This window comes from Heloderma suspectum, chromosome 10, assembly GCF_057233095.1.
Source record: "Heloderma suspectum isolate Gila_16-S chromosome 10, 16-S_ref, whole genome shotgun sequence".
NCBI classification, from domain to species: Eukaryota; Metazoa; Chordata; class Lepidosauria; order Squamata; family Helodermatidae; genus Heloderma; species Heloderma suspectum.
The window spans coordinates 19,091,213-19,217,180 of NC_139467.1; the positions used below are offsets into that span (position 1 = coordinate 19,091,213).

Below are 125,968 nucleotides of genomic sequence, written 5' to 3' on the forward strand. Positions count from 1 at the left end.
CTTCCAATGAGCGCTCAGGGTTGATTTCCTTTAGGATGGACTGATGTGACCTCCTTGCATTAATTTGGGGAACTTGGGTGGGCCGCCTTCGGCCATGGCTTTCTCGTCCACATTTGAGCTTGCTGGGCCTTGGCATCTCTGTAGTGAAGTATTCTGTTCTGTGGGGAAACCCGTTCAGCTTTAGAGCTGAAGCGCCACGAAAGACTGCAGTAAGTGTGTGAGAGAGTCTATTTTATTCTATCTCTATGGTCACAGGTGCCATGAAAGGAGAGGGACCCTTCCGGATGTCAATGGAGCGTGCCTGGTTAGGCATAAAACAGCAACAGCAGTCCTGTGGCACCTTACAGACTAGCACATTTCGTGGGCTATTAGCCCACTTTATCAGATGCATGAAATGTGATCCAGAGTTTCAGGTATATATACAGTATACAGTATCCTATATATACAGTACATATTACTGTATATATAGGAAATTACGTGCAGAAAGTACCGACGGTGATAATCACATTAACAGGAGCCACTCGCTAAACAGCCGCTGCTGCTGCTAACATAAATATTCTGGCAGCCAGCGTTCTCCAGATGTTTTGGACTTGTCCCCATCCATTAGTCATGCTGGCTGATGCTGATGAACGTTGTAGTCCAAAGCATCTGGAAGACACCAGGGAGAGGGAAGGCTGAGGAGAGCCAATTAACGCATGCTAGGTGATTTTTTTAAAAAAAATAAAAATCTGTTATCTCGATTCAAGCCTCTGGCGGTATAATTGAACCTGCTGATGAATTCTGGCTCAGCAGTCTCTCTTGAGTGCGGGCGACGCACACAAAGAGAAGGCACCATAGAGATTTTGAGGGCAGAGCAGCTTCTTCATTTTGCATTTAGCTCCTGAACTCTCGGAAATAATACATATTTGTAACACTCTTTTCCCTCCACCTTGCTTAAGATGCTCCAGTTTCAGCACAACAAAATCCCACGACGATAGGGTGAGAGAGCTGGAGAGGGACGAGCCTGGCTGCCAAATCAAAAGCTGGAGGGGCGGGACTTGGAAGGTACAGCAGCAAGTCGGAGTGGCCTGGCAATATGCCAGTTATTGGAAGGGGCGAAACTTGAAAGTTCTTCCGTTGTGAGTCAGTTCAGGACGAGCACGCCTGCTTTTGTGGTTTGCAAGTGCTGGGTGGTGGGGAAAGTGGGCAATACTTGGGGCTAGTTGAAAGCATGAATACAAGATATATAATTTTGGCATACGAACACACACACACACACACAGTGTACTGGTGTGAAGGTTACACGTTACATTTGTAGTAAAGGCACTAGTGATAACTAGAAACATATCGGGAGGACCCTGCTGTCTTTTCTGCCGCTTTCAAACGATTCCACCATCGTGAATAACAGAAACGCATTGATCTAAAGTTAAACTCTTTAAAAGCTAAAAAAAAGTGCTATATAAAAATGCTATGTGTTGTTGATTCAACCCTAGTAGCTATTGTTTTGCACTTTTGCCACAAGTGAGTGCTTTTGGTGAGCAGTGAGGATATTTTGTAGACAGCCGTGAACTGAAGTGTAAATGGAATGTGTTGAGGAAGTGCCACTTGCTCAGGATGGGCTCAAGTGAACCCTAAGGCTCCCACACCGGCAAGTAAGGCCCATTGAACTCCTGAATTAACATGAATAGGGGTTGCACTGTTAGTCACTGATCCTCATATTTTCTACCTTGAAGGAACCCTCTTTTGTTAATATACCTGCCAAAGAAGCCCTCCATGCCTGCTGTGGAACCCCTGTGTGTTGCAGAGAATTCTGAGGCACTTTTTTAGGAGGCACACTGAAAACAATTCAAGGGTGCTTGGGAACATTGAATTCTCAATGTTGCTCTCCATAAATTAAGAGTGCAACCTAGAGTGCAATTGTCTTCACTCTCAATCTACATGACTTCTTACTTTCCAACATGCTGCCCCCACCCCCGACTTTATTTCATTTCTATACCGCCCAATAGCCGAAGCTCTCTCCCAATCTCGGTCCGGTCCTGCAAGATGTTGTTGTTGTTCAGTTGTTAAGTTGTGTCCGACTCTTCATGACCCCATGGACCATAGCACGCCAGGCCTTCCTGTCCTCCGCTCTCTCCCGAAGTGTGCTCAAGTCCATATTCATTGCATCGGTGATGCTATCTAGCCATCTCATCCTCTGCCATCCCCTTCTCCTTTTGCCTTCAGTCTTTCCCAGCATCAGGGTCTTTTCCAGAGACTTTTCTCTTCGCATTAGGTGGCCAAAATATTTCAGCTTCAGCTTCAGTATCTGTCCTTCCAATGAGCACTCAGGGTTGATTTCCTTTAGGATGGACTGATTGGACCTCCTTGCAGTCCAGGGGACTTGTAAGAGTCTTCTCCAGCACCACAGTTCGAAAGCATCCATTCTTCGGTGCTCAGCCTTCCGTATAATCCAGCTCTCACAGCCATACATTACTACTGGGAAAACCATAGCTTTGATTATACGAACCTTTGTTGGCAAGGTGATGTTTCTGCTTCTTACTATGCTGTCTAGGTGTGCCATAGCTTTCCTCCCAAGGAGCAAGCATCTTTTAATTTCATGGCTACAGTCACCGTCTGCGGTGATCTTGGAGCCCAAGAAAGTAAAATCTGTCACTGCTTCCATTTCTTCCCCTTCCATATGCCAGGAAGTGATGGGGCCAGATGCCATGATCTTCGTTTTTTTAATGTTGAGTTTCAAACCAGCTTTTGCACTCTCCACTTTCACCCTCAACAAGAAGCTCTTTAGATCCTCTTCGCTTTCTCCCATTAGGGTGGTATCGTCTGCGTATCTGAGGTTGTTGATAATTCTCCCGGCAATCTTAATTCCGACCTGTGATTCATCCAACCTGGCATTTCTCATGATGTACTCTGCATATTAATTAAATAAGCAGGGCGACAATATACAGCCTTGTCATACTCCTTTCCCAATTTTGAACCAATCGGTTGTTCCATGTCTGGTTCTTACTGTTGCTTCTTGACCCTTGTACAGGTTTCTCAGGAGACAGGTAAGGTGGTCTGGTACTCTCATCTCTTTAAGAATTTGCCAGTTTGTTGTGATCCACACAATCAAAGGCTTTAGCGTAGTCAATGAAGCAGAAATAGACACTTCTCTGGAATTCTCTTGCTTTCTCCATGACCCAGCGAAAGTTGGCGATTTGATCTCTAGTTCCTCTGCCTCTTCAGAACCCAGCTTGTACTTCCGGTAATTCTCGGTTCACATGCTGCTGAAGCCTAGCTTGTAGTATTTTGAGCATAACCTTGCTGGCATGTGAAATCAGTGCAATTGTGCGGTAGTTTGAACACTCTTTGGCATTGCCCTTCTTTGGAATTGGAATGTAAACTGACCTTTTCCATTCTTGTGGCCACTGTTGAGTGTTCCAAATTTGTTGGCATATTGAGTGCAGCACTTTAACAGCATCATCTTTTAGGATTTTAAATAGCTCAGCTGGAAGACTGTCATCTCCACTAGCTTTGTTGTTAGTAATGCTTCCTAAGGCCCACTTGACTTCACTCTCTAGGATGTTGGGCTCAAGTTCAGTGACCGCACCATCATGGCTATCAGGGACATTAAGATCTTCCCTGTATAGTTCTGTGTATTCTTTCCACCTCTTCTTAATCTCATGTGCTTCTGTTAGGTCCCTGCCTTCTTTGCCCTTTATCATACCCGTCTTTGCACAAAACTTTCCCTTGAGATCTCCAATTTTCTTGAAAAGATCTCTAGTCTTTCCCATTCTATTGTTTTCCTCGATTTCTTTGCATTGCTCATTGAACAAGGCCTTCTTGTCTGTCCTTGCTATTCTCTGGAACTCTGCATTCAGTTGGATATATCTTCCCCTTTCTCCCTTCCTTTTCGCTTCCCTTCTTTCCTCAGCTACTTGTAAAGCCCCATCAGACAGCCACTTTGCTTTCTTGCATTTCTTTTTCTTTGGGCAAAATATTATACTCTGGAAAAACAGAAGTCTAGAACTCTTACTTCTATAATTCATTTCCCCACTAACACAGAAAATGATAGGAACTGATAAAGCCAGATATGCCAAAGAATTTGGCAATCCCAGATCCTTTGGCAGATAATAAAATGTAGATGTGAAGATAACATGACTCACTGTTACATACAACACTTTTATTTTAAATGGGTCCCTGGAATCGCATGATGAACTGTTGTTTTATTTGTTTTTAACTGATTAGCTGATGTCTATATGTTTATAAGTTATTGTAAGCCTCTTTGGATCTACGTTAAATAAATGCTCCAATCCAGTTATCTCCAGCTATCCTGGAATCATACTTTCTGGGAGAGGAGACATAGTTCAGTAGTATGCTTTGCTCAAAGAAGGTCCAATGTTCAGTCTCTGCTTCCCACTCCTACCTCAGCTCTATGGATTTCAAGGAGCAGGGCTGGGGAAACCCTTATCTAACACTCTAGACAGCCCCCATCAGCCAGAACAGATAGACACATGGTCCATCTTGGCATAAGGCAGCTACATCTATTCAGTTCACAGACAAGTGCTTGGAGCACTGATATGTTGCCTACCTCCATCCTTGTTTCTGTAAAAGCATTAGAAGCCAGCCTCAGCTTGTCAGAGTATGAGAAGAGTATGAACTGCAGTAAATAAGTCTTTGTCCTCAACTACAATGAAATCCAAATATGTAACTACAGCCATCCCTTCCCTCAGCTCCCAGACCACCAAACGTCAGACTGTATGTCCCTTGGAACATATCTATTTTGCTTATGCTGTTAATCACTGTGTGCATTGATGGTATATCAATAATAATCTTATTTAGGGAGCAAGTCTATGGTCCCTAGGCAACGTCTGGGGGACATAAGATTGTTCAGTTTCCTGACTCTGAAGTCGGAAATGGGGCTCCAACCTCATAGCCAGCAAACTGCATTTCCCGCCCCCTCCCCCTCACAACCAGTGCAAAGAGAACCACAGTGGCAGCTGCTATGAGCTCGCGAACATGAGCTTGTAGGGAGTAAAATGGAGTGTGCCGGTTGGCGGGGAGGGGAGGAGACGAACTATCCGCAGTCTCCTTCCCTCCCCCTCTCTGAAGTCTCCGCTAGATGGGCAAAAATGCCCATCTAGTTGAAATGTAGAGCAGGAGGTGCAATGTGCCTCACACTCTGCATTGGATACTCGTAAGCCTCCAAACTTGGAGGCTTACGAGTACCCAAGGTGGATCCCATAGGATTGTGCCCTAAGTGGTTGATGGTAAGAATCAGAGTCCATGGTGATTGTAATTATTTTACCTGTGAAAGTATAATGAGAAATACCACAAATAAAACAAAACAAAACTGAAAACCTTTTTTAGCATATATAAAAGCAGACTAGACATTTCAAGGCCTTTGTCTAGGCCAAGATTCCCTTTGGAGGCCTTTTATACAGGAATTTTGATTTAAGACTTGAATAAGGAGGAGCCTCCACATCCCCTCGGTATTCGTGCCAATTGGCTCGATACATATGCTATTTATTGCCCACAGACAGTACACAAAGTCATTCCCAGTTGCTTTATTTAGAGGTTTTAGACCCAAGCAGAAAAGGGAAGAAACATCCACTACTGTATAAAAAAAACACACACACAAAACCTAGGGTAACATAAAAAAGACAAAGTAATGACAATCAACATCTGCACTACAGGAAGCAAAGAGCATCAGCTCCAGATCCTGCTGCAGCCTGAGGAACTTACATGATGTCAGGGGGTGGGGGGGTGGGGGGGGAAGAGAGAGAGAAAAAAGAGAATGAATGTAGCAAGGTCAGTTATAAGTCTCAGACAACCAAGAGCTGAGGGCGTTTTTCTTCCTTTTTAATTCAGGTCCTCATTCTAACGTTGTCAATATTGCTGCTGAATTTCTTGGCAGTGGGGTAAGTTCAGCCCATGTGACGTTTCAGAAATGCTAAATAAGAGGTTAAAAACTATTAGTAGCAGAGCAAAAGTTTCATGTATCTTACATGCTATTCAGGGAATGAAACTAAGCATAGCGGCAACACTAAAAATGTAAAGATTTTCTATAAACAAATGTCCTTTTTAAAAGTCCTCAAAAATTTACACATTTTCCTCCATCCCCCATAAGTAAACAAGACCAGATATTCTGGTGGTTTAGGAAGCACCATTAATCTATGTGTTAAAAGTTTCCCCAAGTTATGACTATGGGTTAGGATAAATATGCCCAGCCAAGTTGGTTTTGCTTACCCTCATTCATGCAAATGGGAAGCCATTGGCCGTTCATCAGCAGAAGTGAGAACCACATACCTGGATACATTGCACTTGTTCGTGAGAGATAGGGCAATTTTCCACTGCTCAGACACGCACAGAAATGGGTCTGAGGGAGGCCATTGTGCCACCTGCCTAGGCAACCTGCATTTTCCCTCAATGACTACTCCGTAAGCTACATTATGTTCAGCACATCTTTACATCTGGCCAAGGCTTCAGAGTTCTACCCACTGGCTGCATTTGAATGTCATGCTAAACCATAGGTTAGCATGCTGTGAACAAGCTGCAACAAGCCTTATGCTCATGCGCTCCTCCCCACTTTCTTCCTATGGCACGGCTGCGAGTTGTTCAGAACCATTTGCTTCTGCTTTAATATGGTTTAGCGTTCAGATGTTGAAGCAGATTCAGTTAATGCAGGCAGCCCCTGAAGGAGACTTGTTCTCCAAAACATTGGGCAGGCAAAACAAACAATAAATAGACACTGTTGTGACTTCGTCACTTGTTTTCTTTTTGCATTTTTGTTATTAACATTAACCAGTTTGTTGATTCAAACAAAACAACAAACCACAGTTAAGCAATGGTGGAAGCAAAAGCTTCCAAACTCCTCTTTATGACTACTTCTCTAGAGGGAATGCATGAGCCTGAGGCTTGCTGTGGCTCATTCATGTCGCACTCAACTATGATTTAGCATGACATCTGAACACAGCCACAGTCTTTCTCATCTGCAAACTGAAGAATCTTATTGGGAATGGAACTTTGGCCTGGCCTATTCCCCAAAAAGTTGCATCTGAAGCCATCCAGTTTGAGCAGTCGAAGCTACTGTGAGGGGTGGTATTAAGGATCTTCTAGACCAAGAGAAAAGGGAACCCGTGACCCGTGATCATAAGGTCAGATTGCCTACATTTTAGAACTCTCCACACTATCAGCTCCTCATGTAGGCATTTGCTCTGGAGTGATGGGGCAACGGCAGACCCTACCATACAGCGCAAGTAGCAAAGTCAAGTGTTTTGGGATGGCATTCTACTATTCCCACATCCTTGCTGCTGTGCTCTCTCCTTTTACCAGCCTTCAGTGTGGAGAGACATAACATGCCTGTTTTTGAAGAAGGAAAAGTGAAAACTAGATTATATAGAAATAACCGGAGGTTTTTAAACAAACCGGAGGTTTTTAAAAGGGTAGCAAAGAGAAGATACTTACATTTCTCTCGCGCCATACTGGCCTATTGGGGATTTCTGTGACATTCAGGGATGCGCTTGTTGCTGATGGGGACTTCCTGTTGTTGAGGATGTGCACGACAGTGCCAAGAGCCTCTGATAAGTCTTGTAAAGAGGTACCACTCAGCCCATACAGTGTGGAAGCTGTACAAATTATCAAAGAGAAAAGAAAAAGTGATAGATGCATTTATGGGGCTGTCAGCAGACACAGTGATTGCCAGAAAGAGTTGCTAACAATTCTTGCTAAGTTCTGGAATCTTCCTTCCTGCCATCTTTCTTTAGTCAATAATCTCTCTCTCTCTGATCCTAATAATATACTACCCCATCTCTCTTTACAGTGCTGCACTGACTTTGTGGATCAACTTTTCAAATCCTAGAGCCTTAAGTATAAAACTGTGTATCCTAAACTACAGTCAGGGCCAGAAATATTGGAACAAGGATAACTGTTTTGGCACTTGGCCTCTGTACACCACCACATTGAAGTTGAAAGGAAACACACCCAGATAGGAGCAAAGTCAGGACTTTCAGCTGTAATTCAAGGGGTTTGACGAAAGTGGGGCACTAACCATTCAGGAAGGCCAGCCAGTGGCATGCACACACACCCATCGTTGGTGGCTCATAAGTAATGGAACAATCCAACATCATTTCAAACTTAAGGATCGCCTTTAATACCTGAATGAAAATCCTTTGCAGTCAATGACTGCCTGAAGTCTGGAACCCATGGACATGACCAAATGCTGAGTCTCCTCCCTCGAGATGCTTTGCCAGGCCTTTACTGCAGCTGCCTTCAGCTGCTGCTTGTTTGTGGGTCTTTCTGCCTTCAGTCTTGTCTTCAGTAAGTGAAAAGCATGCTCTATTGGGTTGAGATCAGGTGACGGACTTGGCCATTGAAGAACATCCCACTTCTTTGCCCTGAGAAACTCTTGGGTAGCTTTTGCTGTATGTTTTGGGTCATTATCCATCTGCAGTATGAAGCAGTGTCCTATCAGTTTGGCAGCATTCGGCTGACTCTGAGCAGAAAGTATAGCCCTCTACACTTCAGAATTCATCCTGCTGCTTTTATCAGCACTCAGGCCATCAATAAACACCAGTGACCCGGTTCCATTGGCAGCCATACATTCCCATGCCATAACACTGCCTCCACCATGTTTGACAGATGATGTGGTATGCTTTGGATCATGAGCTGTTCCTTTCCTTCTCCATACTTTTCTCTTCCCATCATTCTGGTACAAGGTAATCTTGGTTTCATCAGTCCAAAGAATCTTATTCCAGAACTGGGCCGGCTTTTTTAGGTGTTTGCTGGCAAAGGCTAATCTGGCCTTTCGGTTCTTGAGCGTTACCAGTGGTTTGCACCTTGTTGTGAAGCCTCTGTATTTACCTTCATAAAGCCGTCTCTTGACTGCAGATGTTGACAATGACATGCCTACCTCCTCAAGAGCATTCCTGACCTGGCTAGATGTTGTGAAAGGGTTCCTCTTCACCATGGGCAGTATTCTGCGGTCATCCACTTTAGTTGTCTTCCGTGGTCTTCCAGGACTTTTGCTGTTGCTGAGCTTGACAGTTACGTCCTTCTTTTTCAGGATGTTCCAAACTGTTGTGTTGGCCACTCCCAATGTTTTTGCTATCTCTCTGATGGGTTTATGTTGTTTCCTCAGCCTAACAATGGCCTCCTTCACTCGCATGGACACCTCTTTGGACCTCATGTTGGGGGTTCCAGTGAACAGCTACCAAATGCAAATATAACACTCAGAACCACCTCCAGGCCTTTTATCTGCTTGATTGGTCATGGGGTACCAGGAAACAGGCCACACCTGGCCATGCAGCTGCTTGTCAGCCATTCATTCCATTACTTATGAGCCACCAATGATGGGTGTGTGTGTATGCCACTGGCTGGCCTTTCTGAATGGTTAGTGCCCCACTTTTGTCAAACCCCTTGAATTACAGATGAAAGTCCTGACTTCGCTCCCATCTGGGTGTGTTTCCTTTCAACTTCAATGTGGTGGTGTACAGAGGCCAACTGCCAAAACATATCCTTGTTCCAATATTTCTGGCCGTGACTGTATATATTTCTCATCCTTCTAGCTTTCTCTGTTCTGGTGTCTGCTATTGTTCACACCTCCCCTTGTATCTTCTACCATGCTGCTCTCTACATCTGTAATAGTCTGCATCTGTTACCCACTATCTGCCTTCCTTCCTTCAGATCCCTGCTCAAAACCCACAGTATTTGTAAAGCCTTTTCTAGGCCACTGAAGTATGATCTCATCAGTACTTCCTGTCACCAATGGATACTCCCCAATCCCATCCTCACTATTTCTTCATAAAATTATTTACTTGTGTTTAGAGTACAAGCTGGGCTATTTTTATTTATATTATATAAAACATATATTTATATTAAATTTACATTCTGCTTTTCTAGGCAAAATGTCCAGTCAAGGCCAGTTATGCAGACTGCCACCATCAGTATTGTCCCCCTTTGTGCCATAACAGCTGAAAGCACCTGATATGCCACTCAGCATCACTATGCTGGGCATCATGACAAGAGAGGGCAGTGGGAATTACTATAGGGGATGCTGGTTTCAGTGGCATCCCCCTGGGTGTACATAATGTATATAGCCCAGCAATTATTCTTCTGGGCAGCGACTACAGGACTTCAGTTCTGTAATATAACCAGTGCACCTGTGTCCAATGCTAAGCAAAAGTAAAATAGGAGTAATGACAGGCATTAACAATTCAAACAAGGTGTATCATCCATCATATGAGCACACAGTCGCTATACAGGTGCTTGCAAACAAGGCAGATAGGGACCAAAAGGTTCTCACGGTGAAGTAGACAGTCCCCCCTCATGGCCAGAGATTTACCTTGGGTGAGTCTGAGCTCCTCACGTACAGTGTCCAGTTCAGCCTTCAACACAGTGCAGCTGGCACAGGGTGGTAGCATCCTGGAACCAGATGGCCCATTGTGAGTTGTGTCACCACTGCCATTTCCACTCCAGGGAGAATCCAGTAAAATGTCAATGCTGTCACTGAGTGATGGACCATCTACCTCAGGGGACATGTGACCATCATTCCCAAGTTGGGGGCTGGACACAGTGACATCCTTGTCAAAAACCAACCGAGATGGCCCAAGGCCAGCTGATGCCTTCTGCTCACACAATGCACTGGAAGAAAGTACCCCATTCAGAGATTCTGAAACTGTGCCACTGCCCTCTATCTTGGCTTCCCCCTCAACCTGGTTCTCCTCAGCCACAACAACATTATACCCTGGAATAGATCTTCCCCGCCCTTTTGTTTTCCCAGCTTGCTTTCCTGGCAGAGGGGTTGGTATTTGCTTTGCCTTCTCCCCAGCCTCAGTCATCTCTTGCTCCTCTAAGCTATTATCCATCTTCCTTTGCTTTGTTGCTGCTTCTCCATGTTCTCCATCTTGTTTGGGCACAATCCGTTCCCTCGGACCTGACTTTGGTCTCTTCCTCAGCCGAAGGTGCACTTCTGTACCTGAAGATGGAGAATAAGTTTATCTTGAGAGACCTGCCAAGATAGAAAAATAACAGATGGGCTTGTGGTTAAGGCCCTAGGCTGGGAATCAGTAGTGGGGAATGTAGGTTCCAGGCCCACAGATGCAGCAGGGCTCCACTCAACCCTGGAGGATCATGTTTCCTTACTTAACAGGTTTCTGAAGAACCAAATCCTCAGGGAGGGCCTTGATACAGCATGAATAATTAGGAATAATTAGGAATGTGAAAAATGCTTGGCAGTCTTCCTTCATCCTCACAAAAGCCTTGAGGCATGCAGAAGTATTCCCATAATATGGGAACAGAGGCTGAGGGAAGGTGATTTGTTCAAGGCCCACCCAATAAGGAGCACTCAATTTCCTAAACAGAGCTCAATCTCTCTGTAAGCACATACGTACATTTTAGTCATTTGAAGTGTGGGGTGAGTGCCTTTTTCTGTCTCAAGTACTCCAAAAAGCAAACTTCTGCTACACTTCAAACATCTCTTTGCCTAACATTTCCCTAAGGATGACTTGGTAGATAGGTTTTTATTAAGAATGTAAGGAGAGCTATGCTGTCTAAGACCAAGGATCCATCTAGTCCAGCATTCTGTTCACACAGTGGAGAACCAGCCACTTGTGGGAAGTGCACAAGTAGGACATAAATACAATAGCACCATCCTGCTCACATTCCCCAGCAACTGTGTACAGAGGCATGCCACTTCTGATACTGAGGTATCCAGTATATCATGACTAATAGCCATTAATAGCCTTATCCTCCATGAATTTATCTAATCCCCTTTTAAAGCCGTCAATAGTAAGGACCTGACTAACTGCTCCTTTTAGGGTCAGGCAGGGTCCCTTCTCCCAAACAACAAATTGGCTAGTGACCCTGAGGATATTTTGCCTCTGTCTCAAGGGGGAGCTATTTTGTTTACTGGCTCCTCTCTACAGAATGCCTGATCTCCAATTGAGATCTGGATTGTATGGATGGTCTTGTTTAGCACTAAGGGCCTGGGCTAACTGGCCTTTTGATCCCATCCAACTCTGCCATTTATACAAGAATTACCATTACCACCTTTACAACTGAGATGCTGAATCAGATTAAGTGAATTTTGATCTAGCCTACACAAGTTCCAATCATCCCAATGTGAAGAAGGCAATTTGGGCAGGTCTGAGATTCTAAATAAAACCACTTCTCTTACTAAACAAAAATAATTTGTCAAACCATCCATATCTAAGTTCAGAATCTACCAGACTTGTTTACTCCTGAGAAGGCAGTATGGGGTAGTATCTTGCAGCATGAAGTGTACAAAGGAAAAACTAGTTATATACTATAATTCAATTTAGAGACTTTATGGTATGCAGACAAAAACAGGGCAGGGAAGAGAAGTAAGTAGAAATTCACTAGAATGATAGCCTTAGCTTTCCAAATTAAGACTACAGCAAATAATCCCACGAACCTAGAAGGATCAGGGAAGCAGTCTATGCTATGATATCAAAGCCTTAAACAATCTGATAAGCAAATCCTTACCAAGTAAGCCAGCCCTCCTAGGGTTCTCTTGACTGTCTTTGATGCAAGGCTGTCTCCGATCCCCAATCAATTCTTCTTGAGGGGAATCTGCAACCATGTCATCAGATGTTACCCGTGTCTGGAACAATAAGAATGCCACACCTGCTTTCACCACCTGTTGCTCAAGTTAACAGGCCCTTCAGTTCCACCAAGGATGCAGGAGTTGTCCCCCGTTATTTGTGACCATGGGTGAATACAGCAGATTTGAACTTGCTGTCTGTTGCCAGGGCTCTGAAGTTTTGAACCCTGCTGAGGAAACCACTTCATTCCAAATGTGCTTGAAAGACTGAATCCTATTGTATATCCTTCTGAATCCTTTTAACAAGATTGAGTGTATTCTACTCACATGAATGTGTTTGCTCAGAATTTGATGTTTTGTACTCGTAAGAACTTCAGGTTTTGCTTTTGTTTTGTTTTTAAAAAAGCAAGTTCAAGTAATCAGATCTGTTTAGAAAAAGCTTGGATGGCTGTGCAATGTTTACCAAAGCCAAGAGACCAAAGGCAGTTGCAGGCAAGGCTTCCATGAATCAGAAGGCAGGCTTCTGTGCCCTGCAGAGTTGCCTTTGCCCCCCTTGGCCCAGAGTCTCTGTCCCCTCCTTCTTTAAACTGAGGGCTAGAATCTTTCACTGAAAATAAATGAGATTCCTAAGATTCCATCTAGACTCACTTGGCCAAGCATAAAGATGTGTGAGGTTTTATATACCCCCCTCTCCCAGCTACAAGCAAAAATCAGAAGTAACTCTCAACATGATCTTACCTGGTCCCGTTGCCTCTTGGACTCAAAATGGAGCTGGAATCTCTCTGCTAGGGCCACAGCCTCCTTGCCATTTTCTGGCTGACATTCACGTACCAAGGTCTGGATCTCCTCAGGAAGGATACTCAAAAACTGCTCAACAACCAGCAGCTCCATCATCTGCTCTTTGGTACGGACCTCTGGCCTCAGCCATTGATGGGAAAGGTGCCACAGGCACCTGTAAACCTCCTGGGGTCCCTGGGCTTCTTGGTAGCGGAACTGCCTGAAAGACTGACGCTGCACCTCTAAGTCTATGTCTGTCTCCAGTGCTTTAGCACAATGGCTGCTATGGAGTTGCTGGGCCTTGCTATGAAGTTGGCCTTTAGCTTGCTGTCCAGAACTCTGGTAGGAATCACACAATGGATTCAAAATAGAGAGCTGTGCCTCTGGATGCTCACCCTTTCTGGTTGCTCCCACATGCCCAGCAACAGGAGGCAGCCTTGGGCCTGTCAGCACCTCTTGACATTGGTCTCCAGGAGACTGCTGAGATAGCAGCCATCTCAATATTTCTTCAGCAGTCCAATACTGCACTTCAGGGGGCACCTTCACTGCTCCTCCAAGTGCTTCCTTCACTGCGAGTCTGGTTAGGCCCTTCCCTGATACTTCAGCTTGCATTATCTGCTCTAGCAAAGCCTGTAGCTGTGAGCCAGAGCCTGCAGCTGTACCTGCTCCATTCTTTGTGGACACCTGCAAGGTCTGCAGAGCATTGGTACACGCAGTGGAGGTAGGACTGGCAGGTGGTCGCTGAGTCAGCACCTGGACAAGCTCAGTTTGTTTCTGAAACAGCTTCTCAAAGAGCTGGGCCTGGAACTCCCTATCCTCACGGCGCATCTCCTTGTCATGTTGGATAAACTCTGCTAAACTCTGTTTCTCTTCTGCTTGATTGGCAACCTGTCTCTGCATTCGTTGCAGCTCCAGCTGATGTGAACGGTTACACTTCTGGCCAGTGCCCCTTTGATAGCCTGACTGCCCATCCCCCTGAGCTTTTTGCTTACGGGTTCGAAGGTGGGGACGTTGGTCAAGCATAGAGATGAGATGTCTTGGTGCAGGTTGGGTCTCCATCACTATAGGTGAGGCCACATCTATAACGAAAGCAACAAAACACAGTGAATATCTAGAGAAATGCAACAGTGTGTATATACGCAATATATTTTCAAGTAGGGCAAACCTCAGTTACAAAGGAGAATTATCCAGTGCATAGAAGGACAAGTACTGCTGAAAAAGAACCAACATGGCTTCCACAAAAGGATGTCCTGTCTTGCTTATCCTTTTCATGTTCTTTGAGAGTGTCAATAAACATGTGTACAGGGACGATCCAGTAGACACTGTTTACTCGGACTTTCAAAAGGCTTTTGACAAAGTCCTTCACCAAAAACTCCTAAGCAAACTTGGCATTCATAGGATAAGAGGAGAGGTCCTCTTATGAATCAGTAACTAGTTAAAGACCAGAAAGCAGAGAATAGGAATAAATAGTCAACTCTAGCCATTGAAGGATGTAAACAGTAGAGTCCCACAAGGATCTTTATTGGGCCCAGGACTTTTAAACTTGTTAATAAAGGATCTGGAATTAAGACTGAGTAGCGAAGTGGCCACATTTGCTGATGACACCGAATTATTTGGGGTGGTTAAAACAAAAAGGGATTGTGAAGAGCTCCAAAACTGAGGGAATCTCTCCAAACTGGAAGAATGGGATTTAAAATGGCAAATGCAATTCAATGTAAGCAACTGCAAAGTGAGACATATTGGAGCAAAAAATCCCAACTTCATATATATGCTGTTGGGACCTGAGCTGGTAGTGACTGAGCAAGGAAGAAATCTTGGGGTTGTGGTTGGTAGATTGATGAAAATGTCGACCCAGTGCTGTGAAAAAGGCAAATTCAATTTTGGGCATAATTAGAAAAGGAATTAAAAATTTAAAACCTGCCAATATCATACTGCCCTTATACAAATCTATGGTACGATCACACTTGGAATACTGTGTACAGTTCTGGTCACAGCACCTCAAAAAGGATACAGTTGGTTTAGAAAAGGTGCAGAAAAGGGCAACCAAAATGATCAAGGGGCTGCAGCAACTCCTCTATGAAGAAAGATTATGTTTGGGACATTTAGCTTAGAGAAAACGCGAGTATAGGAAGACATAACAAGGGTGTAAAAAATTATGCATCATGTGGGGAAAGTGGAGAGGGAGAGCCTTTATTTAGGGCAGTTAAAACAATAATAATCATAATCTCCTAATAATAGAACCTGAGGTCATGAAGCTGAAAGGTGGGAGATTCAAGACAGAAAAAAGGAAATACTTTTTCACACAGCACATAGTTAAACGATGGAATTCACTACCACAAGTGATAGCTGCCAATTTGGATGGCTTTTAAAAGGGATTAAGACAAATTCATGGAGGATAAGGCTACTAATGGCTACTAGTCATGATGGCTATATATTATGTCCAGTATCAGAGGCAGTATGCCTCTGTACAACAGTTGCTGGGGAACATGAGTGAGAGGTTGCTATTGCACTCACATCCTACTTGTGGGCTTCACATAGGCATCCCATTGGCCACTGTGTGAACAGAATGTTGGACTACATAGGCCTTTTGTCTGATCCAGCATGGCTCTTCTTATGTTCTTATGACTGAGAGCCAAATCAAACTTTAGAAAAAACAAGTGATACAATCCCCACAGGATAAAATTACTTCAGAATGCAGTGACAAAACATGTGTTTGTGCTCAACTATAACTAGGATTCCTTGCATGTGGAAAGCTAGCACCTCAGAAAACAGTTATGAGCATTTTGATCTGGGAGTGCATTCAAACATGCAATGTCTCTGACCTGCATGCTAAAGAGCTACTGTTCCATGAGGGCCCACCATGTTCTTTTTTTTCTTCCTGAACGTCTGAAATAGCTTTTGGAAGCCTGAGATCAAAAGAATTTGCCTGTTGTGGGTATCCATTTGTAGGGCCAGAGGCAGAAAGTTTAACTCCTTATACAGAAAATAAGCCCAAAAATGCAGTGCAGAATGTGGCTGGCCAAGTACTAGTGGGCGCTTTGCGGTCAATTTATATGACACTTATATTGCACCAGCTACACTGGTTGCAGGTGTCTCTTATTTCAATTCAAAGTGCTTCATTTTAACCTATGCAGCCTACCAGGCATGGGCAACTTTTGGCCTACAACTTCTATCAGCCCTAGCCAGCACAGCCAGTGATGAGGGATCATGGGAACTGTAGGCCAAAACATCTGGAAGGCCACAAATTGCCCAACCCTACATAAATGGTTTGGGTCCAAGTTACTTCAAGGACCACCTTCCCTTATATTAGTCTGCCTGTACTCTAAGATCCGTAAAGAAGGCCCTTTCTTGCCTACCTTTAAGGAAAGTTAGGGTGGTGGTATGAGAGGGCTTTTTCTGCGGTGGGCCCACTCCTTTGGAATTCATTGCCATCTGGGGTCAGTCAGACCCCATAATTACAGGCTTTTCAAAAAGCCCCGAATACCCATTTGTTTTCTTTGACTTTTTCTTGAGTTGTGTTTTATTGGACTGTTGATGGTTTTCAGCTGCAAATGTGTATTAAGTCTTATTGTATTCTGGGCTGGATGGTTATTTTATTATAATCACTGGCTTTTTACTTTTTGAGGTTTATTGCTGTATTCAATTTTATTATGTAAACTAGGTGTGGGTAGAGGGTACCTTGAGATTAACTGATTGATCTCTAGATGATTTGTAGTGTATCAGCCAGTTTTGTTTTGTTTTTTAAATCCCAATTGTTTAACAATAGAAACAAAAAACAGGTTGTTTTGGGAGACACTTAAATTAAGATACTGAATCCAAAAAAGCTTATGGTGGGCAAGTGAGGGGAGAACCAGGGATGGAGTTTTACATGAAAGGGCTGTGAGTTCAGTTCTGGTGCTAAATATAATTTCCTAAGCTGAGCATGTGCTGAGAGGCACTCCTGTTCCCCAATTCTACTCCCTGCCCCATGCCACCGTTTTGCACCTGGCATTGTTTGGATCTTGGGGTTTTGGTAAAAAACAAAGCAGATCTGAAATCCACCCCCACGCCCCTGCATAAGCCACCTTGAGAGGAATTTTACCCTTAAAGGTTGACTATTTAAAATAAATAAATAAATAAATAGCATGTTGTCTATACAGGAGGATCCCACAGCCCAAAGCAATGAAGGTCTTAGGTCAAGTGAGAATCAAGATGTGGAGAGAGATGTGCCTACTCGCTGTCCCTAGTTGGTATTATAGATGCCTTTGCACAGAGGACATTCGTCCAGGACAGGTGTCCAATCTGTGCAAGACTGAGGTTTATGTTTGGGTTGTTTGACTGAGGCAACAAAGAAGGATTTTGTGATAGGCATAAAGATTGTGATAAACAGGGACAAAGACAGCAGATCTTGTGAGACATCCAGACAGTTTCCTCAGGAGAGCTGGAGAAGAGCCAGTGCTTGAGATATATTTGGGGTACCAAGGACATAAGGAAGTGCAGGTCAAAGGCATTGGAGGCTAAAGGCCCAATAAAATACTGAAATTAAGCAAATACTTCAAAATCAAAAGAACAGGCACAGTATATTCTACAAAGGATGCCAGCCCCACCTGAGGTATCCTCCAGCAGAAGCTCTGTTGACACAAACCCAGGCAAAATGAACAAGGGCGCTTACCCAGCTCAGGTGATATTTCGTCTTCCGATTCCTCTTCCTTCACCTGAACTGGGATGACTTGGATCTCTCCAAAGGCATCCTGGGACTCTGCCTGGGCGTAGCTGAATTCATCAGTCCCTTGGCTTTCAGAGGCGGCAGTCTGTGACAACCAGTGCCCAGAGGCCTGGGACCCCCAACGCTCAGAGATGCCAGACTGGGTCCCCCAGGGCTCAGAGATCGAGAGGGCTTCCTGTCTGTCTGCAGTGACACTGGGCCCCTCACCAACCTCCGAGGGAAAGCCTGGCCTGCAGTTTATATACTGTGTCATTATCTGGTCAATCTCGTCATAGAATGGACACTTGATAGGTGGCCGTCCCACCGAGTTATTTTCTTTAGCTTTGCGGTAAGCTACTTTCAAGCCTTTCATTTTCTCCCGACACTGGTCCCCGGTTCGGTAAATGCCCATTTCTGCAAGGCGCTGAGAAATGCCATCATAGACTGCACGGTTCCTCCCGTGGGAGCTAAGATCATGAGTGACTGCTGCCTCGGTCCACAGGGCAAGGAGCACCTTTATGTGCTCTGCTGGCCAGCTGGCTGCCCGCTCTTGTGGTCTATCACGCCTCATTGTTATCAAGGAAAACCAAAGTGTTTTGTTGACAGACGTTTATGCACCCAAGGTCAGGCCTACAAGAGTCCAAGCACCAGCAACTCAGATACAAGGGAAGGAAATTTAAAAGCGATGAGTTTCAGGGTTCCCAGTCTCCATGTAGGGAATGCTTCATAGGTGATGCTTGACCCACCTCCATATGCCATTCATACAGAGGGTGTAGATTACGCGGCCTCCAAATCCAGGAAACTGAACTCAGAGCAGCCACAATAGCTACATCTTTCCATTCATACCAGATGTAGAGGACTCAATACAGGGCAGGTCACCAGCTCACAAGAAAATGCAATCAAAGTAGTGCTTCTCCTGTGGGAAGGAAGCTCAGTTTACAAAAACCAGTGTTTAATCCAGTAAACCAGCCTTTGGCTTTGTATATACACCCAGTTTCAGAAAAGTCGGATCACATATGCTCACATTAAATGTCAACTAACTTGCATGATCTCCCTCATTAAAATGGGAAAAGATATGGATGTCTCTAATCAGTGCTAGAAAAATCTTGGATGCCCAGGTGCCTAAAAATATGATGCTGATGGTAGGAATAGTGGCTAAATGCTTGGATCCCATCCTGCTTCCAAGTAGTACAGGGCAGCTTACATGGGAATGTCCCCCTTTTAGCCTTGCTAACCCTGTGACACAGGTTATGCTGAGAGTGTGTGACTGGCCCAGTCAGCTTCAGAGATCGGAACTCTGTCTCTGTTCACTGCACCAGAAGTCTTCATCCCTTTTAGCCCCAAAGACCCACCTTTACTCCCAACTTGCAATACAAGATTCACTATAAAAAAACAAAATTTTACCCTGTATGTCCATTTCTCTAAGCTGCAAAAAAGGCTAATGTGAGTTTAGGCTGCATTAACAGAATCATAGTTTCTCATTCACAAGAATTCCACTTTATTCCAGATTAGTCAGACCTTATCTGTACTACTGTGTTCAGTACTTGGTGCTGCACTTTTAAGAAAGATGTAGACAAACTGAAATGGGTTCAGAGGGTGGCAACAAAGATGGTCAGAAGTATGGAAAACAAGTCCTATGAGGAAAGGTTGAAGGAACTGGGTATGTTTAGCATGCAGACAAGAGAATCGAGGGAGTACATGATAGCATTCTTCAAATGCCTGAAAGACATTTGAAGACATAGAAGAGGGCAAAGATCTATCTCTCTGCTGCCCCAGAGGGCAAGACTATATCTAATGGGCTTAAGTTACAGGAGGGTAGATTTCAACTGAACATTAGGAGAAAGTTCTTAATGGGAAGATCAGTTCAACAATGGGACCAATTATTTGGCAAGGGGGCTGGCTCTCCATTGCTGGTGTCTTCAAGCAGAGGCTGGACAGCCACCTGTTGAGGATGCTCTACCTCTGGATTTATCAAGAAGGGGATTGAACTAGATGACCTACTAGGCCCCCCTCCAACTCTGATTCTATATCCAGATATAAAGGGAAGAGAGCAAGGCTACTGTACCTTTAATAGCAGCGTAGAAAAACGAATTTTTGCAAATGCTGCTTTTCTCACCCCATTGTACCAAGCTGCTGCTACCACAATTCCTTATAAACAATGCAAGGCAAAAGAGCTTTGTCCCCTTTGCATCTGGTCTCTCCCTGTATTTCTGTTTCTCTCTTTTTTTAAAGGAGGGGGTAGAAATTCTAAACAAAAATGGTGGTGATGCCATTGGTGCAATCCGCTTGGGAATAGGGTGTAATCCACTGGTGGTTTCAGACCTTCCAGTTGAAAACCCATACACCTGTACTACACTGGCTCACAAATACCCACCTGAAAGGTGCAGAGTCCAAGTCGCCCTCAACATGGCAAACTATGGGATTTGAACATAAGCCACAGTGATCCATCTAAGCAAAAGCCCCATGCTTAATTTGCTGAGACACATAGCCCTGTATTAGTTGAAACTGTTATTCTAAGGATGCAAAGGTAGTGGGGTTTTCCTCCAAGTAGGCCTATAGCCCATTTCTATCCATGCTCAATTAAAGAGGTGGGGACTTTAACGATTTGCATTGTTTTCATGGTATACTATATACATGGTGTGTTTCCTGTAAAATGCATCTTGAGATGCAAAGTAGATGACAGCAGCACACAAAATTTTGCATTTGGTTAGAAAAAACAGCCCTGTGCCTCATAGTAAATGTAGACAAGCCCATCAGGTAATTGGTGTATCCAAACAAGGCACCATCCTGGCAACTGATTTATTTGGGGCAATCTGAATGTGACTGAAAACTAAAGCTGCTTCCATACCAGGAGTTCACCTGTTTTACTTCACTGCCCCAGATTCTAGGACAAGGCAACAGTAGTGAAGTGGGTTGGGCCCAGCTGAGCAGGTTGAAAGACACTGTAAACTGCATTTTGTTGAGGAGGAGGACCAGTTAGCCCTAGTGATGACAGTACTCTTGTCCAAGAATATTAGCATGTATTCACACCAGCAGATTGACCTGGCATGGAATCTGTGGCAAGAAAAGCAGCTCTGTGTCCTTCCTCCCACTTCAGAACAAGCCTTCCTTCCTTCTGATGCTCCTTCACCACTTCTTGCTTTCCCAACTTGATAAATAGATGATATTCTAATTTATACATTGCAAATGTTTTGTTACCTCTAGCTAGCTGAAGTCATCAAAATGTGCATTAGGATGTAACCCTACGCAGTATTAAAAACTCCTTCACTATTATGGCTAACCAGCTGCTCTTGATGCTTCGAAGAAACTAATTATTAATTTATAGAGCCACATTAGTGTACTTGGCACTTTAGATTTCAACAAGGAGAAAAACAGGTCCCTGCCCCCAAGGAGTTTACAATCTATATTTGATAATGGGGAAAACAGAGGGAGAGAAAGACAAGGATATTAACAGATGAGTGTGAACAAATGCAGCTACAAGTTCTTAAGCTTACAGTTAGAGGTAAGGATTAAGAGGATAAGGCAAAGGTCACACTGAAAGGGAGGAATTTGAAGGAAAGGACATTGTTCCAGGAAGAGATGGAAACAAGGGATAAAAAGCATGGCCATTTCAGGGAGCAAAAGGGTTTAGGGTAGCTGAGGGTGGCAAAGATGGAAAAGTGGAGGTCATAGGCAGAGATATAATGAGAACTAAGGGCAGATAAATTCTTCTAGTAGTAATTTCATCTATACAGGTTGCAATCCTATACCCGCTTATTCAAGAGTAAGCCCCACTGAACTCAATGGGACACTCCTGAGTAGATATGTACAGGACTGTACATATCTACTTTAATTATCCAGAAGTCTTATGGCAACAACTGCCACTTAGAATTTTGAGCAAAAATATCCCAAATTCACTCCAATTATGTGACGGCAACAAATTATGCACATTTTAAAGATTAAAATATTGGGGTGGAGAGGGGAAGGCTGGGAAAATATGTGAGTGGTAGGGAGAATAAACCTGAAAACACATGAGAGAAAATATGGCCAATCCTTCATTTACATAATGGCTCAGCTCAGACATAATGCTAAACCAGCCTTTCCCAGGCTGGTACCCCCCAGATGTGTTATACTACAAACCCCATCATCCCCAGCCATGAGAATTGTAGTCCAGCACATTTGGGGAAGACTGCACTAAACCACAGTTGAGCTTTACCCCCTCCCCTCTTCTCCTCTACCATGCACCAGAGAAGATTCAAAGCATCCACTTCCAGGTTTAAACTCATGGCAGCTTGTACTCATGTGCAAACTGGGAGCTGCAGCTAATTTAAACTATGGGTTACTGCAGCAAGCCAGGATCAGAAACCACTTTGTTCATTCCAATAAACAATAGCTTAATCTAATGAGAGTTTGTCCTTGTCTAATGTCCAAAGTTTAAGCCCAATCTTTTTCTGTGGTATGCACTGGTAGAGGAGGTGGGGTGGGACACTCAGGCAGGCTCAATCACTTAGCATTACACCATGGTTGGTATTATGTCTGAACTGGGCCAGTGACAAACCCCATGTACAATCACCATATGTAGGTTTCACATTAATTTTTTATGAGAGAGTCTTCCGGATAGCTTTTTCTTTAAATGTGTGAAGCATAAAGTGTGGCTGACTTGGAATAGTAATGCTTAATATTTATATAGTGCCAGTGTATTCACAAATCACTTTGTATAAATTATCACAGTAATCCTTACAATAGTCCTAAAATGTAACTAGTATTTTTATCTCTATCTATGGTTTTTAATGCTCTAGATTTGATTCAGGTCCAAGGATGTTTTTACATATGTGGCTTAAATGAGTTTTTTTGTTGCTTAAATCAGACTGCAGTGCAAACATCTGCAAATAGTCCAGATCATTGGCGCATGGTGCAGTTCAAACCAAGACTGGACCAATAAGTAGATGGTGGGAAACTGCCAGAAAACCAGGCAAGTTTGTGTGTCATTAAAGGATGGGGAATTGTCTAACAGCGCCCCCTCCCCCAATAAAATCCACATAGGAAAGCTATTCCAAGCTCCTTCAAGAAAGAACAGGGTATCAATGTATTCAAAAATAAAGCAAACAGCTGCAAGAATATTCTGCTCATTTAAAATTGAGTCGTGTCTCTTCTGTGTTCTATTCCATATTAAAGATATTCACCTGTGACACAAATTGCATCTCAAAAATGTTTTTTACTGTCCAGTTCTATGCACATCTACTTATAAGCAGATTCCGCTGATTTCCACAGGGCTTATTTCCAAGCAAGCATGCCTAGAATTGCAGCCAAGCAGCAAAATCTTATTGCCTATTTACTCGGCAAGAAATCTCAGTTGTTAAATATGCATGGTGTTTGTTTATTTATTTAATTTCTATACCTCCCAACAGCTGAAGCTCTCCTCGAAAGAAAGGCTGGTGTTGCATCCTTACAGCGCAATTCCACCCTCACACACTTCCTGAGAAGTCCTACCACGGGCCGTGGGGGTTACCTCAAGTAACCATTCATAGGATTGAAGCCATACATCCCAATCCTCTTACATGTTTACTCAGAAGTAAATTTGATTTGTGTTCTACAAGCTTCACTCCCAAATATGCAAGCATAGGATTATAGCCTTTTAAGAGAATGCGTGACTATATAGACAAGCAAGTGTATTTAGCCTTGGAGATGCATCCCCAAATCCACCCTCAGCCATGATGAAGCTCACTGGGTGACCTTGGGCCAGTCGCTACCTCTCAGCCTAGCCAAACTTGCGGAGCTGTTGTGACGATGAAATTGTGCGTGTGAAGAACCCTGTACGTTGCTTTGAACTTCCTCAAAAGGAAGGCTGGATATAGAAGTAAATAAATAAAACAAGCTTGCGGAAGGGCCATATATAAATATTTTGAAACAATTAAAGAAGAAAAAAGCTAGGGTTGCCACGTTTTGACTCAGCAGCCCCTTTAGCAGTAGTTTTGATCTGCAGGAATGAGCAGAAGGTTAACGTTTTCGCTCCAGCCGCGCACGAAAAGCTGCACCTGGATCCTGCCTGCAGATCAAACCTCTGTTAAAGGCGCAGGAGCAGGCCAGGCTTTTCTCCTCCTCCTCCTCCTCCTTTGTCCACTGGCGACTTGGCAACCCTAAGACGAGCCTTTTAAAAAGGCGCGTTTCTCTGCCCCTGAAGCACCCATGTCGGTGTCAATGGGGCACTGAAAGGAGAGGAGAGACTGGAAGAGATGCTCTTGGACGAAGGGCAAATGGGTACCATTCCCTACCCAGGGAGGAAGCCCATTAAGGCCGGGCAGTCTCTCCCTCGCCCCACAAGCCCGAAGGCCCGTCACCGCTTCCCTGGCCCGCCCCTCACAGCTCCCTGAGGTAAAAGTTACCTCAAGCGGCCTCCTCTCCCGCCGCCCCCCGCCGCCCGGGAGGCCAGTCCCCTCCCCCACCCGCTCCGGGGCACCAAAAACCACCTCCCTACCTACCTGCTGTTAAAAAACCACCATAAGAGGGAGGAACCGCTCCGGCTCGGAACCCGCCCACAGCAGCCAATGGGAGAGCCGGATGATCTCGACTGGGAAGAAGTCATTGGTTCGTCTTCTTGTCAGTCGTAAGAAAAGGGGGCGGGGTCTCTCTCCCGGCTACCCGTTCCCGTCGGATAGAACCGGCGATGGGAGTGGTTGGGGGCCCTTGTCCATCAGAGAGGCGCGAAGCAAGCCTTCGCTCGGTTTGCATGTCAGTCAGACAAGAAGGCGGGAATAGAGTGGGACTCCTTTCCTCCCCTTCTGTCGGGGGCATAATAGAGATAGGAAAAGGTTAGAGTGACACAGCCGCCGAATTGATGGGTTCAGTAGAATTGTTTTGTTTTTACAAACCTGCGCATAAAATACCATAAAGAAAACCAGGATTTTACTGTTGCTGTGATCAGGCAGGAGTTGCTCTCCCTCCCCCCCAAAACACAAAATGTAGCAGCAGTGACAAGAATTGATGCCCTTTTTTCCACAAGTCACAACTTATTTTGGTTGGAATTTATTATCTATTTTAGGTTTTTAAACATTTCAGGGCACAACCCTATGCATGTTCAGACAGAAAAAAGTCCTACAACTCCCAACATTCCTTAGCATGACTCTGTCTAGGCATAGGACTGTGCCCAAATAGTACAATGTATCTACATGCAAGTAGAGATGTGAAGGTCTTTGAGAGGGAAATGCAGTAAATACTTTAAAAAAAACACACATCTTTTTTCCCATAGAGACATTTTTTGTCCTCCGAACAATCCATATTTTCTCTGAGATGTTGTAAGCTACTCTTGCTCAGCCAAAGTCCCCTTCCTCAACCACTAACAATGAGGAGGGCTTTTTTTTTTTAGGCTTAAAACTTAAAAAAAAATTAAAACAAGATAGGACATAGTGGTGAGATTCAGTCAAGACTATGGTTCTCCAAACCTATACATTCCTAAGACAAGGAAAATGGCCACATGTTCTCCATCTCTGGTTTAAATCTTGGTGTTTGATCCCACATCATGGAAGGCTGGGGAACCTGTGGCCAGGGCCAGTGTCAAGGGTAGGCACAGCTGGACACTTGTTGAGGGTCCACGTCCCAGCAGGGGCCCAATGACAAGAGCGCCTGGAGTTCGTGCTCATCACCATTGCAACCTGCTTATTCACCTGCCTCTTGCTCTGGCCAGACAACAGTGGTGGTGGTGGTGAGGAAGAGGAGGAGCAGTAGATGATGCTGCCTCCTTGCTCATTGGCTCTCTGCCTGTCAAGCAAGCAAGTGGTAGTAATGATGAGAGAGAGAATGAAGAGTAATGGTAGCAGGTGATACAGTGGTGAGAAAGCAGACTCACTGACGGAGGGGGCCCTATTGAGGGTGCCTTGTCCCAAGGCCTTCAGAAACCTGGAGCCCGCACTGCCTGTGGCCCTCCAAAAATATCAGCCACCTGAGCAAAATTCTGTAATCCTCTGCTATCCTTAACCAGCCCAGTCTTGAAGGTTAGATTTGTTGTTCAGTCGTTAAGTCATGTACGATTCTTCGTGACCCCATGGACCATAGCACGCCAGGCCTTCCTGTTCTCCGTTCTTTCCCAGAGTGTGCTCAAATTCATATTCATTGCATCGGTGATGCTATCTAGCCATGTCATCCTCTGCTGTCCCCTTCTCCTTTTGCCTTCAATCTTTCCCAGCATCAGGGTCTTTTCCAGAGAGTTTTCTCTTTGCATTAGATGGCCAAAATATTGGAGCTTCAGCTTCTGTATCTGTCCTTCCAATGAGCACTCAGGGTTGATTTCCTTTAGGATGGACTGATTTGACCTCCTTGCAGTCCAGAGGACTCGTAAGAGTCTTCTCCAGCACCAGAGTTCGAAGGCATCGATACTTCGGCGCTCAGCCTTCCTTATAGTCCAGCTCTCACAGCCATACGCTGCTACTGGGAAATCCATAGCTTTGATTATACGAATCTTTGTCAGCAAGGTGATGTCTCTGCTTCTTACTATGCTGTCTAGGTTGGTCATAGCTTTCCTCCCAAGGAGCAAGTGTCTTTTAATTTCATGGCTACAGCCACCGTCTGCGGTGATCTTGGAGCCCAAGAAAGTAAAATCTGTCACTGCTTCCATTTCTTCCCCTTCTATATGCCAGGAAGTGATGGGGCCAGATGCATGATCTTCGTTTTTTTAATGTTGAGTTTCAAACCAGCTTTTGCACTCTCTTCTTTCACCCCCAACAAGAGGCTCTTTAGATCTTCTTCACTTTCTGCCATTAGGGTGGTATCGTCTGCGCATCTGAGGTTGTTGATAATTCTCCCGGCAATCTTAATTCCGACCTGTGATTCATCCAACCCGGCGTTTCTCATGATGTAATCTGCATATAAATTAAATAAGCAGGGCGACAATATACAGCCTTGTCGTACTCCTTTGCCAATTTTGAACCAATTGGTTGTTCCATGTCCAGTTCTTACTGTTGCTTCTTGTCCCTCGTACAGGTTTCTCAGGAGACAGGTAAGGTGATCTGGTACTCCCATCTCTTTAAGAATTTGCCACAGTTTGTTGTGATCCACACAATCAAAGGCCTTAGCGTAGTCAATGAAGCAGAAATAGATGCTTTTCTGGAATTCTCTTGCTTTCTCCATGATCCAGCGAATGTTGGCGATTTGATCTCTACTTCCTCTGCCTCTTCGGAACCCCGCTTGTACTTCTGATAGTTCTCGGTTCACATGCTGCTGAAGCCTAGCTTGTAGGATTTTGAGCATCACCTTGCTGGCATGTGAAATGAGTGCAATTGTACGGTAGTTTGAACACTCTTTGACATTGCCCTTCTTTGGAATTGGAATGTAAACTGACCTTTTCCAGTCTTGTAGCCACTGCTGAGTGTTCCAAATGTGTTGGCATATAGAATGCAGCACGTTAACAGCATCATCTTTTAGGATTTTAAATAGCTCAGCTGGAAGACTGTCATCTCCGCTAGCTTTGTTGTTGGTTATGCTTCCTAAGGCCCACTTGACTTCACCCTCTAGGATGTCTGGCTCAAGTTCAGTGAGCGCACTATCATGGCTATCAGGGACATTAAGATCTTTCCTGTATAGTTCTTCTGTGTATTCTTTCCACCTCTTCTTAATCTCATCTGCTTCTGTTAGGTCCCTGCCTTCTTTGTCCTTTATCATGCCCGTCTTTGCACAAAATCTTCCCTTGATATCTCTGATTTTCTTGAAAAGATCTCTAGTCTTTCCCATTCTATTGTTTTCCTCGATTTCTTTGCATTGTTCATTTAAGAAGGCCTTCTTGTCTGTCCTTGCTACTCTCTGGAACTCTGCATTCAGTTGGATATATCTTCCCCTTTCTCCTTTGCTTTTCGCTTCCCTTCCTTCCTCAGCTACTTGTAAAGCCTCATCAGACAGCCACTTTGCTTTGTTGCATTTCTTTTTCTTTGGGATGGATTGAGTTGCTGCCTCCTGAACAATGTTACGGACCTCCGTCCATAGTTCCTCAGGCACTCTGTCTATCAGGTCTAATCCCTGAAATCTATTCCTCACCTCCACTGTATATTCATAAGGGATATGATTTAGGTCATACCTGAATGGTTTAGTGGTTTTCCCTACATTCTTCAATTTAAGCCAAAATTTTGCAACAAGAAGCTCATGATCTGAGCCACAGTCATCTCCAGGCCTTGTATGGAGCTTCTCCATCTTTGGCTGCAAAGGACATAATCAATCTGATTTCGATATTGACCATCTGGTGATGTCCATGTGTAGAGTCGCCTCTTGTGCTGTTGGAAAAGAGTGTTTGCTATGATCAGCGTGTTCTCTTGGCAAAACTCTCTTAGCCTTTGTCCTGCTTCATTTTGTACACCAAGGCCATGCTTGCCTGTTATCCTAGTGATTTCTTGACTTCCTCCTTTAGCATTCCAATCCCCTATGATGAAAAGGACATCTTTTGTTGGTGTTAGTTCTAGAAGGTGTTGTAGGTCTTCATAAGGTTAGATAGAAGAGAGCAAAACCCTCCTCCTTATGGATTCCACCATTGGGGGCGGGGGAGTTATGGGCCTGGTGACTAGAGCACTGAGGGACTAGAACTCAGGACCCTTGGGTCTGCTTCTCAGCAGTTCTCGGAGGCAAACAGGTGGATGCTGAGCCAAAGAAAAGAGGGTAGAAATTTGATTTTGGGAGCTCTAGCAGCATGTGGTTTGAATTCGCATTGAATCATGATCAAAATAAATGGATGTGGCCAATAAAATCTATGTTTGTGCTTGTGTCTTTCAAATGAATAATTCTGAGAGGAGGGGGCAATGGTGTTTGTTGAAATGGAAGGAATGAGAGTTTGGGGTATTTGGGGTATGACTGCAGTGCCATGCTGGCGTCTGCTGCTCAACTGTATTTCATTTCAAAGAAGGAGAATACTGATTCCAAAAGCATGAAGTTAACCCTCCCCTCTTATAACGCAAAGGGCAGCCTGGACTATGACTCCCAGAAGAAACCCTGGTTGTGTTTGTGTATATATTACACACAAACATCACAGCTCCCAAAAGTGTCTGTGTATGTATGTGTGTGTGTGTGTATACACACACATATATATACACACACACATATGGACCACAGTTCCCAAAAATGTGTATGCATGTGTGTATATATTATTTATTTATAATAAATAAATTTATTTTTATAAATATTTTTTAAAATTATGTTTACATAATTAAAAATTTATATTATATTATATTATATTATATTAATGGACCACAGTTCCCTAAAGTGTATGTGTGTGTATATATTACTTATTTATAATAAATAAATGTATTTTTAAATAAAAAATATATTTTAATTATATTTCTATAATTAAAAATATATATCATATTATATATATATATATGGACCACAGTTCCCGAAAGTGTATGTGTGTGTATATATTACTTATTTATAATAAATAAATGTATTTTTAAATAAAAATATATTGTAATTATATTTCTATAATAAAAAATATATATCATATTATATATATGGACCACAGTTCCCGAAAGTGTATGTGTGTGTGTGTGTATATTGTTTATTTATAATAAATAAATGTATTTTTATAAATAAAAGTATATTTTAATTATGTTTATATATATGGACCACAGTTCCCGAAAGTGTATGTGTGTGTGTGTGTATATATTACTTATTTATAATAAATAAATGTATTTTTAAATAAAAATATATTGTAATTATATTTCTATAATTAAAAGTATATATCATATTATATATATGGACCACAGTTCCCGAAAGTGTATGTGTGTGTGTGTATATTGTTTATTTATAATAAATAAATGTATTTTTATAAATAAAAGTATATTTTAATTATATTTCTATAATTAAAAGTATATATCATATTATATATATGGACCACAGTTCCCGAAAGTGTATGTGTGTGTGTGTATATATTCCTTATTTATAATAAATAAATGTATTTTTAAATAAAAGATATTGTAATTATATTTCTATAATTAAAAGTATATATCATATTATATATATATATGGACCACAGTTCCTGAAAGTGTATGTGTGCGTGTATATATTCCTTATTTATAATAAATAAATGTATTTTTAAATAAAAATATATTGTAATTATATTTCTATAATTAAAAGTATATATCATATTATATATATATATGGACCACAGTTCCCGAAAGTGTATGTGTGCGTGTATATATTCCTTATTTATAATAAATAAATGTATTTTTAAATAAAAATATATTGTAATTATATTTCTATAATTAAAAGTATATATCATATTATATATATATATGGACCACAGTTCCCGAAAGTGTATGTGTGCGTGTATATATTCCTTATTTATAATAAATAAATGTATTTTTATAAATAAAAGTATATTTTAATTATATTTCTATAATTAAAAGTATATATCATATTATATATATGGACCACAGTTCCCGAAAGTGTATGTGTGTGTGTGTATATATTCCTTATTTATAATAAATAAATGTATTTTTAAATAAAAATATATTGTAATTATATTTCTATAATTAAAAGTATATATCATATTATATATATATATGGACCACAGTTCCCGAAAGTGTATGTGTGCGTGTATATATTCCTTATTTATAATAAATAAATGTATTTTTAAATAAAAATATATTGTAATTATATTTCTATAATTAAAAGTATATATCATATTATATATATATATGGACCACAGTTCCCGAAAGTGTATGTGTGCGTGTATATATTCCTTATTTATAATAAATAAATGTATTTTTAAATAAAAATATATTGTAATTATATTTCTATAATTAAAAGTATATATCATATTATATATATATATGGACCACAGTTCCCGAAAGTGTATGTGTGCGTGTATATATTCCTTATTTATAATAAATAAATGTATTTTTAAATAAAAATATATTGTAATTATATTTCTATAATTAAAAGTATATATCATATTATATATATATATGGACCACAGTTCCCGAAAGTGTATGTGTGCGTGTATATATTCCTTATTTATAATAAATAAATGTATTTTTAAATAAAAATATATTGTAATTATATTTCTATAATTAAAAGTATATATCATATTATATATATGGACCACAGTTCCCGGAAGAGTGTGTGTGTGTAGCTAGAGATACAGATCTAACTCGACAGACACACACCACAGAGAGAACGACTACAGCTCCCATAAGCCTCTGCGCCAGTTTCCGGCAACTCCTCCCGGAAGCGCGACGAAAAGCAGCCTGGCCCGGGTTGAGCGGTAAAAATGGAGGAGATCGGGATCCTGGTGGAGAAGGCGCAGGTCCGGGCGACGGAACGCAGGGATCGCGGGCGAGGATCGGCTGAGCGAGGGGCTGCGGCGGCTTGGCAGCAGGGGGACGCGCCCGCTGCCTGTTCCTTCCCGCTCCTGCTGCCCGGGGAGGGAGGCGGCGGCGGCGGCGAAGGCTGAAGGGCTACGGGAAGAGGAGCGGGATGCCGAGTCACTGCTTGCTGGACGGGCCCTGGCGGAGGTGGCGGGGAGGAGGGAGCGGGCCGTGACCGTCAGCTTCTCTTCCCACTGGGCCCTGCTGCTGTGCTCAGCTTTAACGAAGAGTCTTGTGGCACCTGAAAGACGAACACGCTTGTTCTGGCACCGGCTTTCGTGGACTGGTGGCCACTTCATCGGATGCGTGGGGGCTTAACCTCAATTTGGCAGATGTATATACATATGCCGGAGGGAAGGATGTAAACAGGTCAGAGGCATTTCATTTCCCTCTGACCAACACACACGTTGCCCCCTCTCCCCCAGCTATGTATACAAATCTGCCAATTTAAGGTTAAGATTCCATACATCTGAGGAAGACAGTAGTCTGTGAAAGTTTATGCCAGAATAAATGTGTTAGCCTTTCAGGTGCCTCAAGGCTCTTGGTTGTTTTTTGCTGCCACGGGCAAATACAGCTCCCCCTCTGGCATCTGCGCAACTTTGAGCAGATGTTAGTCCGACGTAGAGTTGTGCCGTTGAAACGGATGGGACTTAGGCTAGTCATGACGTCAGTTCCATTTGTGATTAAAGCCCCATTCGTTTCAGTGGGTTTACTCTAACTAGGACTAACATTTGGTACAGCCCATGGTTAGGATTGTTCCTCTTGTTCTGTGAACACAGCCACCCTTCTGGAATTTGTCTTGCTGTCAAATTATAATGTCTGAGGGCGAGTCTGTCTGCCCATCGAGCCAGAGGAGACGGTTTTAAGGCTGGAAATCTTTACATGCGCAGAATTTGGATGATGGTTCCCTTAAAGTCTGTGGAACATAACTTCGGATGAAAGCTGTATAGGATGAAGCTGCAGTGAAACCCGATTCCTTGCCCCTGAACTGTGGTTTCAACCTGCTCCCCTGTTGGCTGCTCTGCCCAGCGGATTCTGCTAGTCCCGATATTGGTTTGAAAGAATTCATACTTCATAGCATCCTGTCCAGTTTTTCTTTCCATTTCTCTGTACAATAAGTTTTGCCAAGAATTTTTGCCCCATCTGATTCTAGAACCCCTCTCCCTACCCTTTTTTTTTTAAAGCCATTGTTCATTTGGGCTTGCTGACCTAACAATGGCCCATTTTGGTTATTTCGGACTTGCTCCAGTTGTTCTCCAATATAATTTTCTCACACTTTGTAGTAAGCTGTGGGTATGAGTGTTAATAGGCTGCAGAACCTCTTTCAAACTGAAGGCTGATTTCCATTTCGGAGAAGCTGGAAAATCACCAAACAATTGGTGGTGGAAGGAAAGGAGGTGGGGCCAGGGAAAGGGGGCGTGGCCTTCTGGGGGCTCCCAGAAGGCCAGATTTGGCCCCTGGACCGAAAGTTCTGCACCTCTGGGCTAGGTCTTCCTCACCAAATAGTTGACATGTGCTGTAGGTCAATCTCTCCCAAACTGATTTTGGTTCTCTTTTCTCTGTATCCCTTAATTCTAGGATGAGCTTCCTGCTCTCTCCATCTCCAGGCCTCAGACTGGCCTCTCCTTTCTAGTTCCTGAGGCTGAGGATGTGGAGGATCTGTATAGTCGTTATAAGGTGAGCCACCTGGTTGTTGTGTTTGGTCCCTATGTGTCTGTAGTGCTGCAGGGAGCTGCTGTGTCTGCCCATGTCTGGCTGTAAATTTGTCATTCTAGAATGGAAGTTCTCAAACTTTTTTTCCTCCATGGATTGCTTGGAAATTGCTGGAGGTCATGGTGGACTGCTTAATGAACGTTCTTGTTCTAAAAATCAAAGCACGTAACTCCAATTTTAATAACGGTAGTGGATGTAATTGAGTTGTTTTCTCTCTGTGTGTGAGCAATTTTAATAATGGTAGTGGATGTAACTGAGTTGTTTTCTCTGTGTGTGTGTGTGAGCAAAGTTTGGTGAGGTGAAGTGTAGGCCTGGGTCTCATTAGTCTGTTTGATAATTTGGCGCTGGTTTGATCATTCCCAGGCTCCCTAGCTATGAGGCATGTCTGCTGTAGTTGTAGTGGGGAGGGCACAGTGGTATAGCTGTGCTAGTCTTTTGCTTGCTGCATCTAATGAGCTGGAATTGTGCTGGGCCAGAAGAAGGAAGTGTAAGGGAGGCCTCCTCTATGTCTGCTTGTAGAAATTGCAGCAAGAGCTGGAGTTCCTGGAGGTCCAAGAAGAGTACATCAAGGATGAGCAGAAGAACCTAAAGAAAGAGTTTCTGCATGCCCAAGAGGAGGTGAAACGCATCCAGAGCATCCCGCTCGTCATCGGCCAGTTCCTGGAGGCGGTGGATCAGAACACGGCCATTGTTGGTTCCACCACAGGTACAGTGCCCTCTCTTCTCCCTGTTACCCCCAGGGGTTGGCTCCAGGTTTGCGGAGATCCCGGTCAGAGTGTGCTTTGAGCTGCATCAGCTCGCTGAGGGCCACCATTTTAATTTCCCACAATGCCCCAGAGTGACACTACGTCAGGGGCATTGTGGGTACTTAAAAAGGTTTCTTGACTCACCTGTTTGCCATGTCGGTCTGGGAGTGGGGGGATAAAGGAGGCCCCAGGGAAGCTGTCAGTAGTGGGCCTGCCAGGGTGCCAAGACCCAAGGATGCCAGGTGTTGGAGCTGCCCCTCCTACCCACCCTTACAATGCAGCATTGGAAACTGTGCTGGCGTCTCTCGCTGAAGGTCTTGTGAATGTCTCCCTCTTAGGCTCCAACTATTACGTTCGTATCTTGAGCACTATCGACCGGGAACTGCTGAAGCCCAACGCCTCCGTGGCTCTGCACAAGCACAGCAATGCCTTGGTGGACGTGTTGCCTCCTGAGGCTGACAGCAGCATCATGATGCTTACTTCAGGTAAGGTGAATATCTCTCGTTGACCTGAGAGGCGACACCAGCTCAGGGGCTGCGCATGGGGCATGTGTATGTTCCAGGTTGCCTTCAGGGGAGTGAGGACAGTTGCATATGGCATACGGTGCTGGAGAGTAAGTTTTGGGCAGCCTGCCCCAACCTGGCCCCTTCCAGAGGGCTGGGACTACAACTCCCATCAACCCTGAGCCCCAGCTGTGCTGGCAGGGGTGATGGGAGCTGTGGTCCGAGCCCTCTGGACGGCCCCAAGTTGGGGCAGGCTGGCTTAGATGGTTCAATGTCTCTGTAGGACGGAAATACGCAGGAGTTGCATCTTGATGAGTGTTTGTGTCATTGGGCTGCAATTCCTTGCTCTTTATTTATTTTGTGTATTTTATTAAAAATATTTTAGGATACCTTTAAGAATAGAACCCTTCAAGTCTGTGTACAACATAAAAACCATACAAAGTTAATACAATAAATCAGTACATACATATTCAAGGAAACATCCATAAAAACAGATTACCAATGTCTTATTGAATCATCTATTGCTTAGCTCATTCAAACGGGTAAGTTCTGCAAACTTTATTTATCTCCGCGCAGTTTGAGTGCAGTATTTCCATTTTTTTCTTCTGAAGTATGGATTCTCTTTCTGTTACAAGGAGGAGATAGAGGATCAGCGATGTATCTGCTCTTCAGAGTTAGCCTTTCTGGCATAGGATGGGATGCTGGGTTGAATGGTGCCAACTGAATGTTATTAAAAATATGTACACTGGCATGCATTTGTTTTGCATCATTATTCTGCTAGGCCTGGGGGACTGTAGCTCTATCTTCTAAGCAGTAGAAGTTCTAAGCGCTTGGCTGATTTTTAAGATTTTGCCACCAATACTTGCATATCTTGTAGCTTGGCTGTAAAACCGTAACACAGGGTGGGGAACATGTGGCCCTCCAGATGTTGTTGGACTGCATTTCCCATCATCCCCCACCATTGGCTATGCTGGCTATGGCTGATGGGAGTTGCAGTCCAACAACTTTTGGAGGGCCACATGTTCTGCACCATTGCCATAAACACTAGGAACCTTTTTCATGTTTTGAATTGGGAGTCAGAAAGAAGTATTGAAAGGTAATGCTTTTGGGATGCGGAATTGTGTCCCAGGCATCTTATTTCACAGCTTGTGTTGCAGTTGTGCACTACACACACCCCAGTCCCGGCGATGGTTAACAGAGGAAGGGTACGTGGGCGCGAATAAGACGTGGATTAGAAGTCTTTAGGGAAGGTCTGTTAATTATGCAAAGTGGGCAACAGATGCTGATAACTCATTTTCAGATGTCTCCTTAACCATGAGAACTAGAAACTTTGTATCTTAAATGTTTTTAATGAAAAAAGTGCCAAACAAACAGAAGTCCAAATTCTGTTCCACGTATCAGATTCCACCTGGACAGCAGCTCAGTGGCAGAACACATGCTTTGCATGCAGAAAGTCCCAGGTTGAATCCCTGGCATCTCCGGGTAGGGCTTCCTGCCCAAAACCCTGGAGCGCTGCTGCTGGTCAGCGTCGACAATACTGGGCTAGATGGACCAGCGGTCTGATTCCATAGAAGCCAGCTTCTTACGTTCCTATCTTATAAGATGGTCCCGGTGGTTCTTATACTTGTGGGCATCTCTGGATGGCTAACGAGAGTTGACATTTTGGAGGTAAGGCTTGCTTAGCACTGTTTTGGGCGGGGTCGCGCTCAACGTCCTCCCTCTTTCTCCTCTGGACAGATCAGAAACCAGATGTGATGTATGCTGACATTGGAGGGATGGATATTCAGAAGCAGGAAGTGAGGGAGGCGGTGGAGCTGCCCCTCACCCACTTTGAACTCTACAAACAGGTATTGGACCTGACTCACTCAGCTGAAAGACGGCTAACAGGACAGAGATGTGTGCACAAAATAGCCACTTGCTTGTTCTTGTATCCCACTTCTCCTTTAGAAAGGTTGCGGTGGCTCAAGTGGACTCTTGCTGCATGCTGACTTCGGCTAAGATTTGTTTGTTCAGGCCAGGAAGGGGGCTTGGGCACAGGATCACGGAGAGAATGTTGCCCGCCATGCTGTGTTCCTTTTACAAGGAAGAAAGCATTGGTTGTTGTTGCTGGGAGTATTTTTATCCCACTGCTCAGCCAAAATGGCTCCTGGAGCACCGTACATGCTGTCAGTAAAACAAGACAGTCCCTACCCATAGGCTTTGACTCTGAGAAGATACGACAGACAAGGAAAAAGGGATGGGGAGGGAAGAGGGAAAAAAAGTTACATAGCCTTTCAGCAGGGCTGCTGGAATGCCCCTGCTTTCCCACTCATCTCCCTATGTGCAGCCTGTTCGAATGGCTGCTGGTGGTGACAGCTAGGGAAACAGGAGCCTTCATGAATGGTGGTCTTTCAGCTGGGCTGGTGGAATGGTCCCGCTTTTCCGCATCTCCGTCCAGTGCATGCTTTCTTCTTCCCCTAAACTGAGTTGATTAGCATTCATGTGATGGGAAAACGTGGCAAAAGAAGCTTCCAGCATTGCACAGGTTGGTAGCTCTCAGTGTGATCAGCTGTCACTCCTGTGTCCCTATGTTCCGCTTTTAAATCTTGAAGCGGTTTCCTGTATATGGTTGCTAAGTCTTGAGTACGAAATACCCATGCATCTGGTCAACTGAGAAAGGCATGCATGGTTTGAGTTTGTGTCATCTTCAAATCCTCCAAAGCAGAGTGATCATCCTCCGGTCATTTCTTCTGCGGGTACCTTGAAATGGGCATGCACCAAGCTCTACTTGTGGGTGCCCTTCATGGTGCTTGAGCCAGCCCGGGCCCTAATCTCCTGCATTGTGCGCCTTCTGTGTTGATGAAGCTAAGCAGGTTTAGGAACGGTCAGTGTCTTGATGGGATACTGCCTGGGAACCCACCTAAATGGGACAGCCACAGCAGCAGCATCTAAGGCAGAGGTGGGTAGAAGGTAGATCTCCAGATGGTTTGGACTTCAGCTCCCAGCATTCCTGACCACTGGCCATGCTGGCAGAGGTTTGTGGGAGTTGAAGTCCAATACATCTGGAGATCTACCTTCTGTCCACCCCTGATCTAAGGCAAGGGATGAGTTCCATGTGGCCCTCCAGATGTTGTCATGCTTCAGCTCGCCTCATCCCTCACGATTGGCTGTGCTGACTAGGGCTGATGAAAGTTGTCGTCCAACGTTTGGAAGGCCATATGTTCCCCATCCCTGATCCAAGTCCTTTTCCTCACCCCACCCCACCCCCGAGATGACACCATTGCCTTAAATTTTTCACTTCTTGTTGGATGCCTTGGAGGCCCGCTGTCAGGCAGAAAGGCGGGATATAAATCACCTGTGTCCCCTTGCGTGCCATCACAAAACGTATCAATGACACAAATGGATCGCTGCATCGCTATTTTGCCTTCAAGTATCGGTACCTTTGCATCGGCCCTTCGAGTTGCAGGGTCTGTCCGAGACGTCGCACCACTCCCTGGGAGGGGGAGCGTGTGGTGCGAGATGCAAGGACAGCCCACGAAATGTCTTCTTGTGGCTCTTTCAGATTGGCATTGACCCTCCGCGAGGTGTGCTGATGTATGGCCCCCCGGGTTGCGGAAAGACCATGCTGGCCAAAGCAGTGGCCCATCACACCACAGGTGAGTGGCGGGGCCGAGGGGGCAGCATCAGTTCTGTTGTCACGGACAGATTACGACTTGGCCAGGTTTCATCTTCCCCCTCCTCTCTTGGTTCTTTTAGTGCCTTGTGGCTGCTTTATTGTACACATAGCAATCAAACTGTGTTTAAGAATTAAGAGTGCAATCCTAGGCATGTTCAGACAAAAAGAATCCTACAACTCCCAACTGCTCGGAGTTGTAGGACTTTTCTCTGTCTAAACATGCCTAGGATTGCACCCTAAGTTGCTGTTTTAACTTGCATTACTAGCTACCTCGAACTCACTGAGAAAAGCGGGGTATAAATGTGTTAAATAAGATACAAACAGAAGGGCTACCCATGGCAGACCCAAGAGGAGCAGCTGAAAGGCTAAGAGGTGGGTCATGGGATGTGCATAGTCTCACACCCATGTGCGGACTGCATTTGTGTCTAGAGGTGTATTATAGTGCTGACCTATTTCCAGTGCTTGAGCCAAGTGTCTATGCAAGGGCTACAGATCAGTTTCCCCAGGATGACGATGTACCTTACCCTAAAAAAAAAAAAAGAGTTCTGTGCCCAGAAAAAAATCCTGCACCTTGTATAAACTATACAAATTTGCATAATTTGTCCATTTTTTGCTACTTCCCATACTACAATGCAACCTTCCCATCCTCCAGATATTTTGGACTTCAGTTCCCATCAGCCCCAGCAAGCTGATGTTTACATTTTATTACATTTATATCCTGCCGTTCTTCCTCCTGCAAGGAATCCATGGTGGCTTCCGTGGCCCTCCTCTTCGATTTTTCCTCACAACAACCCTGTGAGGTAGGTTAGGCTGAGAGTCAGTGACTGGCCCAGAGTCACCCAGTGAGCTGCATGGCTGAGTGGGGAGTAGAACCCGGGTGTCTTGAGCCCCAGGCCAACACCCTAACCGCTACACCACATTGGCTTTCAATTGTCAAGAATGCTGGGAGTTGTAGTCCAAAATGTCTCGAGGGCACCACCATGTTGGGGAAGACTGCCACGCAAGGCAGCAAAGCCCCTCCTGTGACCATTGGAGATCTTGTCCAGCTGCCTTTCTGGCGTCTGAGATCTTAGCAAGGTGTACTGGCACATAGATGCAACTCAGATCCTGGAGGCCTGATCTCGTCTGATGTTGGAAGCTAAGCAGGTTCAGCCCTGGTTAGTACTTGGATGGGAGACTGCCTGGGAATCAGGCTTCCTGCGCTGAGCAGCGGTTGGACTCGATGGTCTTGTAGGCCCCTTCCAGTTCAACCATGTCTGTGCAACCGTAAGGGTTAGAAACGTGCTCTCTTTTCTTTCTTTGTTAATTAAACGGAAGACGAAACTGCTGTAAGGACTGTACAGTGTAGCTGGTTTCCTGGCTTTGGTGCAGTCTTTCTCCCCATTCTGAAAGGCTAAAATGCCTCTCCTAAGGCTTCGTTAAAAGCAGAAAGAGCTTTAAGCTTCAATAGGCTGGTATTATTAATATTTTTGGTCTCCCCCCCCTTCCCCTTTATCTCTGCCCACCACTGGAATGCGGCCCCCGATAGCTTCTCCGAAACTGAGCTCAGCTCTGGGGCTAAAAGAGGTTCCCCACCCCTGCTCCTCATGCGCCCCTGTGTCTTTGAGTTGGCAGCTGAGGGGCCAGAAAGTAGCACTCAGTGGGCTGGATTTGTCCTTCGGCTGCTAGTCTCTGATCCCTGATGTGAGGCCGCGGTTCCGCGCAGGGGAGACTTGTTCTGTTTGCTTTGATGGCGGGGACAGTACCTGAAACGTAAGCCAAAAGCACGTTTGCAGCTTCCCCTGCTGTGGAGACAAACGGAGGCAGCCGTTGCTCACCCCGGCCTCTGTAAGAGCGTCGAGGCCTCTGGATCGGGGGCGGATTATGAGTCGAACGATCCACTTCTCTGTGGAGGTCCTCGGGAGCTGGGCTGTGATGCTGCCTTTCCATCTAGCCGCCTTCATCCGAGTGGTAGGATCTGAGTTCGTGCAGAAGTACCTGGGTGAGGGGCCGCGCATGGTGCGAGACGTCTTCCGCCTGGCCAAAGAGAACGCCCCGGCCATCATCTTCATTGACGAGATCGACGCCATCGCCACCAAGCGCTTCGATGCCCAGACTGGCGGTGAGTTGGTGACGAGGGTGGGCGGTCGGGGAGGGGGCCTGGGTCTCCTGGGCAACCGTGACAGTTTGGGCAGAGGGTGGAGGAAAGGACAGTTGCAGAGAAGGGATGTCCGGCGGTTGTGCTGCTGCAAAGCTAGACGCTGCGCATCAAAGGCAGGATCCCTAGAGGCCCGTGGGTTCGTTGCCTAAAACAGATGTGACGTGGGATGTATGGTGGTGTGGAAAAGTTCTGCGTGGAGGAGGGTGCTTAACCCCTTCACTTGACATGGCTTCCTCCCCTCTCTGGCAAGGTTTCTTCTCAGCTGGCCGCCTTTCCAGGGGCGATAGTGGTCTGATGCCAGCCCGCTGTTGGGTTTAGACTTGCTCTTTATTGTTCGTTTGTTTGTTTGTTTATGACATTCCCATTTTTTAAGAAATAATTTCTTCCGCATGTTCAAGGCACCCAGGGCCGTTTGCCGTTTTAAAATACTGAAATGAACCAAAAAAAATGTTACCAAACCCACCCGCCACCCGCCCCCTCAGAATAACCCCCTCCGAATATAGTTCTCTCAGACCGATTGAAGGTCGAACCCTTCAGGAGGTGATGGGATGAGCGCCCCGTTTTTTCTTGAACTTGTGATATTGTGTTTTAAAATCTTTGTGTATGTTGTACGTTGAGCTCCTTGTGGGTTTTTTTACTCCAAAAGGCGGCCTAAAAATATTTAAATAAATTGGTCTAATGAGAAGAAAAGAAAAACAGCCAGTGAGGAGAGTTTGCAGGGAGAAAGCAAGTGAAGAAAGGGCTATGTCCCCACTCCCCAGTCAGCTGTTTCTCCCCCCCACACACACACACACATGCACACCCCCACGTTAAGCAGTAAAGAAGGGTTTGGGACTTTTGCATTTGCCGGCTAACCTAGTTTTTGCCGAAGTTATGCGGGAGGGCGGCTGCAATTCCTGCTTATTCCTCCAGGTGCCGTCCTTTCCCTGGTTTGTCACAATGGGCTGGAACCCAGAGTTCTTTGTCTGTTGGATGCAGGTTGGCCTATGAGAGCCAAAGGAGGAACCTTGGCCCAGGTGAGCTTAGCACTTCTGCTGGGTATTTCAGAGGGACGGGCCCTGTGCATTCGACACCTCAGACCATCCGCATTCTTCAGCCTGAGCGAACTGGGCACGTTTTGTGTGAATGCTTTATTTTGTGCAGTTCTGTTCAGAGAGGCGAAGGTTTCGAATCTGGATTCAACCAGCAAGGGATAAGACATCAAGCGGGCATGGAAGAAAGGTGTTTCCAGTTTTGCCTCTGCTGGGTGTTTTCAAACGATAGTTCCAGTATTTGGGAAGCCTCTGGTGGCCAGTTAACGACCTGTAGCTGATGAATACACTTCAGACCAAGCAAAAACTTTTAAGTACACATTTGAGCTGGAATAATACAGTCTCACACCTGTTCATTACTCAAATAACCCTGTAGTTTGATAGGGCTTTAACTCAGCATCTTCTCCTTGGATGCCATCCAGGTCATCTTGACAACTATTTTTTATGCCAGTTACCCAGAATTCATTGTGAGTCTGCTTGTGCCTTTGTGTATCTTCCCTTTAATACAATTACTCCTTTTTACTTATTACTAGAGTGGCTGGGTGACCAGTCAGATGGGCGATTAATAAATTTAATAAATAAATAAATAAATTTCCATTTTCAAATTCTTAATTATTTATCATTAACATTTGGCGTTTGCATTTCATAATAAGACATTCTATATTATTTTAATAGAGGTAGGTTAGCATTTTTTTCAGTAGCTCTCCCAGCAAGTTCAATAAAGCACAATCAGCTATTCCCTAAAAAAATCCAGGACAAAGGATGGGGTGGTGGTAGTGGTGGTGGTAGGCGGTGAAGGGTGTGTTAGAAGCTGGGATTAGCTGCTAGTTGTAGGAAATGGTATATATAGGGAAAAGCTACTAAATAAATACTATGATTTTATTAGTTCTTTATATGCCGCCTTTCAAAATAGGAATCCTACCAAGGTACACGTAACATAAAAATAATGACATCATAATGAACAATATTAACAATAAATAAATAATAAATGTTAGGAGTCTTTCCACAGGGCAGTTGGTGGAAGATGTCCTGGAGATGGGGCAAGTCCAACTGGAGCAGGAGCAGGCATGTGGTGTTATCCTCATATACTTCCCTTGCTCTCCTGGAATCTTTCCCACAGGACAGTTGATGTTCCTGATAGACCACACACAAAAAAAAACCCCTTAGGAAAAAACGCAGGGGGGAACTGGTGTTCCTGCCTATTACCAGTGAGAATACCTCTTCTACAAGGCCTTTCCCACAACAGACAGCATCTTCCCCCACACACAGTAACACTGCCACCAGGACATTTACCTCAGGTCCAACCCTTTACTCTATCCTCGAGCTGTGAGGGCACCCTGGCTTTATTCTTTAATTATTCCCTTTGTTCTCTTAACCCTTACATAGCCAAGAGCAGAAGGTGTAGGATTTTAGATAACAAAGAAATCTTTATTAATTATAACATTAAGATGTTCAACAGTAAATCAGTAGCCTTTAATGTTTCTATCTGTGTATGTCCTCTCAGATGCGTAAATCCTACTCCCTCTCTCCCCAGATTTTCTTCAATTTAACTCTTCACAGACCCAACACAAATCCCATCTCTCTCAAACCCTACCTCTCTCTTCCTCTGATCCATTCCCTGACAAGCCCTATCAAACCCTATCTGTCTCACACAAGCACAGTACCCATCTTATATATCACACACTTCACACACCCCTTCACTCACTCAGCCAGTCATCTCCCATATGCGAATACACCATTCTTCCCGTCACTCATTCCACTCTCACTCTAGATATGCTCACCATAAAACATATAGAGTCGTAACATGAATACGCGTCTATACCTACAGTTCATGATATGTGTACATGGGTGGCTTAGTGGTTAAGACGCTGAACTGCAGACTGGAAGGTCGGCAGGTCAGCAGTTCGAGACCCGAGTGCTGCGTGACGGAGTGAGCTCCCGCCTTCAGTCCCAGCTTCTGCCAACCTAGCAGTTCGAAAGCAAGAAATTGCAAGTAGATAAATAGGTACCGCCTTGGCGGGAAAGGTAACAGCGTTCCGTGCACCTCGGTGTTCAGTCATGCCGGCCACATGGCCACGGAAGCGTCTTCGGACAGCGCTGGCTCTTCGGCTTAGAAACGGGGATGAGCACCGCACCCTAGAGTCGGACACGACTGATTGGGGACACCTTTACCTTTTTCTTTTTTTTTTTAAACGTCACAGGAACCCCCAAAGCAGCCCACAGCATGCTCAGTGGACACAGAACATTATTGGGAGGGGGGGGGGATCAAACCCCAATGGGTGGAGTGGAATAGAGTCTCCTGGGAAAGGGAAAGGTTTTCTGACTGGAACCCTGACCAGGAGCGCTCCATATGGCAACATTTTGTTGCACACCCGTCCCCCACTTGCATCCCTCTAATTTCCCCCCAAATCCTTTCCAGGCACAGCTAAGAGTGTTGCAGTCTTACCTCTGTAATTATCGGGGGGCGGGGGGCAGGGCTGCATCAATGAAACACTGAGGTCTCAGGATGCAACTTTCGCAGCAGACAGTGACTTCAGATATCCCTGAAGATGTGTGGAAGGTGTGCGCAAGCCCTGGAGGAAGGCAGGGGCTGGCTGTCTCCTTGCGGCAGCCAGCTGACAGTTTTGTCGGTCTCTCCACAGCGGACAGGGAAGTTCAACGCATTCTCCTGGAGCTACTCAACCAGATGGATGGCTTTGACCAGAATGTTAATGTCAAGGTGCGTTAGGGACTCTGGGGAGGAAAGGGCACAGCGCAGGGTTGGACAGCCTGGGGAGTCGATTCCCTCGCATAGCACTACGTCTGGACTTCAAGGCATTTCTGCTGAGAAGTAACGCTACAGGTTCTTTGGTGGAGGGAAGCTGACAAACAAACATGAAGTCCTTGGGGCCTGCACGCTTTCTAATTACAGCTTGGTCATGCCCTGATTTAGTTGGCCTTTATTTAGTCAGTCATGCATAGATATAGCTGGCCTTGATTTTTTTCCTATGGGGGATCAAGAGGACTAGCCTGTTTGTTTTTCAAAGTACCAGCTGTGTGGTGAGGCACTGCATAGAACATCGAGCTGACTGCTCTGTTCTACACAGCAGCCCAGGGTCTCAAAGAAGCATGTTTCCCATACAACCCAGCTCCTTTGCCATGCTCTGTCACAGGGATGTCGAACCTCTTTCAGCCTGAGGGCCAGGTTCCATTTTGGAGATGCTCTCGTGGGCCGCATTCAAGCATGGGCGGGGTCGAAGGCAAAAGGGGCGGGGCCCAAAATACCCGCCTTAAAGCGCTTACTGCAGGAACGAAGCCTTAGGGGAGGGATTCCAACCTTTTAGAATGGGGGGAAAACTTCAAAAGCTGGGAAGCCACCAAATGAGTGGGCGTTGAGGGGAAAGGGGGCGGGTCCAGCGGAAGGGGGCATGACTATGTGGGGAACTGAGGTTCAATACACTGTCTTAGAACTTTAATAACATTTTCTTTACTAGTGAAATTATGGGCACTCCTTTTTCATCAGACAGGTCTTTAAAGTATGTTTGGGCCGCTGAGGTTCCATGTAACGTCGCCTTGCCGGCCACCAGTTAGCCCTCCCTGACAGGGGCACCCTTGTTCACAGGAGCCTGCAAGACACGTCCAGCTGGGCCAAAAGGGGGTCCAACGAGTGCTGGATTTTCCCCACTGGCTTGTCAAGCTTGAAATCTCAGTTCACCTCAGTCGACCATGGATTGGGTCTGCCCTCCAGTGCCCAGGTCTACTGGAGGGGGGCCGGCCATGGGGCGAAGACTCCGCACACATTGTGTTCGCTTATTGGGCACTGCCATTCTGGCGACCTTGTTCGTATTTCTCCCCAACCCAGGTGATAATGGCCACCAACCGAGCAGACACCCTTGACCCTGCTCTGCTCCGGCCGGGCCGCCTGGATCGTAAAATTGAGTTTCCTCTGCCGGACCGACGCCAGAAACGGTTAATCTTCTCCACCATCACCAGCAAGATGAACCTGTCGGAGGAGGTGGATCTGGAGGACTGTATCCTTCCTGACGGCTCAGTGCTGGGGATTCGAGGCGGGGCGGCCGGCAGAGACTGAGCATCTCTGTTGGGCCACAGCTCCCATCATACACACGCGTGCACGCACACGCTTCTCTAGGCGTGCTTCAGTGGTCGGTTCTCAGCCTCCGCGCTTCCTCAGAGGCTTTGCTGGTTTGAACAGGAAGGACAGAACAGCTCTGAAGGGGGGTTTCCTGGTGGTGCAGGTCAACCTGCCCCCCATTCTGGCGTGAGGCCCGTTCTCTCCACCTTCTTCCTTCACTCCTCCTTCCAGATGTAGCCCGGCCGGATAAGATCTCGGGAGCCGACATCAACTCCATTTGCCAGGAGGTCAGTGGCATGTGCCTTGGCAGCCCGATTGCTTTCCTAGGAAGTTAACTTGAAAGCAGATGGCCACCAATAGGACATCCGTAGACCCGCTAAGTAGTCTTGGCCCCACCCCAACTCCTTTGTAATCTGGTAGCCTTGACAGTTGGGGTAACGGAAAGAAACCTTAAGGGAGGGGAAGGCAGTGGGTGGCTGGGCTGTGGATCATGTCTCCTCTGGCCTCTTGGATGCAAGAGCTAATGGAAGTAAGTCACGAAGAGCCTAAGTTATGAGCGAGAAGGCTTTGGGTTTAGATTTCACCTCTGTCACAGACTCTGTAGATGAACTTGGGCATGTCACTTGCTCTCAGCCGTCCTCAGTTTGGTCATATACAAGCATACGAAGCTGCCTTCTACCGAGTTGGACCTTTGGTCCATCTAGCCCAAAGTTTTGTCTACTCTAACTGACCGGTGGCTTTCCAAGTTCTCGGCAGAGATTTTTCCCTATCATTTCCTGCAGGGATGGGGAATGTTTGGCCTTCCATCGGCCATGTTGGCTGGGTATGATGAGAGTTGGAAGTCCAGCAACATCTGAGGGCGGTGCAGGTTCCTGCCCTGTGTCCTTCCCTAGCAGGGCTTGGAAACCTGTGGCCCTCCAGATGTTTTGGCCTACAACCCTACACCTCCCATTGGCCCCAACCAGCACAGCCGATGGTGCGGCACGACGGGAGTTGTAGGCCAAAAACATCTTGGGGGGGCGCAAGTCGCCCTCCCCTGTTCCGTAAGGATACTGAGATGATGTATGCCAGCTTTCCCCAACCTGGTGTCCTCCAGATGTGTTGGATGGCAATTCCCATAATTCCTAGCCAGCATGGCCATAGGAATTATGGAAATTGCTGTCCAACACCTCTGGGGGGCACCAAGCTGGGGAAGGCCAATGTATGCAAACACTTGTAAGTGCTATATCAACTGCTCAGGGAGCTTTGGCTATTGGGCAGCATAGAAATGTAATAAATTAATTATTGATATGCAGGACTTTCCATCTCTCTCTGTGTTCTGTACAAATACTCACAAAATAATAATTCAGGAATCTCCAAGAGAAGCTTGTTTTCCACCTTTCTGGCCAATGCCCTCAGTTCCCCCCATTTTTCAGCCCTCCCTTTTTGTCCCTCTTCCTAGGCGGGGATGCTAGCCGTGCGGGAGAACCGCTACATTGTCCTGGCCAAAGACTTTGAGAAGGCCTACAAGACTGTCATCAAGAAGGACGAGCAGGAGCACGAGTTCTACAAATGAAGCTGGGGAAAGCGTGGCGGAGACTGGGCCGGTGGTCTCGGTCTATACGTGGGGTGGGCGGGGGGAGGATGCGTTTTTCTGTGTGTCTGATGCTGGCAGGTAAGATTTATCCTGCCAATAAATAATTCCCGAGGATTCTCGCTGCTCTGTTCTTCAGTGGGGTAATTGCTGAGCCTCCCATTATTCCTAGCCTGGATGTTCGTGGCCCACTGCTGTGCAGCTCTTGTTTCTAGGTCTGACGGGGAGCTAGCTTCAAAATGGCTTCACTTTCAACAGAAGGGGTTGGGAAGCTCTGCCCCCCCCTCCCGATATCATTCCACTGCATCTCCCATCATCCCTGACCATTGGCCATGCTGGCTGGAGCAGATGGAGTCCAAGAACAGTGGGGGCAGCCACAGCTTTCCCACTGCTGTCCAACACATTTTCTCTGGTCATGTACAACAACTTGTGGCTCTCCAGATGTTTTGGCCTACAATTCCAATCAGCCCCAGCATGGCCCAATGGTGATGGGAGTTGTTGATCAGCAACACCTGGAGGGCCACAGGTCCCTCACCCCTGTTCTACGGTGACAAAAGGAAGTGTGCTGAGAGTGGAGTCCAGCTCAATGGCAGAGGATGTGGCTTGGCTGCATGAAGTCCTAGGTTCAAAAAAAACAATCAAGGTGCAGGTGATGGGAAAGGCTTTTGCCTGAGATCCTGGAGATCCACTACCAGTCAGAACAGGTGATAACCGGGCAAGATGGACAAATTGACTTGTTTTGAAGCTAGGAATTGAGAATTGGTGACAAGGGGGCAGTTGCTTATAGCATAACAGGGCTGGACAGGCTCTAGCCTTCCAGATATTTTGGCCTACATCTCCCATCAGCCCTAACCAGCACTGCCACTGGTGAGGCATGATGGGAGTTGTGACCTTCCTGAAGTTTTGGCCTACAAGATGCCCACCCCTGAAGTAGAAAGTGACATCTGGCCTGAAAAGCTGTTGCAGTTAATTGCTCAGAGTTCCTGAAGACTTTGTCAGAGAAAGGAGGATTGCAGCTTGCAAATAAATGGGTGCCTACACTCTTCTGGAAGGATGTTCGGAAGACTTGGGGCTACCACCGAACAGGGCCTGCTCCTCACAGCTTGCGTTCTAATCTCTCAGGGCTGGGGCAGTAGATTTTGAGCGGGGCTGTACTAGAATGTCTTAATAGGTGAGAGGATTGTACATAAAGAGGTGATCTCTGAGATAACCAAGTGTAGGCCAGCTGGCTGGGGATGGTAGGAGTTGCAGTCTAACCCATTTGGAGGGCATCAATGCGGGGAGGCTGCCCTAATCCAATTCTAGTGGTTTCCAGCCCTGCCTAACCTAAGGAGCATAGATAGCCTTGCTGTGAGATGTGGAGTAGCCTTTCCTACACTTTTAAAACTTTTTCTTTAAAAAGGAAAGCATTTAATAAGCTGGTATAGGTGAGGCATGGCCCTTGGACATCATCTTTAACAAAAAGAGCTTCCTCACGCTGAGCAAGCCTGAGAGCCCGTTCCATGAAGGCTGGACTATTTTTTGCTCAGAGCCACTGTGGTACATTTAACAGGCGCAGGCTGAAGCTACGTCTTGAAGAGTTGGTGACACCTTGTGGCTGAAGATGGTACTTACAGCGATGCCTTTTATTTTTCTTGGAGCTTTTTATTGCAATACACTGGTCATACCGGAAGAGCGACCCTCCTTCTCTTCCTCCGCCCCCACCTACTGCAACAATGGTTGGTTGTATTCTGTTTTTGAATTACCTAACTTCAGCTAACAAAATACCAGACCCCTATCCAGTAAAGATTCGACTACACATATGGGTGTCCATTCCCCCACACACACCCACTAGTACACACCTTATACACACCTTATTTTCACTATCATAATGGTCCAGAACAGAAAAAGAAGGTCCCTACATGTGATAGCAGTTTCGCAAAGGAGGCATGTAGCCAGAGGTAGTTCAAAGACACAATTCTCTCTCTCTCCCCCGGCCCCCACTTATACTTGCAGTTTTCTTTTGTATAGAGGTTTTCCCCTTAATTATTTCCAAGCTGAATGCTTTCCTGCTGTTCTACATAAGCATTCCTGCCTGCAAGGATGGGGGTTATGGCCCTACAGGTGTTGATTTATTTACAAGTTTTGTATACTGCTCTACATCCAGCTGGACTCCTAAGTGGTAAACAATAGAAAACCATCAAAACACAGAACTGAAATATTTAAAATTGGGTTGTAGCAATAACACTGTGCTTGGTTAATTAGGGAAGGCTTATGCATGGTGTGGAGAATGTGGACAGGGAGACATTTTTCTCCCTCTCAAAATACTAGGAGCTGGGGTCAACCTATGAAGCTGATTGGTGGGAGATTCAAGACAAGTAAAAGGGAAGTCCTTCACACAGCACAGAGTTAAACTATTTGCTACCACAGGATGTAGTGATGGCTACCAATTTGGATGGCTTTAAAAGGGGGTTGGACAAATTCCTGGAGGAAAAGGCTCTCAGTGGCTACTAGTCTTGATGGCTATGTGCTACCTGCAGTGCCAGAGGCAGTGAGCCTCTGTACACCAGTTGCTGGGGAACGTGGGTGGGAAGGTGCTGTTGCGCTCATGCCCTGCTTGCGGGTTCCTGGTTGACAGCTGGTTGGTCACTGTGTGAACAGAATGCTGGACTAGATGGACCCTTGGTCTGGTGCAGCATGGCTCTTATGTTCTCGTTTAAATAAATGTTGGTGGACTGCAACTCCCATCAGCCCTATCCAGCAAAGCCAATGGTGAGGGATGCTGGGAATTGTAGTCCAACAACATCTGGAGGGCCACATGTTCCTCATTCCCCAACCCAAGCAAAACTACTCCCTTCTCTACAACACTGACCTACCTATTACAGAACTTTAAAAAACACATATTTGAAGGGTATGAGTCTTTCTCATTGGAACACACTCCTATTGGTTTTTCCAAGAAGGTGGGGAATGGTGTGTCTCCCATATGAAGTGCTCCCACAGCTTCAAGGGATCAAACTACAATGCTGAGTAACACACACACAAAAGCTAAGGTAGCCTACTTTGCCATAAGAAACATCCCAAAATCCATATTGGTGTAGTGCCTTTATTAGGTCATCCAAAAGATGACAACAAATGTACAGGCTTTGGAGATCTCCAGATCTCTTCAACGGGAAATGTGTTACAGGAAGCAGGCTTAGCAGCTGGGGAGGGGAGGGAAAAAACGGACTTGATGGCAAAGTCACAGTGTCTGTGTGTTCAGAGTTCCAAGCTGAGGTGGGGAAGGAGACATTCAGGTCTGCAGGTCATGTGATGGTTACAGGTTGGGTCTGGAGCTGTTCCGAGGGTTGCTGGGCGCAGGAAAGAGGAAAGCGATGGATCCCTCCCCTCCCTGATTTTGAAAACAAAAACCAGCTACAACTTAGCTGTTCATGCTAAGTAAAGCTCAGAGGTACAGCCAAGGCCAGCATCAAGGGCAGGCATGCTTGGGCACCTGCTGAGAGCCCACCTGACAACCCCCTGCACTTGCTCCTTCTCTTCACTTTTGCAAGCTGCTTGTTCATTTGCCATTTATTCTGGCCCAGACAAGGGTGGTGGTGAGATGGAGGAGCAGTCGGTTCCATTGCGTACTTTCCTGGCATCGAGGATGTCTTGCCCAAGGACACTCAGAAGCCTGGAGCCGGCATTGGGTAAGAACATAAGAGCCCTGATGGATCAGACCAAGGGTCCATCTAGTCCAGCATTCTGTTCACACAGTGGCCAGCCAGCTGTCAACTAGGAACCCACAAGCAGAGCATGAGCACAACAGCACCTTCCCACCCATGTTCCCCAGCAACTGGTGTACATAGGCTCACTGCCTCTGGTACTGCAGGTAGCACATAGCCATCAGGACTAGTGGCCATTGATAGCCTTTTCCTCCAAGAATTTGTCCAATCACCTTTTAAAGCCATCCAAATTGGTGGCCATCACTACATCTTGTGGTAGCAAATTCCATAGTTTAACTATGCACTGTGTGAAGAAGTCCTTCCCTTTATCTGACCTGAATCTCCCACCAATCAGCTTCATGGGGTGACCCCACTGGGTTCTAGTATTGTGAGATGGGGAGAAAAATGTCTCCCTATCCACTTTCTCCACACCATGCATAATTTTGTACAGCTCTATCATGTCTCCCCTTACTCGCCCTTTTTCTAAACTAAACCGTCCCAAATACGGTCATCTTTCCTCATAGGGGAGTTGCTCCAGCCCCTTGATCATAAGAACATAAGAAGAGCCATGCTGGATCAGACCAAGGGTCCATCTAGGCCAGCATTCTGTTCACACAGAGGCCAGTGAGCAGGAACCCACGAGCAGGACACAAGTGCAGAAGCACCCATTTTAGTTGTCCTTTTAGGGTACAGTCCCAATCTGACCCATCAGCATCTGAACCCTCAGGACCAAGCTAGATGTGATATAGGAAATATATCCCCTCTGCCCCTCTCTCATTTATGTGTACTGTAAATTTCCTTCTCCCTGGTGCAAATAGCTCCAGGGGATCATTTTAATGATGAAAACGGCACACTCGCACCTCTTTCCCACTGTCAAATACTGGAGGATTCTTCAGTGGGGTGTGGCTGCAGCTGTTGGCATGATGCCAGCATGACATGTCACCAGTACAGTATCAACATCTGATAAGCTTTGAGGCAAATCTCAACCTATGTTTGCTTTGGGTTTATTGGATTGCAAAGCAAACATGGCTTCTTGTGCACGTTCTTATGGGACAGAAGGAAGCACGTGCCCAAGAGGAACATAGCCAAGATCTTCCTGCCACCCTTAAAAGTTCAACCCTTTTCCCCAAGCTTTTAGGGATCCACTCCAGCTGTCCCGTTATTTAGATCTCAATACAACGAGGATGTTCACAGCCCATGGGATGCAAGTGTCATTTGGTGGCAAAGTGGTTGATATGTTCCCATTGCAGTGGGCACTGGCAGGCAGAGCTATCATGGCTCCTCTGGCTGCCTATTGGCTTAGCAGCTGTGATGTCACAGAGGTGCAAAGTCACCATGGGCTAGGCAGCTTATACTAAAAGGGGAACCTGAGAATCAGAATGCTAAGCTTCATGGGCAACATCTACTGCCATAAATTAATCGATAGGCAGTAACATGTAAAGCCTGGGAACTGGTGGACATTTTCCATCATTGTCCCTATGTCCCCCTCCCCCTCAACCTTCATCAGTCACCACTGCATTTAATTTTTTTAAAATCTAACTTTATTTATTCACTTTGTACCCTGCCTTTCCACCAAGAAAATGGCACTCAAGGTAGCTAACAATCAGAAACTTTAAAAAGAGAAAGAGAGATAACAATTTGGTTAAAAATAACAACAATCATTCATTAAAAATACAGACAAACACATTACCGCAGGGGCTGGCAACCCGGCATCCACGGGACCCCCAAATGCACTGGCCAAAAGCCCTGTAATTATTACAGAATAAAAACAGCACCCAACCCAACAGACCAGCTTACATGCCAAAGTCCTGCTTGAACAGAAAGGTTGTTGCCTTCTGGTGGAAGGATGGCAGAGAGGGAGCCCTCCTAACCAATCTCAGCCAGGAGGAGCAGCCACCAAGGAGACCCTCTCTTGCATCATCACCAAATAGCCAGCGTGGTGTAGTGGTTTGAGTGTTGGATTGGGAGCTGGGAGATCCAGTTTCTGGTCCCCACTCAGTCGTGAAGCTCACTGGGTGACTTTGGGCCTGTCACAGACTCTCAGCCCAACCCACCTCACAGGGTTGTTGTGAGGATAAAATGGAGACGAGGAGGATTATGTACGCCGCCTTGGGTTTCTTGCAAGAGGAAAAAAGATGGGATATAAATGCAATAAATAAAATAATAATTTTTTAAAATGCCTCTGAGAGCAGCAGCAGGAGCGAGAAAAAGGCCTCCCCTGAAGATCTTAAAACTGGGCAAGCTTTTATGGGAGAAAGCAGTAATTATCTTTCAGGTAATCTAGTCCCAAGCTATATAGTCATAACCAGCACTTTAAATTGTGCCTGGAAAGGAAACCAACCAGTATGAAGATGTAGTGCCTATTTCGTTTCCCATTTCCTACCCATCACTTTTTCCTTGTGTATTGTATCTATTAGATTGTAAGCCAGTGGGCAGGGGCTGTGTTGTTTTTAATCTTTGTACCACACCTAGAAATCCTTAGGTGCAATAGTGATGAATCATCGTCGTCAGTATTAATAAACCTTCAAGTATTGCCTACACACCGCACATTTTGAATGATACCAAGGAGTTACAAAACTGAGTAGTAATTAGAGCCTGTCAATGGAAAGCTGGAGAGATATACTTGCTGTTTATGATACTGAATCGGCATCTATGGACATTGTTTGGGTAGAGTCCCAACTGGGATAATTGCCACCTGCCACCGCCGGCAACCCTCCCTTTGGGGTGACCTGAATCTCTTGCCATTCTAAATAACCCTCTGGATCCCCACGGTTTTCTATCTTTGCCTTCTGGCAGTGAGATGTCCAAGGGGTTAATAACCAGGCACCTCCATCTTAGATGATAAAATCATACACTTGCAAGGGACTTCAAGGGTCATCTAGTCCAACCCCCGGTGCCAATGCAGGAAATCTGCGGATGCAGCATCCCTGACAGGTGGGCCATCCAATCACTGTTTTAAAACCTCTAACCAAGGAGTGTCCACCACCATCCAAGACAGCCTGTTCCACTTGTTCAACAGTTTGTACCATCAGGAAGTTCTTAATGGTTAGTCAAAATCTCTTTTCTCGTAATTTGCGCTCCTTGATTCAGGTCCTCCCCTTTTTGGTCCGTCATCTATGTGACAGCCTTTCAGATATTTGAAGATGGCAAAAATCATCTGTTCTCCAGGCTAAACCTACCCAACTTCTTCAATCTTTCCTCAGAGGACTTGGGTTCCAAGTCTCGCCCCATCTTTGCTGCCCTCCTCTAGACACGTTCCAGGTCCAGCATGCAATTAGCCATATCGTTTGTGTACAAGGCACTTTAGCGGCTGGCTTTTGTTAGGCTGAAATCGTATTTTATTTTATACTAGTGAATGGAGCTGGCTTCGCATGGGTTGGAATTCTTCCAGAGGGGGCTTCAAGCAAACTTACTGTCAGGATTGGGCCTTGGCTCCCTAATTTGGTTTCTGACACTGATTCAGATTTGGAGACAGAGCTAGAAGAAACCCAGCTGAGACAGGGGGCAGAGGAGAAAATTCCCCAAGACTCTCCAGGAGTCAGCGAAGAACCTTCCCAGGGGCTTATTGAGCAGGAGGGCCAGGCTCAGAGACCGTCTTCCCCCCTTCCCATGGGAACCTGGCTTCTGTCAAAGGGCGAGGGAGCACTGAACTTGCCAGATGCCAGAGCCCACCACTGAGTTAAGCGGGCGGAGCTGAGAGGAGGTGGGAGTTGTCCTGCCAGATTGGCTGCCTGTCAGAAGTTGGGCCGGGAGGGTCCTCCCTCAAGGGAGGAGCACAGGAAAAGCCTACCGAGCGCAGTGGGAAATCCATCCATTAGTTGGAAGGCAACCACCCTGCTTTCAGTAGCTCACTTAACAAAAGTGCTGTTTAGCTCATTAGGCCCAGAGGACAGCTCCCAGCCTTTGTAATCGCTTCAGGTGTGAAGAGAAACTATTAACTGAATAAAAGAGTTTGTAGATCGTTCAGCCAGTCTCTGTTGCCTCACTATTCAGCGGGAGGGCTTGGAATCCTTGATGCTTACAGAAGTGTCAGTGTTAGGAACTTTGAGCCAGTCTGCATGATTACCGCAGCCCACCGTGGCTTATTTAAACCACGGTGGGTTGTGGCACATGCTGGCAAGTGCCAGTGACATTTGAATATTCAAGCCACGACTGTGGCTTGTTGTGACGCTCAAACCCAGCGAGGGTGGGTTATTGGCGTGGTTAACAAACCATCCAGAACCCATGGGGTGGTTTCATACGTAACAAGAAGCCACCATGGGGAAATTTCCCCATGGGGCTTCTCATTGCAGCAGTGGGCACCATTTTGAAAATCTGAGCCATGCTGGGGATGCACCATAGCTTTTTGTTAAGTGTGAACCTGGCGAGGGTGGGTTGCTGGGGTGCTTGACAAGCCACTTGCAACCCTAAAACAGCCCATGGGTTCTGGGTGGCTTGTCAACCACCCCAACAACCCACCCTCGACAGGTTCACACATGATCTCGGAAGCTAACGGGGTCAGCCCTGGTTAGTGCTTGGATGGGAGACCGCCTGGGAATCAGACTTCCTGCACTGAGCAGGGGAGTGGACTGGATGGTCTTGTAGGCCCTTTCCAACCCTATGATTCTATGATCTAATGAGAAGCCGCTGAGGCTTGGATCACCAATGTGGTGCCCTGGGGTCCCACAGCTCATCATGGCTAGTAAGCCACAGTAGGCTGTGGTGATCGTGCGAACCAGGTCACGGGCTGTTTTAGGATTGTGAGTGATATATTAACCATGCCAACAACCCACCCTTTCTGGGTTTGGATGTCATGACAAGCCGTGGTCATGGCTTGAATATTCAAAATGACCAGCCACCTGCGGTTGGGCTGCTTGCTCATGCAAACTAGCCCACTGTGCCTGGCCCGTCTGAGTGAAGCCATGCCTCCTGGCAACCCCTAGGCATGGCCCCTGCCATGGTGCACCCCTATAGCCCTCTGATGGAAGGGTCATTCCATAGAATAGTAGGGTTGGAAGGGGCCTATAAGACCACCGAGTCCAACCCCCTGCTCAGCGCAGGAATCCAAGTCAAAGCATCCCTGACAGATGGCTGTCCAGCCCTGTCTTGAATGCCTCCAGTGTGAGAGAGCCGACTACCTCCCTAGGTAATTGGTTCCATTGCCGTATTGCTCTAACAGTCAGGAAGTTTTTCCTGATGTTCACCCAGAATCTGTCCACTCCGTTCCTCTGAGAGGGGAGACTGCCCCACAGCAGGGGGAGGGTTTATAACTTGATCCCTGGGCCCACTAACTTCCCCTGGCTTCAGACTGTATGGACTGCAAAGCTATGTGCTGGTTAGGAAAGTCTGCGCCTAGTGGCTGTTATTGCAGGCTTCAACCCCATGGACACATTTAAATTCATATTAATTAATGCATTTTAAAAACAAAATAACCACAAGGCGCACACCCCAAGGGTCCCCTTAGTATGCATGTCAAGTTTCTGGCATCTAGATTTTGTGGTCTTGGTGTTGTGGCACTAACCTATGGAGAGACAGACACACACCCTCTGTTATTTTTATAGAATACATCTTGTTCATTCTCTTATATTAAAAATGTCAGAGTTAACTGTCTGATATTATACTCTCCTATAGCATATAGGACCTGGTGCCCTTGTTAGACTACAACTCCCACCATCCCCAGTCAGAATTGGAGTCATAATCCACATCTGGAGGTGCTGTGCTGGGGAAAGCTGGCCTTTCTCTAAAGGTACATAGTTTACTGTTAGAGAAGGGGAACTGACATTTTTAAATAGACAAAGGGAAGATTAATAAAAGCCCATTATAGCGGTACAATAGAATCATCACTAAAACATTCCAAGGTTGCTGAATTTGTGCTTTCCCATCCAGTACCTTACTAACAGCTCCCACAGCCAATAAAAACTTGTCACTCCTCAATAGGTTTTCTCTTGTATGAACATGGTTTGTTAGCTTAAGCAATTTTGCCGCGTGCCGTATCTTATTAGGTCATTCAATTATCAAGGGAACATTTACTGATTTCCCCTTAGAGGAAATTGATATTTTTTGCTGTCCTCAGCATATTTTCCAGTCATTGATGCATCGATGCTCACAACCTTCAAGATGCACAAGTAAAACTGCAAAGGGATGCAACAGTATGCTCCAGTTGTATCCTTAACGTGCCTGATCATTTCCATTTAGGGTTCTTTAATTTGCGGACAATTCTGGCAGACTATTATTATTATTATTATTATTATTATTATTATTATTATTAACATTTCTCTACCGGTCCATAGCCAAAGCTCTCTGGGCAGTTTACAAAGGATAAAAACATTAAAAATACAATATGCAAAATTTAAAAACATAAAAACACAAACCAACAGACAGTATAAACAGAGACAACATATATCTAAGAACAACTTTGAGTAATCAGCCAAACCGTAAAACAAATCCAGGATCAATTAAAACTCATCACATGCTACCAAATGCCTGGGAAAAGAGAAAAGTCTTTATCTGGTGCTGAAAAAATAATAATCTTGGTGCCAGGCAAGCCTCAGTGGGGAGATCATTCCATAATTGGAGGGCCACCACATGTATACCTTTGCATGTTAGGCTGAAAACTAACTGATCAGGTTCCTTATGTACTTCCAGGTTGAGTACATATCATTTGTACTTTGATCAGTTTGGCATTAATATGTACTTCCAAGTAAACACCTCCAGGATCAGAGTGAAAATGCAAATGAAGCCCCATCACCACCATTGTCCCTTGAACCTGTGCTGTAACCCAGCATAGTTACTTCTTTCATTCCTTATTTAAATTATTGATCTAAAGTATATTTTACTGATAGACATTTATGCTCAGTTTCCCAACATGTGAATAGAGGCACCACTGTGCATTCTTGACAGTCAATGTGCATTCTTGACAGCTTGGGTTTTGTTCTATAGAGTCCTGTGTTTCTGATGCTGTAGCAGTCATTTAATGTTGTTCTAATCAATTCAGACAATAACTACAAATTTACTGAGTTTACTTTTAAAAGTTTTTAAATATAATGATAAGTTTATAAGCAAACTAAGTCATATGTAAAATAACTTTAGGAACAGAATGGCTGCTTTATGTTCCTAAAACAGCCTTCCTCAACCTGGTGCCCTCTGGATATTTTAGACTACAGTGCCCAGCATTGCTGACCATTGGCCATGCTCCCTGAAGCTGATGGGAGCTGGAGTTCAAAATATCCAGGGGGCATCAGATTGGGGAAGGAGGTCTTAAAGCAAAAATGTGACTTTAGATTTGTAAAGAGCACTAAAAAAATAAGTATCGCTTATTTTTCAATTTTTCCAAAAGTTCATTTTTTTCTGGGGAAAAATCCACTTTTTTCCCATGGTCTCAAAATTTCCAGAAATTTTACATCTCTAATTATGACCCATTCACTTTACAAAAGACATATAATACACATGAACACACTAACACAGCTGCCTGCATTTTTGGACTCTCCTTGGATGCGTGGCTATGGTGACTGTCATGAGGAGTGCCTGCACGTCAACATGTACCACTACACCACTGGTCTGTGTGTGCAGGGCTGGGTCCAGGTTTGAGGAGGGTTTTATCCGCCCTTTGAATTTCCCACAATGCTCCAGAGTAGCACTAAGTGTGTGGCACTGTGAGAAAGGCACAGAGTGGCTAGATCCAGCCACCTGATGCTCTCTGCAGTGCTGGGCCCGAAAAAATAAAACTCAGGCATCGCAGAGCGGGCATCAGCCGTGGGCCCTGCCAGGGTGATGGCAGCTACTCCAAATAAATCAGGAACTGATGCCATCCCCATATGCATATGTAGAGAGGGGAGGGATTGTATTTTTCAGGGGAAATAAATCTTGTCATTTGAGTGCTGAGAAAATGTGATTTCCCCCCAGGAACATGAAGACAGATGTCTGGATGGCTCTGCAATAAACGAGTAGCAATTTTACATGTATTGCACATTTTAAAAGTTCCATCCTTTGGAAAAGCCCTGCCTATCATCATGAAATGAGTCAGAAAGTTTGTGTGTATACGTGGAGAGCGGAAGAACTATTTTTCAGGGAAAAATATATATTGTCATTTGAGTGCTGAGAAAATGTGATCTCCCCACCAGGAATTTAAGGGCAGATGTCCGGATGGCTCTGCAACAAATGAGTAACAATTCTACATGTATTGCATGTTTTAAAATTCCATCCTTTGGAAAGGCCGTGTCTACCACCATGAAATGAGTCAGAATGTGTATTATTATTTTAGTAAGTTTAGATCTCACCTTCCTTCATTCATAGAACTCAAGGTGGCTACCTGTGGTTCCTCCAACCAGTGACCAGACCCAAACCTGCTTAGCTTCAGCAAAGTAGCTGCCTCATGTGCCTTCAGACTATGCCATGGGAACATGTATGTCTGTTTATAATTTGGAAAATCCACCACCAATTATATACCGCTGTCCTAGAAGTACGTAACTTAGGGCGGGGCACACAAACCACTGATCCAGCGCATGTTGCAAAACATGGCTCTGTATTGGGATTGCAGTGATGGTATATCAAGATCTCCTGGTGGAAATATTTTTGGATCAGGGTTCCAGTCCCATACAAGGTATCATCTAGACTTAAGGGGAGGCTGTTCTGAAATCATGAACTTTTAAAGAAGCAGTTCCACTTCATGCAGAATGTCCAAATTCTCTTTGGAGTTTTGAGAGAGAGAAAGAACAAGAAAAAAGAGACATCTTCAAAGGTTTGTTTTAGAATGCTTGATCCTGAATGCAGAAAAGTGTTATTGTTGTATTTATTTCTATAGTACCACAAATTTGCATGGTACTTTCGAGGACAAGTCCTTGCATTCTGGAGCTTACAATTAAATATGCCACTGGGCCCAGGTAGGAAGGAGAGTGAAACTGACATGGGATAGGGGAAGAATAGGCATTTATTTCCACTTACTCCTACTTAGTTACAGTGCCATATGGACGTACAGTGCAATCCTATACATATCAACTCAGAAGTCCTTGAGTTCATTGGGACTTACTCCCAGGTACAGCTGCAATCCTAAACACATTTTCCTGGAAGTAAGCTCCACTGAACATCATGTGACTTACTTCTGAGTAAACATGCATCGGATTGCACTGTGCCTAGAACTGCAGCATGAGTTAAAATATTATCTGATTCCCATCCACCCTGGCAGTAGGAGTTAATTCGTTCCCAGCATTTAGGGATTCCTGGAGATTCCATTCCTGTCAATACAAACATCTATTTGAGTTCTGTGTACTGAGAGGATCTCCCAGCTAGAGTCGATTTTGCTTTTGAAATGCGACTGTTAGCAATAACTAAATCTTAAGCCTTGCTGATGAATTTTTAATGATAAGTATTAACTTTCCAAATGCAGTGGGTTGGATCCAGACTTTGAGATCAATGGGTCTACTCTAAGCATGGCTAAGTCTGGATGCATGCCGATATTTTCACACCCTCCCCCCCCCCCCTTGGGCGATATAATGTGTCTATTCAGACAGAATAGGAATTTGCATTTTTGGAAAGCAAAGCGGAGGCAAACGAATCTTCTTTATAGAATCCCTCTCCGCCAAACCCCCGAATTCGATTCCTCTCTGGTTCCAACTATTTAAAAACAAAAAATGGATACTTCTTCCTCCCGAGCTGTGCCTGGAATTCTGATTCCATTGAAAACGCAGGCTTTTGTCCCTTTGACTCCCCAAGGTCAACCCTCCTTCCCTGTCTTGCTTGATCCTTCCCCACACCCGTCCCCAAATCTGGGTATTATGGAAGGAACCCAGGAGTCCAGGCTCCGTCGTAGCCCCCAACCCACTTCCTTCCCCCCCCCCGGACCCCTATTTTCTCTGGGGCTTAAGCCAGCAATCCGACGTCCTCCTAGACCCACTTCCTTATCCAGAAATGAAAATCCAGGCTGGCACCCCAGTCTACTAGGCCTTTCCTTCCCTCCCTCCCCCGCTTTCTTTTTGCGGGAGGAGAGCGGGGATGCGATGGATGGAGCCCAGGCGCCCCAGGAGCTTGGCTCGCGGCGCCCCCCGCCCCGCTCCTCCATTCCGCTTTAGCCCCTCCCCTCCGGCTCGGCTTCGCCGCCGCTGCGCTGCGCGCTGGTAGAGCCGCGGGGAGGGGGGGGGCGCTCAACAAAAGGGGCGGCCGCCGCCGAGGAAGGAGGAGGAGGCGGGAGGGAGGGAGGGAAGCGGGGCCTGTCGCTCCTTCCTCTTCCTCCGCGCGGCACCAGGGCCGCCGGCCGGGACCAGCGCTCGCCTCTCCATCCCGGCCGGGCGGGGTGGGGGGAGCCGCCCGCCCCGCTTTCGCTGCGCCGGGCTATGTTCGAGTAAGGAGAGCGCTGCGCGGGGAGGAGGAAGGCATGGCGGGCTGGGGAGCGGGGAGGTAGGGGGCTGGAGCGGGGATGGAGCATGGCGCGGGGGGGGGGGGAGCGATGCCGGCTGGGTTGGAAGCGGAGATGGAGATGGGGGAAGAATTGCGCCCGGCAAGGAGGGCTCTTGTTCGCTCGCTCGCTGGGAGCGTGGTGCGGTTGGAGAGGGGGGTGAGGTGAGGTGGGGTGGGGTGGGGTGAGGTGGGGAACGCGTGTGTGTGGGTGTGGGTGTGGGGGGGCGTTCCAAGGCTATTAAGCCGGGCTGGGAAAAGGACATCGGAGACATCAGCCCTTGGCGATCGCCCGCGAGCCTCGCTCTGCCTCCAGCTGTCCTGCGCGTTAAGATTCGGGTTGGTCACTTGTCTGTCAGCTGAGAGAGGGATGGAGGATGGACAAAGGAGCTGCTGGGAGGGGGGATGGCGGGGAAGAGGCAGAGAGGGATGGCTGGATTCATGGAGTGTGTGTGTGTGGTATCCTTGGAAACGGGTTTTTGGGGGGGCGGGGGTTGCCGGTCGTGATAGCATGGACTGTAACACGCGCAAAAGGAGGAGGAGGGAAAAAGCCTTTTGCTTGTCTCCCCTGATCTCCGGGAGGGGTTGATGAGGGCAGCGTGTGCGTGTGTATGAGTGCGCGCGTATTGGCAGACTTTTGTTGTTGTTGTTAAGCCCGGTTGCATTGGTAGAGGTTTCAGACCAGGCCAGTCCCCCCCCCCCAGCCCCCAATCTCCCACCCCATTGCTACAGGTGCGTATTTCTCCGCGCATGGTGCTTTCCGGGTGTGATATCGAGTGTTCACTAGTGGTAGCGGCGTGGTCGTTGTAGCGCCACCATCGGGGGAAGCCTTTGTTCCGTGTGCGCGCACGCGTGTCTCCGCGCGTATTTGTTTGTACGTGAGTGTCGGCGATAAGCAAGGGAGGGCGGTTAAGACGTTTTCTCTCTATCTCAGTCTCTCTCTAACAGACCATCGCCTGTGGCTTCCTCCTCCCTTCTTCTTCCATGGGGGAGGGTTGCTGAGGGTGGGGGATTTGATTGACAGCTCTTAAAAAGATCGGTCACAGTGGATCAGGAGTTAAAAACATATTCATTGGGCTCTATTGACATTGTGGCCTTGTGTGTGTAAACTAATGCATGTGCTAGCAGACACATGCGCTTTGGGGAAGTTGGCATCAGGATCTCCTGAGATCCATTCTGTACTCTGGGGAGGCATTTGTCAGTGTCTTAGCAAAAGCAACCTGCTTGCGAGGTTCTCTGATCTTGTGCTTTTAGTAAGGATCTTTTAATTTGAATATAAAATTGTGGAGTCCAAGAAAGGAAAGGGGAAATCCTCAGAGGTGTTGTGTGTATTTTTCCAATCTCCAATCTGCACACCTGTGGTTAATAGTATTTTGTGGAGAAAATGACTGCAGAAGGCCTTTTTAAAAAAAGTCTCAGACAGCCAAATAATCGGTTTTAAAAGTTCTGATCTCATCATTTCAAGATTCTGAAGGCCAGTCTCGTAATTTCAGCATGTGAGGATCATTCAGTAGATGAGGCCACTAGATCTTAACTTTGGCCTCATGGCAAGTTCCTCAACAGATCGATCTCACCATAGGTTAATCCACATGATCCAGACCACCAAGGGTCACAAGCAGAGAATAGGATATTTGAAGACCAAATAGATTACTTAAGTAAGGGGGCCAAATTTCATATGTAAAGAGAAGGAGAAAACCACAGCAAATGGTTTGTATCTGATCAGGAGGGGGCAGGGGAGATTCTTTTCTGATCCCAAATCAAATGAATTCAACCCACAGGGTGGCCATCAAGGGTAGGCATGGCTGGACACCTGTTGAGGTTCCACACCCCAGCAGAGGCCCACTGACAAAAGCCCCCCCCCCCGGAGTGTTTCCTCCTTTTCACCATTGCAACTTGCTTATTCACCTGTCTCTCGCTCTGGCCCAGACAACAGTGGTGGTGAGAAGGAGGAGCAGTAGATGCCACGGCCTACTTGCTCTCTGGCTCTCTGCCTGGGAAGCAAGCAAGTGGGGGCAATAATAAGAAAGAGGATGAGGAGCAATAGCAGCCGGTGATGATAGCAGTGAAAAGGTAGGCTCAAGGAGGGAGCGGGGCCGTTCAGGGCATCTTGCCCAAGGGACCTCAGTCACCTGGAGCCCGCACTAGACCCTGAACATGAAGGCGAATTCAGCCAATGAGGTTTGTTTCCCACATCACAGCAGGAGATAGGTCTTTCTGTTCTCACTGTGGGTGTGCAAAATATCTTCCGTCACATCCGAAAGTCATTTTGTATGCCTGACAACACACAGCAAATAGCATCTGCCAGCCTGGAGACAATCTCATTACAGACAAGCCCTGGCTGACCTGTGGGGAGGACCTGTCTTTTCTATAATGTGTGAAGCAGCCCTGATTTCCACCCAAAGGAAATTGTATTGCAGTGCTAATCGGTTCCATCCAGCATCCTGTCTGTCACTGCTGCTGCTCGTGGTCCCTCATGCCCCTGAAGCAAGCTCCCTTCCAAAAACCTCCACCGAGGCTCTAGATTAAAACTCCTGAAATATCCTCCATGACATGAGCTCGCCATTCCTGTACTGCACCTCAGCTATGTGATTGGCTGCGAGTTACGTGCCTTTCAGACATACTGACAGCTGTGGGGGGAATCCGCTTACCCATGACTAGCTCCTATGCTGCCAGAAGAATGTTTAAGGGCGCAAACCTATGCAACATGTAGGACTTTGTTTCTGTTTAAACATGCATAGGATTGTACCCTCATTGACCCAATCACATGGGCAGGAAGGTGATCATGTGGATCTTTCAGACTGAATCAGCACCTCTCCCTTTTGGTGCAGTGCCAATTCCACGGGAAAGACCCACACGATCAGGTCTCTCTTACACAGTTGGGTTATTTCCACATTCTTCTGGTTGGGTGGGAGTTGCTCACAGTTAAATGCCTTGTGCACAGCTGGTAGAGCATCAAAAGGACACCTTGGAGCAAGGCCTGACCTGGAGCGTTTGGTCACTCCAGGCATCTGGACTGCGGGGGAGGGGGGGAATCTGGGATGCCTTGCTGTGTTGTGTTGCACATGATTGGCAAGTTATGCTGCAGCATCCATTTGCAGGGGATGCTGGGGTACATCTCTTGGGTCATGAGCTGGCTTCATTAGCGCCCCTAAAAATATCGCCGCCCCAAGTGACCGCTTGGTGTCGCTTGCTTGTACATGTAGGACTGGCTCTGGAGTATAGCAGGGATATTTTGTATGTTGAGATTCCCAGTGACAAAGTCTTCAGCTCTTTGGTGGGGATACAGTTGTCCCTGTGCCTTCCGCTTCTGTGGGTACCACGTGGGGCTGAGCAGTGGACCTGGATTGCAGGAAACTCCATTTCTTTCCCCCAGCCCCTGGCATCTGGGTAGCATCCTGTCCATCTGGTGTATGGTTGCAAATGTGGTTCCTGCCTTTGCCACAACCCCGGTCTGAATCTCCAGCCTCCCTGCCTGCAGTGCTCAGCTGTCGCTCTCTGTTTGTTGAGACCCTTTTCCCAACAGCTCTCCAGTTTCTGTGGCAGCCCCTCCATCTGCTGAAGGCCTGACCAATTCCTTCCTCCAGACCCCGAGGTCCACATGGTGCATGGACAGGAGATAAGGCAGAGGAACTCGGCTGCTCAATGGCATGCCAAGGTCGGCCACAGCAAAGCAGCATTAGTACTAAATTAGATACTCCAGAACATTAGTATTAAATTAGAGTGGCAGCTGCAGCCACACAGAGCATGGGACAGCCTTTCCCCAACCAGGCACCCTCCAGATGTATCGGACTACAACTCCCGTAATTCCCAGCTGGCTGGGAATCATGGGAATTTTAGGCCGACACATCTGGAGGGCATCCGGTTGGGAAAAGGCTAGCATGGGGATGAAGGAGGAATGCACAGTTCCCTCTCTGCCCCTCTCTCAATCCAAGCTTACACCATCACTCTTTTTCTTCTCCATCTGGTTCTGCAAATAATCCCACTGCTTTCAACTGTTTGTCAGTGGTGCTTCTTGGACCTCTTCCCCCCCCCCCGCTTATTTGCCATGCAGGTGAATTTGGGCAGTGGGCATTGCAGCATGTGGGGAGGGGCGGGTTAATCTTTCCTTTTTCAATCCCCCTTGAAAATAGCCCCCTGCATGGCAATTAAGCACAGAGAAAAAAGTCGTTCCACTGGCAATGGAACATGTAGGGCTCAGGGGGAATAGATCCAGGGCCCTGGGAAATAGATTCAGGCCCAGGCCTACCAATATCCCATGTCAATTCTTTTTCATATTTTAATAATTTTGTTCGTTTGTTTGTAAAAAAACCATCCTCATGAGGTACATCAGAGTTGGCATCCTGTTCTCTGAAGGGGAAAGGAGTCCATAACGAAGCTGAGACCCACAATGAAACACTTTAGAGCAGGGCGAGCCCACGATATTTTGCTGCCTGAGGCAAAAGAAGATATCCCCCCTGCACCATTCCATGTACAGAAGCAGACTGGACTGGTGGTTGAATCTTAGTTCAGCACTGGCAACAGGTCAGCGTCCTCCGGTGAAACTGAAAGCATCAGGCTAGCCTGGACGGTGCAGAGGGGATGTGCGTTCTGTCCTATCACACCTTGTTGCCCGCCCAGCGTCTTCAGCCCGTTGGTAGGACTGGCCCTGTTTTAGAGGGGCAGATGTGGAGCCTTGTATCAAAGAGTCCTCGTGAAGGGATGTCCCCCAGAATGCATGCAAATCGTTTTCTCTGTGTCTGGCTTTGTCTGAGAGTTGGTGTGGTGTAGCAGTTAGAGTGTTGGACTGGGACTCGGGAGATTGGGGTTCTAGTCCCCACTCGGCCATGAAGCTCACTGGGTAACTTTGGGCCAGGCACTGACTCTCAGCCTAACTTACCTTACAGGGTTGTTGTGAGGATAATATAGGGAGGAGGAGGACTTGTGAGCTGCCTCGGATTCCTTGCGAGAGGAAAACAGGCGGGATATAAATGTAATCATAATGATGATGATGATAATCATAATCATAATTAATAATAGAAAATAGGGTTCCTGGGCAGGGGTTCACAATGATTAGATGAGCTGACCCGGCATGCCTGTGTGTCTTCTGCTGTCCTGGTCCTAGTTACACCATCGCCTAACCGCATCCAATATTGATTGTGAGGTGAATTGAGCTGTTTGGCCATACGAGGGCAACAAGGAGTTAATTCAGTGGGGCTTCAGTGTGCCCTGGGAAGCTGACATATTGTTTCCCTACAGAGTTTGGGCCTGTGGGTCCCAGATAAGGCCCAGCAATCATCCGCAGAGGAGGAAGCAGGGTCAAACAGTGCGGCTGGCAGAGAGCCATCTGGTCTCCGACAAGTTGCCCAGAACTTGGTACTTTGAATCAGAAACCAAGGACAAGCAGCAAGCCAAGCGAGAGATTCTTCAGCAAATATTTTGACTGGCTGCGCTCACATGGTGTGCAAAAGCTTTGGATGCTTCTGTTTGGGTTCTCAGGCCATCTTCTTCCCTTCATGGTTTATGCAAGGAAGCAAAAGACTGGATTTCTTTCTTCTGCCCAAGCAAGGAATCTCTGTACATTGACACTGGGATGTGTTTTCCCTGTGCTTTGTTGTGTTTATTAATTTATTTATTTTTATGCAGTGTTTTAATTAAGATTTTGTTTTTAATCTGTGTTTTGTTAGTCGCCTTGAGCGCCATTTTTGGGCAGGAAGGCAGTTTATACATTAAACAAACAAAGAAATAAATACTTCTTGAAGTCCTGTAAGCTGAAAGCACTTTAATTTAAAAATTAACAATTGTGGTTGTGCTCAGGTCTGATTCACACGTTGTTGGTTTTGTGGTGCTTCCCCCTGTCTGTATCTGACTCCACTGAGGTAGTACATGGTCTGAAGGTACAGAGTACACAGCAAGCTTGCCAAAGCTAAGCAGGTTCGGGCCTCACCAGGGTTCCCAACAGATGCCACTTTGAGCTCTGTGAAGGAAGAGATCAGCAACCAAGAGATTTTGGCTGTCCCGGATAGCTAGACAGAATTAGTTCTTGACATGACTCTGTCCTGCTCACAGAGATGGAGGAGTGGGTTTTTCTTTGACATCACATTGTGCTTGAGGCCCAGCTTGGTTGTGGGGCATCGGACTGAGCCTGTGCTCTCTTCAGCATCCATTTAGAATCATAGAATAGTAGGGTTGGAAGGGGCCTATAAGACCATCAAGTCCAACCACTGCTCAATGCAGGAATCCAAGTCAGAGCATCTCTGACAGATGGCTGTCCAGCCTCGTCTTGAATGCCTCCAGTGTGGGAGAGCCCACCACCTCCCTAGGGAATTGGTTCCATTGTCATATTGCTCTAACAGCCAGGAAGATTTTCCTATTTTCAGCCGGAATCTGGCTTCCTGGAACTTGAGCCCATTATTCTGTGTCCTGCATTCTGGGATGATCGAGAAGAGATCCTGGCCTTCCTCTCTGTGACAACCTTTCAAGTCCTTGAAGAGCGCTATCATATCTCCCCTCAGTCTTCTCTCCTCAAGGCTAAACATGCCCAGTTCTTTCAGTCTCTCCTCATAGGGCTTTGTTTCCAGTCCCCTAATCATCTTTATTGCCCTCCTCTGAACCCTCTGCAGCTTGTCTGCATCCTTCTTAAAGTGTGGTGGACACAGTAGTCCAGATGAGGCCTAACCAGTGCTGAGTAGAGGGGAACTAGTACTTCCCGGGATTTGGAAGCTATGCCTCTATTAATGCAACCCAAAATAGCATTTGCCTTTTTGCAGCCCCATCACACTGGGAGACAGATGGGGGCTGTGTTGTGCTGAGCCCTCAGGCTTGGTCTAGACATGCAGCGGAATGGGGTGGTAGAGTCCTAGGGTGGTAGGGAGGACTGTGCCACTTCACGCTGCACATGGGGAGTGCCTTTTTTTGGGTGGTGGTGGCATGCTCCCCTATGTGAATAACTCACAGCAAGTATAAAACTAGCACATTGAGAAAGTTTCTAGCCTAACCCATCTGGCATGCTGCTTTTCTGCATGCAGGGAATTTTGGCAGACAGGAGAATTAAAAGATGTGCTTCTCCCCACCCCCACCCCTCCTCCCAGCTGATCTACTTCAGCCTATTTTACCACTTCAGGGTTCTGTGTCACCTGGTTTTGCTGTGTGTGTAGATTAGGCTGTGCAACAGTCTTAACTTTAAAAACAAGAAGGATAATGAAAAGAAACTCAAATTCATTATGCGTCTAGGTTGAGTGTTCTTAAGGGATGACTCATGTTTTTCCCATGCTGGATGTTAACAAATTCCCAGTAACAGTAGTGGGGCAGAAGAGCGACATGTCCTTCCGTTCTAAGCGCTCCATCTGCTACATTCATGAATAGGCAGACACAAACTATAGCAAATTATACTCAGCTGAAGTGTGCAAGCTAGAAGGGATATTTTGGCTCAAACCTCCTTCGCTTCAGCAAAGTAGCTGCAGCATGTATCTTCAGACTGCACCCTGTGTGGGGTCAGACCCAGACACCAACAAGCAAGTGACGCCGATAACGTGTGAATCAAACCTGAGCTCTCCCTTCAATGCTACATTTTAAATTAAACTTTCAACTTACACGATCTCAAAACCACAGCGTAAAATTAAAGTGCTTTCAATTTACATGATCTCAAAACCACAGCATAAATTTATTTGAATATTTATTTTGTTTAATTGAAGCATTTTTACCCTGCCCTTAAGCAAAAAAAGAACACCCCCTGCCCCAAACTTAGAAAGATCACTGCACTCTCAGGCTTACAATCTAAAAGAAGCAACACGAAAGGAAACGGGACTGAAACTGGGGGGTGGGGGGGAGGCAAACAGATACCAGTTCTTAATGTTGCAAAGGTCTTAAAACAACCAGCCAGAATGGAAAACAGTTCTAGAAGAGGAGGAGCCAAAGGCCTCAGCAAAGCTGATGGTGGTTTTGCTCCCTTCTCTTCCTCCCAGTTTGGGCAGAAGACAGAAGCCCCGTCTTTTCCTTCTGTGCTTAAACCATGAAAGTGGAAAAACGGCCCGAGAACCCAAACTGAATCCTAAACAGAAGCACCCAGTGCTTTTTGCACCATGTAAATTTAGCCTCTTGGAACATTTACATCAGAATCTCTTGCTTGGCTTCCTGCTTGTCCTTGGTTTTCTAATCAAAGTACCAAGCTCTGGGTAGCGTGTGGGAACTCCGTGGATCTCCACCAGCTGCACTTTTTGATCCTGTTTCCTCTTCCGTGGATTATTGCCCAGTCTTATCTGGGACAAGGGAAAGATGTGCACCATAGCTCAACAACGTACTAAGAAGAAGCATAGCGCAGCTATGCATTTTTGTCTGTCCTGACTCTCCCACCATTCAGCTTCATTGAATGATCCCGAGTTGTTCTAGTGTTATGAGGGGGAGAGAAAAACTTCACTCCATCCATTTCTTCCACACCATGCATCATTTTATGCACCTCAATCATGTCTCCCCGTACTTGTCTTTTTTCTAAACGAAATAGGCCCAAATGTTATACACTTTCCTTATAGGGGAGTTGCTCCTGTCCCCTGATCATTTTGGTTGCCCTTCTCTGCACCTTCCCCAACTCTACAATAGTCTTGATGAGGTGTGCTGACCAGAACTGTACATAGCATTTCAAGTGTGGTCACACCATAGGTTTGTATAAAGGCATTACAATAGTGGCAGTTTTATTTTCAGTTGTTGCCTAATGATCCCTAGCATGGAATTTGCCTTTTTCCACAGCTGCTGCACAATGAGTCAATGTTTTTATTCTACACCATGACCCCAATAACCATTTCCTCATCAGTCCCCGCCAGCTCAGACCACATCAGTGAAGTTATGCAAAGCTAGGATCTTTTGACCCAATGTGCGTCACATTACGCTTACTTATATAGAACCGCTTTTGCTATTTTATTGCCCATTTGCAGTTTGGAGAGACCTTTTTGGAGCTCTTTGCTGTCCCTCTTCGTTTTAACCACTCTGAATAATATGGTGTCATCAGCAACCTTGGCAGTCTCACTGAGGCTCACTCCTAAGTGCAGTCATTGATAAACAAATTAAAAAGCACAGGTGTCAATGGAGATGTTTGGCATCTGGTTAACTGCTGTGGGAAACAGGATTCTGGTTAGCCACTGTGGGAAGCAGGACTTAGGCCTCTGGTCTGATATAGCAGGGCTTTTCTGCCATGTAGAGGCCACCCGGGCCTGATTCTGTTTGGGGTGGAAGGACCAGCGGGACACTTAGGAATGACTGATTTGGGTTAGAGTAAAACATAAGGCAAATGAAAATCTTAAGCCACATTGTTTAGAACTCTCAAGATTTCAAGGCAGGCTTGAGATTGAGACGCCCATTTTGGGTGGACTTTGCATAGAATGTAGCTTTGTCAGATTTGGATGTTGCGGAAAGAGCGGGTGGACGGGTAGGGTGTGTAATGGTTTCTTGGGGAGGATATATCAGCAAAACCGCTCTCATTTCTTCTCCAAACTGCTAAAGACATTTTAGCCTACGCCAGGTGTGTGGAAGGGCTTGTTACAAGAGTCGCAGGAACTCTAGGGTTACTCAGTTGATGATGGTGCCGGCAGCGCCATTTTAAGGTTTCAGCAAGGATGCCAACATCCTGAAAGCCAGGCCAGCCTGACTTTGAGATCCTGATGCTGATCTGTGGCAGGATGTGTCAACTGTTGATAGCATGACCCAATTCTAGTACAGAGAAAAGTATGGAAACTCAGTTCATGGAACCAAGTGGTGTTGTGAACGGGGTTGGTTGGCAGGATATGTATGTATCATGGAACATAAGACTTCACACCTCAGCTCTTTGGGCAAAGAGCCAGTGTTTTTTTTTTTTTAGCAACCACCTGTGGCCAGAGGAGCTAATACGGATTGTGTGTGTGTGGTGGGACAGACAGAAAAGTGGGTTAGATAGAACTGCTCTTTCTGAAGAGGCTTTAGTACAGCGGGAAGAGGAAGGGGAAGGGGGGAGATCTTTTTAAACACTGGTCTGTGTGTATGCCCCCACCCCACCCCACCCCACCCCAGCTGTTCAATGTAACATAACCACCTGCTGTAAGGAGCTGGCTGGAAAGGACAAACGGGGAGGGAGGGCCAGAATAAGAGTGTGATGTACATAGACAGCAGGGAGCGGAACAGCCCTACAGAGATTTCCCTCTTGCTCTCATCTTCTTTGAGTGTTCTTCTTTCTCTTCTTCTTGCTCCCCAATTTCTTATGTTCATGAATTTCCCTCCCCTCTCTTTCTTCCTTGCTCTCGTTTGCACCAGGACACAGGGCAGATCCCTGGGTGGCCGGTAAGTTCCCTGCTAGATTGGGATGTGTTGGTCTGTATGTGCATGATGGAGTGGTAGATGAAGTTTTAGGCTTGAACTGAGGAGACACAGATTCAAATCCCCACTCAGCCATGATCAGTTGGTAAACTTGGTCCAGTTATCTTTTGGCCCAATCTACCTCGCAGGGCTGCTGTTGTGTGAGTGAAACGGGGGTGCTCCATGTATGTTGCCTTGAGCTCCTTGGAGGCTGGGTGGGATATGAATGTGGTAAACACCAGTAACCCAGTCCCTGGATCCCCTATACCAATTTTTCAGACACGTCCACAAAAATGTTGACTACCCTTTCTGCCCCTCTTTCCCCAACATAGTGGTATTAGTTATTTGTAGGCATGTTGATGGCGGGGGACGGGGGGGTGAGGGGAGCCAGTTCTGTTCCAGTTGACAAAAGCTTTTGGTTGCCTAGAGGTGATTATCATAGGCGGTCAGGCGAATAGCTATTTACCAGCCTGCCCAGTCCCACATTAAGAATTTCTGATCCCCCCCGCCCACACACACAAACCTATGTTTAGGATGTGATGTTTTGGTTCCTGCTTCCCAGACCCAGCATTATTTGTTGCTGCCTATGGCTGTAAAGACGTTAAATGGGCAGCTTAGTGGTCACTACATAGGATCACGCTCTCTTACTCTATTTGAATCTTTCTGGACTAATTTATTTCCTCTAGTACACTCTCTTTACTTCCTTAGCATGGATTAAACCCTTAAAACATAGTTTCCATATGCCAGTCTGCATGTAATAAGCTTTGAAGGAGTGGGAAAATGCCCACCCTTTTACCATTCTAACCACTTTGATTGGGAGGATGGGGAAAAAAGGTGTTTGGTTTTTTTTTTAAAAAAGAAGAATTAAATCCAGCACAATTAATTATTTTATTTATTTATGACACTCGCGCGCCCCCAACATAAAGTCTCCCCCAACATAAACAAATGAAAAACCCAATTTAAATACAAAAATAATAATAAAACCCTATAAAATCAAAAGCAATGTAAAAACCACAAGAAACAAAATTCACAGCAATCTCAGAATTAAAACACAGATTTTAAGATGGTGAGACACAGATTACATGAATTATTTAAAAGGCCTAGGTGAACAGAAAGGTTCTTTCTGTTCCGTTTCCTGGCACTGAAAACCCTCCAAGGGTGATGCCGGGAGAACCTCTCTGTGGTGGCTGTGCCATAACTGGGGTGTCACTACCATAAAAGCCCTCTCCCTAGTGTCTGTTTGCCTAACCATGCATGTTTACTCAGATGTAAGGCCGACTGTTTCCAATGGGCCTTACTCCCTCTTAAGTGATTAAGACTGTAGCCTTAAATGATCTTGTGAGTGTAATGCATCTTAACACCCTACTGTTTCACTCACAGGTCCATAATTATTAAAAGTAACAGTTTAACTGTTATCTGGCATTTTAGTTTTTTAACTGTTTGTCATCCGCCCAGAGAACATTAGTTATTGGGCAGATTAGAAGTGTAATAAATAAAATAAATAAGTGGAATGTCAATTAAAAATCTATTTTAAACCTTTTGGTCAACTTAAAAGGACATCCCAATCAATCAGGCAACAATGTTAAACACACACACAAAACAACTGCTTAGAAAAACTGCAAATGGGCAGGGCATCGTCTTTGGTAGTTCCCCAACCCGGTGCTCTCCAGATGTGTTCGACTACAACTCCCATCATTCCCAGCCAGTGGGCAGGGCACCAGGTTTGGGAAGGCATAAGCATTTTACACATCCTCCCTTCTCCCTCTTTGGGGATGTGGAAGTATTTTATGAATTGGGACTTAACGCATATTATTTCATACATTCCGGGCCATAGGCAGGGCACTCAGCCCTTCACTGTGTGTATTGGATTTTTGGCTGGACTGAGTGTGTGCCCAGAGATCCTGACACCAGTTGGCTATTCGCTTCCCATATGACTGTCCCTTGGAATCTCTGGCGGTTCCTCAGGTGACCCAAGAAGGGGATTAGGATCTCCTTTCGTCCCATCAGTGGGATCCTTCCTGTTTACATTCCTCAGCTCTAGTAATAGCCTCTGCTAGACAGGAAACGGAAAAACCAGCTATGGTATTGTTAGGGTTGCCAGGCCCGGGTCCCAAGAGGGTTTCTGTATCTTTAAGACTTCCACAGAAGGGAGAATATGGGCTTTCTCCTTATAGTCCAGCAGTGAGGGGAGAAGCTGAACCTGCAGAGTTTTCCATGTCCTAGGCAGAGTTGGCCCAAGACATTTCGTAGGCTGAGGCAAAGGACAAAATGGTCCCCCCCACCACACACGTACAGAAGCTGACTGGACTGGCAGTTGAGTTTTACTTTAATGTTGGGATTGAGACAGTGACCTCCACTGCACCTGAGCGCAGTAGGCTAGTTGGCTACTAGTCCTGATGGCCACATGCTACCTCCGGTAACGGAGGCAGTATGCTTATGGCCTCAAGTTGCTGGGGAACATGGGTGGGAGGGTGCTGTTGCACTCAAGTCCTGCTTGTGGGTTCCTAGTTGACAGCTGGTTGGCCACTGTGTGAACAGAATGCTGGACTAGATGGACCCTTGGTCTGATCCAGCATGGCTCTTCTTATGTTATTAGTTTAGAGGGTACACAGGTTACACACACAGCTCTGTCCTCAGACAGAGGGGAATGGCTGGGGGGCTGACACTGCTGCCCCCAACCATCATCTGCTGCCTGAGGTGGTAGGACATGGTCGGAGGGCAGATGATACAGCTGCCTTGCTGAAGCTGAGCTGGCTCTGGCCAGAGTCTGGATGGGAGATCTCCTTGGACCACCTGTGTACACAGCATTTAGTTTTGGACTAAGATCCAGGTTCAAATCTTCAGCCAGCCATAAGGCTCAGTGGGTGACTTTGGGCCGGTCGTACTCTCTCAGGTTGCCAAGGTACATGTAACAAGCAGGTTGTATAATATTCAAAAATGGAAAACTACGAAGTTCCCAAGTTTATGTAACACGTTCAGTAACAACAATTAAAAACAGACAAGTATACACAAATCCTATCATATGAAATAAACACCTACCGATAACAACTCTGGGCAAACCTGATAGATAACAAATTCAGCCATAGATGGTCTTCCTAGATAATAATTGTAATAATCCCAATTCTTATATATCAAATTTAGTGACAGTAACTGGCCTTTCAGTCCAAATAGCCAAATGTAATACACCAGCTCTAGTTTACCACTGGTGTCATCTGCAAAATTAACAAAATAACTTGTTAAAAATGAGCGAAAATTATTAAAAATATACAATATGGGGGGCATCACTTGAAACACATGAAAATACCCTTAACAAGGTCAGAGGTAACAACCAATTGGAAACATGTACACAGCCACATTCCTGTGTTCACCACCTTGAGTGCTGGGTTAGAAGTTCCAGGTTCAAATCCTTGCTCAGTCACAAGGCTCACTGAGTGACTTTGGTGCAGTCGTATATGCTCTCTCAGCCTGATCTACCTCGCAAGACAAAGTGGGGGACAGACAACCATGTATGCTGCCTTGAGCTCCTTAGAAGAGAGGCAGGATATAAATGTAACAAAGAAATCCTGTGCAGTTCTTAAAGATACAAGCCCTCCCAAGGTCTAGAGCTGTCCGCCCTAAGTGTTGTAGAAGAAGCCAGATGGTGGTTAGCGGGTGAAAGGAAGATGGGACCGTTCTACTGAGGGTTGGAAGAATGAAGGGACAGAGGCAGAAATTTGCTTAGGCTATAAAATCCTGACTTTTGTGGGGCGTGTGATCAGGGAGTGGCAGAGTTTGATTTCGGCCTCAGCTCTTAACACCCTCAGAAATTTGCTTGAGCATTTTATCCTGACTTTGGGGAGCGGGTGATCAGCGAGTGGAGGAGTTTGATCTGGGCCTCAGCTCTTAACTCTCCTTCTCTGCTTTCCTCCAGCACTGGCACCACCTCGCCACGTACGACCCCAAGTAGCTCCCCATCTCTGAGGAAGCGCCTGTTGCAGTTGCCCCCACGACCTCCCCCAGAGCCACCCTCGGAGACCATGGTGGAGAAGGGTTCAGAGAACACGGTGGAGCGGGCCCCTCCACCGGGGCCCCCACCCAGCACCCCCCTCAACTACCCGCTCAGTGGGCGCAGCTTCATTCGCAATAACAAGGTACAGTGGGGGTGGCATTGGGTGGGACGTAGGGTGAAATGGGGGCAGGTAACGCCTGCAGATAATGCCTTCTCCCCTGCATGTACCGTTTGGGAACTTTGTTCCGCTCAGCTTCTGACACCTTTTCTTCTGGCCTCAGGCTTGGTCAGCGGGAACAAAGAAAGGGCCTTTTTGACTGGGGCATCGCAGTTATGGAACAATCTCTCCAGAGTGTTGGCCCCCTTATCACCTGCTTTTAGGCACGTAGGGTGCAATCCTATGCATGTTTAGACAGAAAAAAAATCCTATAACTCCCAGCATGCTGGTTGGGGCATGCTGTGAGTTGTAGGACTTTTTCTGTCTAAACATGCACCCTTAAGGCATTTCTGTTTTAGGGGACCTTTTTTTTTTTTAGTTAAGGCCTTTTAGGATTTGTTGGCTTGCTATCTGCTCTGAATTGTTTCAATTAGCTGCTCTTCTATTTAATTTTTTTCTTTTGTTGTCATTCATTTTGTTTTATTTGAAGTATTTCTACCCTGTTCTTCAAAGGAAAAAGCTCCCAGAGCAGCATTTATTATGCTGTGATATTGTTTTGGTTTTCGTTCGCTGCCTTGTGTCTGCATTATGAAGAAAGGCAGGGTGTGTATATATATATATATATATTTTAAAAAATTGTTAGTTTTCCTTCAAACAAGGTGGGGTCCATTCTGTTTGTGTAGGCTTTGGAGCCAGGCAGTCTGTGTGTGGCTCCTCAGGAGTAGTACTCTCCTCTCACATAAATATCAATAAAGAATGGTGTTGTGGAAGCTTCACAGTCAGAAGTGTATTACTTGGAGAGCAAGGTCTGGGTGTGGACTGCAGGTTAGGCCGGTAAGCTCGCCCCCACATTAACCACGTCAAAGGGTTAATGCATCTCCTGCCTGAGGCAACTGCCTCGCTCTGCCTAATGCTGGAGCAAGCCCCGCCTCCAAACTGGACTGTCAACCCAGTTCAAACCATGGTTTCCAATTCTGGTTTGTAGGCACAGTTTTTGCAGTAACCATAATTTGCCCATGTCAAAGCCCAGTAGGGTCAGAGGAAAATGGCAGTGGTCCAAGGCAGGCATAGGTCAAGCCCTGAAGCAGCAACCAAGAGTGTGAAGAGCCAGAGGTAGGCATCATGGTCCGAGGTAGACCAATCGTCAGGTTATAGGGAAGGTGACACGGTCTAAGACAGGCTGAGAGACAAATTTTGGAAGACTGCAGAAGCAAGGGAAGGGAGCCTGCATGGCTACTTGATCCGAGGAGCCTATCAGACAGAGGAACCTTTTCTGGAGAAACAATTATATAGAACCAGCCAAGTCCTTATTGGTTGCTCGGGTCACTTGGTCTTGATGGGAGAACTTCTTCTTTGGTTGTAGGCCATGTTAGTTGATGGGGTGGGCGCTATTTGGATTTTCTGCCTCAGGTACAAAATGACCAGGGTGGGGCCTGATTTTTAGGTTAAAATATTTGCCACCTACTCTGAGTCCTTCGGTAAAACAAAACAGAATGGGACCCATGGTTTTAGACGGTTCTGTTTGTTTATTTCAGCATTTATACTTAACTATTCTACAATGAATCATATTCAAAGCAACTTGCAAATAAAAATATGTATGAACTTTAAAAAAATCAATTGTAACGATAAAACAAATTAAAATAGATCAAAAGGTAGTTTTTAAAAAGCATCACCAGCAGACAGTATCAGCAGATAGCAAATTAAAAAAAACATAATCACAGGCTCTGACTAAAAAATGCCTTAAGAGCGCATTTAAAAGCAGGCAAGAAAGGTTGTGCGTGTCAGAAAAAGCTCCTTAGAGCTTTTCTCCCATTGGGAATAGCAGGTGCGGGCGCCCCCTCATTCAGATAGGGACTGTGATGGAGGCAAAGGGTTAAAGCCCCCCCTGCCCCCAGCTCAGCAACCTTCCCCCCCCCCCCCCGCCTCTGGCTATTTCTTAAAACACCCAAACACAAATGAGGCCAAACAGCGTGAATAATGTCACATCTAGTTTAGCCCTCAGCTAAGTGGTGGCCATCACAAGGAAAAAGTTATGAGGCACCAAAGGGTAAAAGAAACACACACACACACCCGCTTTCCATCCAATCACCTCCTCTTTTCTCTGCCTCGCAAAGTGCACATCTTGGGTTGTGGGAAGGGCATGCCAGGATGAGGAAGTGGGAAGGGTGTTTAATATTGCTCTCTCGCTCTCTCTCTCTCTGAGTGGGTCCTTGGGCTGAGGCCTGACCCTTACAGGGGAAGCTGCTTTATTATTATATTTCCAGCTCAGATTATTTGTCCATCTAATCCAGGGGTGCAGAACTCCGGTCAGCCTGAGGGCTGAATTCCATTTTGGAGAAGCTCTCGGGGGCTGCATTACAGTGGTGGGTGGGACCAAAGGCAAAAGGGGCAGGGCCAAAATACAAAAAAATACTAGCATAGTTTAGATTCAAGCTCTTACTGCTTGAATCTAAACTAACCAAGCCCTTAGGAGAGGCATTTCAACCTTTTAGGATAGGTTAAAAACTCTGTAAAAGCCAGGAAACCACTCCACAGTCTGTTGTTGGGGGAAATGGGATGGTGCCAGGGGACGGGGCATGGTCTTCTGGGGAAGCCTGGAGGGCTGGGTTTGTCCCCTGGGCCTGAGGTTCTGCATCCCTGATCTATTAATTAATTAGATGTCTATACCGCCCAATAGCTGACGCTGTCTGGGTAGTTCACAACAATTAAACCCAAATATGTCTCCTGTTACTGGCTGGGGATCTCCAGGGCCCCAGGCAGAGAAGGGTCTTCCTCACGGCCTGGTACCTGATCCGTTTTTAACTGGCAATAGCAGGGATAGAACTCTGGGGCCTTTTGCATAGTAAACATGTTGTGCTCTAACACTGAGCTACAGTCCTTCCTTCCCAAACAGTCTCTCACTTTTGTGCTGTTTGTGTATATTGTTAAAATGTGACACACACACACAGACGCACATGCGCGCACACACACACACAGACGCACACAGACTCGCACACGCAAGCCCTTTTCTGATTGCAGTCTAATAAAGAACTCTGGTTTGGGTTCTAAAAATAGACCTTTGTCAGGTCTGGAATTCAGTGAAAGGGCTGGCTTGTCTCTAATGGTTTTCAGGTGAGCTACACTAACTTTCCCCCTCTTTCTTTTCTTTCAGAAAATGCAGAGCTGGTACAGTGTAAGTTGTTATCAAGTTGTTGTTTTTTCCTTTCTGGGGAACACAAAAATAGACCCTTCCAGCCTAGGCTCAATAAAGAGAGATACAAAAGTGCACAAAAGTATTGCTTGGGAGAGCAATCCTATGGCCCCCTAGACAGCATCGGGGGAGCCAAGGGATAGTTTGGATTCTGGGATCCGAGGTTAGAGGCAGCGCTCCGACCTCGGACCCAGGAGTCTGAGCTCCCCTTCCCCCTCGCAGCCGGCATGGAGAGAATCACGCTGGCTGCCTCTCCAAGCTCCCAAAAGCAAACTCGGAGAGGAGGGAAAGGGGGCAGTTCTGTGGGAGGGGAGGGGACTGGGGAAGCCAGCTTACAAAGAATCCTCTAGCCTCCCCAGCCTCTTTACCTCTCAGATAGACAGGTGAAAAAAAACACCATCTAGCAAAAATGCAGAGTGGGAGGAGCATGGAGGTGAAGATTGCCTCTGCGTTCCTCCCGCTTTGCATAGGATGCCCCTCAGCCTCCAAGTTCGGAGGCTGACAGGCATCCTGATAGGATTGTGTCCTAAGTATGAAGAGATTGCTGGAGGGGGCATACATCTCATTTCATGGCCTGATTCGTCTAAAATTGCAATCCTAAATACACTCATTAGGAAGGCAGAGCCATAGAGCTCAGTGGGACCTACTGCTGAGTAAATGTGTCTTGGATTGCACTGTGTCAATTTAGCTGTAGCCAACTTGTGCCATTAGTTTTCAGGGAGCTTTCTCCCTCATGCAGTCTTTCCCAGCTGGGGTCCATCCAGATGTGTTGGACTCCAGCTGCCATCATTCCCAGGTTAGAAAAGGCTGCTCTAATGCATGAGCTTGGGATTGCAGCCAGAATCTCTTTTAGGAGCATGTCCGCAAACTTTCATGGGTTTGCTTTTGTATTTTTGCCTGCAAACTGTGCTAGTTGTGTCAGGGAGCTTAGGAGTCCCTAACAGAATTCTTCCCTATCTCGTAAAACTCCCAGGGCCAAACTAAATGTGACACCATTTGTGCACTTAGCAATTATGTGAATGGTTTTTTAAAGCGTAAATAGCAGACATGCAAAGAGGTGGTGGTGATCTGGATCGGGGACCTTGGTGGGGGTGGGAAGGGGGCTTTAACCTTTTGCCCCCTGCTGCAGTTCCAATCTGGATTGGGCCTCCTCTGCTTCCTCTTTGCATTGGAAGAAAAGCTTCCATCTGCCCTTCTAGAAGAGTCTCTCCTGGGTGAAGAGAGAAGGGGTGAGGGAACTGCCTCTTCTAAGAGGGTGCCTGCTATCTGCAGTTTTTAAAATAAATACTTATATTTTTATTTTTGAGATTTATACCCACCTTTTGATCAAATGAATCATCAAGGCAATTTACAGATTGCTTATATTAAAAAAAATGTTGCTAGATTCATTGGGGATGCCTTTTTCATTGATCAAAGAAGTTTTAAATTGGCTAATCTAACTGATTAATTGATAAAAAGTTGCAGCCCTCAAAAATACATTTAAAGCATATATTGTTTACATCAATTTTGTATTTGTCGACGACCTTTATAGACCACTTTGCTTTCCAGGAGCCCAAGACAACATACATGGTTCTCTCTTATCCTCACAACAACCCTGTGAGGTAGATTAGGCTGAGAGAAAGTGACTGGCCCAAGGTCACCCAGTGGGCTTTATGGCTGAGTGAGGGAAAGTCATCTCTATGAAAGGATAGCTTGGGACCAAAATCCTGAAATGAAGGACATTGTGTAGGAAATCAAACAATGCTTTAAAACAGGGGCAGACAGATCCAAGCTCTCAGGATCTACTTTGGTTTTGACTAGAACCCTGAGATCTGCCTACTGGAGCCATGCGCAAAATGGCTCAGGTGGACGGAGAACATGTTCGGCCCAGGAATTTGTGTTCAGTACCAGAACCAAACTTTGAAGTCCTTTCACACAAGAATTAACTGTAGGTTTTCCCCCAAACATTCTTTTTTCAGCAACCTAATGTAGATGTGTGTGTGTGTGTGTGGGGGGGGAGAGCTTTTAAGTTGATGCTATTGGGAGTCAGAACCCTTTGCTGATCTACTGCAAATCACTCAGAGATCTATCTGTGAATCACAATCAACCTTCTGCCCACCCGTGCTTTAAACCAGAGGTGTAATGGTATCTAACAAACACATACAACTTCGTGCATATAAAAAACTAGCACAGCGGAGAGAAGGGCTGGCCCAGGACCTTTCTCTCTTGGCTCCACTTGTTTTCTACTTTTCTTTTCTTTTTAATGTAGGGAGGTTCAAAAATATTATTCCTTCTCCTCCAGTGGATTCTACCACCTCATTCTGTCTTTTCTAACCTGGCATCTTTCAGAGGTGTTGGACTACACCTCCCATCATCCCCAGGCAGCAGCCCTCAGCTGGCGAAACTGACTCTGTCTCAGGCCTTAAACTGTACCAGGGCTAAGCCTTGGAATGTGTTTTCAGTACCAGAGAATATAATAATAACTGTGGATATATGGGAGTATAACAACAGCAGTCGCTCTGGGCATGTGTAGAGTGTCTTCCCTCACCACTGAGTTAGCCACAGCCTCCCCTGCCCCCATCCTCCTTTTGCTCCCCCGCTGCATATTTTGAAAGAAGGGCCTGCTGCCAGGAATTCTTTAGAAATTAAGCAGAGTGTGCATTGGTGCTTGGCTGGTTTCCCTTCATGGGGCAGAGTCCCCCATGTGGGCAGGATATGGTTAACTGCAGCCTGACACCCTCCTCCCCACCTGCCCCCCTTTTGTTTCCTGTAAGCGACACCCAGGCTCCTTCAGCCAATGGCTGGGCAGCGTAACTGGAGCTCACCCTGGGGTGGGGGCAGGGGGAGGCCGCTTCCCTTTTTTGATGGGCTTTGGGGGTGGAATGCTTTCCACCACCGCCCTTTCACTATTGCCCCCTGCTCTGCACCCCTTTCTCCCCATGCCTGGCTCTCCTGCACTCTCCGCTCCATGAAAATCCAGCCTTCCTGGTATACTTTTTCAACTCCCTCCAACAATCTCCTGTAAACCTCGCTCTCCCTTCCTCTCCTCTCTCTGCTTCTGCACTTTTCTGATCTCCCTCTTTGAGCCCTTGCCGTTTAGCCCCTCCTTGTCCTGACTGACCGAAGAACTTTCACCCCTTCTTTTGTCAGCCCCATTCTTGAAGTCCCCCTTTTTTGCTGATCTTGCACCAATCGTGCACTTTGCCCTTGGTGCGCTGGCACACTGCCCTTTCTCCCCCCCCCCCCCGCTGCAGCCTGTTTGTTCTTGCACCAGTGTATGGCCCTGCTGCTCTCTCTTGTATGCCGACCCCCCCCCCCCCCCGCAAACCACAGACACACACAGCCCATGCAGGTGCTGTCTGGAAACCTTCGCCTCTTGGGTTGGGGCTGACCCTGCTCCCTCTGGTAAAACCCGGGATTGCCCGTCAGCAGCTGGCACCGGCTCCATCTGGACAGAGTAAGAGAGACGCCTCGCTCTTTCCTCCTTCTCTTGTCTTCTGCTTCTCCAGGCAGTCCGTGAGCCACTAACTTTCCACCCAACACCTTGTCCTATGTTGCTCAGTGCTGTTCCTTTGCTCCTGGAACCCCCTCCTTCCCCGACTCCTCCAGCATTCCTAGCCCCCTTTCTTCAACAGCCCAACAGCTTCTTAGAACCGGTGTGCATTTCTTTTGAAGATGATGGGGTCTGCTTCCCCTTTGGGTGCTTTCAGATGGAGGGCTTCTAGTCCCAGCAATCAGAAGGCATTCTGCAGCTATTCCACCTTTCCTTCCTTAATGGATTTACCATGACAAGAAAAAAAGACAGAAGAAACAGTGGAAAAACACAGGAGGGCCACAAATGGGAGATGTTGTCATCTAGACCCTCCCCCCCCCCAATAAAATTTTATGTTTGAGGCAAGGTGACTGCATGATAAAAGCCTTGTCTGGAAGCACCTTTGATCTTGCCCACCGCACCTCTGTCCTTGTGAGGTTTCATCTTCCATCCTCACTGAACACACCTCCCCATATCTTTGTGGTGGGAACCAGTGCGGTGTAGTGCTTAGAGTGCGGGGAGACCTGGGTTCAAATTCCCACTCAGCTATGAAGCTCACTGGGGTGACCTTGGAACACATGCTCTCTGCCTAAACAACCTCACAGGGTTGTTGTGAGGATAAAAGGGAGAATCCATGCATACTGTTCTGAGCAACTTGGAGGAAGGGGTCTATTGGGAGCCAGTGTGATGTAGTGGCTAGAGTGTTGGACTAGGAGTCGGGAGATCCGGGTTCTAGTCCCCACTCAGTCATGGAAGCTCACTGGGTGACTTTGGGCCAGTCACAGACTCTCAGCCCAACCTACCTCACAGGGTTGCTGTTGTGAGGCTAAAATGGAGAGGAGGAGAATTATGTACGCCGCCTTGAGTTCTTTAAAGAGGAAAAAAGGCGGGATAAAAATGTAATAAATAAATAAATAAATATTTTTTAAAACAATGTATTAAGAAATATAACCCCATCTTTCTTCAGCTCCCTACTCTTAGCCAGGAGAGCTGCCCTTCTATAGCCTATGCCAGGGTGCCCTCCAGATGTTTTGAACTACAACTCCCATATTTCCCTGACCACTGGCCATGCTGGCTGGGGCTTATGGGAAATGTAGTTCCCATCCAAAACATCTGGAGAGCACCAGGTTGCCAATCCCTGCCCTACACCATGGGATGCCCCGCTAACCACATTACTGTTTTTCCGTCCTGCACCATAGTTCCCATTTCCCTGCCTGGAGGTGGAAGTGGGTATATAGATATTGCTGACTCAACTGGGTGTGTCCTGGGCAGCGGGTCTAGTGTGGGAGTGGCAGCAAGCGAAGCTCCCATCCTGAAGAGACTGATCTGTTGTTGGCAGATGCTGAGCCCTACCTACAAGCAGCGCAATGAGGATTTCCGTAGGATCTTCAAAGGGCTGCCTGAAGCTGAACGGCTCCTTGTGGGTGAGACAGAAGATGAGGGACTTTGGGGTGGGGGGAAGTCTGTGCCAGATGGGTGGATATGGAACACCCTGCAGTCGTGTGTAAATCACCAAAACAGAGGACACACATCACCAAAGCAGAGGACACAACTCTGCATAAAATTTGCTACCATATTTATAGATGCAACTTTAGAAAGGGTTATTATAACTTATATAGAAATACAGTACATCTCACCATAGTGTGGAAGACTGTGTGACCAGGTGACCTGTGTGCCTGCCTGTTCAGTCTGCTGTGCAGGTGATGTTGGTGGGTCAAGGCCCAATTCTTCCTTCTGATGGTTTGTTATCTTTAAACTGGACTTGGACTGGATAGCCCTTCAGATAGAGGATGCCTTCAAATAGAGGATGGTCTTCTGGGAGCCCTTCAAATAGAGGACTGTCCTTTGTAAAAGAGGACACATGGGCACCCTACCCTGCAGGTGAATTGGGACGGCACAGAAGAAGGTGAGGGAGATTGTGGGGTGGGGGTGGCAATAGAGAAATTCTTATTTGAGAACTCTGAAAAATTTGAAATTTGTTTTTCCCTTTGTGTGTGCTTTATTGTCATTATCATTATTTTTATTAGACACTAAAATATTTTCCATCCTTGCCGTGGGTGGGATCCTAAGTTTGCTCTCTCTGACAGGAGCATCTCCCAAGTGGAGTTCCACTCTAGGGATGCTCCCCACAGCAGAAGGGGAGAAGTGGATTTCACCACATTCCTCTTCCCCCTGCAGCCCCTCATGCCCCCTCCCCCCTATCTGTCCCGAATTGCTGAGGGACCCTCTAGAACAGTGTGTGGTGGTGGTGGTGGTGGTGGAACTGGCAAAAATTGTTCCCCCTTCCACCAGTGAGATCCTCTTCTGGATGTCAATTTCATTGGTGTAAGGTAGGAGCCTTCTGATCGTGCATGCCTACTTAGGAACCAAGCCAGTATACTGAAAGAATGCCTATTCCCTTATCAACCTGCCCAGGTACTGAGGCCACTTGTTGATGTCCTTCCCAGGGTGCCTCCATCATTAGAAGCAATGTGGGTGCCAGCCAGAGACAGGGCATTTCTGGCTGCTGCACCTTCCTTGTGGAACTCCATCTGCAAGGAGGGTTGCCTGTTGCCATTTTTGTTTAGGTGCCTGCTTAAGATTTCTTTGCTCGTCTAGGCTTTTCAGAGATGTTGGTTGTTTTTAATGGCACTCTGTATTCTGCTGTTATATTGTCATTTTAGTAGATTTATTCATTTTTTAAAACCTGTGTATTTCTGTCATTGGAAACCTCCCTGACATCAAAGTGACATAGGTCAATATATGCATTCAAAAATGTATACACAGATTAAAAAAAACTGACAACCTTGGCTAGTGCCCAGCAGCTGTGGCCTTATAGCTCCTTAAGCAACAGGCTCATTCCCCCCACAAGTCTGTTTTTGTCCCCCCCCATCTCCACCTGCACCCACCGTCCTCACTCAGTTCCTTGCTCTCGGACCCTGACGTGTCCTCTCTCCTCAGATTATTCCTGTGCGTTGCAGCGTGACATCTTGCTTCAAGGGCGGCTCTACCTGTCAGAGAACTGGATCTGCTTTTATAGCAACATCTTCCGCTGGGAGACCACGGTGAGTGCCTTGGCAAAGGGCCAGGAACTGATATAGGAGAGCCCTTCCCCTACTGTCGCTGATCTCTGTTGCCCTCCCGCAATAGATCTCCATCCAGCTCAAGGATGTGAAATGCCTCAAGAAGGAGAAGACGGCCAAGCTGATCCCCAACGCGATTCAGATTTGCACCGAGACCGAGAAGGTGAGGTAGTGATCGCCCTCTGGACCTACTCCTGTAGGCATGTTCTAGTTTCAAAAATCCCTTGGAGGTACTGCATTCTAGAACATGCCAGCGTGGGACTCCCATCTGTGGAGTTTGTCTATTTATTTCATGCCTGGATTTTACCTCTTAACTTTATACCTGGAACTGTTTTAGGGATAACTGATTCACTTCTTGTCTGCATGCACATATGATGAATAATTGGCATCAGTCTGCATCTGGATGAATCTACCTGCACTTTGTTCTACATGGCTGTTGTTCTATGACATATGGCAGGAATGTTATAGGACAGATCTCCCTCTCTCTCTCTCTCTCTCTCTCACACACACACACACACACACACACCCTGTAGAATTTGTGGCCCTATAAGCCAAATATGCAGCACATGGGGGGTGGCCCAGCAGGGTCTTCACAAACCTCTTGGTTTTTGCTCTCTGCATGGGACTGCAAAACTGGATGAGGGTAGGTGAGTGGGTGGGATTGTCAAGCACCTAAGAGGCCAAGGTGCTTAGCTGGTGGTCTCTGTTGGGCTTAGCGGATTAAGCTCTATGTAGATGTTCAGGTCGTTATGTAGTTCCTACATATGTGTAGATTCTCAGGTTTATGATATAGTGTGCATACTGTTCTCAGCAGGTATTATGTTGGTCAGTCATCGTACAATTATGTTAAAATAGAACAATAATACAATAAAATACAAACAAAGCTCTAAAGGTGCAGCAGTACAAGACCAGCACAATAAAAATACAGATGCAAATACCAAAGCCAAACCTGATAAAAATGCAACCTGATAATATACAGTAAAAAACAAGGAGCTAAAACCAGCCACAAAATAAAACAAGAGTGAAAACCGCCAATGGGATTAAAACAGCAAAGGTTTAAAAGACCTGTGAGAACAAGGCTTCCTAAGGTTGGCATAGCACATTTATTTATTATTACATTTATATCCTGCTTTTTTCCCCTGCAAGGAACCCAAGGTGCTTACATGGTCTTCCTCCTCTCCATTTTATCCTCACAGCAACCCTGCGAGGTAGGTTAGGCTGAGAGTCCGTGACTGGCCCAGAGTCACCCAGTGAGCTACATGGCTGAGTGGGGACTAGAACCCACATCTCCTAAGTCCCAGTCCAACACTCTAACCACGAGGCCAAACTGGCTCTCCAAAAGGAAAAAAAAGATCTCACAAGAACATAGGAATCTGTCATATTGGGTCCAGCTGTTGTCTATCTATCTTAATATTGTCTACCCTGGCTGCAGCTCTCCTGGGTTTCAGGCAGAGAGAGGTCTTTTCATGTCACCCTGCTACCTGATCATTCTAGGTCAGTGGAGGAGAACCTCTAGCCCACTGTGCCTTTAGGAATTCCTCCAGGGTAATTTTGAAGGAATCTCCATTGTCGTCCGTCCCCCCCACTGTGGAGGTAACAACGGGGATTCCCCTGAGAGAGCTGTGCAGGAAAATCCCCTCCATTTACTCTATCACAGATCAAGGAACAGTGGGAGATGCAGGTGATGGGGCAGTTGGCTGATACTGGGGGGAGCTGCTCCTCCCTGCACTGGTTGAGTCTGTTTGGTGTATGAAGACCCACGAAACCACCCCTGCGGCACCTTTCCCATTGGGGGGGATGCTGCGTGAGTGAAGTGCCCCTGGAGAAGCACTCCTCTATCCACCAACTCAGTCAGTAACCACTGCGTGCTGGCCTCCCCAATGAGGAGCAAGGCGGTTTCCTGGCAAATGCGTTGGGCGAACGTGCCAGTGTGTCTGCTGGGAAGCAAATGACATCAGGGGTTGTGGCCCTGCCCCCTTCCATCATTTGAGCCATGGAGGGCTGCATGCGGGGTCATTCCCTACCCCCCCCCCCATTCTCTACCCCTGTTTTAAGTGGAGACACCAGGGATTGAATCTGGGATCTTCTACATGCAAAGCTGTTGCTCTGCCACTGAGGGGTGGTCTGTCCTGTTAAGACTGAAGTCAGCTCACCCCTGTTCTAGCCAATGTCCTGCTCCCTGTCCGCCATGTGATCACTGTGGCTGGCTTTTCACACCACTATTCATGGTGTTCCTCCTAAAGTTACTGGTATAGAATGGCCGTTTTGAAGCTGCACATGAGTGCTCACGTGAAGTGGCCTTGAAGAAACACGGTGGCTGGAGCCAAAGGCAACAGTCAAGCCGTCCCCTGCCCTGTACTCATATACAATGTGAATATCATCTCACTAAATCTGGCCCTGATCACATCAGTGTGTCCTGTTTTCTGCTTACCTTTCTTCCCCAGCAAACATTGAAGCACGGGGGCAGAGCATGCAAGAGCGCAGCCTCAATGTGCTGCTAATTGCCTCTGACCATTTGGAACAAAGACGAGCAAACCTGCCTCTCTTACAGCCCAGAGTTACTGATTTCCTCCCCCTCCCTCAGTTCCCGTTCTCCCCACCCCAACCTGATCGGGGACTAAAGTTCTTCAGTGCCTGGGCTATCTCTGCTGGGCAGAGATTCCTCTCTGCAGAGAGTGCAGCTAATCTTCCCAGGCATCTCCTCCTCCTTTTGCTGACTCTGATTTGCTGCCCCTGGCCAGAGGTGCAATGTCCCACAAAGGAGGAAGTACATGGAGCAAACCAGGACTGGGTGTGGCATGTGCCTCTAGAACGTGTGGTCAGAATCTGTGAACGTGGAGCTAGTTACCCCTTAATAGCATTTAATCGCCCCTGATGTACTTGCGCCTCCCCACCCTGCATCTCTTTTATGCATTTTGCAGATGTCAGGATTCTACTCTTCATTAGCAATTCTTGGTTGACAGCCAGTCGGATGTAGTCATTCCAGTGTAATTAGTCCAGTGTGGCTGGTAGGGAGGCTGGGCTCAGATAACAGCTCCTGCCCCAGCCCCTTTAATCATGCAGATGCCACTCCCGCCGCCCAATGCCCCCTTTTATCCAATGGGCTTGTTTTCTTCTGGCAGGGAGTTTTTACATGGGGAGAATTTCAACATTGCCTGCAGCCTGAAGCTGTATAGCCCATGCTACCACTTCAGGATTATTTCTTTCATTTCATTTCTATACTGCCCAAGAGGTGAAGCTCTCTGGGTGGTTCACAAAAATTAAAACCAAAAAGTGCAGGACAAAACAATATAAAAATGAAAGCGTTAAAACCATGATACAACAATACAACCAGAATAAAACCTAGCAGCAATGCAGAGATTTAAAATACAGATTTAAAAACACCAAAGCTAAAAGACTAGGAAGCTAAAATGCTAAAATACTGGGAGAATAAAAAGCTCTGGATGGAATACCATGTAGGTTCTGGGCGAACCTCTCTAGGGAGCTCATTCCACAGCTGGGGTGCCACAGCAGAAAAGGCCCTATTCCTGGTAGCCACCTGCCTCACTTCCTTTGGCGGGGGCTCACGGAGAAGGACCGCTGAGGATGATCTTGGGGTCCAGGCGGGCACATATGGGAGCAAGCGATCCTTCAGATAACCTGGCCCCAAGCCATTAAAGGCTTTGAATATTAATACCAGCACTTTGAATCGGGCTTGGAAATGGACTAGCAGCCAGTGAAGCTGGAAAAGTATAACACCTCATTCAGCTGCATGGGTAGACCAGAGTTCCCTTCACGTGTTGTTTGTGTGACTGAAGAGGCTGCAGGGCTGTGCCTCTTGCCCCACCCCTGACAGTGAGCAGCTCCCCCCACCATCCATGCATCACAGTGGGGGTGGGAAAGCCTACGCCCATAGAGGACTATGCACATAAGCCTCCCCTCCACAGACATCCACACTAACACATGGGCAGTGGGGGTGGGAGAGTCACACATCAACAGGGGCGTGGCCATGTGTCATCAGGGTTGTGGCCACACAGCCCCATTAATAAAGTGCAGCCCAGCCCCTTCATGCAAATAATGTTACCGGGGTTACGAGAGCGTAGACTACATTTTGACGGGAGAAAAAAGTGTGTGTGTGTGAAATCTGTTCATTAAAAAACTGGGAAAATCCCGCTTCCCCCACTGCTTGCCCTGGCCAGCGTGAGCTGGCAGGGCTTCGGAAGTGGCAGATGTTTTGCATGCAGGTTCCATCCCCGGCTTCTCCAGGTAGGGCTAGGAAAGAATCCTGCCTGAAACCCTGCTGCCAGTCAGTGTCGACAATACTGGGCTAGACGGACCAATGGTCTAACTCAGTATAAGGCAGCTTCCTATGTTCCTGTGTCCCCCACTTAGGATTGCTCTCCCCGTTGTTAATTTGAGATATATGTCTTTGGTTTGTGGGATTTCAGCAAGCACCGGCTGCACATCCACAGAACCCTGAGGACTGGAAACTTACTTTTTAAACCTTAGTTTGTATTCAATTTTAGTAGTTTCTTACAGAAGCACAAACAATAAAAACAGAAATAAAATAAAAGTATCGCACCAAATGATTTCAGCTAGGATTCGTATGAAATGATACACAGGGGGAATAGATTAGACATTCTAAATAAAAAAAAAAAGAATTGTTGGGATTTTGAGGGAATTGAATTCCATGGGCAATCCCACATGAATTATGCATTCTTTCTGTGCTGCCAAGAAATCACAGCTTACTCACAACCTATAGATAGAAGCTGTTAATACTAATCAGGATAATATTCATCTCTGACAAAGTCTCACACTCTCTTCTCGCTTGCCGTTCCAGCATTTCTTCACCTCCTTTGGTGCCCGCGACCGTTCCTTCTTGCTGATCTTCCGCCTCTGGCAGAATGCGCTCCTGGAAAAGGTAGGAATGGGCACATAAGAGAAGCAGGGGCAACCTAGGGTATGGCAACTTGTAGCTCAGTCCTGTTCTGGTTGTCTGGGTACAGACTTGGCTGTGTTTCAGGGTTTTTCAGTGGGATTCCCGACTTGGGGCTTCTACGTAAGTGTGTGAAAGTGGGGTTGGGTGTTGAATGTTGGGTTCTAGAGTGGTGGGTGAGTGTGTTTGTGTGTGTGTGTGTGTGTGTGTGTGTACGTCAGGGATGCAGAACCTCAAACCCAGGATCCCAGTCTGGCCCTCCTGGTTTCTCAAGATGGCCGTGCTGTCTTGCCCTGGGCCCTTTTCCCCAACCACCAGTTTTAATGGTTTCCCAGCTTTCATGGTGTTTGCTCCCCATTCTAAAAGGGTGACATGCCTCTCCTAAGGTTTAGTTACTGGCAGTAAGATCTTCAAGCTAAAATATGCTGGTACAATTTGTATTTTGGCCCTTTTGCCTTCAGCCTCACCACCACTAGAATGCAGCCCCTGAAAGCTTCTCCAAAGTGGAATCTGGCCCTTGGGCTGAAAGAGGTTCTGCACCCCTGGTGTATGTGTATCTCTGTGTCAAGAGTAAACAAATAAACCTGGACTGATCATCCCAGCTCTTCAGCTGCGGTGCCTCATTCCTGTTTTATTCTGATCCCATGTTTCCCCCCCTTCCCTCCCCAGACATTGTCTCCCCGCGAGCTCTGGCACATTGTCCACCAGTGCTATGGTTCCGAACTCGGCCTCACCAGCGAGGACGATGATTATGTCTCTCCCGTCGATGAGATCAATGGCTTGGGGTGAGCACACACTGCCCTGCAGACACCCTAATACCTTGCTGAGGCCTGTACTGCAAAAATAAGAGCGCCAGGGGCTAGAGGGATATACAGAGCAGCATTTTACTGAGCCAGACCTGTGGGTGCATCTAGCATCCGGTGCGACACAGTGCATCTAGGTTTTCTACGCAAGGCCTCATCCATGCCTGAAGAGTTGTGCTCCATCACCATGCAGCCTGTGCTCCCTGCAGAGGTGCCAATTCTGTGGTACTCCACAGGGAATGCAGGAAGCCTGCTTTAGGCAGGGAGCGATCAGCACAGGCTGAAGCACCCCTTCCAGGCCTGAGACATTTTGCTTGTGTAGGAGTAGGGGTGGGCAAGTTCAGAGGGCTTGGGGGTCCCTTTTGCACCCTTCCAGACAGCTCTGCAGGCTGCACTCTTGCCAGCGTGCTGGCAAATTTGGTGGTAGCAAAACCCCTGGTGGCTTGCTGCCGAAATTTGGTGGCAAACTGCTACAGAGGTGTAAAATGGACACATTTAGCTGCATTACCCTTCTGTAGTGGTTTGCCACTGAACGTTGGTGGTAACTCACCAGTTTTTTACAGAGGTGAATTTCGGCAGCGGGAGGCGGTGGGGGCAGGTGCCATGTGTTGCCCACCCTTGCCCAGGAGGCTGTTTTGCGTGATCCAAAAGCCACACTCTGGGGTGTCTTGCACTGTCACAGATGATGCTGGAGTGCAACTCTTGAACCATGTGGCCCCTCACACGATAGGTTGTACACCAGTGTCTCGTGTGACAGTGGATGGAGTCCTGGGCCTGTACCTCTCAGCTTTCTCACTGCTTTACTGGCATTCCAGAAAATGTTGATGTTTCTTGTGCACCTCGCATGTCAAGACTTTGGGGATCAGCAGTGCTGACTCAGCTGAAATTGCTGCTAAGTTGATTGGGGACGGGGTGCACTGCCAAATTCTGCCTCCTTCTTATATTTGCCTGGCTGGTCTGGGGTTTCCTTTTCACCCTCCCTCCTCCTTGTCTCGGCTCTCATTCCCAACAGGAGCACCAAAGAGATTGGGGACGTCATCGACCTGAGTGACTTGACTTCCCGCTGCAGCACAGAGCTCAAGCTGGACACCAGCCCCCTACTTGATAAAAGGGACACCAGTCAGAGCATCAACTCACTGGCCAGCAGCAGTGATGGGACCACCTCAGTGAGTACAGTGGGCTTCTGATGAGGGGTTTGAATTCTGTGCAGGCCATCTCCCAGATTTTGCCGCCCATACATACCAAATGTCCTGCAGCTGGAATAAACAATGCAAAATAGGCTAAATTGCATAGGCTTACTTGCTTTGCATACTTTTCTTCTCCCGTTCCTGGAATGTTACTTGCAGTAATCCTTTTTGTCTGTGACGGACGCAGGGGTGTCTGGTGGACTGCCAGAAATGGCTTGGCAGGCCGAACTTATTGAACCCCTGTTTTAGGTATTCTGAAATGAATGCAAATGAAATATTTTGAAAACTCCTCTAAGTTAAATACTAAGGATACACACACACACACACACACACACACACACACACTGGGTTCAGTTGCAGCATTGGTTGTCCCCCATCCCGGCATGTGCTGGTTGCACAACTGGGATTACCTTAATTACCCGCTCTGTCCGGGTTGCCGGGTTGTCTGACCCTGGCGCGCAGCGTCACCATGGTGACTTTTTACATACCCTATAACCCCTACTGCAAGCCATGGGTTGTAGGGTGGGTGAAAAGTCACCATAGACACACCGTGCGTTGGGTTCGGATGATATGGCAATGTGTGATGCAGCACAGGTAATTGGGGCAATCTTGGTAACACAACTGGCATGTGCGGGGGCAGGAGAAACCACCAATGCTGCATTGTTTCCCCCTCTGATTGTCTGAACACCCAAACAGAGAGAGAGTAACATTATAGTTACAATCAGCCACAAAAAGAAAAACAAACATATTTTACCATATAATTTCTTTACCTTATTGAATGTATCCAAAAGATGTACAAACCTCAAAACCAAGAAAAGGTGAAAAAGAGCCAAGTGAAGGAAAGTGGGAAGTTTCCCCACTATTTAAAGTAACAAGATCTCCAGAAAAGGAGTACAAATTAATTCAAATTGATGGATTTTATCTCTCTTAATAAAAGCATTTTTCTCTTGCTGCCAAAACAGATAAACATTTCAATTCAGCTTTGAAGATCTAGAGTATTATTAGATTTCTAGCCTTGAAAGATTGCTTTTTTAGCAGCCAAAAAAAGCTCTCTGTATCTGTAATTGTTGTGGTTTAGTCAAGCCTCACACAACTGGGAAATGTCCAAGAATAACACCCAGAGCTCTAGAATGAAGCTGACATATCTAAACACCTCTTGCTAAAATGGTTGTATGATTCTGCATTCTGACAATATACAAAGAAGAGGTTGTTTATGAAAAATTACAGATCTACAGTGCAATCCTGTACATGTCTACTCAGAAGTAAGTCCTACTGAGTTCAATGGGGCTTACTCCCAGTAAAGTGGATATAGGATTGCAGCCTTAAACTGCCTCAGTACTCATTCTTTCCCAGCAAAAGGAACTGAATAAGGAACCTCTACCAAAGAATAGTCAGCACCTTGAACAAAGTACAATTCCCAGGGTTCTTCGAGTGAAGCCATGAGAATTAAATTGGTGTAAAACTGACATGTGTTTGTAGTGTAAACATGCTTTAAGCTTCTTTAAGGAAAATGACTCATGTGTTACCAGGTGCTTTTCAGAGGAGATGGCTATCTCAGTCTGTTATGCCAAACACCAAAAAGAGTCTTGTGGCACCTTAAAGACAGCAGAGTTATTGTGTCGTGAACTAGAGACCACTTTATCAGATGCCACAGTAACACTGTTAGTCAAAATACCACCACCCCTCTTTTAGCAGTCCTGATATGTATGTATATATAGAGAGAGAAAGAGAGAGAGAGAGAGAGAGAGAGAGCGCGCACAAAAGAAAAGTGATTGTAAGGATTCAATTTGCTTATTAGATGAAGTGCAACCTGCAACAAAATGTTGCAGTATGAAGTGCTCCTGCTCCAAGCTTCAGCCAACCCACCCGCCAGTCATGTCCTGTTCTGGGATAGTTCATTCCATTGCCTCTTCATCTGGCTTTCTGTTGTTGTTTTCCCCTCCAACTGTTAGCCTGCACTCTGTGACCACTGAACATGTTAAGTACCTTACTGGGCTGTTTTGGTTCCTTCCCTTTGGGTGTGGGTGTGTGTTTTTAACGTATGTCTGCAAACCTTGGGGCTTCCCCAGGCCTGCTGATTCCTCCCGCTTGTGTGTGGATGTTGTTGTTTTGGGTGCATAAGGATAGGTACTCAGAGAATAAGTTCACTATTCATAAATAGGATTACACAATCCATGGTGGATTTACAGTTGTACAGAGACCTAAACCCATGGGAGTAGAGCAGGGGTGAGCAATTAGTAGTCCAGATGTTTTGGCCTACAACTCCCATTATCCCTCACCATTGGCTATGCTGGCTAGGGCTGATGGGAGTTGTAGGCCAAAATATCTGGAGGGCCACAAGTTGCCCACACAGAGGAAGGGAAGATGAATCCAAGGGAGATCCAGATTGGAATGGGGACCAGAGCAGAATGAGCAGGTGGAGGGTGTACAGGAAGAGGATGTAACTGCCAGTCAAGCACCAGAAGTGGGAAAGGAAGCTGGGGGAGAGCTCAGTACATCAAATATACTACATTCCCATTGCATTCCATTGCATGACACAAAATTGGGCGGGATAGCTAATACTTTGGAAGACAGAAACAAAATTCAAAGTGATCTTGATAGACTGGAGTTCTGGGCAGAAAACAACAGAATGACATTTAATAGGAATAAATGCCAAGTTCTGCACCTAGGAAAAAGAAACCAAATGCACAGTTACAAGATGGGGGATACGTGGCTCAGCAACACTACAGGTGAGAAGGATCTTGGAATTGTTGTCGATCACAAGCTGAATATGAGCCAACAATGTGATGTGGCTGCAAAAAAGGCCAATGCTCTTTTGGGCTGCATTAATAGAAGCATAGCTTCCAAATCCTGGGAAGTACTAGTTTCCCTCTACTCAGCACTGGTTAGGCCTCATCTGGAGTACTGTGTCCAGTTCTGGGCACCACACTTGAAGAAGGATGCAGACAAACTGGAGAGGGTTCAGAGGAGGGCAACAAAGATGATCAGGGGACTGGAAACAAAGCCCTGTGAAGACAGACTGAAAGAACTGGGTATATTTAGCCTTGAGAAGAGAAGACTGAGGGGAGATAGGATAGCGCTCTTCAAGTACTTGAAAGGTTGTCACAGACAAGAAGGCCAGGATCTCTTCTCGATCATCCCAGAGTGCAGGACACGGAATCATGGGCTCAAGTTCCAGGAAGCCAGATTCCGGCTGAACATCAGGAAAAACTTCCTGACTGTTAGAACAATACGACAATGGAACCAATTACCTAGGGGGGTAGTGGGCTCTCCCACACTGGTGGCGGTCAAGACGAGGCTGGACAGCCATCTGTCAGGGATGCTCTGACTTGGATTCCTGCATTGAGCAGGGGGTTGGACTCGATGGCCTTGTAGGCCCCTTCCAACCCTACTATTCTATGATTCTGTGTCATCTGTCAGATATTGGTTTCTAGTATATGCTGGTGTGCTATCAAAATACTATCAAATGCTGGCTGCTACAGGTTTGGATGTTGAATGTTGGTGCTGGATTTCCAGTGTTAACCAAATGTTCTCACATCTAGAGAATACTTGGGAAAATATTTGCTGTCAATGTTTGCTGAGGAAACCAAAGTCTGTTCAGCTGAAAGGTGAAGCTAATGCTGCCTGTTCACTTCCCTCCAGCTGGCAGAGGACCCAGATGAGAACACTGACAGCCAAGTGGATGCCTCGTCCAGCCACACAGTGACCTCAGTGACAGAACCTCCCCAAGACGATTTGTCGCGAGGGACGCCAATCTCCCCGCTGGAGGGGGACCCCCTTCCCAGCGAGGAGCTCCCCACTGACATGAGCAATTCCTCCTCCTCCACACAAGATGAAGGTGAGGGCAGCCCCCATCCTGCTCCAACCATTAAACCCGCTCCCCTCCCAAATCTTGGACTAGAAGCTAGACATCCTGCCCTGCAGCCACCTGCTCTTCCTCTTTCTCCTCAAGCCGAGGTGGACGCCTTCTTTTCGGATTTGCCAGGCCGGCTGCTCATTAACGCCGTCTATCATGTTGGGGCCGAGAGGCTGCAGCAGATGCTTTTCAGTGACTCCCAGTTTATACATGGCTTTTTGGACCAGCGCAAGTTCACAGGTAAGGGAGACTGCCCCCGCCCCCAACCTCAGCCTCCTCTGGAGTTCAGGAGCAGAGGTCAGACCAGTGTTTAAGTTGCAAAATGCTGGGACACCTCTGATTTCCATCATTCTGTGTAGCTTAGACCAAAATCCATTTGTTCCCTTGCAAAAGCACTGTGATTTTGCCACCGCGTTCCTGTGGCAAATTCAGCGTCAGCGCGAGTAGGGTGTGGCCGAAAGGAGTTATTGGGGGGGGGGCAATGCGACCCTCAGAAGTTGCCCAGCCCTGCCTGAAAGACTTCACACATTTGTTATGGCATAAGCTTTTGTAGACTATGGTCCACTTCATCAGTTTCATGAAATGTTTCATGAGTTACAAGTATATATACACATGTTGTTGGGGAGGGGGCGGGGGGAACTGTAAACAGCGAGGTCAGGGGGCATTGAAATGCAGCAGGTAGAGACAGTGACAAATACTTTATTAACAGTGGCCAGAGAACAATTGGGTGATAACGCAGGCGTCCTTGCAATGGTGATCTGATTAACATATGTAGTGTGATAAACAACCTTTGTCCCTTTTCAAGCTCGGGAGATAGAGTTGAACCTCTTGATTCATTGTAGTTCAGGTATTTCTCATTGCGGTCTTCAACAAAGTGGGAATTGACATCACGGGAAGTGTTTCTTACTCTTTTTTACTTAAAACATTTTTATACTGACCTTTGTCCTTCTTGGATTTCAGGGCATTTTCAGGGGTGTAATAATCAATTATCAAAACTCAAATATAATAATAAAACAGTGAATACAATCCAGTAAAAAATTAACTTATGACATTGAAATGTCTGGGTAAACAAAAACATTTTCTCCTGGGAAAGATTTCAGAGTTGGCACCTGGCGAACTTCTCTAGGAGGGTTGTTCCACAAGTGAGGCGTCAGTGTTGAAAAAGCCCTCTCTCTTCTTGCTGAATATTGTACCTCTGATAAAGCCAAAGGAGGGCTTCAGCACGGGCAGATTGATATGGGAAGAGGCGTTCCTTCAGCTATTTAGGTCCCAAGCCATTTAGAGCTTTAGAGCAGCGATGGGCAAATTGTGGCCCATCTCTTATCAGTTGTAGGAAGTTGTAGGTTAAATTATCTGGAGGGCGACAAGTTGCCCACCCCTGCTCTAAAACTCTAAAGAGGTAAGTAGCAGCACCTTGAATTGGGCCAGGAAGCGAACAGGGAGCCAGGGAAGTTCTTTCTGCTAGTTGTTACATGCATAAACCTGGCTGTAGCAGTCAGCAATCTGGTGGCTGCACTCTGTACTAACTGACACTTCTGAGTTGTCTTCAAGAGCAGCCCCATGTATAACACGTTGTTTTTGTACTGTGTCGCAAGATGCCTTGAGTAGTTTTGCTTAAAAATATGCAAACAGAAAGGTGGGATAGATTCCCCCCCCCCCCTAATAAATGAAGGATTGAACGGATGAAGACAAAAATGACCTTGGAGACAAAAATGACACGTCTGCAGTGATGTTAAACTTCTGTCTGTGGTGGTGGTGCTGCTGTTTTCAGAGAGAAGTAGTGCAACATCATGTGTGTGTGAACAAGTAGCAGGTTGTGGTTTTGGTTTCTGTCTGGAAGGAAATGCATTTGGCGGGCATGAGATTACTTGCCCGTTTCAAACGTTTAACTGGACCTTTGAATACAGAGCAGATAGCGATACTTCAAAGCAGCCTTTCCGTGTTGGACTACAATGCCCATCATCCCCATCCAGAATAGGCATGCTGGCTGGAGATGATGGGCATTGCTGTCCATCATATCTGGAGGGGATCTGCTTAGGGAAGGGTGCTTTAAAAATCATGCGCTGCATGATTTGTTTGTTTGAAAACCATTTACTGGCCACTTTTTTCATATTATTTCTAAAAGCGCAATAACCAAGGAGTTCCTCTATCACCGTCTCCTCCTCATAATGTCCCCCTTTCTCTTTCACTTCCCCCAGATGTGACGCTGACTTCTTGGACTGGAGACAACAAGTGCCACCAAAGCCGTGTCATCTCCTACACCATCCCCATCAACAACCCACTGGGCCCCAAAGTGGCAGCTGTGGTGGAGACCCAGGTGTGTGGATGGGCAGTGTTAAAAAATAAGATGGGGGGGTGGATGAGGGGCAGATATGGCACGGGCCGCACCATGTTATAGTGAGCTGGCTGGACCCATACAGGCCTTTCAGGAAACTGCTGTCCTTGGAACTTTTGATCAAATAATCTGATGGGCATAAGACGAGTCAATACTGGCAGATGGTATTGGCCAGCAATGGGTGGCAATGATGTGTGCAGGGGTGTGTGTGTCTGTGTGTATGTGTAAGTACAGAACTCGGACTTCTCTCACTCTTCTCTCTCCTCTGTACTCAACTGTCAGACTCTGTTCCGTGCCAGTTCCAAGAGTGGGGGCTGTGTGGTTGACTCAGAAGTGATCACACAGGGCATCCCCTACCAGGACTACTTCTACACAGCGCATCGATACTGCATCACAGCTGTGGCCAAGAGCAAGGCCCGACTCAGGTAGTGGTTCTTGCATCTTCTTCTCCACAACTTAAGGCAGCACCGTACTGGAGAAAAAGGCAGGGTGGTTTACTCTCTATTTTCCTCTTGGCACCAAACCCTGTTAGTCTCTTGCAGCAAAACCAGCAAAAATCCTGTGATGCCATAAAAATTAGCACATTGATTATGGCCCGAGCCATTGTAGGCAGGTGTGCATTTCATTGGATGCGTTTCCCCCACTCTCGTTTGGCTGAGCAGCCTTCAGAGGGCACCACAGTTGTTTTTAGTTGTAGAGTAGATCTTCCCCATCCCCTAGCCCTATTTCCCTGCCACAGCTGGCCCTGCAGTCAGGATTGCTGCTATTAATCAGACTGAAGTGTTTATTATGACTGAAAGAACAGGGAAAGAAAAGGCACTTCAGTGCTGTACAGCTTGCTCTAAGGCACTTTGAAACAGAAGGGACTGCTGGCTGATGCATTAACTCCCATCATCCTTAGCCATTGGCCATGTTGGCTGGGGCTTATGGGAGTTGTAGTCGAGAGTATCGGGAGACACTGAGGTTGGGAAACCTGCATGAACCGCTCAGGAGGTAGAATACATTGCCGCTGAAGGAACATCCGTGGTTGCTGCACAAGCAATGCAGTGCAGAGGTGAAGTGATTGTACAGTGAGCAATTGTGTTACAAGGGGGAGTGGGAGCCAAACATACCTAGTAAGCTACAAACCTTCCCCTATACACAGGTCAACATTTTGTACCCTAGATCCCTTCTTTACATTTTTATGGTGCCCCCCAACTTTAGTCTGGCCCTGTTGCGTCTCGGGAGGAAACGTTCAAGCTCAGTGCTGATCTTGTAACTGCAGAGGATGGCAGTGAAGCAAGGCAGACTGAGCAAGCCCCAAGGGGCCCAGGCGGTTCTGGTCCAAACACATAATGAAGTCCAGTGTCCCTTCCACCCGTTGTGGAAATAGGTTTTCTCCAAGCAGTACTTCCCTGGAATTCTTTGGAACACAGAGAGGCTTCATCTCACCCACCTGGGGCAATCTGTCCCTGTTACAGAGTCTCCTCTGAAATCCGGTACCGGAAGCAGCCATGGAACCTAGTGAAGGCGCTCATTGAAAAAAACGCTTGGAGCGGTGTCGAAGACTACTTCCAACACTTGGGTAGGTGGAGCAGCGGGCACAGCCACCGCATAGCACCCCTGCCTTGGAGCAGTGCTGTCAGAGGCCAGGATCCCTTCTTGCCCTTCCTTGCATGGGCGTCATACACTCCCCCAGTGACAGGGATTCTGGCATGATTTTTATCCGTGGGTCTGAATGATTGAACTGTACAAATGTGTGGGATGGGACAAGGGTGTGCATGTTTTGGAGGAGGGGAGGAGTGTATATATCGCAGAGGTGTTGAACCTGTTTCAGTCTGAGGGCCAAATTCCATTTCCGAAAAGCTCTCAGGGGCCGCATCCCAGGGATGGGCAGGTCCGAAGGCAAAGGGCAGGGCCAAAGACATAAAGGGTAGGGGTCAAAATTCCAAAACTACCAGCATATTTCAGCTTGAAGCTGTTACTGCCAGTAACTAAGCTTTAGTAGAGGCGTTTCAACCTCCTAGAATGGGGGAAAATTGCACATAAACAGGGAAACCACCCAACCATCAGTGGTCACAGGAAAGGGTGTTGTCATTTGGGGAACGCTGGAGGGCTGGATTTGGCCCCTGGACTGGAGGTTCTGCACTCCTGATATAGGGCAAGCTTTCCTGCCCCCGCCATCCCCACATCTCCCCCTTGGCTGCTGCAGAGTTGGCCCTGGTGCAGGCAGAGAAGGCCCTGCTAGAAGAGAGCTGCCACAGCAAAGAGCCACGGGGCCTGTTGTCCGGACTGCGCCGCAGGAAACGCACCCTGAGCTGGAGAGCTCCCCATGTTGAACCCCCAATCCCCACGTTAACTGATGGCGAAGGGACGACCCGCAGCATTCGGCCCTCAGGTATGCCCCCTCTGTGGGAAAGGGCGAGCTGCGGGGTGGTGAGGAAGGCTGGCTTCCCAGACTGATGGGGAACAATGGGTCCAGCAGCCTCTGACCGGGTGGCTTTCTCCTGTCTTGCAGGGAGCCTGACCTCTCGGCTTTCAGAGCAGCTGTCAGAACAAGGGCAAGGCCAGACTGTCTCCACCGTGATCCTCATCATCAGCCTGGTGTAAGGGAGATACTGGCCTGGGCAGGTGGGGTGGGGTGTTTGGAGAGGATCTAGAGCTTACTGTGAGTTGGACTGTAAAGTCCTATGCATGTTTCCTTGGAGGTGAGTCACACTGCGTTCAGTGGAACTTACTCACAGGAAAGCATACATAGGATTGCAGCCTAAGGGAGGGATTGGGAGGCCAAGGAACGGTTCAGTCCTTTGAAGAACTGGGGTAGCGGGTGAGGAACTGAGCCTGGGTGAGCTCACACTTAGCAGCAGTGGTACTATCAGGGTTGGACTTTGGGGCAGAGGTGCAGGACCCCACTCAGCAGGATGAGCAAGGGGACCCCCAAACGCAGCAGGGCTGGCTTGAAGTAACGTATATTGGCATTTGAGAAGAAGACCCCTTGTAAGACCAGAGGCTAAAACTGCCAAACTGCATTCCTGTGTTTGGAAGGAAGGATGCTGTCTCCATCTTTCAGGGCTGATGGAGTTTCTGGGAGGCAGCAGGGAGGAGAGAGCAAAGGGCAATGGAGAATGGTTGGGAGAGACAGGGGATGGGAAGCCCCTTGTGCTTCTTCTCCTTGTCTTTGTAACCATTCTTTTCAGCAGCCCGCCTCCTCCTCTGCTGCTCATGGTACCCTAAGGGCCGAATTGCACAATACATTAAATATGTCGCTGCCACTGGGAACAGGACATGTGCACCAACTTTCCACCCACCCAGCTCATCATGTTTAAGACAACATAATCATGTCTGGATGTCGCACCATTCTGTGTTTTTCTGCCCCGTGCCACATATCGTAGGCTGTTGTTAGCAGGGTGTGTGTACATGTGAGGGGAACATGAAATTTTGTGACATCAGGGCACGGGTAAGTTATCCTAGATGTTATCAGTGGGGTGCGAGATTAAAACATACCATTGTCATTTTAAAACACCATTGTCATACACATTTCTTGTATAGGGCACTTCTGACCTGACATACCAGGTGACACTTGGTCCACCACTTTATTCCCTGTGTCATGAAGTGTGTGTGCGTGTGGTGGTGGGGGAACCATATTTCTGTGGTAGGGCACATGCATTGCATGCAGGAGATCCCAGCTTCAATCCCCAGCATCTCCAGTTTAAAATGATCAGGTAGCAGGAGAAGTCTTGTTTCTAGACCCTAGAGAGATGCTGCTAGTCAAAGTAAACAGTACTGGGACTAGATCAGGGATGGGCAGCTTGCAGCCCTCCAGATGTTTTGGCCTACAACTCCCATCATTCCTCACCATTGGCTATGCTGGCTAGGGCTGATAGGAGTTGTAGGCCGAAACATCTGGAGGGCCATGAGTTGCCCACCCCAGGCTAGATGGACAAATAGTCCCACCCCAGTCTAACACAGCTTCCTATGTTCCTAGTGGCTATTAATGGCTACTGGTCGTGATCATTGTATATTAGCTCTAATATCTGAATAGCAGTTGCTGGGGAACACAAGCGGGAGGGTGCTGTTGTACTCATGTCCTGCTTAGGCTTCGGCTATTGGGTGGTATATAAATGAAATAAATAAATATGGGTTTCCCATTGGGGCATCTGGTTGGCCACTGTGAGAACAGAATGCTGGACTAGACAGGCCTTGGATCTGATCCAAGATGGCCATTATGTTCCTAAAACCCACTTTCCCCAATCTACTTCCATATGTCAGGCCACTGTTAAGATGGCGCAGGAGTAGGTTCAGCAACCTTGCTTGTTTTAAAAGCAGAAAAAGGATTGGGAAGGGAGCCAGTTTGAACAGGATCCTGTGCTTATTTTCAGGGGTGGGGGTGGCTGGAAGCACGACCAAAGCTTCACACGTCTCTTTCTTTCCTTCTTCCACTTCTGCCTCCGCACAGGATCTGTGTGAGGTACTGTATGCAAATTATCACTCTCTGCTGACCATGCTTCCACCTTGGGCACCCTTTGGACCTCTGTCCCTAACCTAACCCCATCCTACACTGATCCTGCTGTTTATTTAGACGCCATCCCTCCCTGCCTTGGTCACTTGCAGATCCCATCCTGCCTCTCTCCCTTTCCCTCTAAACCAGTCACAAGCAGTTTATTAACACTGACTTCTTGATTAGCCATCGTGGTCCCTGCCATCACAACCATCTCTTCCCTCTTCCTTAGCCTGTTGTTGTCGTTCTGCTCCTGATGCCCTCCACTTCGCCCCCCACCACTGTGCTCTGCTTGCCATTTCCCTTAATGGTTGTCCCATACTCAAAAGCTATGACATGCTGTGCACTAAAAGAACAGCAAAAAGAAAATGCAATTCTGTAGCTGCCAAGTAGACTGAGTCCTTTATCCTGGGTGAAGTGCACAAATCCACACAAGGTTTCCCTATTTTTGCCTCATTTAATCCACTCCTCAGAGTCATGGAGAGGGACAAAGTGCTACATGGGGTGCTACTGTCCCATCCCTGATGGCTGGGTGGTTTACTCTGCCCCAGTCTGACCTCATCCCTTTGGCTTCTGACGTTTCACCTGTCACTGCCTGCACATTTTGAAAGCTTACAATCTGAGCCATTAGGGCTAGAAACTTCCAGAAAGAAAGGAAGGAAGGAAGGAAGGAAGGAAGGCAGGCAGGCAGGAAGGAAGGAAGGAATCTGTCTCAGGAGTCTGAATTTTGCATCCAGTAACCACTTCAGTACTAGTGCAAAATTGTGGACTGCACACAGTTGCACTCTGTCTAAATGTACCTATCCTTCAGCTCAGGTTAAGCTCACATATTGCATTTGCAACACAATTCATGTCTTTTCTATATTTCCATTGCTTCCACCACTGGATAACTTGAGTGTGATGCTGCTAAGGTGGAGGGGGCCATCGCAGATTGTCTCTGGTCGCATCAGGCAGTTTCCTCATCATGGTAGCGATGATGGGCTTGCTACCGGTTAAGCTAAATGGCATGAACCTATCCTCTTTGTTCCCCACCCATTCTCATTCCCATCTGTGCTCATTCCTGTGTTTACTCTCTTTAAATACAGTGTTCCGATGAGCAACATGCTACTGAAATTCCACAGGGAGATGTCAGATGTTCGTATCATCCAGTCAGTGCAGAGCGCGCTAATAGGCAGTCATGCCTTGTACTTTTAATGTTGCGAGGGCAGGGGGGTGAGGAGCTGTAAAGCGTGGTGCATTCCTAGCGCTGAACATGGCTGAGTGATATCACGTGGCCCAAACTCAGGACTTTTGTTTGGGAAAAGGTTGCTGTTGGGGAGGAGTCATAGCTGAACACATGCTTGGCCTGTAGAAGATCTCAGGTTTGATCCCCAGCATCTCCGCTGAACAGGATCAAGGTGATGGGGAAGGCCCCTGCCCGAGAACCCTGAAAGTTGCTGCTGGTGGACGTAGACCAGCCTTCCCCAACCGGGTGCCGTCCAGATGTGTTGGACTGCAACTCCCAGCATGCCTAGGGGGAGAGTTCCCAGGCCCTCTAATGTATGTCCAACTTAACACTATCCAGTCACTTGGTGGGGCAATGAAATATGATTCCAGGTGATGAAGGGGCTAGATTTTACCAAACTTCAGTACTGGATAACAAATAGGGTTTGTAGTATGATGGCAAATCAAACCCTCCTTATATGGGTCACTGTAACCTGTCCTTGAAAATGGACTATTTTCTTATAGGAAAATTCCTATAAGAAATTCCCAAACAGTTGGTTTATGTGGGTCCAGTAAGAAGCCTGGATGGCTACAGACAAGCATCTCGCCATGTCGATTTATCAAGGTGGCACATTTATTTTAATGATATTAACCTTTCTGTGTAAGCCATCAGGGATTGGGGGGGAGGGTGCTTTTCCAGGTCTGTTTTTACCTGTCATAACAAAGGGTCCAAATTCAATTTCACTGATGTTGAAATGTCTCTGGGTATTTTCAATCCTAAGTATGCAATTGCCCCCGAGCACCATCTCAATTGCCATCTTAAATAACACTTTTTTTGAGAAATCAGTCCCTAATAGGCATCAGTTCTGATTTTGACCAATCTGCAGAATATCCAAAAAGTCACATGCTAGCTTTTTACTTGGAGGGATTGTTTTTTAAATATAGAAGGGCCTTCAGTGTGTGAGCCCTCCCTCTGCAGCCTGAAGTGGTACAGCCCAGGCCTGAGTGGTTGCCTCACTTTCCATTTCTGTCTCTTTACAGCCTGGTGGTTCTGGTCATCCTCAACATGATGTTGTTCTACCGGCTCTGGTCTCTGGAGCACACAGCCCGAACCTTTGAATCCTGGCAGGCGTATGCGCTCTCCAATGGGTGAGAAACTGAGAGAAGGCTGCCCCCCGACTCCTGAAAAAAAGAGAAGAACATGTGATATTTCCTTTCCTACCTTCAAAATCAGAAACATGGATTTTGGGCCCCCAAACATGCTGGCAACATTCAGTTTGAAATGAGGTGTTAGGAAGTTCAGCCTTGCTTGGATGTTTATTTTTTACATCAACTTCAGTGATGGCTTGCTGTTAATTTACAGTGCAATCCAATACATGTCTACTCAAAAGTAAATCGCATTGAATTCACTGGGGCTTACTCCCAGATAAGTATGTATAGGATTGCAGCCTTAATCTCTGTGTGCACATATGTATCAGTGAGATTCACACTTGCTCATTTGTTTTTATGAGTGATTCATTCGTTAATTTATGTCCTGCCTTTTAAGATAAAATTCTTTCCAAGATGGCTTACAATATGAGTTGAGGTGAAGGCCCAGAAAAAATTGAGATGAACAAAAATTAAAAGGTAGAAAAATACAATTTTTACCTCCAGAGAACTTTCTTATTCTTAGTGGGGAAAAATGAAGCTCTCCTCATCCTGGGAGGGGGACAGTTTGGTTTTTTCGGGTGATCACATCTCTAAATATGGTAATAAAAGCAATAGTGAAAACAATTGAACAGATGGTTGTGGAAAGCCTTGTGGAACAAAAACGGTCTTCAGAGCATGTCTAAAGATGGCTTAAAGAGAAGAGGCTTGACAGATTTCTCCAGGGAGAGAGTTCCATACTGTGGTGCCCCCCTGTAGAGGTTTTTCCCCTGGTAACCACTGCCCTGATCTTATCTAATGATGGGTCTGGAAGCAGTGCCTCTAAAGTTGATCTTAGGGCTCTGGTAGGTTCATATGGGGCATAAGTGGTCCTTCAGATAACTTGATCTTAGGCCATTTAGGACTTTAAAACTCAATACTAGCAGTTTACATTTGAGTCTACAAATAGGTTGGTAACCACTTCCAAGTGGTCCTCTGGTGAGAGCTATTCTTTATTTATTATTATATTTATATCCCGCCCTTTTTCCTCTTGCAAGGACCCCAAGGCGGCTTCCATAGACATAGTCTAATTCCATAGACTCCTCCTTTCCATTTTATCCTCACAACAACCCTGTGAGGTAGGTTAGGCTGAGAATCATTGACTGGCCCAAAGTCACTCACTGAGCTTCGTGGCCGAGTGGGGACTTGAATGCGGATCTCCCAAGTTCCGGTCCAACTCTTTACCCACTACACTATACTGGCTGGCGAGTACCAGGGTGGAGCCTTTTCTGTTGTAGCCCCTGCATCTCTGGGATATTCTCCCCAAATTTATTTGACCCCTTCCTTGTTGGCCTTTAGGTGGTCTCTAAAGACCCTGTAACTCCAGTGAGCTTTGGGAAGATTTGCTGTGCTGTAACTGTTTTGTCTGCTGACGCTATTGCAGTGTTGTTTTTATTTGCTCCTATTTTTAGCGGATGGTTTTATCTGATTTATTGATCTATGTGTGCTGTTTTAATTTTGTCCTGCTGTTGTTCCTGTGTGACCTTTAGTATTTTTAATGGCTTTTGCAAACTGCCTTGGGAGGATAATTCATCCTGAAAAGTGGCTTTAAAATGTGTTAGATAAATGGCGGGTAACTTGGAGGTGAGGGTGGCTTAGGAGACCTTTCTTGCCAACTCCAGCTCAGTGTGCTCTCCCTTCTTCCTAGCAGAAAGCTACCACAGACAGCCTCTGAATGGGCCGAGATTCTGGAGCTGCAGAAGCGGTTCCACAGCGTGGAGGTGCAGAAGTGGAAACAGATCCTCAAGGCTTCAGTGGAGCTTCTTGATGAGGTGATGCCAGTGGCTAGGGACTGTTGCAAGGCACCTGCAAAAGTTAATGCAAAGGGGAGTACAGCATGTAAACATTTAGTGGTGTAGTGGAGCCAGGGTTTGCTGGGATGCAGCGCCACCACTTTTTTATTAGCTGGAGCCTAACACCACCTTCCACTGCCCACAGAATTCCCTGTTCCCTCTGAACTTACCTGCAATTCTCACTGTAGCTGTGGGGGAAATGAATTTTCCCAGCAACCGTATATTGTTCCTTGTTGTAATGCAAAGTATTTTGAGGTGGGTTAGACTAGCATGGGCAATGAAGACCCATTAGCTTTACAAAAGCCCTGCTCCTGGTGGAGATGAAACTGCTAGAACTGGCTTGTTGATATGGATCGACACAGCTGCCGGCGTTTTTGGACTTTCCTTGGGGTGTGGCTATGGGTACTGCCATGATCAACATTTACCACTACACGACTGTGAACATTGGTCTGATGGCTGGTAACATAATGGCTGGCTTCACACAACACAACAACCCACATTCAAGGTAGAGACGGGTTGAGTGTGGGTTGTTGTTGAATCGTGGGTTGTTGTGTTGTGTGAACCCAGCTGTGCTAACAAACCATGGTTTGTTAACCACAATCAACAAAAATAACCCATGGTTTGTTGTTGGGTTGTGAACTTTGGGTTGTTTGTGCTTAACAAACCATGGTTTATTAGCATGGCTGGGTTCACACAATACAACAATCCATGGTTCAACGGCAACCCTCACTCAGCTCATACTCAGCCTTGAGTACAAGTTGTCATGTTGTGTGAACCCAATCATAGTCTCATAGAACTGGAGACTGAGAGATAAAACCTCACTGTTACGTTCTATGTACTGGGAGGAACATGGGTTCTAAAAAACGTAGAGCCAAGAGGGTATTAAGCCAAGGCTGTGTATATCCTGCGTTAAAAATATCAAAAACTGCACTAAGGTGACCTAAATTTTGGGCCAATGAACAGTCATGCCCTGTAGAACGTCTCTATTAGCATACTTGCTTTGTTTTACAAAAAGAATACTTATCCAAGTTCTGCTAGTTATGGGGAAGGGTAATGATGCAGGACATGAGACCTGTGCCCCAGAAGTACCACACCATTCTTCTGGCCCAGTGCCTCAGATTTCATCTGGCATTGACCATGGATTTTGAAGCCCATCTTCATAACTTTAAGGGCGAGAGATTTCTTTTTATTAATGGAAAAGAAAAGCGGAAATGCCCAGGAGGCTGAATTTGGGTGCCTGGTACCAATTACCCCCTTTATGCTGGTGTGGTGACAGCTTATGACCAAACTAGATGTGACACAGGGAATCATGCATAGGATCACTTGTGGCAGTTTATTCTCTCCCTTTTTAATTAAAGCACAGATACAGGGCGAGGGTGAGGCGTGATTTGGATCACAGTGCTGGGGGAAGTTTTTTTTTTTTTTTAAGCCAAGGGTGGACAGCACATGGCCCATGGGCCACGTGCAGCCCCCACTACCGCTTGGGGCAGCCCCCACTGACCCGTCACTGCCGCAGCAGTGGCAAAAGAAATGATTCATCACGGTAGCAAAACAAATGATCATTTTATCGCCAGAGTGATAAATAGATCAAACTTAGCTTATTCTCAAGCTAAATTTGACCTATTTATTGCTCTATAGCTTCTAAGCAGTAGAAAGGTCAAATTTTGCTTGAGAACAAGCGAAATTTGACTTACCAGTTTGTAGCGGTTTGCTGATTTTCAGTGGTAAATAGCCATTTCCCCACCCCCACCATCACATAGTGTGTGCAGCACCCTGGGGAGTACAATGGCGGGGGGGGGGATCTACGGGGGCAAAAATGCCCCCCCCCCACACACAGTTGTCTACCCATTCTAAGTGTCATTTTCCCAGTTGAAATCCCTCCCTCCTTGGCTGCTATTCACACCATGGCGGGGGGGAACGACAGGACGGGGGACGGACAGACACAGCAGCAGCACAGGCCTGTTAAACTCTAGCTTGGCCCTTCTAGGTCCCCACTTCCAGTCCTTCTTGCTAGTTACAACAGCCCCTTACCCAGCTGCCTCTGTGAAATAACGTCACCCTCTTTCCGTTAGATGAAAATCTCCCTCGAGAAGCTGCACCAGGGCATCACAGTGGCCGAGCCCCCCTTGGAGCCAGAGTGACACTGCAATGACTCCCCCTCTTGAGGATTTCGCTGGGCTTTGGGAGAAGATTCCGGACCCCTCTCAGAAACTGCTGCTGGATCAGTGGCGCCCAGACCCTGTGGGTGTGTGCGTGGGGGTGGGTGGGTGGGACAACACCGCTCTCCTTGCCAGAGTGTCACCTGGACTTTTTCTTCAAGAGTGCCACTAACAATGATGGATTCCCTCCTTCCTGCTCCAGGGTTCCTTTGGCCTGGGGCATCTTCTTTCTGTCTTCCCTCCCCTGCCCCCTCTGAGGGTCTCTGCAGTGACTTCAGTTTATCCCCTTCCTGTTTAAGTGCTATTTATATTCCCCACAGGACCCCAGAGAGCTTTCAACTTCTGCTATCCTGGCATCCTCTTTTCTTTTCAACTGTTGTTCGGGGGGGGGGGGAGGATTAGAGGGCGGACTTTTCTTTCAAGGTGTTGTTGGGGAGGGGGGATTCAGAGGGTAGACTCTCTCTTTCCAGCTGTTCGGAGGGTGATTTAGAAAGCAGACTCTTTTCAGTTGTTGTTGCAGGGGGGAGGAATTTAGAAGGCGGACTCTGAAGCCTGACTCTGCCTCACATGGAGGCTTCACCCAACAGCTGGGACAATGTCCCATTTCCCTCCATACTTGAGAGCAACAGAGGCCCTGAATCTCCCTCCCCCACTCTCACATGCTGCTGGTTGGGAGAAAGGAAACCAGAGCTCCCCAATGGGTTCCTTCCTTGACTTCCCCTCCTTGCTCCTCCGATCCTCGGGTTAGTCTGATGGTTTTATTAAAGGGATCTCCTCAATGACTTTACCTCTGACAGAAGGGGAAAAGGGTACGTATGGCCCTCGATACCACAGTTTTGCATGCAGAAATCATAGAGCGGGGCTAAGGCACTTTGGTTCTGTGCTCTCTGCCCATGTAGGGTTAGCCTAGGGAATGGTCAAGCCAGGGGGTGGGGGTGGGCAAGGCAGCTGGGGAAACAGCTGGGGTGTCTCTTGTCTCCTGGAACTTGCAACCACCAACATTTCCATTTACACCAGCCCCTGCATTTCCAGTTCGGGGTGGCGGTGTCATTGAGCTCAGATCTGCCCCAGTCCACACAGAAATGTACTGGACTACTGAGGTTATCCACTGTGCCCATCTCCCCTTGCTTCTTGTTTAGCACAATATAGCTGGACAGAGCTTTTGAGGGAAGATGGTACCTGGATAAACCCAAGTGCACAATGGCGGCTCCTGGGTTTTATTTATTTTTTTGCTCCTATTCCAGGGGGTGCCATGGTCCCAAACGATGAGTCTAACTTTGCTTGATTCCTCCTATGCCCGTCTCCCAGACAACAGGTGGGCCTCCCCTACCCGAAGCATAGCTGTACTGTCACTTTAAAGTGAGGTTTCACTGCCAGTCGGGGCCTGTGTGCCCTACAAATACTGCCTGAGGGGAATTGAAATCTGCCCCCTCCTGGGGAGGGGTGTGTGTCTGCCAGCCCATTGTTCTCTGTCCCCGAGAGCACTGGAGGCCCAGGTTTCTGACCCCCCCTCTTCTACCTGCCCCCCACCAAGTTTGAGGTTGTGGGGGGGGCTTTCCCCCAGTTTTGTAGCTGTGTTCAGTGTTAACGATCCTTTGTGTTCACGGTTCCACAGAGGTGCTGGGGCTTATTTATTAGGGAGAGGAATAAAGACCGTGGATCAGAGTTCGTGGTGCGTTTGTATTTTATTATTACGTTTATATCCTGCCTTTTTTCCTCTTGCAAGGAAGCCAAGGTGGCTCACATGGTCCTTGGAGTCCTCTCCATTTTATCCTCACAAAAATCCTGTGAGGTAGGAAAGGCTGAGAGTCGGCAACTAGCCCACAGTCTCAGTCCAACACTGTAACCACTACACCACACTGGCTTTCAATATATCTATGGGGAGGGAGTTTTGTAAGTGTGTCATTTGCATATGTGTACTTTACTTCTTATACCTTCCCCTTCTGTGAAGTGCTGCCACGTCAAGGTGGAGTGATTCAGATCCTGAACAACGTTGCGCATGACCACAATGTGCCAAGTCACGGAGGGCTGCACTTGAACCACTGTAGATTATATGGGGAGTGCAAAGGCCTGGAAAACAGAGGATCCCTTACAATGGCAGTAAGATAGGTGACGGGGAGGCAGTTAAGTTCACACATGAATCAGTGTCTCTGGTGAAGGATAAGGAAGACCATTCTCTCAAATCAGCCCATAAATAACTATAAAGAAAATCAGTATTATTCATTTATTATATTTCCTGCCTTCCCTCCAAAGAGCTCAAGGGGGTGTGCATGGTTCTCCCCCCACTCCCATTTTATCCTCCCAACAGCCCTGTAAGGTAGGCTAGGCTGAGAGATAGCGACTGGCCCAAAGTCACCCGGTAAGCTTTATGCCTGAGTGGTGATATGAACCTGGGTCCAAAATGATACTGCCCAAGGAAATGCACTTCTCTTGTCTTTCTCTGCAAGACTTTATACCTCTCCACTAGCCCCACCTCCATCCTCTTAACCAATGGGGGCCTGGCTTCCTCCCAGCAGGGCTGTGCGGTTTTTTTCAGATGTTTTGGGCTACACTGCCCCTGGTGGTAAGGTGGTGACACAGCTCATTTGAGACGATGGCTAAACTGATGAACCATCCATATACAGCAGGGGGAGCAATCTAGTGCAGTCCAGATGTTTTGAACTACAGATCCCATAAGCCCCAGCTAGGATGGCCAATGGTCATGGATTACAGGAATTGTGGCCCAAAACATCTGGAGGGCACCGGGTTGCCCACGCCTGACATAGATCCTGCCCACCATGGCAAGCCTGTCATATGCAGGCCATATTTTAAGTGCAGTTATGGTGCAGACTGTGTTAATGCAGGCTTGTTCTCTTGGAAGGGGACAGAGATGGCTTGGGGCTATACCTATTTTTTTTCACCTTCGCATTGAAAGTAAGGTGACTTTAAAACTTTTCATACATTTAAATGTTGCATGCAAACAAGCAACACCCTTTCCCTCCCTCATCTGGGAAAGGAACCAAGCCTCAGCATTCAGAAAGGCAACCTGGAATTGTAGAAAGGGAGCAAACTCAACCCCTGGGAGTGAAAGGTATTGTGCAAGGGAGGGAAAAAAACATCCTCTGGAGGTACTTTTGGTTTTGCACTCCACTTCATCATCACGTCCATGTTTGGCTCTGAGCAGGTACAGAGCACCCTTTGCATCAATACTGAGGAACTGAAGCCTGCCCTGATACTACCTAGAATTAAAGAGCAGGGCTTCCATGAAGGTCTGAGCTTTGCTACCTCTCTTGGGAAAAAAATAAAGCGCTGGCACCATTTCCTTGACCAGCATTCTGAGAATATAGTCCAAAATTATTTTTTGGAAGCTTTTAAAGGTGGTCACTTGTGGTCCTTCCACACCAGTGCTAAACTCCAGACCAGACTCAAGCTGCACACTTTCACCACTGGGCAGTCATGCCAAGAGGCAAAGCAGCACGAGCAGGGGGCTCAGAAAAGAACACCAGGCAGAAGTGCTGAGATGGCAGCTACGATCCCAGGACTACAAGAGCAAGGAAACTAGGGAATTCACTTGTCTCCATTTACAGAGACAGCATCCTGTTTCCCCAGCATACCCTGATGCACTTTAACTGATCTATAAGAGGCAATGGAGCATGTCAGCAAGGATGTGGTTGAGCACAACTTTCCAAGTCCACTGAAATCGGGTACAAACAACAAAGTTTTGTAACACTAACTAATTTATTATGGCATAAGCTATCATGGAAAAGAGTTCACTTCATTAGATGTGTGAAGAGAAAGTTCTGATTGACTTGTCACAGATCGTACTTTTTGCATTTTATTTCTATCCATCTTTTATCATTTCCCTCCTTGTACACGTGTTTGCACATCTGCTTATCTATCCATCTGTCTGTCTTGCCAACATGCATCTGATAAAGTGGACTTCAGCTTTATCCCATAATAAAGGTGCCATCTTATGCAGCTGTAGACAGAATAAAGTCCTACAACTCCTAGCATTCCCCAGCCAGCCATGCTGGCTGGGGAATGCTGGGAATTGTAGGACTTTTTTTTCTGTCTAAACCTGCATAGGATTGCTCCCTAAAAGTTGCTACAAGGCCCTTGTTTGTTTTTGCTGCAATAGACAAACATGGCTATGCTTTCGGAAGTTCAAATTGGGCATGGCCAACTGGGAGGCTGAGTTCAAGCCTAGCAGGGCTTATTCACTCTCCTGGCCTTTTCCTTATTTAAAAAACAACCACAAACACCTCCCTGCACTTAACGAAAGCAGAAAGTCAACAGCTGCATTACTATACAGAAAAGGAGAAAGCTGCACCTGCAGAATTTCTGCCTGTGTGGTTGTTGAAGGCACAAAGCATCGGTCCAGAGAAAAATAAAGTGACAAATCTATTTAGTCTTTGTTCTTATGAATGGGAAGAAACTTGATGCTGTTCTGAATTCCCTGAGAATCAAGTGTTTGGTTCAAAATATCCAATTGTGGGCCAGCATTTTCCCAAAGTGTGTCCTGGGGTTCCTTGTCAGGATGCTCGACAGTGGCAAAGAACCTTCCTGGAAGGCATAGGAAGATGCTCTATACTGAGTCAGACCAGTCTAAAAAAGTCTATACTGTCAACACTGACTGGCAGCAATTCTCAGGCAGGAATTCTTCCAGCCTTACCTGGAGATACCAGGAATTGAACCTGGGACCTTCTCCGTGCAAAGCAGGTGCTCTACCACTGAGTCCCAGCCCCTCCTCCAAGCCAGCTTGCCCACTGGTACAAACAGTACCCCACAATGAAAAGATGTGCAACAGCGTTGCATGTTCTCTGGGCCTTTTCCCTTCATGCTTTTTAAATCACCACCACCACCACCCATCTTATAAAGAAGAATTCTCAGGGTGGCTTAATAGACATGCCCACACCCACCTGTTATGTTTGTTTTAACCATTTACAGTTTAAAATGCTGTCTCTCCAAAAATATGCAAACCACAAAACGGTAGGCAAAGCAGCATCAAAAGGATAAAAATAAAACAAAAACCTCAAACAGCAGCAAAAGAGAGAAGTAATTGTTAAAGGCCAAGGCAAGAAAAACGTTATTGGCCTGACATTTAAAACTTGGGAGGCTAAACGCTAAGCTGGGAGCTCTGAGGGGAGTGTTCCAAAGTTGGAGTGCCACCACAAAGAAAGCTTTCCCTGGTCACTATCCACCTAATTTTTCATGCCAGGAGCACCAGAGAAGGGTCACAGGCAGACAGGTTCACTCAGAGCAGGTGAGTCTTTTGGTGGGTGAGACCCAGAAGGCTGAACCTGTGCCCTAGGTTAGAAGATGCTCCAAATCTTCTATGGCAGGGTTGGGCAGACTTCAGGCGTGTGGGATGTACTCCTTTTTTTTTTACAAGAACCCAGCGATCCTCCAGCCAGAGACGAGTGCAAAACAGAGGCTGAGAGTGATGGAGTCAGATGCAAAATAGTGACTCAAGAGGCAAAGTGAATTAGCTACTGCAGCATTCTCCAACCTGGTGGCTTCCCAGCATCCCTCATCTGCTTTCTTCCCATCCCTGCTCTATGGCAGGACTGGGCTGGTTTTAGGCTTGCAGGATCTTTGTTTTTCACTAAAACCTTGAGATCTACCAAATTGGAGCTGGGTGCAAAACAGTGGCTCAGGGAGGTGGATATAGAATTGAGGAAGTGCCTCTGACAACATGCTCAGCGCCAGAATTAATTTTCAGTACCAGATCTGGAGCATGCACACAAATCATCACACACAGAAATCTACTCCCATTTCCCCCCTCAAGCTTTCTTGATTTCAGCTACCTAACTTTGGAGAGAATAAAAGCCTTTTTTGTGGTCACTATTATGAAGCCACTGGGAGCTGGAAATCCTTGCTGATCCACTGCAAAACCATCCAGAGAGCTATCGATAGATCCCACTGTCTTCTGCCCACCTTTGCTCTATGGCACACCACATGGGGCTCCTTGGGAGATGAGCAGGTGTGAAAAACATTTGCCAAATATAAAAGTGTGTTTGGAAAAGGCAGCTCTGGTTGTTGTAATTGTTCAGCCCTTGTCCTTAGTCCCAAGGTGGGCAGATGCAAAAAAGAACACAGAGCTCCTGCACGGGGTGGCCATGTGTCCTCTTTTACAGAGGACATTCCTCCATTTGAAGGCTGCCAGAGGACTAGCCCCTTTTTTTGAAGGTATCCTCTATGTGAAGGGTTATCCAGTCCAAGTCCAGTTTAAAGATAGAGAACCATCCGAACAGCTGGGCCTTGGAGTCGCCCATCAACAGCACCTGGACGGCAGACTAGGCAAGGCACACAGGTCACTTGATCACAGCCTTCCACACTGTGATGGACTGTATTTAAATTATAAGCATTTCCAAATTTGCATCTATACATAAACATTAGCATTTGCAAATGGTATGCCAATCGGTGTCCTCTTTTCTGGGGACACATTGCCTCCGTTTGGACGGTGCACAATGGCCAACTTACTCCTGCACCTTTCATGGTGGTGCCGGAGAGGGAATTTCAGCACGTATTCAAGGTGTGGGGGCTCTGTCCTCTCTTGCATCTGGCCACCCTGTTTAGCACCCCCTCCCCAGGATAAACTGTCCCAACCCTGGGATCACTGAGGTTAGACCGCACCAGGCATGTGGGCAAGTCAAGGGCAGCAAGAATCCCAACTCATCTCCTCCTCCAAAGCTGCCCCACCATCATCGCCTCCCCTTTCTCCGCACTTTGGCTGACTTCAGAAAATGAAAGAGGGAATCATTTGAAGAGATACATAATTAAATGCTTCTTTTGTGCTTCGTGGGCCTCATATTCCCCACAGGCCGCTGCACGCAGCTCCCTTAAAGCGTCCACTGGCTGCGGAATGGTAAATTTTTCAGCAGCTTTCTCCAAACCCTCCACGCAGGCAGAAGATGGGAACACGGTGGCTTTCCTCTTCTGGGTCAGGCCTGCTTTCCATCCCCCTTTGTGTCAGTCACTAAGAGCACAATCCTATGCATGTTTAGACAGGGGGGAAAAACCTACCACTCCCAGCACTCCCCAGCCAGCATGGGTGGTTGAGGAATGCTGGGACTTGTAAGACTTTTTTTCTGTGTAAACATGCATAGGATTGCGCCCTCATTGTGAGCGGAGTCAAGTTCCTCTGAATCTGATGAGCCAAGGTAGCCAATGGGGAGGATTCAAGGAAGGTGTGTGGATGAGGGAGGAGAGCTGGGCAAGGTTATCCCACTGTGACCCGATGTAGGGTGGCCCTGTGTCCTCTTTTGCAAAAGACAGTCCTCCATTGGAAGGTGTCTTCTAGTTGAAGGGCTGTCCTGTCCAATTCTGGTTTAAAGATAAAAAACAAACCCCTTAGGACTGTTGCCCCTCAAGAGTTGGCACCTGGACTGCAGACTGAACAGGGATGCACACAGGTCACCTGGTTACAACAGTCTTCCCCACTATGGTAGGAAGTGCTGTATTTACATTTAAAGAAGTATTTCTAAATTTGCATCTATACATATACATTAGCATATGCAATTTGTGGAGAAATCTGTATACTCTTTTGTCCTCTTTTTTGGCGCTTGACAAGTGGAACCAATGACCTAGGGAGGTAGTGGGCTCTCCCACATTGGAGGCATTCAAGATGAAGCCAGACAGCCATCTGTCAGGGATGCTCTGACTTGGGTTCCTGCACTGAGCAGGGGGCTGGACTCGATGGGCTTGTAGGCCCCTTCCAGCCCTACTATTCTATGATTCTAAGTGGCCACCCTGCACAGAAATCCTTTGTGGCCAGTTATGCTGTTACATCCTGCAAACCACCATTGATGTCAATATTGGGCTCTCTTCCCAGCCTTCATTTCTGGGCTGCATCAGTTTGAAGTGGAGACACGGAAGAGGATGAAAAATACAAATGTGCAGGATAGACATCCTGAAGTCATTCAGGCCAGTCCTACACATCCAAGAGAATGAGATGGAAAGTGGATGGTGGATGAACTGTGCCCCCTTACTGGGATTCCAGTTCTGAATGCTCCTCCAGACATGCAGAATTCCCTGCAACTAGAAAAGTGGCAATGCAGGGAGAAAGGCTCTACGCCACCCCTGTCTTGGTTTTCTAGTTGCGGGGATGGTTTTGTTTATTAATGTAGGGAAGCATTAGAGTAGCCTTGCCCTCCAGATGTTTTGGACTACAACTCCCAGTGTTCCTGATCATTGTCCATGCTGGTTGGGGCTGATGGAAGTTGAAATCCAAAACATCTAGAGGGCACCAGTTGGGGAAGTCTGCAATTAGGGAGGTAACTCCCTGTCGGCAGACTGAAGAGATGCACCATGGTCTGAATCCACATACTGTAGAAATCTTGCAGAAGCTAATCAGGCTTGGGTCTCAGTGCCTGGATGGGAGACTGCCTCAGAAACCAGTGAACTCCGACTTGAGTTCTGTCATGGGATAGAAATGTGTTAAAATAAAGAAATGCCACCTCATTCTGCTGTGTGTGTAGATCAGGCTTCGTGTTGAATGAGCACCAGCACATGGCCCAGTAATGTGTTTGAAAAGATAGGCTGAGATGCTGGGTTGTGAGCAGATACCGTGAGGTATTTGTGTGTAGGTATCTTTATTTCAGTGGTGCACCTACGTAATTTTAGATCCTGGATTTAACAGTCCAGTGGGACACTACCCATCTTTCAGACAGTCATGTGTTCAGTCGTAAAACACGACTAACATTCTCCCAGCCCACTGCCATTCCATGCTTTACAACTGCTTCTACATTCCCGATATGGTAGAGCAATCAATCATAGAATAGTAGGGTTGGAAGGGGCCTACAAGGCCATCAAGTCCAACTCCCTGCTCAATGCAGGAATCCAAGTCAGACCATCCCTGACAGATGTCAATCAATCAACCCTGATTTTTTTAAAAAGAAAATATTCTGAGCATGTGCAGTTTTGTATTTTAAACTCACATCATAGCACCATCATGACAACAGTAGTAAAATGGAGTTTGCTTCGGATGCCCTGATGCTAAACACATTGGGCTGTTCACACAACACGCTAACCCACACTCAGAGGTTGAGTTGTTTTGAACCATAGGTTGTTTGTTGAACCATGGGTTAGTGTGTTGTCTGAAAGCAGCACGTTTTACACAGGGTGGGTTATCATGTTGTCTGAATGCAGCCAGGGTGTTGTTAATCATGCAGTGTAGCTTGTTAACCTGATCAACTCAACAACAAACCATGGGTTCTCAAGGTGGCTTGTTCGAGAAAATAAGCCACACTAGTTAACAAGGCACCCTGGCTTTATTCAGACAACACGCTAACCCATGGTTCAACAAACAACCCACAGTTCAAAACAACCCATAGCTCCAAACAACCCACACTCAACCACCGAGTGTGGGTTAGTGTGTTGTGTGAACAGCCCCATTGACTTGGGAATAGTAGAAGAAAGGATGCTGTGGTGACCAGCATTAGCTCCAGTGGGCCTCAGCATTCTCAAATTGGCTCAGGTGGTGATACCGGATTTGTTTACCACTGTCCTAATCACTCACTGCTCTCTGGGTGGTCATTTGGGGGCAGTTGAGCTGAGGAAGACCAGCCCTACCTACACTGCAGCTTTATTTATTTTATTTCAGAGATTTATACCCTGCCGCCCAATCCCAGGGAGGCTTTACCAAATCCAAAAAGAGAAACAAATTATAAACATACAAAGATGTACTTTCCTACCCTGCCCCCCAGTAAAATTGCTAGGAGCAGCATAAAAACAACAAACCCATCCTAGCTAAAGCTGATCAAATTGAATTAAAAGGCCTGAGAAAAGAAAGGAGTCTTCATCTGGTGATGAAATGAGGTAGGTGTCAGGTGAGCTTTCCTGGAGAGAACATACCAGAATCAGGGTGCTACCACTGAGAAGACCCTTTATCCAGTAGCCACCAGCTGTATGTTGCATGGCAGGACACCTGGGAAAAGAACCTCCAATGAGGATTTTAGTGGTATGGACAGGCATGTGTAGAGATAGGCGATTCTTCTGGTACCCCGGTCCCAAGTTGTGAAGGGTTTAAAGGTCAAAACAAGTAGGTTGGTACGCCAACATAGCATTTCGAGCAGCAAACATGGAAAAAACTGTTATCCATACTATCTGCCTTAGGATCCAGGTATCTTAAGGACTACCTGAACCTGCCTGAACTCTGAGCTCTTCTTCTGAGACCCACCTCCAGGCCATCCTGCCTTCTAGGATGAGATGGCTAATGCCTAGCAAAGGGCCTTTTTTCAGTGATGGCGCCCCTCTTGGCTCAACCTAAAGCGGAGTCCTTCATCTCTTCGGTATCGGGCAAAGGTCTTTTTAGTTTCCCAGTTCTTTTCATTTTCATCAGCTTCTATTGATAGCTTGCCTCCGTTCCCTCTTTTTTTTATCAGTTGTTGCTTTGTGTGTTTTACTATCAGTCAGTCAGTCTGTCAAACATTTATTGCATATGGTCAAAGGCCTTTGCAAAAATTCAAACGCACTCAAAAATATATGATGCACCAAATCACATCTGCAGATACAGTTTCTAGAAATGCTATAGCTATAAAACACAGTAGGTAGAAACCAGTCAGAGGAACCAAACGAGCAGTAAAACAAAGATTAAGAGAAAACAATGCACTAAGTAATGAAATCAGCATTAAATCCGAGCATCACTGTAACAATTTAAAACCATCTCTGATAACACTTTGCCACGGATCCCTGCAGCAGCCAGTGGTGAAAGGGAGACCTTTTGCTGAATCTCTTTCAGCCTGAAGGCCAAATTCCACTTCGAAGAAGTTCGTGGGGGCTGCAAAATGAGGCAGGGCCAAAATACCCCCCTGCCCATATTGGCCCCAGGTGCATAGCCAAATCATTTGCAGTGTTAGAGGGGCCTAGAGGGGTATAATGCTTGCTTAGGTTCATTATTGTTGCAATTCCCTTGCTAGTAAGCCTCTGAGCATGTGAAGATGATTCAAAGGGCCGATAGTGTGGCCTAGCACATTCCATACTAGTGCGTGAGAGTGTTATCAAGATGTGCCTGGGAAGCGACGTTTGTTTACAGGTGGCTGTGCTGAGAACCAAGTGCTGTTAGTTTACGCTGGGAATGAACGCTAGGGGGTGCTTGCTGCTGTTATACTGCTAACATGTATGGTATAAAACCCATTGTACCCGATGGCTCTGGGTTCAGAGTCTGAAGCAGTTCAGCCTTTTCGAATGGGGGAAAAGCACACAAAAGTCAGGAAACTGCTAAATGATCAGTGGTTGGGAGAAGTTGGTGGGGCCTTATTTATTTATTTACAATATTTATATACCGCTCCATATCTAGAACAGATCTTGGAGTAGTGAACACAACAAATAAAACAGTAAAAGAATAAAAAGATTAAAGCACCATATTAAAGTTATACTTGTTTAAAAATACAATGCCAATAAAAACTGTGACTGGTTAGTCACATTAAGAAATGCCTCCCGGAACAGCGCTGTTTTCAGGAGTTGCCGGAAACAACACCGTGTTGGTGCCTGCCTGACCTCCATGGGCAGGGAGTTCCAAAGAAAGGGGCCCGCCGCACTGAAGGCTCTTCTCCTGGTGGACTCCAATCGGGCTATCGGTCCATGTGGAACCGCCACAGAGCCTTGGGAAGTGGGTGGGGCTATGTAAAGTGGGAGGGGCCATTTGGGAAACCCACCCCCAAGCCTAAGGTTCTGTACCCCCGCTATGAAGTGAAAAGAGTCAGCATCTGACTATAGATAACATCACTTTTCTGGTATTGTTGTTGAATGTAGTCCCAATAAAATAATACCTAAAAACTGAAGAAGAGATTCCAAGTACATAGGACAAAACTATTTGTCTATCCGGCCCAGCACTGCTTCTCTGACTGGCAGTGAATCTCCAGAGTTGCAGGCAGAGGTCTTCTTCCCCATCACCTGGCTGGCACCCGAGCCTTTTTGCTTCTGATTGCCAGGGACTGAACCAGGGGCCTTCTGCATGCAAAGCGTGATTGACCTACACTCCCTGCCCCTAAGGGAGGACACCTGTGCTCTTTCTGTCTCTCATCCACCAACCAGAGAATCAAGGGCCACTGGGCGGCTGCGCATCCTGCCTCTCAGGAAGAACATCATGGCAAGGACCAATGTGGCCCTGTACATCAACGGCAGGGAGCTCACTTCACCCCTCCCTGCCAGAAGGAACACACCGCTTCAACTGACAGTTCCCTGGGACTGCAGACTCTGGGCGCCTCCATCAGCCAGAGAATCAACTGGGAGATTGTACCATGCTCCCTTCCAGGATAAACACCACAGCAAGGGGGAAATCGGCTTAGAGCCATGTATTGGCCAGAGAAGGAACAGCTTGCAGGGAGCTTGTTTTTCCAGAAAGAATACCTGTAAGTACTTTGAAACTAAAAACTGGTGCCTGAGTTTTGCTTTTCTGCTCCTCCCTCCCAATCCTTTTTCCTTTTGTATCCTGTCCTTTACACTGAAAGCCCGAGGGCAGGGACTGTCTTCTTATTCATCCTTGTAAGTTGCTTTGGGAGCCTTTTTTGGCAGAAGAGTGGGATTAAAATGCTGTTGATAAATAATGAATAAATATATAAGACTTGGCTGTCCCTATTTTAGCCTTTGGGGAAGACATTGGGGATGCCTCTTTAAAACAGGAGAGTATACACCAGCCTTGTATTTAAGCACTCGCCTGGTCGCCACAGGTGAACAGGAATTGCATGCAGGCGAGTGAGCAGGCTGGCAGAGAACCGAAAACTCTGCCCCTCCTCTACGCACAGCACAGAAACCAAGTGGGCTGGCAGTGAAAGCTCCCTCCTTCATGCCCATCCTAGAAATAGAGGGCTGCTGGAGGGGGAAGAGCAACCTAATCCTTTTTTTAACTGAAGATGCCAGGGATTGAACCCTGCATGCAAAGTATGTGTATTATTGCTGAGCAATAACCTCAGTACCCCCGGGAACAAGGTCCAGCTCCGACAAGGGGTGACATCTTCCCCCAAGGGGTTAAGGCTTCACCACCATTCACGCAAGACCTCACACGCTTCCCCCCACCCTGCCCAGCAGTATTTATGGCTTATCTGAGTGGTGTAACAGCATCTAAAGGACAAAGGAACCACGCCAGAGAAGTGGATGTAGCCAAAAGAGAGCTCTGAAAGCTTCAATTACTGCTCACGATGGGGCAAAGGAGAGTGGAAGCTGACCCGCAGGGCACAAGAGCAGAACAGGAGGAGAAGACAGAAGTGACTTCTGCCCTTGCATTCACAGGCAAGCAAGCATGTGTATGCGTGTATCTACATTAGCCTTGCAAAACTGAATGACAAGCAGCCTTCTATGGGAAACTGAAAAAAGGAAACTATTCAGTTATTAGTTGCATGTGTTGAAGTGAACAGCATCCCCCAAAGCTTCTACCAGAATAAATTTGTTTGTCTTAAGGGTGCAAGAAGACTCTTTGTTGTTCTGATTGCAACAGGCTAACAGAGCTACCTCTCTGATATATATTTATTGTTATATGTTTATTTTATTTATATCCTGCCTTTCCGCCAAAACGTGGTGCTCAGTAGTAAATCCAGATTAAAACAGACACCAAAATCTTAATTAAAACACAAAAACAAATAAATCAAAACACAATTAAAAACAACCATAAAAGAAATAAACACCACCAACCAATTAAAACTAGGAGACCCTAAATCTGAAATCAGAGAATCCTTTGATGGGGACTGGGGCAGCTGGGAGAGGCAGAGGACAAGCAGAGGAAAGGGAAAGAGAGCTTTTGCTGAATAGGCAAGATCACACCCTCGTAGTCATCACTCATCAATCCAGAGAAACTGCTACCCGATGGTTTCATACCCACATATACAGGTTAAAATTCACACCGCTCATTAGACGGCGTTAAATATCGGAAACTGCTTTATACCAGGTCGGACTATTATACCTTCCCCAATCTGGTGCCCTCCAGATGTTCTAGACTAGAACTCCCATTACTCCCTGACCCTCCTGGCTACGACTGGTGGAAGCCGTAGTCCAACACATCTGGAAGGCACTGCATTGAGGAAGGATGATTCCAGTCTGACATTACCTCCTCTGGCTGGCAGCAGCTGGCTGCCAGAACATAAGAAGAGCCCTGCTGGATCAGACCAAGGGTCCATCTAGTTCAGCATCCTGTTCACACAGTGGCCAAACAGCCGCCCACAGAAGCCCACAAGCAGGACATGAGCGCAACAGCAGCCTCCCACCCATGCTCCCCAGCAACTGGTGTACATTGACATACTGCCTCTGATACTGGAGATCACACACAGCCATCAGGACTAGTAGCCATTGATGGCCTCCTCCACCAGGAATTTGTCTAACCCCCTTTTAAAGCCATCCACACTGGTGGCCATGGTCTCAGGGAGGGAAAAGTCTTTTCTGCCACCTGCTTCCTGACTCTTTTAACTGGAGATACCAAGGCTTAAATTACAGACCTTCTGCTTGCAAAGTATGTGCTCCACCACTGAGCCAGTGTTAGAGGGGTGTGGGCAGAGGAGGCTGGTGACAATGTCAGTGGGGCGCTCAATCCGCTCCGGGTTTCAATAAGAACTTCTTTAGAGCTATCCAAGGTGTGGAAGCACCTTGGATAGCTCCTTTAGAGTTCAGACTGAAACCTGGAGTGGATTCACTGCCCCACTGACATCAGAGCCAGCAGCCTCCACTGTGTACCGGGGCAAGGGGATCAGAGTTTCACTGCCCTTTCTCTGTCCGAGACCCTCGTAAGCCGCTGACAGTCAGAGGAGACAATCTCCGACTAGAATTGGCTTTCTTATATGTGAACATAACACAGCAGGTGGCTAAAAGTGGATTAACAGGTAACTCCTAACTAGTATGTCTTCAATGCTCTTGATCTGGGCCTAGTGTTGGTTCAGCAGTAAGAATAAAATCTGTGTGTGGGGGTGTCTTAGGGGTGGGAGGGTCATCTTAGAAGGCCTTAAGAATGTAAGATGAGCCCTGTTGGATCAGATCAACAGCCTATCAGGTCCAGCATTCTGTTCCGTTCCCACAGCGGCCAACTAGATCCCTCTGGGAAGGCCATAAGCAGGACACAAGGGCAATAGCAACCTCCTACTCGTATTTCCCAGCATACTGCCTCTGATGCTGGAAGTAATATATAGCCCTCACGACTAGCACTCACTGATGTCCTTATTCTCCATGAATTTGTCTAAACACCTTTTAGGAACATAGGAAGCTGCCTTATGGACCACTGGTCCATCTAGCCAAGTATTGTCGACATTGACCAGCAGCAATGGCTCTCCAGGGGTTCAGGCAGGAGTTTTTCCAGCCCTGCCTGGAGATGCTGGGGATTGAACCTGGGACCTTCTACATGCCAAGTAGCTGCTCTATCACTGAGCCATGGTCCCTCCCCCAGAGCCATCTAAGCTGATAGCCATCACTACATCTGGGGGCGATTTCCATAGTTTGTGTGTTGTGAAGACATACTTCCTTTTATGGGACAATTCCAGGCCTTCAGTTGCATCAGAATGAACCAGTCTTCCCTCCTAGATCCCACATGTGGATTCCCTTCCTTTAAGGCTGCCCTGCAACTGCAGATGGCCTCTTGCCATCGGCTAAGGAACTAAGAAAAGCTGGGCGGTTGCACCCACAGCCTCCCAGAAGAACGTCAGAGCAAGGACCCCATCCATCCACCGGAGAAAGAGGGGCTGCAAGGAGCTCAATTCCCCCCTCCCTGCCAGAAAGAACACTCAGCGCCCAAACTGCCAGTGACAAAGGAAGATCAGCATAGCCACAACTGGATATAAATGTGTTTACGGCATCACCACTTCTCCATCTTCTCCCTTTCCCCCTCCATACCCCTTCCCTTATGTATCATGCCTTTAGCTTGTAAACCTGAAGGCAGGGGCTTTCTCCCATTATTATTATTATTATTATTGATGGGTGACAACATCTGTCTGAAAAGCAAGATAATAAAGTAATATATATATAAATAAGAAATTAGGTAAGTCCCAATGAACTGCTAAGTAAGTCAACAAAGGTTGTGATCCTGTGAAGTTTCATGACCCACCGAACTCGAAAGGCCTTACTTTCAAATATACATGCATAAAATTCGACTCCTCAGCCACAGTCCTGTGTACACTTACTTGGGAGTAAAGCCCATTGAATTCAATGGGGCTTGTTTCTGAGTCAATCTGGCTGTAAATATATCACTTTTAAAAATGCCTTCTTTCCAACATACATCTTTGTCAGTCTGGATTATGGGACTTGATTTGCTTTTGCTCATCCAGTTTTGGACTGGGGAGATAAACAGGTAATTCTGTTTAGGGTAAAGGCTCGATTTCAATGAAAGCATTCCAGAATTTAGTCCAGGAACACTTTTTCAGGGCCAAAGCTTAGTTGGGGAAATCCACTGATCAAAAAGAGGCTACTGCTGAGTGTGTACAGAGTGCCTTTCCTTGCTTCATTAATGAGTAAACAGCCAAGATCAAGCCCTGTCACCTCTGTCCTTCAATGGTGTAGTGAAGCCAGGGCTCGAGGCAGCACAGGCATGGGTGTTTTTTTTTATGAGCAGGGATGTGTAACCCCCAGTCCTCTCAGAATTCTCCATTCCCTCTGAGTTTAGCTGCAATCCTGGGGGGAGATGAATTTTACAACCAACAATATATTGTTCCCTGATGTAACATCCTGTTGTAATTCCCTGTCGTGCAAAGTATTTTGGGGTGGCTTGGTCTTGAATGGGTAAAGATCCATTCGCTTTACAAAAGACCTGCTCCTAGTAGAGATGAAAACTGCTAGAACTGGTTCATTAATATGGATCTCTGGGTGGTGTGGCTTTTCCAGAAAATTCTGAATTGGCAAATGAAGCTAATTTGCATAAGGTCATTTGCACTGGAAAATGTTCAATGAGCACTGGGAAATCACTAAAGAGTGATCTAATTTAGCATTACAAGTAAAATAAACAACAATGCTAAAAATGTACTCCATATTATTTTATTTTTTTTGGCTCAATACACACAAGTATGTGACCTAAAATATTTGAGGGGGAAAATTAAAGCACGCTTAACATGATTTAAATGTTATATTATGTAGCCATTTTTTACTTGTAAAAGCATATACTTTCCTTATTGTTTATATGTAAGAAACAAAGGTACT

General features: G+C 46.5%; 3 protein-coding genes across 11 annotated transcripts; 2 read left to right on the forward strand and 1 right to left on the reverse strand.

The window, feature by feature from the left end:
• Positions 1–5,246: 5,246 nt before the first annotated feature.
• Positions 5,247–24,481, reverse strand: LOC146337884 (uncharacterized). Of its 4 annotated transcripts, XR_014785111.1 has the most exons (8): positions 24,437–24,481; positions 17,946–18,894; positions 13,256–14,373; positions 12,460–12,577; positions 10,298–10,930; positions 7,423–7,583; positions 7,127–7,317; positions 5,247–5,908 (listed from the first exon to the last, which is right to left on the reverse strand). XR_014785111.1 is itself a non-coding variant. In XM_084815397.1 (7 exons), the coding sequence occupies exons 2-7, from the start codon at positions 18,547–18,549 to the stop codon at positions 5,900–5,902; spliced, it is 2,643 nt and encodes an 880-aa protein (XP_084671523.1). In that variant the 5' UTR covers positions 18,550–18,894; positions 24,437–24,481; the 3' UTR covers positions 5,306–5,899. The 4 variants fall into 4 exon arrangements, 3 of the variants coding, with proteins under 3 accessions (XP_084671523.1, XP_084671522.1, XP_084671521.1); XM_084815397.1 differs by lacking the exon at positions 7,127–7,317 and having other exon boundaries at positions 5,306–5,908; XM_084815396.1 differs by having other exon boundaries at positions 5,509–7,317.
• Positions 24,482–31,171: 6,690 nt separating this feature from the next.
• Positions 31,172–46,844, forward strand: PSMC4 (proteasome 26S subunit, ATPase 4). 4 transcript variants are annotated; one of them, XR_014785112.1, is made up of 13 exons: positions 31,172–31,233; positions 32,873–32,971; positions 33,527–33,713; positions 34,092–34,238; positions 35,994–36,103; positions 37,798–37,891; positions 39,845–40,012; positions 40,964–41,067; positions 42,092–42,147; positions 43,725–43,801; positions 44,924–45,092; positions 45,386–45,441; positions 46,596–46,844. XR_014785112.1 is itself a non-coding variant. In XM_084815399.1 (11 exons), the coding sequence occupies exons 1-11, from the start codon at positions 31,198–31,200 to the stop codon at positions 46,707–46,709; spliced, it is 1,257 nt and encodes a 418-aa protein (XP_084671525.1). In that variant the 5' UTR covers positions 31,172–31,197; the 3' UTR covers positions 46,710–46,844. The 4 variants fall into 4 exon arrangements, 2 of the variants coding, with proteins under 2 accessions (XP_084671525.1, XP_084671526.1); XR_014785113.1 differs by lacking the exon at positions 42,092–42,147; XM_084815399.1 differs by lacking the exons at positions 40,964–41,067; positions 42,092–42,147.
• Positions 46,845–60,561: 13,717 nt separating this feature from the next.
• GRAMD1A (GRAM domain containing 1A) lies at positions 60,562–110,554 on the forward strand. 3 transcript variants are annotated; one of them, XM_084815403.1, is made up of 19 exons: positions 60,562–60,719; positions 74,976–75,195; positions 78,362–78,382; positions 83,251–83,335; positions 84,852–84,955; positions 85,041–85,136; positions 89,793–89,873; positions 90,558–90,673; positions 91,704–91,857; positions 95,521–95,716; positions 95,831–95,974; positions 97,933–98,051; positions 98,352–98,494; positions 99,530–99,633; positions 100,261–100,446; positions 100,567–100,654; positions 104,791–104,898; positions 106,586–106,706; positions 108,800–110,554. In XM_084815403.1, exons 1-19 carry the CDS (start codon positions 60,712–60,714, stop codon positions 108,866–108,868), a joined length of 2,163 nt encoding a protein of 720 aa, XP_084671529.1. In that variant the 5' UTR covers positions 60,562–60,711; the 3' UTR covers positions 108,869–110,554. The 3 variants fall into 3 exon arrangements, with proteins under 3 accessions (XP_084671529.1, XP_084671528.1, XP_084671527.1); XM_084815402.1 differs by having other exon boundaries at positions 60,563–60,719; positions 106,583–106,706; positions 108,800–110,550; XM_084815401.1 differs by having other exon boundaries at positions 60,563–60,719; positions 95,521–95,974.
• Positions 110,555–125,968: the final 15,414 nt, after the last annotated feature.

Coding starts and splice junctions, on each gene's coding strand:
- LOC146337884 (XM_084815395.1), bottom strand. CDS start 18,549: ATGAGGCGTGATAGACCACAAGAGCGGGCAGCCAGCTGGCCAGCAGAG. Junction 12,578..13,255: donor CCAAGAGGCAACGGGACCAG/GTAAGATCATGT, acceptor TTATTGTTCCAG/ACACGGGTAACATCTGATGA. Junction 7,584..10,297: donor GGAGCTCAGACTCACCCAAG/GTAAATCTCTGG, acceptor TAATTTGTACAG/CTTCCACACTGTATGGGCTG.
- PSMC4 (XM_084815399.1), top strand. CDS start 31,198: ATGGAGGAGATCGGGATCCTGGTGGAGAAGGCGCAG. Junction 40,013..43,724: donor CTTCGATGCCCAGACTGGCG/GTGAGTTGGTGA, acceptor GTCTCTCCACAG/CGGACAGGGAAGTTCAACGC. Junction 45,093..45,385: donor GGAGGTGGATCTGGAGGACT/GTATCCTTCCTG, acceptor TCCTCCTTCCAG/ATGTAGCCCGGCCGGATAAG.
- GRAMD1A (XM_084815401.1), top strand. Junction 78,383..83,250: donor AAATGCAGAGCTGGTACAGT/GTAAGTTGTTAT, acceptor TGTTGTTGGCAG/ATGCTGAGCCCTACCTACAA. Junction 100,655..104,790: donor ATCCTCATCATCAGCCTGGT/GTAAGGGAGATA, acceptor GTCTCTTTACAG/CCTGGTGGTTCTGGTCATCC.